We start from the raw sequence: 111,380 nt of genomic DNA on the forward strand, positions 1-111,380 counted from the left end.
TGAGACCAATTGGCAAGACTTGGAAATGGCAGACTGAAGACGAGGCGGAACGAATACCGCTAGGTCTGGCGTCTCGTTATAATTAGGGGGCTAGCAGACATAGCAATTCCTTAGGATAGGAAGAAATTAAGAGATTTGTAATTAAAAGGGAAGTAAAATAAAACGACAGTTGAAAAATATGATATATTGTTGGAAATTTTTTTTCATTTCAAAATAGGATATTCATATTAATTTGACAAATTCTATTAGATAATATTTAAATTTTTTATTAATAATGGTATTTTATGTAATCGGAAATCTTCTCTCCAATCATAATACAAGGTACACAAGGATGACCTGTAGTAGAAATAGGAAAAACACTGGCATCTGCAACCCTTAATCTTTTAATTCCAAAAACTTTCAAATTTGAATCAACCACTGCTCCTTGTTTTGGACTACGTCCCATTGGACACGTTGACATTGGATGTAATGCTGTCGTAGTCATTTGTCGTAAAAAACAGTACCAATAATCTTTAGATTTAAATTTTAAGTGGCTACAAACTGGTAAAGGTTTGCTCATGTACTTTAGTTTGATACGCTGAAATGCTTTAGTATCTGACAGCTTAAATATGAGTTGTATACTTTGATACAACTCATCAATATCATTATTTTCAGAATCTGATAAGAGATTTGGATTTATAAGGGGGTAATCAAAAGGATTTCTGCTCTTTAATCTGAGTGTACCTGTAGATTTTGGATCTGTATGTATTGCAGTAAAACTGAGACCCAACGTATTATTTGACCAAAGAACTTCATTCATACTGTGTTCCGAAAGGGAAACACTTTTTGCAGGTGATGGTTTATGCTCTACATCCATAATGATTTCCAGGTTTGGTACACCTTTCCTAGTCCTATTTTTAGTTTCATGAAAGGCTACACCCTGAGTGTATGATAGTGCAGTAAGGGTACCACTACCTTTTAGATAGTCTTGCAATTGTTGTGTTATGTTTTGTTTAGGAATAATAATATGTCCTGAAAATAGTAATTTTATATCTAGATGATCCCTAAGCCTAGTTCCAACTTCTAAATTTTTAATCAAAGGTATTTTGATATCTTTGAGATGTTTTTTGGGACCAATTCCAGACAACATTAATATTTGTGGACTCGCAATAGCACCTGCACAAAGTATGACCTCCTTTTTTGCTTTTGCTCTGTAAGTATAACCACCTTTTGTAAACAAAACACCTTTTACGGTTTTAGTTCTTTTACTAATTTCTATTTTGATGACGTAACTCTGGGTCAAAACTTTAAGATTTGTTCTATTTAGAAACGGTATTATAAAGGCCGAACCTAAATCTTGTCTTTTGCCATTATTATTAAATAGTTGGAAAATAGAAGCTCCTTGTTGTCGATTACTATTGTAGTCAATTATATCAGAGCCTAATTCTTTGTTGGCATCCAAAAAAATGTCATTGTATATAACGTTTGGTACTTTATGCTGCACATTTAGCAGACCCTTGGTTCCATGATATTTAGGATCTACCGGTGCTTTTTTATTTGTCCAGTGAAAATTTTCCGAATTTTTAAAATATGGGAGAACCTTTGAGTAATTCCAGGAATTATCGTTTAATATTTTTGCCCAAGTGTTGTAGTCATCAGGATGGCCTCTACTTGATACCAATCCATTTATCAAAGACGTACCACCAATTCCTCTTCCTCTTGGAATATCACATACTTTATTCTCTGCTCCTAAAATAATAAAAGAAAATACTTTACACATTGCTGCAGATGTATGTATGTAAAAATATAAACTATTACTAATATTTCTTGATATTATTAGAGACACCTGAATTTGAAATTAGAACCTTTAAGTAAAACAATTGATTTTTAAAATAAATACAAATAAAGTTACATATTTCGATAATACGATTATTAACTTATTCATCGAATATTAATAAATTACAGAATATGAGAAATGCGGCTTACATTAATTAATTATACATAATATAAACTTTTATAGAACTTATATAAAAATAATTAGGAATATAAGAACAAAAAATGTAAATTTTAGAACTAATAATATACAAACAAATAGACCAATTTCATTGAAAAAATAAAGACAAAGTATTTTAAATGAAGATGTAAAATCAAGTGAGACTTCAGACATCACATATATTATCTAGAACAACGTAATTTTATAATAGCTTTACACCATTTAACGAGTGTTACGAGGTGTTGTACAATAGTTGGGTCATGTGAGGTGAAAGATATTAATTACTTCAAATCATATTGGAAGGTCAAGTACGGGGCAAAAGATCAGTAGAAAGCCGCCAGATCCAATACATATATGTACTTTGCTAAGAATGGGCCATAGCTTAACCTCAGATTTCTGAGCTTACAATAGGTCGATTTAAGCTAAATTACCTTAGTACGAAAGTTGATAATAAACGAAATACAGAGTGTCAAAGTTAAACTTTTATTTTATTTATTCTTGAATATTTCCTGACAGGCATGGTATAACAGCACGAAATTTGGTAGTAGGGGGTTTTTTGGGACGAGAAATCTAAATTCGCCACCAAAAATTATGTATTGCCCACAGGGCACCATATACGTCTTTCAGCGCTCATTTAATACGTTCAATTTTTTTATCCCCCTCTCTACGTACTTTTTGAATCAAATCTTTTATTCTCTTAAGATTCCTACTTAAAAAAAGTATACTACATTCATCTCGCTAAACTCAACTATTTTCGAGATAAACGCATTTTAATTCTGCGGTGCAACATAATGTTTTGCATAATATCATTGTAGTTATGAAGTTACACCCGAAAAATAAACTTGAAACCATAATAATTGTGCAAGTTTTCATATTTATGTCATTGCATCGCATATCCCATTTAAAGGAATTTGCGATACATTTGTGGAAATTATAATGGTCTTAAGTTTATTTTTCGGGTGTAACTACAATGATGTTATGCAAAAAATTATGTACCATCGCAGTTTAAACTGCGATGAATGTAGTATACCTTTTTTAACACGTGGATGAACAGAACGTCTATAGACGTTTAGTTTCCATTGATGTAATGTGACACAACGTCTATAGACGACAATTTTAAAATAACGTGTTGGGACAAAAAATCGGTGTCAAAAAATGTCACATTACATCTATAGATGCATATTAAATGTGACAGGATGCCCATGGTCATCGTCCACATGTTTACAAAAAATGTTAAGACACTCATTGTTTCCATAAACTATAAGCGCTAAAAGAAATTCAGAAATCTCCCTATTCTACTTTGTAAAATACATATAGTGTCACAACACTTGCTTATACATTTGACGCACTGTCCGCCAACGTGTTAAATAGAAATATTAAGAGCATAAAAGTTTTGATTCAAAAAGTATTTATTTATTTATTTATCGTATGGCATAGATACAATAAGAACACATAATTTAAAAAAAGTATATAAAACATTACATGAAGTATCACAAACGAACATCTAATGCAGTGGTCGCCATCCTGTCGATCGCTAGCTACCGGTAGCTCGCGGAGGCAATTCTGGTAGCTCTCACAACGATTTTAATTTAAAAAATACAAACTGCAAAAATCAGAGAAGCTTCCGAAAATTCCACAAAAAAATCTAATTGTCATAATATTAAACATAAACAGCGGCAACGTTGCGGTGAGTGATCTGTCGCTGACGCCATCAAGCTAGAATCGGCTATTTATAGAACCGACCTGCCGGACCAGCGCGTTAGTGTTAGAGAACGATCTGGATTGCTTTGAACGGGATAAATTCGCACGGCGCGGCGACATTGCGCTTAGGAGTAAGTGGTGCCGACCACCGGACTAGTAACACGCGTACGAGCGGAGCGGAGCAGCAGCGAAGGAAGCCAACGAGAAGTGGGGATAGCTTGGCTGTAGACTTTTCAGTCCAGTCTTGAATGTAAGCAAGACAGCAGTTGAGAGTTTTCACTCTCTGAGGCGAGAATTAGAGGCAAAGGCCGATCGACTGGATGTGGTGAAACTTAGGGAATTTGATTTTATTGGATTCTCTGAGACGCCACAGCTAGAGATCGGCTAGCGGAAAAAGAAATAGCGGGCTCGACGTGAGCCCGCTACGGGATATCTACTGTGCCTCCGTAAGGGATGGGTGTAATTTAAAACATTGCACCTCGACACTGCAAGGTGTAGTTTTCTAGAATTCTACATCGTGCAGCCCCGGTCCCTAGGTCAGTAGATTGAGAAACGCAAGAGGAACCCGTACCTAGTTCTATCTGGGTACGTGAACAACCGCGCTTGGTGCAGGGAGCCAACCCTGAAGTCGAGCTGGCGTCGGGCTAGTCGGCAGAAAAAAAGGTTTTGTCAAAATTAGGACCGTTCGTCCCCAACCCCAGACGATTGATCGAGCTAGATCTCGATCACAGCCCCGTTCCATGGCGCATTCCCCGCCAATCTATGAGGGCTCACGCAAAGTGGGCCCAAACTTGTTTCAGGGACTAAGCTCCGACACCGAAGGCTACTCATCCGTGGATGAAAATGGTTTTAAACTACCTAGGAGCGAGAGGAAAATGGAAAAATCCAAAAAGAAGAAAGAGGAGAAAAAGAAAAGCGATGTAGAAGCGAAGAAAGATAGGGACAATCCAGAAGCAGAGCCCATGGACGACGAGGCAGAGCAGACAAGCAGAGGCACTACCAAACGAGTCAAAGAGTGTGACAGCGAAGAAAACGAAGACATGAAAAAGAAGGTAAAAAAGACGAAAGAAAAAGAAGCCAAAGAGTGTGACAGCGACACGAAAGAGAAGAACGAAAAAGAAGACATGGCAACTATGAAAGAGATGCTGCATAGGATGGAGACAGATAAGGAAGCAGAAAACAAGCGACTCAGAGCCGAAAACGAACGACTGAGAAAAGAACTGGAGAGGATGTCAAGACTGATAGAAACCATGTTGGATGAGCAGAAAAAAACTACAGAACTCCTTGAGAAACTTCAACAACAACAGAAGCCAGCCTCTGAAGCCATAAAGCCACAGCCACTCCCTGAAGCCAAGAAGCCGCAATCAACCGCAGAGGAGAGACTAAAAAAGATCCGAGGAGAAAAACCGAAGATTAAAGAAGATTTCCCAAACTGAAGACACGGATCTCAAAAGACGAGACGACGGCATGGGAACTCCAAGCGGACAACGCCATGAGGGCTGCTTCACCCCCAGCAGAAGACTCTTTCAACCTGCCCCGAGGGACAGCTCCACTAATACATCCATCTACAAGCACGGGTGGAGATACGCCTGCCGCAAGGCGCTCCAGTGTTTCAGAGTCGGAGCAAATGGTGACAAACCAAGATGAAGAAGCTGCCGCGTTGCCTGAACAACAGGTAACTCACCAACGAAAGCCGCCTGTAATAAAATTAAAGAGTGTGAGCGAAACAGGGGCCATCCTCAGTCTAGCCCAAAAGCAGAATGTCATCAGGGTGAGCAGGATCTCCAGGAGTGGTAGGGAAACCCTTGTCCAGGCGAAAAGGCCAGGAGATTACCGCAAAATGATTCACATCATTGAGGAATACGCGAAGACCCTGAAAGACAAAAGACTGCAGTGGATAGCCTTCCCATTCGAGGAAGAAGTAAAGCCTAAAATGGTAATAAGAGGGCTACCCACAAATACCACAGAGGCAGATATCAAGAACGACATGGCAGCTCAATACAACATTGACTGCCAAGCAGCCAAAAATATGTCAACGAGAGCCGGCCCAAGAAAGCAACTACCGATGTTTGTCATAACTCTGAACCAGGGGGACGTCGAGGCGGCGAGGCGTATAATCAACCTGTGCCACATGAAGGTCGTGGTAGAGGATCTACGAAAGGCAACCGGACCAACGCAGTGCTTCAACTGCCAGGGATACCACCACGCCCAGAATGCGTGCCACAAAGATCCAAAGTGCGTCAAATGCGGTGAGGATCACCCCACAAAGCTGTGCAAACGGGCCAGAGATGTTAAAGCTACATGCGCAAACTGCAAAGGCAGCCATCCAGCCAGCTACAGAGGATGCCCTAGGTGCCCCACATGGGGAAGACCACCACCAAAGAGGCCACAACAACAGCCCCAAGAAAGACGACCACAAACAACCGGCGTATCCTACGCCCAGGCCACGCAGAATACACAGAACAACGCAGCGATCCCCCACGACGAGGACTACTTAGTCAGAATGGTCACCAACATAGTGACTAAGGTAGTCAAAGAAGTGATACTAGGCACCAGGGAGACACAGAACACCCACTAATGAACGATGATCTAGATGCGTTCCTAAACATCGCTGAAACATCCATAATAATAGGAGACCTAAATGCAAGATCCCCCAACTGGAACGATAGAGCTACGAACAGAAACGGACGACTACTAAATAGATACATAGAAAATAACGAAGATACAGTGGCAATGGGCCCAGAAGAACCAACACACTACCCTGGAAATGGACTTCCCACCCACATCGACATCGTTGTGGCCAAAAACCTAGGACTACAATCAGAACTAATCACGTTTAACGAAGGAACAACAGACCACAACCTCATTCTACTAGAAATAGGAACATGGGAAGAGACAAACCCGCCGAAAAAGAAAGTAAAAAGAAAGTAAAGTGGACAAACTAAAAAGACTAGTGAGTGAAGGAATAAAAATATAGTGCCAGTTATAAATAACCCTGAAGAAATAGAAGAAAAAGTCCTAGAGCTTGAAAACATTATCCAAGAAGCAATCAGAAACAGCACATCAGAGGAAGAAGTCGAGATCCACACGGGAAGGTTCAAAGACATACCACAAGAAACACAAGACTTGATAAGGGAAAAAAATAGAGCGAAGCAAATAGCCAGAAGAACGAGAAACCGAGTAGACAAAACCTGGGCAAATACATTAAACAGAGAGGTCAAAACAGCCCTACAACTCCACCGTAGCAAACAATGGGACAACTTTGCACAAGAGATGGAAGAACTAGACTCAAACATGAAAAACGTTTGGAAGCTCCAGAAAATGATGAGAAGCGACAGAAAACCCATCCCCCCATTACATGGAGCAAACGGCATGGTATACACCATAGAGGGAAAAGTAGAGGTGATGAGGTCCACACTCGAAAGAGAGTGCAACCTAAACTTCCACCAAAACGAAGACGACGACTTCTTGCAAGAAGTCAAAGAACAAGAAGAAAGGCCAGAAGACCCAGATGATATCATTCCCCCAACATCACCGGAAGAAATCAACGAACACATCAGAAACAGTTCACCTAGAAAAGCGCCTGGCCTAGACGAAATAACAAACAGAGCCCTAAAGTATTTGCCCAGAAAAGCTATAGTGTACTTTACAAACATAGTGAACGCGATACTAAGATATAAAATATTCCCGAACAGATGGAAAGAGGCCCATGTCATTATGATCCCAAAACCTGGCAAGAACCATACATTCCCGCAGAACTACAGGCCAATCAGCTTACTCCCAGCGATCAGCAAGATAGTAGAAAGAATCATTCTTAGCAGACTGTAAGTGGAAACAAACAGATTAGAGATAATCCCAGAAGCTCAATTCGGATTTAGAGCAGAGCACTCCAGCGAGCTACAAGTACTCAGACTAACTGAGTACATAGCAGCTGGATTCAACGACAAGCAGTACACCGTAGCAGCATTCCTGTACGTAAGCAAAGCTTTCGACAGAGTGTGGCATAAGGGGCTCTTATACAAAATGCGGGGTTATGGGTACAGCGGAGCGATGACGAGGCTAATCTCCTCGTACTTAGGCGGCCGGAGTTTCAGGATTCGGATAGGACAAGTCCGTTCCGAGCTCGGAAACCCGGAGGCTGGAGTATCACAGGGAGCGGTCCTGTCACCTCTGCTGTACACAATATACACTGCTGATGTACCTAGAACACCAGGTACCCTTATGAGCCTCTACGCCGACGACACAGCGATAGCGGCCAAACATAGAAACGTAGACATAGCAGTGACCAACCTGCAAACAGCGTTAGCAGACATCGAGGAATGGAGTATAAAATGGAAGATAGCCATCAACTCAGAAAAGACGCAAGCGGTTCTATACAAGAAAGGAAGACAACAGCCAGAAGAACAGCTGACGGTGCAGAACACCCCCATTGAGTGGAAAAATGAAGCTAAATACCTAGGAGTCATCATGGACAAAGGATTAACCTTCCAAAAACACGTAGAAGCCACAGTCCAGAAGGCCAACATAGCAAGAGCAACATTAAGAGGACTCACAGGCAGAAAAAGTAAATTGAGACTAAAAACAAGGTTAAGATTAATAAACAGCATAATACTACCGGTATTAACATACGCATCTCTCGCATGGGGACAAGTATGTAACACCCACAAAAAGAAGATACAAGCGGTCCATAACAGCAGCTTAAGAGAAGCAGCCAGAGTCCCAAGATACGTAGCAGAAAGATTCCTGTTTAGAGAACTTCAACAGGTGAGAGTCACCGAAATTATGACAGACAAGGCAAGGGTCAAATTCGCGGAACTGGAGCACCACCCAAGTCACATACTGCGAGAGATGCTAAGGTATGACATGTTCCACCGATGGAAGCACAGACGTCCTAAACAGCAAATAGTGGATTAAAGTGAATAAAAAAGACAAGTGAAAGTGATAGTAATTAGTTCGTAGCTCGAAAATCCAAGTGCCGAAGAAAAGACGCATCCCAAGCGTAGGTCCAACACCACGACTAGGTAAGCTAATAAGTAGAAAATAGAGGAAAAGGCATAAGCCAAACAAAAAAACACAAAAAAACACAAAAAAACAAAAAAAAGGCGTAAGCCAACAAAAAAATCACACAAAAACAAAAAAATCATAAAAATCTTGAGTTCCCAGCCATTGGACCGAGCTCAATTGGGCTTGGTACAATGGCTGGGGGCCCAAGCAAGCAATTTTTAGTTCCGCGGTTAAGTAAGTAAGAGGATAAAGGCATAGAGCGCATCACGCTGAGCCTAATAATTTTTGCATTCGATTAGGGTACCACATGGAATCTTATTACCCAGGATTCCATTGTGAAGAGCATTTGGCTTCGATAGTAGTGCCCTCATTGCGCATCAGCGTGTTATGGGGGGGGGGGGGAGGGATGGCCTGGGGCATTGGAGCGAGGTGGGGTGATCCTGTTTGAACTCGGGTCAAAACACCTCGCCCCAATGAATTGTTACACCCGAATGTACTTTTTCGATAGGGTGGACATCTCCCACAGGTCGGGTTGAATCAAATTGCTTGCTTGCTTGCCATTGCGCTTAGTTTAAATAGTCGAGGAAATGAAGTTGAAAAAATGGCAAAACCTCGCAATTTTTTCGTCCAGCATCAATTTGTACAAAAATTTGGGATTAGGCTCATTACACCCTCTAGTTCACTTTCTATATTGAGCCGTTGTACGCTTTTGGTTTTTAAGGGTGAAAACTACCCCTAATTGTAAAAAATTTTAAAATAACATTTTAAACTTTAATATTGTCAACATTTGATTCTTATTAGTTACATAATAATTGTTTTATGCTTTAAGATATACTATCATAATATTTCAACCCTTAAAACCACCATTGGAGCTATATATAACAAATTTACTTATCCTAAAAGAATAATTTCGGCCTTCATCGATTTACATAAAAATTTGGGATTAGGATCATCTCACCCTGTACTTCATATTCTATATCATGCTTAAGGGCGTTGAATATTTTTAGGGGTGTAAATTACCCCTTATTTTCAAAAATTATATAAAAACATTGTAAACTTTAATATGGATAAAATTTGGTTTTGATTGGTTAAATAATGATTGTTTTGTACTTTAGGTTATAGTATCATAATATTTCAACCCTTAAAAGCCACCCTTAATAACATTACAGTTTTTATAAGTAGATATTTTAATAGATATATACAGAGAAAAGTAGAATTAAAGAAATACAAAAACATTTATTTACACAAAAATACGAATTTACAAATATGTACAAATACAAAATACAAATAATTTTTTAGTCATCTTCCAGTATACGAACCGGTTCTGTGGTATTACACATACATTGAAAATTATCTATAAGCGGAATATTCGAATTTTTCGAAAAAAAAAATTGTTTTATAAACATAGCTCCTTCATTTTTGGGGATAAAAAGTTTTTTCACAAATGAATTTATAGGATTTTTGAAGAGTTATAAGACTGTGTAAACTAAATTAAGTAAGATCCCTTAGTTTTTAATTAGGGTGAGTTTAAAAGGCTCGAATAAGGGGGTGTTTGCTCGTAAATAGAGGTTTTAACAGCTATATCTCGCTAACTGTTCACTGTAATGAAAATCTATGCACAAGGGAATTTTAGCTATTAAAAACACTACAATTTAGTATTTTATAATTTTTTTCGCATCTTCAGTATCTTCGGAGATATTTTTAAATAAAAGGTGAAAAATGGGAAATTGCAAAAATATAATTTTTCTTTAAACTCCAATTTTTCTAAAATTAGGCATCTTAAATACGTCAAACTTCTTGGGTATATTGATAATACAAACGTAAAAGGAATTACAGAAAAGTGAAGACCAATTTTTAATTAGGACCGTGTTAGGGGGTTGTTTTTACTGATTTTTTTTATAGAGAAAAGCAGGTACCGACCTTTTTTTGATCATAGGTCGCTTAATTTTTAGGCTAGAAACTTTTTATTATTATTTTTTGAAAGGTCTACCTGTATGCTTAAAAAAATGTTATTGAAGTTTTCCTCGAAAAAAATGCAAAGTTATTCCGTTATTTGGCTTTGAATATTTCAAATTATGCATTTGACGAAAAAAGCTAACTTTTAACATGCCGTATCTTGGTTTGTATTGGTCTTAAAGATAATACAGAAAAAGAATTTGTTTTGTGTTACTAAAAGATACAATTTATATATCTACAGTTTTTTTGATTAAATGCATATTGTTCGAGGTATTCTCAAAAAACCTGCTAAAAAAGTCGATTTTTTAGTCGAAAAACTGTTACTTTCAAGCGCGAATAACTCGAAAAATATTAGTTTTACGAAGAAAATGTAAAAAACATTTTCTTCTTAGAATTACTTTTTACATCGATTTACATGGTTAAAATATAATAAAAAATTCCCGCCCCCGAGATGGGGTGGCAACCACCCCCAAGGTTTTAGCGTACAGCGGCATGATATAGAATATGATCCTTGGACTATTCCCTACCTTCTGTGAAAATTTCAAGTAAATCCATGCTGGACGAAAAAATTGCGAGCCAAAATGCTTCATTTCCTCGACTAAAAACTGAACGCGTAACCAACGTCCAGCGGTTGGGTTAGTAGAGAACAACAAAAATAATATTATGGCAAGCAGTTGTAAGAAGGTAAAGACATACCACTTTCATTCGGAATGGGAAGAACAATACTTTTTTACAGAAGTTAAAGATAAAAATGTGTGTTTATTATGTAATACTTCGGTCTCCGTTGCTAAAAAAGGAAATATTGAGAGACATCATAAAACTGTACATTATAATTTTGAAAAATCATTCCACTACATTCTGCCGCCAGAAAGGAGAAACTGAAACAGTTAAAAAACAGTTAATTGGACAACAATCAATATTTTTAAGAACAGTCGACAAAAATAAGGCTGCAACTGAAGCATCGTACCGTGTGTCCCAGATAATTGCACAAAAAAAGAAACCTTATGAAGACGGGGAAATGATAAAATAAATATGAATAAAACAGGCGTTTTTAGAAGCTGCTGATTCGTTATTTGCCAACTTTAGAAATAAAAGCGAGATAGTTTCAGCTATAAAATCTATGCAACTTTCTGCTAATACAGTGATGAGACGTGTAGAAGTAATGAGCAATGATATTTTTTTACAGTTAAGAACTGACTTAGATAACTGTGTTTATTTTTCACTTCAACTGGATGAATCAACAGATGTCGTTGACACTGCCCAGATGGCCGTGTTCGTCAGGATGGTTTTTAGTGATTTTACGATTAAAGAAGATCTTTTGAAGTTCATTCCACTGAAAGGACACACTACTGGACAGAAGTTGTTTTCTCATTTAAAAAATATTATTTCTTCCGAGAAAATTCCAATATCGAAAATGGTATGCTTGACAACCGATGGCGCTCCAGCTATGGTGGGTTGTGATAAGGGTCTGGTGGCGTTATGTTGTAAAGATGAAACTTTTCCACAATTTCTCTGTTACTACTGCATTATCCATCAGCAAGCATTATGTGGAAATTTCCTTAAACTAAACAACGTTATGAAACTGGTGGTAAAAACTGTGAACAAGATTAGAGCTCAAGCGTTACAAAGAAGATTATTCAGAACCTTGGCCGATGAAGTTGACTGTCAATACGGGGACCTACTCCTTCACTCTGAAGTCCGATGGTTAAGTAGAGGACGGGTGCTGAAACGTTTTAATGATGTCCTATCTGGCATAGTTCAATTTTTCAAACAACGCGATGAACCGACTCCGGAACTAGAAAATTCAATCTGGCTTAGAGATTTTGGTTTTCTCGTGGACATTACAGAGAAATTAAACGAACTTAATTTGCAGCTTCAAGGGAGAGACAAAGAACTAGCGGAAATTATTTCTGATATAAAAGCATTTATCAAAAAGCTGGAGTTTTGGGAACAAAACCTAATGAACAGCGATTCCAAGCATTTTCCTATTCTTTCAGAAAAAATATCTCAAAATCCATTAGAACCCTATGACAACAAATATCATGTAGAAATAATTTCTACCCTGAAGAGTAACTTCAAAAATCGTTTTAAGGATTTCAATGAAATGGCTTTAGTAGCGCAGTTTGTTGTTTCACCCTTTATGGAAATTGATATCCAACAGTTTGCAGCTTGTGTTATGCAGAACTTTGGCGAAGACATCGCTGCAATAGAAATGAAAGTCATTGAGTTTCAAAATGTTTTAGCCTTAAAATCGTTAGTCTCAAGTACTGAATGTATCTGGCCTATTGTAAGTAAAGACAAATATTCAGTTCTATGCCGTGTTGCCTTGAAAGTGAAAGCATTATTCAGTTCAACCTATTTGTGTGAATCTTCTTTTTCCAATATGAAGTTTATTCAGAACAAATATCGTAATCGACTTACAGATGAACATTTGGATAATTGTATTCGAATGGCTGCATCAAATTATACTGCAAACATTAAAAAAATAATCGATGAGTGTCAGCCTTCTCATTAAACGTGCTTTTTTATTATGTCTATTAAGCCAGATCATCCATTTCATAAGTCCATATTTGGAATAGTTTCATATTTTTTTGCTAATTTTTTGCTAATTTATTACCACAAAACCAAATTTTTTGCTCCACCCCTAACCGAGAAACAATGGTTGATGTAGCTTAATATTATGTCACATCATCGATAGCCATATCTCGCGAACCTAAAGAGCTAGAAAATCGTACGACGCGGCATATTTTTTTGCTAATTTATTGCTGTCGATCTGCATATGCAACATACCCCAAAACCACCCCTGCTTCCCTTACAGCTAAACAACACCCCCAAAAAACAACGAAAAATCTTGAAAAATGATTTTTGTGATATAGTTGACGGTTGATATTTAATTGCTAATTTTTTGCTGTCATTAGCCGTAAAAAACAAATTTTTTGCTCCACCCCTAACCGAGAAACAATGGTTGATGTAGCTTAATATTATGTCACATCATCGACAGCCATATCTCGCGAACCTAAAGAGCTAGAAAATCGTACGACGCGGCATATTTTTTTGCTAATTTATTGCTGTCGATCTGCATATGCAACATACCCCAAAACCACCCCTGCTTCCCTTACAGCTAAACAACATCCCCAAAAAACAACGAAAAATCCTAAAAAATGATTCTCATGATATGGTTGACAGTTGATGTTCAATAACAAATTTCTTTCTATGATAAGTTCTATCGATCCAAAGCTTATTTTAAATGTTTTTTAATGATACTTATGCACGTATTATAAAAATTGAGTTATCCATCGCATTTTTTCGGTATGTCAAAAAAAAGTGTTTCATTTTTTGTTTATTACATTTTCTGTTATATGTATCTCGAAAACTGCTCGATGGATTTTAATGATCCTCATCTCTTTTTATTTTTTTAAACGTGCAAAAATATGAATTTTTCATTTTACCATATCAATGTATATCGAACCATATCTCCGAGATTTATCGATCGATTTTTGACTATTATTAAATATAAGTCACTTCGATACCACTCCGGCTACACTCATAAAAAAAGTAGTTACCGATCTTAGAAAAAGCGTTCTTGAACGAAGAAAGGCTGTTTTCTAGAGCCAAGAGTAAAATAAATTACAACCAAGAATTTTTTTTCAATACATTCTTATGAAGAATAAGTTCTTGGCTATAGTTTATTTTACTCTTTGCTGTAGAAAACAGCCTCTCTTCGTTCAAGAACGCTTTTTCTAAGATCGGTAACTACTTTTTTTATGAGTGTAGCCGGAGTGGTATCGAAGTGACTTATATTTAATAATAGTCAAAAATCGATCGATAAATCTCGGAGATATAGTTCGATATACATTGATATGGTAAAATGAAAAATTCATATTTTTGCACGTTTAACAAAATAAAAAGAGATGAGGATCATTAAAATCCATCGAGCAGTTTTCGAGATATAACAGAAAATGTAATAAACAAAAAATGAAACACTTTTTTTTTGACATACCGAAAAAATGCGATGGATAACTCAATTTTTATAATACGTGCATAAGTATCATTAAAAAAAATTTAAAATAAGCTTTAGATCGAAAGAACTTATCATAGAAAAAAATTTGTTATTGAACATCAACTGTCAACCATATCATGAGAATCATTTTTTAGGATTTTTCTTTGTTTTTTGGGGGTGTTGTTTAGCTGTAAGGGAAGCAGGGGTGGTTTTGGGGTATGTTGCATATGCAGATCGACCGCAATAAATTAGCAAAAAAATATGCCGCGTCGTACGATTTTCTAGCTCTTTAGGTTCGCGAGATATGGCTATCGATGATGTGACATAATATTAAGCTACATCGACCATTGTTTCTCGGTTAGGGGTGGAGCAAAAAATTTGTTTTTTACGGCTAATGACAACAAAAAATTAGCAATTAAATATCAACCGTCAACTATATCACAAAAATCATTTTTCAAGATTTTTCGTTGTTTTTTGGGGGTGTTGTTTAGCTGTAAGGGAAGCAGGGGTGGTTTTGGGATATGTTGCAAATGCAGATCGACAGCAATAAATTAGCAAAAAAATATGCCGCGTCGTACGATTTTCTAGCTCTTTAGGTTCGCGAGATATGGCTATCGATGATGTGACATAATATTAACCTACATCAACCATTGTTTCTCGGTTAGGGGTGGAGCAAAAAATTTGTTTTTACGGCTAATGACAGCAAAAAATTAGCAATTAAATATCAACCGTCAACTATATCACAAAAATCATTTTTCAAGATTTTTCGTTGTTTTTTGGGGGTGTTGTTTAGCTGTAAGGGAAGCAGGGGTGGTTTTGGGGTATGTTGAATATGCAGATCGACAGCAATAAATTAGCAAAAAAATATGCCGCGTCGTACGATTTTCTAGCTCTTTAGGTTCGCGAGATATGGCTATCGATGATGTGACATAATATTAAGCTACATCAACCATTGTTTCTCGGTTAGGGGTGGAGCAAAAAATTTGTTTTTGTGGTAATAAATTAGCAAAAAATTAGCAAAAAAAATATGAAACTATTCCAAATATGGACTTATGAAATGGATGATCTGGCTTAATAGACATTTTTTTATTTTTCAATGTTTATGTTTATGATAGTGCGTTACTTTTTTGTTGTTATTATTAACTAATTTTAAATCATACGTGACATGCCGTTGTGGCTGGATAAAAGTTTGTGTTTATTTTTCAAACACCTTCGTTTGATAGGTAGGAATGTAGCTATGAACAAGTACGTACTAGTAATATTAGTTATTTTGTTATTAGTTTATTATTAGTACCTATGTATTATGTATTACCAGTTAAATAGTAAAATAAATACATATTATAATGATACATTAACTGTGGATTATTTCATTTTCGTTGCGTTACGTGGCTTCCGTTTGGGTAGCTCGCTGTTTATTCCAAAATTGACAAAGTAGCTCAACACATTGAAGAGGTTGGCGACCACTGATCTAATGTATTAATATAATGTAAAACATTTTCGGTCGCATTCAGGAACTCATCGAAAACTCCAGGGTACCGCCTTCGGGGGCATTCCTCAATAATGTGGCGGACGGTCTGCCGTTGCGCACCACAGTCACACTCAGGAGTAAGGGCCTTTCCCCATCTATGCAAGCTGTCAGCACATCTACCGGTACCTGTTCTTATTCTGTTCAGCGCCGTCCATGTATAGCGGGGCAATTCAAAGCCTGGTGTTTTCTGATCGATACAGGCCATTTGGTGTGATTCCTGTGGTGAGTCGCTCTCCCATTATCTTCTCCAAGCGTTGGTGAGGTCGAAATGTTCCTGGTGTAGGGAGGTGGCCCTTAAAAATGGGGGATATCTGAAGCGCAGTCTGTTCATTTCGATGTCAAGCTTATCATGATGGATGGGTAGTTGATGGTTAGCCTCGATTTTTCGATATTCTCTGAGAAGAGAATGACTTCTTCTTAGTTTCGGCGGTGGAATGTGACTCAGAATGGGAAGCCAATAGTTCAGTGTTGGTCGAATTGTACCTGAGATCATTCGCATTGTCTGGTTTACAGCCCAGGGCGCATCTGTTTTGAGATGGACGTTGAGAGGTGACTAAAATTTTTTTGCAGAAATTGCTTGAAAATAACTCAAATAATAATATTTGAGTTATCCTCTCACTCAAAATGGTCCGGAACATTGTTTAAATAATCAAAATGCCAAAATATGAAGGAAAAATTCAATTTTTGTAATGGTTTTTTGATTATAACTTTAAAACTTTTTATTTCTGAGAAAAGTTGTACCGACATAAAAGTTGCGTAATTAAATTTTCTACAATATAGAATTGTTTAAAAATTTAAAAAATGGTCACCCTTGTTGCAAAATAGCAATAATTGCGGAAAAACCATACAAAAACAACTATTCGCATTTTACATTTTTCAACCATTTATGCTGCACTTAGGACCTTCATATTTTACCCAGAAAAACTTTATGATATAGTAAAACGACACTGTAAATTTCATTATGATCGGTTTAATAGATTTTGCAAAATAAATTTTGCAATCCAGCTTTCGCAAAAAAAATTCATTTTTTTTTAATGATGCAGGACTGAAAATAAATCAGATAGCAAGTTGAATTTTTTTTGCTTATAGAAGTGTAGTACCTTTCATTTTCAATTTACAAAATTAAAATCGATTAATTACCACGCCGTTAGGAAATTTTTTAAATGAACATTAATTTTTGGTGCTACGCGCAGGACAGCGGTGTTCGATTCACACAAGTTGATTTCCACCAAAATTTCTTCCAATCTTTATCTAATATATTATTTTCTTACTCTATATTTTGTTGTATTTTAATATTTTAATTCCACAAAAATCAAACTAATTTTATTATTGTTTGTAAAATATTGTTTAAACAATTGCATATGTTTAAAAATAATTAACTTTTATTCTCTAAGTTAAAATATATGAACAAATAATGTTTTTGCTACAAAAAGTGTTATTTCAAAGGATAGAGTATGTGTTTTTATTTTGAAATAAACAAATTTATTTATTTATATCGAAATGTAATAAAAATTAAAACGTATCAATCATTATCAAAGGTCATTGGAATGCCCAATCAGAGCAAACTATCCACTGTCCTGCGCGTAGCACCAATAATTAATGTTTATTTAAAAAAAAATCCTGACGCCGTGGTAGTTAATCGATTTTAATTTTGCAAATTGCAAATGAAAGGTACAGTACACTTCTATAAGCAAAAAAAATTTAAACTTGCTATCTGCTTTATTTTTAGTCCTGTAACATTTTGAAAAAATGAATTTTTTTTGCGAAAGCTGGATTGCAAAATTTATTTTGCAAAATCTATTGAACCGATCTAAATGAAATTTACATTATTGTTTTAATGTATCATAACGTTTTTCTGGATGAAATATGAAGGTCCTATGTATAGCATAAATGGTTGAAAAAACGTAAAATGCGAATACTTGTTTTTGTATGATGTTTTCGCAATTATTGCTATTTTGCAACAAGGGTGACTATTTTTTAAATTTTTAACCAATTCTATATTGTAGGAAATTTAATTACGCAACTTTTACGTCAGTACAACTTTTCTCGAAAATGAATACTTTTAAAGTTATAATAAAAAAACCAAGAGAAAAATCGAATTTTTCCTTCATTTTTTGACATTTTGATTATTTAAACAATGTTCCGGACCTTTTCGAGAGAGAGGATAACTCAAATATTATTATTTGAGTTATTTTCAAGCAATTTCTGCAAAAAAATTTGAGTCACCTCTCAACGTCCAAATGTACTAATATTTTTACAGACGCGCCCTGGTCTATTAATTGGGTGTCGATGATCTTCGTGTGTTTGCTATTGAGCCATATCGGCGAAGCATATTCAGCCGCCGAGTATACGAGTCCGAGAGCGGATGATCTGAGTACGGAGGCTGAGGACCCCCATGTGGTGCCACATAGCTTTTGGATTATATTATTTCGCGTCTTCAGTTTTTCTGCCGTTCTTTGTAGGTGTTCCTTAAAACTTAAAGTTCTGTCAAGAGTCACTCCAAGATATTTTGGTGTTGAGTTATGAGTGAGTAGTCTGTTTTCAAAGTGAACGGAGAGTTTTTTGTTGGCTTGGGCATTATTCAGATGGAAACAGCACACTTCAGTTTTCGTTTGCCTCCATTTGCGAAAATATTCACCCATAACAGCAAGGTCATCCGTCAGTATTGTTTCTGTAACGTTCATGTTATTATGTCTTGCTGCAATGGCCTAATCGTCAGCGTAGTAAAATTTCTGCGAAGTTGTCCTAGGTAGGTCCGCGATGTATAAATTAAAGAGTAAGGGTGCCAAAACAGATCCCTGCGGCAGTCCATTGCTGAGCTTCATTTGGACACTTCTTAAATTGCCCATTGTGACGTGAAAAGGTCTGTCGGTGAGCATGCTATCAATGAGTTTGGTTACCTTTTGGCATGGGATGGCACGAATCAGTTTTCAGATTAGTCCTTGTCTCCAGACGGTGTCGTATGCAGCTGATAGGTCAATGAAAGCAACCGATGTTTTTTGCTTTCTTTGAAAACCTGCTTCAATATGTGTTGTTAGGGATAGGATCTGATCTGTGCAGCTGCGGTTAGGTCTGAATCCTGCTTGCTCAATAGGTATCACCCCCAATATAATTATGTTACTAATTCTGTTGTGAATTAAGCGTTCCAACAGTTTATAGACACAGCTCAGTAGTGCAATCGGTCGGTAGTTTTGGGGTTGATCATTTGCTTTTCAATATGGCTATAATGGAGGCCTTTGTAAGGGAATGGGGGATTTCTCCTGATTTTAATATATCTGTGTAGAAATCAGCCAACCATTTCCTAGCATATTTTCCACAATGGAGTAAAAATTCTGGATGTATTTTATCGGAGCCGGGTGCCTTTCCAGACTTAATTTCTGATACTGCTGAGGTAATTTCGTCTGGAGTAAACTCGTCAGAGTATTCAGATGTAGGTGGGCATGCAGACTTTAGTATTGTTAGTTCTTGTTTTACTTTGGTGGTGTGGTCACGATCTCCAGGTGCCCTTGAGTTTGCTACAATGTGGGAGGCCACTCTGTTGGGAACTATTGGTACTTTGTCTCTAGTTGAGTGTCTGCTACTACCAAGTTTTCTAAGTAAGGACCACGCTTTTCTGCTTGATTTACTAAAGTCTAGTTTTCCACAGTTTCCATCAATTTTTGTCGTCTGGCTGCATCCAAACTGTGCAGCAGTTCGTCCGCAATTTCTCGGTCTTGGCTTTCGTTGTATTCTTGATACAATTTTTCGCATTTTTCATCCCATCCTGGGACATAATCTCTACGATATCCTCTGGGTATAGTTTTCTTCGCTGTAGATATAACCGCGTCAACAAATCTCATATAGTTTGTACGTGTTGGGGTTATCCATCCGAGACATTTGTCCAATCTCGCAGTAAAAGTCGCCCAGTTTGCTTTTTTAAAGTTCCACCTAGGTCGAGGGAAAGATGTTATTATTGGTATTTTGATGCCAACTTCTATTACAACTGGTCTATGTTGGCTATGTGGAAAATCTGGGAGCACTGTACGTGAAGCTGCCAGGGGTTGATTGTTTTCGTTTGTGGAGACAAAGCATAGGTCTGGGTTGTATTCTCGCCTCCAGGCTGCAGATCGAAAAGTTCCCTATCTTTAGCGTCAAAGACTAAATACGTGCCAAAAAAGTATGTAGAATGGGCAATAAAAAAATTGAACGTAGTAAATGAGCACAGAAAGGCGTGTGTGGCGCCATTTGGGTAATACATCATTTTTAGTGGCGAATTTAGATTTCTCGTCCCAAAAAACCCTCGCTTACCAAATTTCTTGTGGTTATCCCATGCCTGTCAGGGAATATTCAAGACTAAATAAAATAAAAGTTTAACTTTGACACCCTGTATTTCGGTTATTATCAACTTTCGTACTAAGGTAAGTTAGCTTACATCGACCTATTTAAGCTCAGGAATCTGAGGTTAAGCTACGGCCCATTCTTTACAAAACACCCTGTATATGTATAACAACCCATATAAATAAAATTATAAATAAGTATAAAGTAAATTATAAAGCAGTAACGACTAATTTCATTTGGAATGCTAATTAGGGAATTATTTTCACGATTTTTTTTAACAATTAAACGACCAATTTTATCTTGAGCCTAACTTGTTTTCCTTTAATGTTGGAAACTTTTTTAAAAAATAAAAATAAACCTTTTTTGAACACCTTAAAAATTGTGATGAGTTTCCCCCGAAAAATGCTTCATTTTTTGATTATTTCACGTTGAAATATTCTATTTGGAATTTGACGAATAACACCCTGCTTTTCACTAGCTACAAATCTGCTGCTACTGGGTCTGCAGGCTTCATACATACACTATTTTTTGACTTTTTTATAAGCTATCTTTTTTGGTAATATTTTTTTATAAAATACTTACTTTTTAAGTTATTTGCGAAAAACCGTGTAATAACGTAGTTTTTTTGTTTAAAAATGAATATGTTCACTCGAAAATAATTCGAAAAGTATTGACTTAGTGAAAAAAACTCTATAGAACTAATGTTGCTTAGAATTAGTCACTTATAATTAGTCATTTATTCACTTCCGGACTTATTTTAAACATAAATATGTTCTTTCACCTTCGAGGAGGGGTGGTACTTACTCCCAGGGAAAAAGGACACATCGGCACAACATCATTTGTTTCTATGATATGTTAGCTATGTGTATATTAAATTTAATGTCAATCCATGCGACTTTTTAAAATGCGTAGTAAAAACCGTGAGTAAATGGACTAATTGTCATTAATAGCATATGCCAGTAAAACCTTGTAATATAAATGCATATAATTAAATAATATAGATTAAAAATTTTCCTTCATTATCAAATACCCCAGGAACAAGCGGGGTTTTTAAAGGGAAAAGGTACACGTAAGTAAATACTGAACCTGAGACAACTCATTGAAGAATCCAGAGAATTTCAAGTATCTAAGATAATAATATTAGCAAAGCATATTATGCTTTGTTGACTACCAGAAAGCATTCGATTTGGTCAATTTTAATAGATACGGATGCATCGATACACTTGGTGACACTTATTAAGTATCTTTACCAATCCAATATGGCAACAGTACGACTACATCAGATGTTCTCAATCCAATTAAGAGTGGAGAGGAGTGTTAGACAAGGATGAGTTTTATCACGTGATTTATTCAATATTTATGTTGAATATGTCATGGGTATGGCTTTGGAAGGATTACTAGCTGGAGTAATGGTGGCTGGAGAAAAATTTTCAATTTAAGATTTGCTAATGCCATTACACTTATAGCAGCAAATGAACAAGAAATGCTAGATCTCATGCGAAGAGTGTTGAGTTGAAAAAAATCAAAGTTGGTCTTAAGATTAATACAGATTAGACGAAAATAATGGTGACAGATTCAACAATAGTCAGCTTAGTAACGAAGGAATGCCAGATAGTAGTAGTAGTTCAATGATCTCGGATCTAGTATAACTAATGATGGCAACTGCGCAGATGAAGTTTAGAGACTGGTAAACGCACTTGTATTCTCAATATTTTTATATGAGGCAGAAACCTGCACACTTCGCGCACAAGAACGCCATAAAATTGATCTCTTTCAGGTGATATCTAATGCATGAAGAGTCTCCTCATTATACTTGACTTAAAGCTTACAGTAGGTCAGCTGGTTTGCAATCTTTGCTTATTGTTATCATTCTTATGTTCATAGACTCAACTGACCCAACTGAACACAGTTAACCATCAACGACTGCTCGCAAAACTTTACGGAACTACAAAAGATTTCCGATTAACAAGGTTAATGAAATAATTAGAGAGTCAAAAGTCAACACCAGAGGAACAATAATAACAAAAAGTGTACAAATATTGGCATTTGCAGATGATGTTGATATCATAGCTAGAAGCAAAAGAGAAATGATAAAAGCATTTAATGCTATAGAAAGAGCGGCACAAAACAGTGGCCTAAATATTAATGAAATAAAAACCAAATACATGAAGGCCAGCAAATCGACAGGCCAAAGAAACCTACAGAATCTGACAATAGGAGACTATAACATCACTAGTTACCGCAGATAACAATGTCAGCGAAGAAGTTAAGAGAAGAATACATATTGCTAAAAAAACATAATATAATGGACTCAATAAACATATAAAACCGGTCCTTATATGGATCAGAGACATGGACACTGCCGAAAAGCGATGAGAACTTATTAGGTACGTTTGAACGAAACATCCTTAGACACGTATATAAGGGAGTGAAAGAAAATGACGTATGGCGCAGAAGATATAATTTTGAATTATACGCAGCATACAACGAACCCGACGTCATAACAATGTTATGATAACATCTATAAAGATCGGACGTCTGCGCTGGATGGGCCATGTTGAACGAATGTTGGAGACCGAATCACCAAAACATATAATGAAGGAATAAAATAAAGGTCAAAGGGAAGACCCAAACTTAGATACATGGAACAAGTGGAACAAGATCTGAAAACACTTGAAAACACTTGATTACCCACTGGAAGAACAAAGCAAGGAACAGAACAGAATGGTGGAAAATCCTAGAGCAAGCCAGGACCCAAAAAGGGTTGTCGAGCTACTGATGATGATGAAGGTTAATGAAATGTCCAGAATAGACGCTTCTACGTAACGCTCCAGTACATTTTATACAACATATATTTATCCGATCGCTACCGAAAATCAATCGCTACCCTTACAACTATCCGATCTTTTTAAAGAACTGGAGAGTATCAAGAAATGCCTTTACAGTCTTGATCTCAATGAAGGGAAACCCCCAATCTGCACCTCCACGTGGTAGAAGATGGGCAACACTTAAGTAGTTAGCTTAGGTGGCTGACGTAGATGGGGACCGAGTGTTTGCCGGTATAAGTATAATATTCAACGTTATTGTTAGGAATAACGCAAGGGCACCTTCTTGTCATGGGGAGGAGAAATCGTACCCGAAGGCGGATGAACGATATCCCGTCGTCAACGGCATAGGATGCGAAAGGCAAGTGGAAAACCATCGCATTAAATTTTCAAGATAGTTAATATGGCAAGTCAAAATCAAAACAGGGCCCCTAGTCAGCAGGCGCTCAATCGTCAAGGGGTGCCAAGAATCGCCGGGAGGAAACTTAAAATTGCTACGTAGAATCATAAGATATTGTATAGAGCAGGCAAATTAGCAAAAGCTGAAAACGAGATGAGTATGTATGAGGTGAGATGGAAAGAAGGATATGCGGATACAATAAATGGAAACCGATTCTATTATGCAGGCAAAGATGATGAAGCCCAATCAGGTCACTGACGAAGCGTCCATGTAACCACTGTTACCATTGGGAACAGTTAAAAATCTTGCAAATAAATATGTATTTTATGACGATGAATAATTCCATTTATTATTTTATTTTATTTTTACCAATAGAAATATATTATATTATGTGTTAATAGTACCTAATTCAGTAAATAGCCAGACACACGAAAATATTGGCGAGTCTATGTGACTCAGTTGCACTTTATTATATTCTGTTACCAGTCTCATTTGTGGTGACAATGAATGGTTATCTCGCTGTCGCTCGGGCGGCTCGGGACCGGCTAGTGAAAATTTTGAAGGAGCGATGGGCGTAAGCGCGCTGTGTATATCACTAGGGCTGTTACCAGATTTAAATTTACTAACAGTACCTATAATAAAAAGTGTGCGTGCAGTTCACCATGGATGAGTGTCGCTGCGTAATCGATCAACTACTTGAAAAGTAATTCTGATTGAAAAATAAAATGAGATTATTGAAAATGAAAGACCTATTTTAAACAATTTAAAAAGGAATTTAAAAAATTAGCTCGATATTTTAAATTTAGTTGGTACAGTGAAAATCCTTGGTTATGTGGTTGCAAGAAAAATAGACTGTATTGTTGGCCATGTCTTCTGGTTTTTACAGAAAAATGGGTGGACCAGGTTCACGATTTAAATAGTTTTAGAGTTTTTAAAAAGAGACATGAAATTTCTCCGTTACCTACATGTAAGATGTACAGGCCCCCGCAGCGTGAAGTTTGCGGGGGGCCCCAATCGCTTAGGTGCCCCATCTTGTCATCTGATATTATGTAAAAATCTGTTATTGTTATATTATTTTACGTTGTGTGTTTAAAATTAAAAACGTAAATTTCTAAATAGACGTATTTGCCAAGTGAATCATCCCATAATATCTCGAAACTTAATCCCTTCCGGCCTAACGAAATTTTATGGTAACGACAATCACAATCAACTATAATGCTTTGTACGAGACTATTGAAAGATTTTAGAATTGCAATTTGCCGAATTTTAGAACAATATTTCTAAATGTAGAAATGGGTTTTCTCTTTAGTCTTTACCTACGTTTAGTATTTCGATACAATTATCCAGAGGCGTAACAGAGGCCCCAGCAGCATGAAGCTTACGGGGGGCCCCAATATGTCAAAGGCCCCATCTTGTTGTCTAATATGTAAAAATGTGTTGTTATGTTATTTGCATACATACGTTTTTTAAGCAGTGCAGTATTGAAAAGGAACTTGTCCATCCGAATTAATAAAATTGTAGATATATTCGCTGATAGTAGATAGTGCACGAAGAAAGTTGTACATCTCATAGAATAATACTAATGTAATCATTTAGTAATTTTTGTTCTATTTTAGTCTATACCAATAAAGATGAAAAATGTAAGTCGTCATAAACAATGCATGAATACACCAATAGCTCAGTAAATTACAGTTTTGGAGTGAAATTATCAGCGTCACGACGGAAGTATTTGCTTGACAATTTGGATTTAGGTTCTAGTTACACTCCACTTCAAAGTTGGATTTATGCCGTTGGTTGCTTTTACTTCGGGGATGACTCCCCACCTTGGGGTGAACAACATATGTTTAAAATAAGTCCGGAAATGTATAAATTGACTAATTATAAGAAACTTTTGTTCTTCTATAAAGTTTCTTTATCCATGGTAATACTGTTTAAGTCATTTGCGAGTGAGAATGTTTATTTAAAAAAAAACACCGTTTTCAGACGGGGTTCTCGCAAATAACTCAAAAATAAGTATTTATCGAATTAAATATTAGATATCGAAAACATAATTGTACCAAAAATGTAGCTTATAAGATATAGGAAATGGTGTATTTATTCAGTAAGTCTAACGACACAGTAAAAGCACAGTTGAAGCTCATGAAAAATTATTCTTATTTATCCAATTCCAAATCGAATATTTCAACCTGAAATAACCAAAAAATAAAGCAATTTTAGGGAAAAACTCCTAAAACTTTTGTTAAATGTTTCAAAAAAGCTTTATTTCTATTTTTTATAAAAGTTTCTAGCACCAAAACTATACGAGTTGCGCTCAAAATAAAGTTGGCCCCTTTTTTGGTAAAAAAAAATCGTGAAAATCTGCCCCTATTTCGCACCCCAAATAAAATTTATCATTAGCGCTTTACCATTTAAGTACTTTAATTATTTATTGTTTATATGATCTTCTGTAAGTTTGACCGGTTCAAAGTTCTTATTTTTGAAAAATTTTAAAAGTTTTTTATTTTGGAAAAATGCCTTTTTTTTCAAAATAACTAAAAAAGTATTAGTGATACGAAAAATCTCAGAGAGTAAAGAAATGTAGGTAGGTCTTGCTTTTATAAATATTTTGGCTTTATTTTGTTTTTCTGTAAGACAAAAATTGGTTAAGACATGGCTGTTTAAAATTTGCATATACTCGTGATTAGTGACTCGTTCAAGCCCTTCAACTAGAACCCTTTTAAAAATAAGCACTTTGAACCAGTGAAACTTACAGGTCGTATAAAAAAAGTTAGGTAATTTGTAAGGCGATAATTATTAGTTTCATTTGGGGTGCTAAATAGGGGGAGATTTTCACAATTTTTTACCAAAAAATGGGATTAACTGTATTTTGAGCGTAACTGGCTTAGTGTTGATGCTAGAAACTTCTGTAAAAAATAAAGCTTCTTTTAAACACTTTAAAAAAGTTCTAATGAGTTTCCCCGAACAGTATTTCATTTTTTGGTTATTTCACATTGAAATATTCGATTTGGAATTTGACGAATAAGAAAACTTTTCATAAGCTACAAGTTTTTTTTACTGGGTCGATATACTTCATTTTTGTTTCATTTTTTTTATAAGCTAGATACATTTTTGCTAACAATATTCTTTTCGATCGAATACTTACTCTTTGAACTATTTGCGAAAAATCGCCTAAAAACGTCTTTTTTTTTGTTGAACAATAAACATTTTTACTTATAAATAACTCGAAAAGTCTTGAGTTGACCACTTCCGTGGTGACACTGAAAATTACACGGTATCGCCGTATTTTATGTTGATTTACTGGTCTGTAACACATATAGGTATTTGTTACACATATCGCATTTAGTAATTTTTTAAAGGGGGCCCCATTTCCAATTCTGCGGGGAGGCCCCGACGGAGTTTGTTACTCCACTGAAGATGTATACCCAATTTGATTTAGTTTGGCAAAACAAGAATCAAAAGTTCTCTTAACCAAGCATTTAAAGCAAATATTGCTAAACATAATGAGTTTGTTAAAAAAATAGATAGGTACTCGTATATCCTTAGCTCACTTATAATAGATATGTAGCGTATGTTTTTTGGCCGAACAAGAATTAGCGTTTCGTGGTCATTTTGAGGGCGACGGCTCTGACATTCGAGGCAATTACATGGAATTGTTAACATTAATTGCCAAAAAAGATCAAAAATGTTGCCAACATCTAGAAACATCAACTGTTTTTTCGAGAGTTTCAAGTGATATACAAAATGATATTATTGAAGCTTTATGTATATATGTTACAGTTCAAGTTGATTATCCAGTTGGAGTTGACTCCAACTAGTTGGAGTCAACTCTAACGGCTGGTTTCAGTAAAAGTTGATTATAAATATAAAATGAAGATTTATATTCAACATTTACTAGTAAAAGTAGACTCCAACTAGGAAAAGTATACTCTTCCCAATGCCATTTAGTAAAAGTTGATTCTGATTCACACAAATAGCCGATTCTAGAAATTAAATGTTACTGAATATGTTCAAATTAGTCTAGGCTGTATCGTCGCCCCCGTTAGGTAAATTACTCCGATTCGAATTTTTTGCACAAACTTACTCAAAAAGAGGTCCTTATAACAAATCTACTGGGTGCCAGGCAGTACCTTGATCGATAAATTGTTTTTTATACAATTTTTTTAGACAAATTCACAAAAATAATTTTTTTACTTCGAACAATTTTTTTTAGATCATTTGGATTATTCTGAGCAAAAAAGCTATTTTGTGATTTTTCTCTAAAATTGATTGTTGTCGAGTTATACGCGATATAAAATTTGAAAAATGCGAAAATAGCCATTTTCAAGGCTTAATAACTCGGTTAAAATCCATTATTATGAAAGTCAGAAAGTGACCAAATCAAAGTTTATAGCCCCCTCTACAAGATCCAGCAGAAATTTTAGTCACTATTTTATTACTAAGCTTTATCTTTAATTATTAACAATGAGCGCTAAGTGCGTCCGTCAATGGTGAGTGCTAAAGAGATGCACCATTCCAGCCATCCAATGGTGAATCTCACTCCCATTCACATTGACGGCCGCCTCAATACACGGTTAGCGCTCATTGTTGATCATTAAAAATAATATCTTATTAATGAAATAATGACAAAAATTTCTTCACGATCTTATAGAGGTATCTTAAATCTTTGATTTTTTTTAGTTTCTGACTTTCATAATATATAATATCGTATGGCATTTTTGCCTTTCGGACAGTTCCGGCGCCAATTACATCTTTAACCCTGTTTCAAGTAACTAGTGTCGATGTACACTAGCCCAGGGGGACCGACTGCTTAACGTGCTCTCCGAGGCACGGTGAGACGGCTCGTGTCATTATTGAAAATGAAAATGGTTTGTATTTAGCAGGGCTCGAACCCACGTGCACTGGCGTATGAGGCCAGCGATTATGCCGTTACTCCACGGCCGCTCGCTCGACTTCCACAATAATTATCTTTAACCGAGTTATTAAACCTTGAAAATGGTTATTTTGGCGTTTTTCAAATTTTAAGTCGCTAATAACTCGACAACAGTCAATTTTAGAGAAAAAAAGGTCCAACGGATCTAAAAAAAATTTGTACGAAGTGAAAAAACTACGTATTTTTGCGAATTTGTTTAAAATCATTGTTTATCGCCAAACTTCACTAAAATCATTCATTATTGTACTCATTTGCCCTCATTTTCGGCAGTAAAGTAACACTTTGTTGTATTGAAAGAAGAATGTTACTTTACCTGCCGCGATAATTAATCAAATTAACCGAGATTGAATGTAAGTGGTCAATGGCAGCAATATATTATTTATTTGAGTGAAATTAAAATTTATTTACTTTAATTATTAAAAATATTGTACAAAATTTATCTTACTATTAACAAAATTTTTGTCAAAAAGTAAAATAATGTTGTGTTTCGCAATTATATTCATACAAAATAAATCAAAACTTTACAGATTTAGTAAAATTAGGTAGGTATACAATATTGATAACAATCGATTAAACATCAAAACCGGCCATCATGCAAAAGTCATCTGTCATTACTGTCATACGAATTTTTTATTTCGTCTAAAATTAAAAAAATTTCCTCAAAGTTGTAAGTAAGTGTTAATGTTTTTTATGATTAACGATACAATTTTGTACGCACCACCTCAATACTCTTTATCGAACGCGTCTGTTCCTCTGCTCGTAATATCAGACTCGTTCGATAAAGAGTCACTTTACTGACTGACTTTACTGAAATTGGTTAAACAATTTTTCGACCGCGGTACCGCGTGACACACTGTGTATTTGTTATAAGGATTGTTATACGGATGTATTTCTTTGAGTAAGTTTGTGCAAAAAATCGATTCAGAATAATTTACCTAACGGGGACGACGTTACAGACTATACTAATAAGTAGTTGAAACGGTCAAAACAAAGAAACGCACACTCATCAAAAATGCACTTTAGATTCTCGTATAATCAACATTTACTGAATCGATCCAGGAAGAGTCAACTCAAACTAGTAAAAGTTGATTTAAATTTTTAAAATCAACTTTTACTGCTCGTTTCAGTTGGAGTTGACTCCAACTAGTTGGAGTCAACTCTAACTGAGAATCAACTTGAACTGTAACATATACATTTAGCCATATCTTCATTTTTTTAAATAAGATTTTTTGCATCTGGTTTTGGTAACACTTTAGAAAAAGTCACGCGTCGCCACTGAATCAGGTGTAGGAGTGTTGGTAACAGCATCCATGAAACAACACACAAAGGGTTTTCTACCAGTCAGTGACAGAGTAATGATCATCAAATTAAATGGACAACCATTCGACATCAATATCATACAGGTATTCGCACCGACAGCAGACAGCACAGACGCAGATCTTAAGATTTTATACTCCGATATTAAAAAGATAAAAAACACATAAAATCAGAGATGACATCAGCATATTTATGGGAGATTGGAATGCGAATGTAGGAGCAGAAAAAGTCGAATCGATCATCGGTCCATACGGTTTAGGAACCAGGAACGAACGAGGCACACGTTTTGTTGAATTTTGCCAAGAGAACAACCTGGTGGTTCTTAACACATGGTTTAAATTACCTAAAAGACGTCTGTATACGTGGAGGTCTCCTCAAGATTGCGAAGGAAATATTATGAGGAACCAAATCGACTACATTACAATTAACAAAATGTTCCGTAATAGTATTCTAAATGTAACAACGTACCCAAGCTGTGACATAAATTCAGACCACAACCCTGTAGTCGCAACTGTCAGAATAAAACTTAAAAGAGTCAACAAGGCTAAACCCAATCAGAGAATAGCATGGAGTAGTGCTGAACAAGGACAAAAACATATGAATAAAGACATGGTAGACACGCAGTTAGAGTCTAAGACATTAGCTCCCACTAAAGAGAAGACAATAAAAGAAAATATTGGAGACATGTGGGAAAAAATTACTATCCTATAAAATACTATCCTGGAGGTAGCAAACCAAAATATACAGAAAGAAAACCGTAAACAAAGAAAACCATGGATAACAAACGAAATATTACAAATTAGGAGAGGAGACGGATGGCAAAAAACAAAAACCTAACAAGATACAAAGACCTCAACAGGGAAATTGAGAGAAAGATAAATGTAGCTAAGAAAGACTGGATGAAAGAAAAATGTAAAGAGGTAAAAGATCTGCAAAGGAAGCATAAAGATCGAGAATTACTCAAAAAGGTAAAGGAAGTCGCAGTAATATGAAAACCCAAACATTTATCTATTGTAACAAACAAGAAAAACCAAATGGAATTAGACCCTGAAAAACAGAAAGAAATATGGAAACAATATCTTAAAGATTTGTTTGGTGATCAGAGAACAGAAGAGCCCCCACAAATAGATACAGATGGAAAACTAAATATTCTAACCGAAGAAGTTAAGCCGGCAATAAAAGACGCAAAGAACAACAAGGCACCCGGCGAAGATCTAACAACAGCCGAACATTTTAAACACCGAAGTGATAATGCTGTCAGGAAATTAACCTACCTCTTTAACATTATACATGAACATTGCACTCTACCACATGACTGGCTAACATCCACATAATATGTAGCTCTTCCTAAAAAACAAAAAGCAAGGAAATGTGAAGACCATCGAACTGTATCCCTAATGAGTCATGCCGCTAAGATTTTTATGCGCGTAATTTATAACCGCATTCACAATAAGTGTGAAGAATACCTGAGTTGTTCTCAATATGGTTTTAGAAAAGGTACAGGCACCAGAGAAGCAATTATGGGATTGACACTAACGGCAGAAAGGTATCTCGAGGTACAAAAACAGCTGTATGTGTGCTTTGTCGATTATAGAAAGGCCTTCGACCGCATTTTTACGAAAAATTGATTGAGGTGCTAAAAGAAGTAGGGCTGGACGGTCACGACATAGCTATAATAAGCAATACATACTGGAACCACACAGGATGTGTTCGAACAGACAACGGAAATACCAATTATGTAAACATAGAACGAGAAGTGCGTCAAGGGTGCATTCTGTCCCCTCTACCATTTAACGTCTATGCCGAACATATCATCATAGCTTCTCTTGAAGATCGCCCTGAAGGTGCCAGAGTCAATGGCATTATAATTAACAATGAAAGATATGCCGATGACACCGTAGTATTAGCGGAAACAAAAGACCAACTAAAAATACTGATGAACATACTATCAGACGCAAGTCACAGACTGGGCTTGGATATTAATCTTTCCAAAACCAAAATCATGGTATTCCACAAGAACCCCCATGAACAAATTACACCCAACATACAAATCAATGGTATCACCCTTCAGAATTCCCAAAGCTTCATATACCTGGGCAGAGAGCTAAACAGTCAGCTAGACCACTCAAAAGAAATTAGAAGACGCATTGAAATAGCAAGATCTGGCTTCATGAACATGCGTAAAATGCTCTGTATCCCCAAGATATCAGTCACAATAAGATTGAGAACACTAAAGTATTATGTGTGGTCTCTATTACTATATAGCTGTCAGACCTGGACATTAAAACAGTATGACGTCAACTAACTGAATTCATTCGAAATGTGGATGTACCGCCGAATGCTAAGAATAAGCTGGACCAGCAGAATTACAAATGAAGAAGTACTGGAAATAATGAACACACGTCCTCGTCTGGTCAGTACAATCAAAATTAGAAAGACGTCGTACCTAAGACACATAATGCGTCATAGGGAATTTTAGCAGCTCCAGGTAATATTAGAAGGCAAAATCGAAGGTAAAAGGGGTACAGGAAGAAAGAAAAAATCATGGCTCCAAAACATCAGAGATTGGACCCACACGACAGGGAATGACTTAATCCATCAAGCCCAGAATAGAGAAACATTTGCCATATTGATCGCCAACCTCAATAGAGAAGGCACTTAGGAGGAGGAGGACCCTGACAACATATGCACCAACACCAATTCATACACCAACAAACAATGCCATTTATTTACGCTGATGATACAGCTGTGGCAGCTCAGGGAAGAACCTTCAAAAAAGTCGAAGTGTCACTGATACATTCCATGGGAGACTATATTTATTATATACTTTCCACCTTAGAAACAAGCATGCCCGAAGGCCGCTGTAGGTGGAATGGCGTGGTCAGATGCTGGAACACAATGAGACGTCAAAATACCTCGGCGTATGTCTGGATAGAAATCTGTCTTATCGATACCACTGTGAAGATGTCAAGAAAAATATGTAAGTGCCAGAAACAATATCTGCAAACTAATACAAAATGAAGAGCACAACCACACACTCTCCGCACTTCTGCCTTGGCATTATGTTTTTCGGCCGCGGAGTTTGGAGCAGCAGTGTGTGCAAAGTCTGCTAACGCAAAGAACGTCGACGTGGCTTTAAATAAAACGGTACGTATAATATCGGGTTGCCTAAAACCGACACCTATCGAAGAGGTCTAGCACTAGCACATAGTTGGGATTTCTTCACCACCTATCAGGAGACAGGTCACGTCAGAGGTATAACGAAAGAAGCAGGAGACAAACCGAAGACACCCCTTGTATGACCACCATCATCATCAATGGTCCTACAGCCCTATGAAAGAGCCTCGACCATCCCAAGTCTATTACGCCAGTCAGTCCTATCCATTCTCCATCTACACCATCCTTCCATCTAAGTTTTGGCCTACCCCTATTTCTACTTCCCACAGGTTGTGACATAAGGATTCTTCTAGGAGGGTTGTTATGCTGTGAGCTTGCTAGATGTCCTGCCCATCTTAGTCTTCCTATTCTTATAACAGATACTACGTCCTTTACCACCAAATATATGTTTATATCTGTGATATACCTCGTAGTTGTACCTCCTCCTCCAAATACCATTTTCACAGATGCAGAAGGTTTTCATTTGCCTTGGAGATGGTCCATGTCTCCGATTCATATGTCAACAGGTCAACACTTCCGTCGTGACGTCTCCTTGGTGATCAGGGAGCCTAAGTATGTGAATTTGTCCACCACTTCAAAGGTAGAGTTATCAACAGAGAATTGGTGACCGATGTTTCTGGATCTATTGTTGGGTGTTGATGCCATCATCTTAGTTTTCTCCTCGTTTGCTTTCAGGCCCATATTTTTCGAGGCGTTTGAGAAGGTGGTATACATTTCTTCTAGTTTGCGTGTTGTGCGGGCAACTAGGTCCACGTCATCGGCATATGCCAAAATTTGGGATGATTTATTAAAAATATTTCCTCTGTTGTCTATTCGGGCATCTCTGAAAGCCTTTTCCAGAGCTATGTTGAAGAGCAGCCCAACATTCGTTTCAAACGCCTGTGATTGTTCTCCCTGTATTTCGACTTTGCAAACGACTTTACGCATTGCAGCCTTAACCAATCTTATCAGTTTATCAGGGATGTGGAATTCATCCATGGCTTCATACAATTTATTTACTTGGACACTATCATAGGCCGATTTAAAATCTACGAAAAGATGGTATGTGTCGATATTGAATTCATTGGTTTTTTCCAGTATTTGCCTTAGCACAAAGATCTGGTCTGTTGTTGATCGTTTTGATATTCTCCAAGAAGCTACTCTGAATGTGCACTTAGGCGACCATATAAGATACTCGAAAATATTTTGTAAGCTGTATTAAGGAGGGTTATTACCCTATAGTTTCTACATTCCAATTGATTACCCTTTTTGTGTAGCGGGCAAACGATTCCAATACACCACTCTTCCGGGATTTGTTCCTCATTCCAGGCTCTCAGTATTATTTTATATATTTGATTAGTCAGGGTAGCACCTCCATATTTAATAAGTTCCGCAGGTATACATACAGTTCCTGGAAATTTATTATTTTTTAGGTGTTTTATTGCATCCCGTACTTCTTGAATTGATGGAGGCTCTAATGGTGTATTGTTGGTTGCTCTTGGGTTTGGTTGATTTGGATCTTCTACTTCGATGGTAAGTAGTTCTTTATAGTGTTCCACCCACCTTTTCAATATTTCTTCTTTTGTATTGAGTATGTGCCCCTCCTTATCCTTACATAGTCTTAGTCTTGGTTTGAATTCCTTTCTTACATTCTTCAGAGTTTTATAGAATTTTCTTGTTTGATTTTTCTGTTTTAATGCCTCAAGTTCTTCCAGTATTCTATTTTCATATATTCTCTCTTTTCTTCTTTCTTGTATGACCACCAGACTCAGCCAAACAGACGCCTGACTTTTCAACTGGACATTGTCAAATAAAAAGACAGAAGAAGAAAAATATAAATTTATCAGCAGATTTATTATTTTTGAATCTGCTCAAAAATTTTCATTTCTAATAGTACTTACCAAGACATGCAGTAGTTTGTGGTATACTCTTGTAAGCCCAGTTATAGCTAGACGAAAGACTATATTGGAAAAGTCCTGGGAACTGTATAATACCATTATCAGTAAAATTTCCCGCTTCTATTACCAAAACCTTAAAATCTTTCCGTTCAGAGAGTCTGCTTGCGATAACTGATCCTGTAACACCTCCACCAATAACGATGAAATCATAAGAACCAAAAGCTGAAAAATTGTTATTTGTTAATTGTAAACAAAAATATATAGTCCGTTCTTTGACAGTAAAATATTGCAAAAAAAATTTTAGGAGCCGCTCACATTGACCGGAAATTTGGCATACACATAGGTAACATGTCAAAGAAGAAAAGTGATATTGTGCTGATGTGTGCTTTTGCTCTGGGGGTGAGTTTCAGCCCTTCTCGGGGGTGAAAAAATATACGTTCAAAATGAGTCCGGAAATGGATAAACTGACTAATTCTAAGAAACTTTTGTTCTATATAGCCCGATCAAAGAACAATCTGCCCCAAAAAAATAAAGGAAGGATGAAAATTTGGGAATAGGTAGTTGAAAATATCTATTATTATATAAGAAAAAGTTTGCAATTCTACATCCCCTCCATTTTAAAAAATGGAGGGGAATACCCCCCTCTCGAAGAAGAAAAAAATACATTCAAAATAAGACCGGAATTGGATAAAATGATTAATTCTAAACAACTTTTCTTCTATAGAGTTTTTTCACTCAAGTCAATACTTTTCGAGTTATTTGCGAGTGAATATGTTCATGATTAACAAAATAAAACATGTTTTTGGACGGTTTTTCGGAGATAACTCAAAAAGTAAGTATTTTAGTGAAAAAAATATTCTTAGCAAAATATAGCCCATAAAAAATTGAAAAAAATGGTGTATGCATGAGGTCTGTAGACCCAGTAGAAGCAGAGTTGCAGCTAATGAAAAGTAGGTTCTTCTTCGTCAAATTCCAAATCGAATATTTCAATGTGAAATAACCCAAAAACGGAGCAATTTTAGGGGAAAATTCATTTTAACTTTTTTAAAGTGTTTAAAAAAAGGTTTACTTTTGTTTTTTAAAAAGAGTTGTAATATTAAAAGTAAGTGAATTACGCTCAAAATATTGTTGGTCCCTTTTATTTTTTGGAAAAAAAATCGCGAAAATCACCCCCTAATTAGCATCACATATAGATTTTAACATACAATTTTTTACCTCTTCACAAGTTACTTTGTCTATGTATTATTTATATGATCTGTAAGTTTCATCGGTTCAAAGTGCTTCGTTTTGAAAAAACTGTATTTAAAATGGATTTAACGAGTAACTAATCACGAGTTTAGGCAAATTTTGAACAGCCATAGCATAACCAATTTTTGTCTAACAAGAAAACAAAAAATCAAAAATATTCAGAAAAGCAAAACGTACATTTTATTACTCTTTGAGAGATTTTTGGTATTTCTAATTGTTTTTAAGTTAATTCCATAAACAATTAAGATTTTTTTCAAAATAAAAAAAAATGTTTTATTTTAAACCCAATTTTTTTCAAAACTGAGCACTTTGAACCAATGAAACTTATAGACCGGGAGATATTATACAGAAGTTCAGCCACGATTTTCTAAGTCCTGCCTTTTACAATATTGGAAGGGTAGACGGTGTACTTACAATCTGTGGAAACATCAACAAATTTCCTGTGATATTTTCCTGTAAAAATTAGATTTTCCCAAAAAATAAAAATCGGGTTTTGCGATGAATTTCTAAGTCCTGCCATATCCGTAGATAGACAGGATACTATCGATTTTATGAAGAAAATTTTTTGGGTAGGAGGGTTGCAAACGGGGTAACGGAGTATGTATATATGTATACAAATATGTAAGGAAAATAATGAAATTTTCATGATTTTCTAGGTCCTGCCAACTAAATAAACTAAACATATTTATTTCAAAATGATCAAAAAAAAAATATTGGCATGACGTCTCCTAATGTTTAAGTATACCTGTCCCTTGGAAAATTCTGTGGAAAATTTTCACCCTGATTCCGTGCTTTTCTTCGTCCTGCATTTAAAAAGTTATAATACTGAAATACAATCAATACCTTTTCGGTACTCGGCGGGAAGGTTAAACGGTTCTTGTAAGACGGCAGGAGTCCTAGATTTGTAAGAAAATTCGTGAAAAAGTCAATGATTTTCTGAGTCATGCCATTTTGCACATGTTTCAAGAATCTTAATATAAGTCTATTTACAAAGAGGCAGGATGGTTTTATGGTTATTTTGTATACATGGTGGGGCATTAGTGTGACAAAGTCCAATTACTCGTTTGTCGTAAGATATACGAAAAAAGTTATTTAGGTAAAACATGGGCCACAGATAGGACTATGATTTAACAGTATTTTTCTAATATACAGGGCTACCCGTTTTCACAGGGTGACACAAATTTATGTTTTTTTAAATGGAATACCCTGTATATTTTTACATTTTTGGATTCTACTCGATGTTCTCTTTAACAAAATATAGTGTTTTGAAATATTATACGAGGTAGTTTAAAATATAATTACGTTTTTTTGTTAATTTTGTAAGAACATTCACACCCTATACATATTGTTAGTGATTTGATATCCAAACTTCTATTAATTTATGTTTAAACGATTTTAAATATAGTCTACTATTGTCAGTTATTAATAGTATACCAAAATGTTTAATTTCAGTATACGGGGTTGGTTGAAACTCGGAATGAGTATTTTCTGAGTTTTCTTAAATGGGACCTTTAGTATTATAATAAAATGATATTTTATGGTACCTTTTATTTGTTAAGCATTTTCTATGCCATATTTATATATTAATTTCGGCAGTAAATTGATACAGACAGATTACTCAGGTGGTTTTTGGGGTTTCTGAACAAGAATGTCACATTAGAACAGATCTTCACCTAGTGCTCGGGGTGACTAATATACACGCCATATTCTTAAATTTCGAGGCTTTCAGACACTAAAGTGATGCAAGTAGATTACTCGAGGAGTTTTGTGGTTGCTGAACATGAATATGCCATCAGAATTGACCTCCAAAAACTCTCTAAATTCGAGATCAGTCACCCTGGAAACCAGGTGCTCCGAGGGTCGGTTGTAATGTCATATTCGTGTTCGGCCATCCCAAAAACCCTCGAATAATCTGTTTTCTTTAATTTATTGCCGATATCCCACAAAACTCCAGATGACGTGCCTTAGCAGCAACTCTGGGCACTAGGTGATTCGGAGGTCGGTTCTGCTTGCGTATTCGTAACTCCATAAATCTCCAAAATAACAAAATTTTGCCCTAAATACACTGATTTTGACAGGTTTATGCACTTTCGGATGCATGTTATGCACTAAAATGCAATTTCCACCCATTTTTATATTGTACACCTTTTCCTGATGTTATCCTGAACACAATGCAAAAAGTTTGCAAGTACATAGATAGATGCTGTATTTAAAAATCGATTTATTCTGGTGTTGTTAGTGTTAGTACATTTTGCTATCAAATATAGGAAACAATATCAGGACATTAAATAAAATAAAACATTTTTATTTTCGGAGAGTCGCATAAATGGCCCGACGTCTATTTGTTTAGCAGTGTTTTATTTCCATGAAACGTGATTTACGTTTCATGTTCCTATGATGTGCGGCCTGCCTAAGGGAGCTAAAGCTCTTTACAGATGGCGCGTTATAATTAGTTTTTTATATCTCCAGAACGCTTCCAATTCGAAAGACAAAAACTGGTCCGCCTTTTTTTCTTCCAGAGATAAATCGATTCCATCAATTGCGAATCTCTAGAACCGGTCATAGGAATCTTTTTTGTCTTTCCCTTTTAGGTATTTTTGACAATAGATTATTAAATTGTGAGGTATTCTAGTACTAAAAGGTACTCTTGCTTTAAGTCAGTAGGATGCACGGTTTTCTGGAAAAATCCATTTTAAAATTTTTCGTCTGTTGAATTCGAAAAAAAATTTTAAAATAATTAAAAAAAAACGGTGTATTTGCTGACTTAAAGTAAGAGTAACTTTTAGTACTAGAATACCTCATAATTTAATACTCTACTCTCAAAAATGTCTAAAAATTTAAAGACCAATAAGTTATGAGATAAAATATTTGTTGATCTACCCAAAACGGATGCCTATGACCAGTACTAGAAATTCACAATTGATAAAATCGATTCATCTCTGGAAGAGAAATAAACGTAGCAGTTTTCGTTTTCCTAAATAGAATTGTCCTAAATAGAATGTCCTGTGCCAGACAGCACAGGACAGAAATGCATGGAGAAGACTGAGGCTCACTGAGGGAGACCTATATCCAGCATTGGATAGATCCGGGTTGAATTATGACGATGATGAATTACAAGACGCCATCTTTAAAGAGCTCTAGCTTTCCACGGAAGCATTTTTGAACTAGGTGAATTGAGTTAAATTTTCTTAAAATTATCTGAGGAATCTCCAGTTTTCGTTTGTTATGAGAGCTTCTGGACACCCTGTATAATATAATGGGTAGGTAAATTCCCTACTATAACCAATAAATTGTAAAAGTTGTCTATTTACTTTTATTACGTTTACTTAGATAAAAATATGATCTAATCACTTAAAATAAAGATGTTACAGTTTGCTATTAGATTTGAAAAGTGTGTAAAAATTCCGAGACATTATTCAGGAAAATAATATTTAATAGGATACGATTGTTTTAATGATATACAAATGAATTTTTTGTATTATTCATCTTTGCGGTTATCCTGCCAAGTTGTAAACGGTTTTAGATTAGTGTTTTTTAAGCATACTCGACATGGTATGACTCAGAAAATTGTGGTGATATGCAGGGCCGCGCCAAGGCTTTCAAGCGCCCCGGGGCAAGTAATTTTAGGCGCCCCTTTCCTCCTTCTTTTGTAGTAGTTTTTTGTAGCTTAGTGAATCATTATACGGTATACCTACAAACCATTTTTTATGTGTTAGGAGAGTATCATCATCATCATAATCTAACTGTTATCGTCCACTGCTGAACATAGGCCTCCTCTAAGTTACTCCATGTCTCCCTATCTTGAGCTACTAGCTATCCAGTTCCCGGCAGTTCTCTTTACATCGTCACTCCAGCGCGTTGGTGGTCGATCTCTGCTTCGTTTATCCGATTGTCCGCCCGCCGTCGCTATTCCAATAATCTTCTAGTCTAGCTGTTGCTCGGTGTTCTTGCCACATGACCTGCACATATCCATTTCTTTTTTGCTACCTGTTCTACTATGTCTTTGATTTTTGTTATTTGCCTGATATTATTTGGTATTCTGCCTCCTTGTGGTTCTTAGCATGGCCCTCTGGGTAACCCTTATTTTCTGCTCTTAGATTTTCAGCAGCAGGAAAGTAATATACTGATAAGTTATTACGAATACTATAAATATTTACAAATAACGATTACATTATAAATATATAATTATTACTATAGTCCATTTGCTCACAGCTTTTGCTCCGTACCTATTTTAAAGAACCGCTTGGATTGACATGAAATTTATAATAAACGCATAGCTTAGCTAATTTATAATAAAGAAAAAAAATTATATTAGTTAAAACTATAAAAGTTAAAACTAAGTCCGGAAGAGGATAAACTGACTAATTCTAAGCAACTTTTGTTCCATATACAGTTTTTTCAATAATTCAATATTTTTCGAGTTATTTGCGAGTGAATATGTTCATTTTCAACATAAAAACCACGGTTTTAGACGTTTTCGCAAAAAACACAAAAAGTGTGTATTTTACTGAAAAAAATGTTCTTAGCAAAAATATAGCTTATAAAAAAATTTAAAAAAACTTGTGCAGGCATGAGTAGAGGAAGAGTTGTAGCTCGAGAAAAGTGGGTTGTTATTCGTCAAATTCCAAATCGAACATTTTAACGTAAAATAACCAAAAAATTAAGCACTTTTCGGGCAAAACTCGTTATAACTTTTAAAATATTTAGAAAAAGCTTTATTTTCGTTTTTTTTTAAAGTTTTTAGCAGCAAAAGTAATCCAGTAACGCTAAAAATAAAGTCGGTCCCTTTTTTTTGGTAAAAAATATCGTAAAAATATCCGCTTAATTAGCATCCCACATGAAATTAATCGTTACAGCTTTAAAATTTACTTCACTTATGTATCTTTATATGATCTGGAAATTTCACCATTTCAAAGTGCTTATTTTTGAAAAAAATTGGTTTTAAATAAAAAAAAATAATTTGAAATTTTGAAGGAAACGCCTTTTTTTCAAAATTTTTCCTTAGAACGTATTTTCGAAAACCGTCTAAAAACGTGGTTTTTTTGCTAAAATCCGTCTAAAACCGTGGTTTTTTTTTGTTAAAGAATGAACATATTCACTCGCAAATATCTCGAAAGGTAGATATTGACTTAAATAATATAAACACTTTATAGAACAACTTAACTTTATACATATTATGTAGTTACATACAATTCGTCAGTTTATTCACTTCCGGACTTATTTTGAACGTATATTGCTCCCCTAGGACGAAAGCACACGTCGACACAATATTATTTTCTTCTTTGACATGTTAGCTATGTGTATGCCAAATTTCATGTTCATCCAAGCTGTTCTCTAAAATTCAGAGGTTTTGCAATATTTTACCGTGAGTGAATGGAGTAATACTAGTAAAAGTTCAGTTTAATGAGAAAAATAACGGTTCGTACACTTAGGGGATCAAAGTAATAATAACTGCTATTTTTATATCTACCTACGATTGGTAAATTTTCAATTTTACAAGATAATAAAAGATTACTAATATTTCTGGTAAGTAATTTCGGTATTGTTAAATTTTTTTTTTCGACACCTGCCGGCGCCTTTTTTTCGGCGCCGAGGGGCACCGCCCCTCTCCGCCCTTATGGACGGCGCGGCCCTGGTGATATGAACATGTTTGTATAACACCCTGAAATAATTTTACAGACACACAATTTAATTTTTTTATACGAAATAACTATACAACCATCCTGCCTCTTTGAAAATAGATTTATATTAACCTTCTTGAGATATGTGCGAAATGGCATGATTTAGAAAATCGTGTAGTTTTCCACGAATTGTCTTACAAATTATTTAACTATATATAGTAAAAAAGGTGGTGTAACTAAGCATCCTGCCATTTTGAATAATGTCTACAAAAATTATTTATTTTATAACAAAATTTATTTTATGACTTAAAAAATCACGGAACCAGAGTGAAAATTTTATACAGAATTTTCCAAGAAACAAGTGCAGTTAAACATTAGGTGACGTCATGCCAATATTTTTTTTGTAATTTTGAAATAAATATGATTAATTTATTAAGTTGGCAGGACTTAGAAAATTATGAAAATTTCATTATTTTCATTACATGTTTGTATATCTGTATTGGGACCGTTCAAGTTCGGCAAAGCGACCTCTATTTCTACGCTCTGTACTTTTATTCGCACTTTTAATTATATTGGCCAATTATATTAGTCCTGGTTGCTGGATAATTGTCAAGGCCATAGTCCAAAAAAATAATAAGAAAAAATAAGATGCAGGTTATGTTATGCAAACGTAAACAATTGTATGTAGTAAATAAAATTAGTTATTAAAATGCAGTACTGCAAGCAAAATACAATTAATTAAATTTACCTTTATATAATAATTGCATATCATATCAATATTGTGGAGCAATATATAATTTTTCTGCTTCAATGACAGAAGGTATGAAATATACGTCAATTTTACAATTTCAATTGACAATATGAATTACTTAAGATAGTTGCAATATTTCTCCGCGACTCGCGCACGGTCGTTTCTCGTTTCCCTTCCAAGTACTTGCAGTCCTTTTGCAACCGTCCTGCCCAAAAAATTTTCTTCATAAAACAGATAGTATCCTGTTATTCTATGGACATGGCAGGACTTAAAAATTCATTGCAACTCCCAATTTTTTTTTCATGGAAAATCTAATTTTCACAGGAAAATGTCACAGGAAACCCGTGAATTTTTCCACAAATTGTAAGTACCTTCTCTAACCTTCCAGTATTGCAAAGGGCAGGACTTAGAAAATCGTGGTTGAACTTCTGTTAATATCTCCCGGTTTATTATAGATAATATAAACAATACATAAGTAAAGTAACTTGTAAAGCAGTAACGATTAATTTTATTTGAGAAGCTAATTAAGGGGTGATTTTCGCGATTTTTTTACCAAAAAATAAAAGGGAGCAACAATATTTTGAGCGTAACTCACTTACTTTTAATGTTAGAAGTTTTTTTTAAAAAAACAAAAATAAACCTTTTTTTAAACACTTTAAAAAAGTTGTAATTAATTTTCTCCGAAAAGTGCTCCGTTTTTTGGTTATTTCACATTGAACTATTCGATTTGGAATTTGACGAAGAAGAACCTACATTTCATTAGCTGCAACTCTGCTTCTACTGGGTTTTGTAGACGTTACGCATACACCATTTTTTCAATTTTTTATAAGCTATATTTTTACTAAGAATATTTTTTCGTTAAAACACTTACTTTTTGAGTTATCTCCGAAAAACCATCAAAAACATTTTTTTTTGGTTAAAAATGAACACATTCACTGGCAAATAACTCGAAAATTATTGACTTAGTAAAAAAACTCTATAGAACAAAAGTTACTCAGAATTAGTCATTTTATCCAATTCCGGACTTATTTTGAACGTATATTTTTTCACCCCCGAGAAAAAATTTTCACCCTGTATTTTCCAATTTTTGTAAAATGGAGGGGATGTCGAATTGTAATCTTTTTCTTATATAATAATAGACAATTTCAACTACCTATTCCCAAATTTTCATCCTTCCTTTATTTATTTGGATGTTTTCGTAAAATTTTGCGTTCCCTGATCGGACTAATAGCATTTTTTACTAAGTTAATACTTTTTGCGTTATTTGCGAGTAAATATGTTTATTTTTCAACAAAAAAAAATACGTTCTTAAAAAGTTTTTTGAAAATAATTCAAAAAGTAAGTATTTTATCTAAAAAAAAATCTTAGCAAAATAGAGCCCATAAAAAACTAAAAAAAAATGGTGTACACATGAGGTCTCTAGACCTAGTAGAAGCCTAGCTATAACTCTCTAGACTTATAGCTAATAAAAAATAGGTTCATACTCGGCAAATTCCAAATGGAATATTTCAAGGTGAAATATCCAAAAAATGAAGCACTTTTTGGGGAAAACTAATCATAGCTTTCTTAAAGTGTTTAAAAAAGCTATATTTTTATTTTCCAGAAAAGTTTCTAGCCTTAAAAGTAAGGACATTACGCTCAAAATAAAGTTGGTCCTTTTTTTGGTAAAAAAATCGTGAAAATCACCCCTTAATTAGCATCCCAAATGAAATTAATCGTTACCACTTCACAAGTTGCTTGACTCGTTTATGTACTCGTATTGTTTATATGATCTGTAAGTTTCATCGGTTTAAAGTGCTTATTTTTTAAGGAGCTGTAGTTGACAGAGCTTAAACTAAATAGAATAATCACGAGTTTATGCAAATTTTGAACAGCCATATTTTAACTAATTTTTGCCTTACAGAAAAACAAAATGTGCAAAATATTAAGAATAGCAAAACCTACAATTTTTTACTGTTTGTGATTTTTGGTATCGCTAATAAATTTTAAGATATTTAAATTTTTTTACTGCTTGCTTTATTTCCTTATTCCATCATCCAGTTCTTTTATTTTCCATTCTTTCTTATTCCACATACTTGTTTTGCAGTATTCTATAACGTGTCTCTCAATTTTTTCCATCTCTCTTCCATATTCCATATCTCCTCATTGTTTTCATGCTGTTCCAGTATTTTATCTGTCTCTCTTTGGTATAACTTCCTCACTTCCATATTTTTCATCTTATGTATTGCTATTCTTGTATATTGAGAGCTCTCTATTATTTCCATTAGTTTCATGTTTATCTCTGCTGTCACTAGTCTGTATTGGGTACGGAGTTCGGCTTCGTTCTCTGTTTTTATATTTTGTATCGTTAGGTCTGCGTCTCGAGGATATACTATGTAGTCAATTATGCTTCTCGCATTTCTTTCTTCTGCTACGTATGTATATTTTTCGTTTCTTGGTTGATGCCAGAAAGAGTTACGTATTAACAAGTCATTTATTTGGCAGAAACTTATCATTCTTCTACCATTCCTATTTATCGTCTCTTCTCCATACCTTCCCAAGCAGCCTAATGCCATATTTTCGTCATTTCCTATTCTTGCATTCCAGTCTCCTAGTAAAATGATGTTTTTGCTTTCCTCTTGTATCTCATCAATAAGTTTCTGTATCTCATCATAGAACAGTTCTGTTTTTTCATGCTCTGTTTCTTCTACCGGTGCATATACCTGTATTATGTGACATTCTCCTTCTTCGAACTCTATTTTTATGTATATGGTTCTTGATGATACTGGTTTGAATTTGGTTATTCTTCTATTCATTTCTTTCGTTACAACTATTCCCACGCCTTCTTTTGCCCTTTGTCCTATCTGGACTCCGGAATAGTATAGTATGTGCTGCCCTCCGATATCGACAATTCCATTTCCTACTTTTTTCGTCTCGCTTATTCCTATCAACTTCAGCTCAAATCTTTCCATTTCCTCTGTTAATTCACGTTCTTTTCCTGTTATCGAGGTTATATTCCATGTACCCATTCTCGTTTGACATTTGTTTTCATTTTTATTTTCTTCCTTGTTATTAGTTATCCTCGTTGTTTGCTCTTTCATAGTACTGGTTGTTCCATGTCCTTTCCTGTCCGTTCCTGTCTCCGTATATTGTTCTGGTTTTAATCTTAGTTTTTTGCTGGATGGGTTAATTTCATCATTTTTTATCTTTGGTCATTTTCGCTGTGAGGGAATCTATCACTCATTGTTCTGGCTCTAGATTTATCTATGGGAGTTTCTGTAATATTTTCCTTTCTTCGTTCATCCATTGAAGTTTGAAGTATTCCATGTTTTGACTTCTTCTATTCCGTGTTCATCCCCGTTTATTATTAGCTTGTCATATTTAATCTTTTGCTTTCCTCTTGTATCTCATCAATAAGTTTCTGTATCTCTGTATCTCTCCCTTTTGTTCTTGCTTCTTCCATTTGCTTTAAAAGTATTTTTCTTTGTTCCAAGATGGTTTTTGGGTAATTCTCATTCACGAACCATTTTATTCCTTTTAATTTCCCACTTGCCTTTAGGATTTCCATTTTTTTACTTCCACTTGTTAGCTCAACAAGGACCGGTCTTTCCGAGTTGTTAGTTTTACCGCCTAATCTTCTAATTTCTGTTGTTTCTTGGTCTGCTCTGCAATGTGCTTCCATTTTGTTCATGACTTCCTGCACTTTGTTTGACAACATTTGGGTATCTTCATTTTCTGTTTCTTCAAGACCGTATATAATTAAGTTTTTTCTTCTCATCTCTTTCTCAATTTTCTCCATTCTATCTCTCTGTTGGTTTATTTCTTGCTTTAGTAGCATATTTTCTCTTTTGAGCTCCTGGTTTTGATTTCTTAATTCTTTAAGCTCTTCTTGGATTCCATCCAATTTTTGTTCTATCCTCGTATCCCTTGCTTCCATTCTGTCCAATTTTTCTCGCAAATCTTTTATGAATTCTTCCATGTTGTTACTATTTGATTGTGGGTTTAGGGAGAATTTCCACAAAGTTTGTGTTCAATCGTAGTTAATTAGATACTAAAGTATATTTCGAGTAATATCACGAAATTTTCGATTTTCTAAATCTGACTGAATTGAACATTGGGCAAAATCCCATCTTATAGTTTAGGAAAATACTCGTCCATCCATATTTCAACTCTCCATTTTGGTCCAAGGGTGTGGCTTTTACGGCCCTTCACATTTTTGGTCTGTTTTTCATTCTCGTCCCCAAAACTCCTAAAAATTTCAAATATTTAAGTCCGACCTTTGCGGCTTCTGATAGTATTGATCATTACCTTTCCAACTCATGTCTAATTTTTACAATCTGTTATACCATTCAAAAGTTACCGAGCTCAGAAGTATGATTTAATTTTTATTTAAAAAGGGGAAAATGTTTGTGGATATGTATGTATATATATGTATGTATGTGTGTGGAAAAGTTACACCGATCTGAATTTCTTTTTCTGTGTTTCAAGAGGGACCGATTCAGAACCGGTGTAGTTTGTGACTTTTGACCACCCATAAGCCAGCTAGGGCTAGGTAGACACAAAATGGCAAATTTTTTGGGCGTATATATCTTAGGTTCAAGAAGAGACAGGAAAACCGCAAATACACCAAATCAATAGCGTTGAGTTAAGCTTTCAAATGGTGCCTAAGCGGTGAAGATCATACCTACACACGGCTCAGTATAGCCGAAAAACAAAAAATTTAAACTTTGAAAATTTTGGCTTTTCGACAATTACTCAAAATTTCAACATACAAATTGCGCTAATAACTGATCGTTTGTAGGAGAACTCTAGACGCGTCTAACGGTGTATAACTCATCTCTGAGAAAATTAGAGTTTTTGAGTTATAGGTTTCATAAGTATAATCAAATCTATTTCTTATGAGAAAAACGGGTTTTCAAGCTCAATAATTCCTGTAATACCTTCAGTTATCATATTTGACCATAGATGCATTAGGTACTACTTGACAATACGTTTCAAACTCATGTTTAATGATCAAAATCGGTTAAGCTGTTCAGAAGTTATCGAGCTTCAAAAGTATAATCCATTTAACCATTATCGCTGAAATGGTTTATGTAGTTGTAGTGGTTACGACGCAAAGTTTAATAGGGACATCCTAGTTCATTTGCCGGCCATAATTATTAGTATGGCTGGGATATGAACTCGGATTGTCTTATCACATGTCTGGTGTAACTACTACATCATTTGGAAATGAATGCGACAAAGGCGACTATAACGCTTAACGTGTAATCGAGAAACATTACAATTCAACTTCATACATTTAATTTGTAAAAAACATTGAAAAACTCCTGATACCAGAATAAAAAATCGCTAAACGCCGTAAAAATGAGTGGCGCCTTGAAAATTCCAGCTACAAAATAGCTGATATGAATATTACGTGAGGGTAAAATGTATTTTAATTTTGGTATTCTAGTTTTATTTTGAAAAATTTGTTTCATAATATTTGCTAAATTTGAAGTAGGACGCGCCACAAAAGAGCCTCAAAATGCAAACTGTATCAAAGTTACTCTTTTGTGGAGCGTCTTACTTCAAATTTAGCAAATATTGTGGAAACAATCTTTCAAAGTAAAACTAGAATTTTATTTTCCATCAAAATGAAAATACATTTTCGCGCCACGTAATATTCATATCAGCTCTTTTGTAGCTGGAATATTCTATGCGCCACTCAATTTTACGACGTTTAGCGGTTTTTTATTCTTGTATAAATAACACACAAATAAAGTAACTTGTGAAGTGGCAATGGTTATTTTGATTTAAGATGCCAATTAGGGGGGTGATTTTACCGAGATTTTTGGACCAAAAAATGGACCAATTTTATTTTGAGAGTAACTTGCTTACTTTTGATGCTAGAAACTTTTTAAAAAACAAAAATAAATATATTCTTAAACACTAAAAATGAGTTTTACCCAAAAAGTGCATATATTTTTGGTTATTTCACGTTGAAATATTAGCTTTGAAATTTAACGGATATGAACCTATTTTTCATTAACTACAACTTTGCTTATACTGGGTCTAGAGAGTTCACACGTGCACCATTTTTTAACCTTTTTAAAAGCTATATTTTTGCTAAAAACATTTTTTTCGATAAAATATTTACTTTTTGAGTTATTTGCAAAAAACGGCCTAAAAACGTGTTTTCTTTGTTGAAAATTGAGCATATTTACCCACAAATAACTCGAAAAGCATTAGCTTAATGAAAAAATACATCAGAACAGGGGTCATCCACTGGCGGATCCAGAAATTTTTTTTGGGGGGGTCACGGATCTTGATGGTGATTACTTTTCTCTGATGCAAGGTCACTTTTAGTCTTACCACCAATAGGATAAGTGGGCTTTTAAATATTTTTGCGGGGGTCATGACCGCGTGACCCCCTCTGGATCCGCTAGTGGGGTTATCAATTATATTCCCTTGAGGGTCCGTTTTGCAAACCTATGACACTTGCGGGGTCCGGTGTTAATGCTACCTGTGTCTGATTCAGTTTCTTTGCGGATTCTTGATAAAAAATATCCCCTTTTAAACTAATCAGAAGGGTGCCGAGCGAAATTTTTGGACAGACATTAAAATTTTTTTTAAACATCACCTTTTTGCCCCCGAAAATATGTTTTCGGCATTTTTGGGCTCATCCTAATGTACCGAATCTTAATAGAGTTCATTATTGAAAAAGCTGCTTCGCACACATAAGTTGAGCCGAACATAGTACACAATTTCATAGCCAAACATTTTCAAAATTGCAAAACACTATATTCTGAATTTAATCGCGGCCAGCACAAAACTAGCCTAGGGTCCGGATGCGAACCGCTGTCCGCCAACTAATGACCCATGGTATAGAACATAAGTTGCTTAGAATTAGTCAGTTTATCTATTTCCGGACTTATTTGGAACGCATATTTTTTCACCCCCGAAAAGGGGTGAAACTCACTTCCAGGGAAAAATCACACATTGGCTTAGGGTCGATTTTTCATACCTGCGGTAATCTATGGTTCAGTTGAACCAGGTTCACCGGTGATCTACGGTTTTGTTCGGAATGCATTTCTCATTGCACGTTCATGTCAGCGCTCGTTTTACAGCTCTCGAGAAATGCCAATAGATGGCAAAAGGTAAAAAACTGTCGCCATTTTGAACTACCTTTTTTATGCTGTTTTTGAATAAAGTTAAATTTAAGTATTTATAGTCAAATAGTCATTTTAATAATTATAAATAAATATTATAAAAACAAAAATAATGTTATCGTTTATCGTTAGGCTTAATATAACAAAATAGGATATATTTATATTATGACAGCGTTTCGTGTTAATACAACGCATGCGTAGTCCATGAAATCATCTGAACTGAGTTCTGAAATCTTTGAACAGCCGAATTCCACCGTTCAAGCATCGTTCAAGTTTAAACTGCCATCGGTTGAATGTGCGAATTGAGAAAGACGATTTTGACTTTAAACTGACGTTTACTAGAAGTTCAGGTTAAACTGGAGTTAAAATCGATATGAGAAATTGGCCCTTAGTATCACTATTCTTCTTTGACATGTTAGCCATGTGTATGCCAAATTTCATGTCAATCCAAGAGGTTATTTAAAATTTGGAGCAAAAACCATGATTCAATGTACTAATAAATAATTTGTCATTTATGCAAACTTCTTCTTATAAAGTGGTCCTCTAAATGCTGAAATGAGCTATCTAGTTGGTTTTTTATTTGACAGGTGACTGTTATGTGACAGGACTCTGTCTCTGATGTAAGTCTCTGAAAATGAATGTTTACGTCCCTCTAAGCCATCTATGAAAATTTTTATTCATTAATTTTAAGTTTGACTGATCTATCTTTTCACCCTTAGGTTTTTATTTAATTATTTTGTAAAAAATCTCATAGTTTTTTCCTATGGTAAAATGACCCAACTTAATTTCCTTGATTTTCAAAAGGACTTCCTTACTTTTTCCCATCCTTGTCAGAATATTGTCGATGCTTATTTATGTTCTGTCCAGGAGAAACAAAACATCTTCTATAGTGGTAGGGGAGCAAAGTATGCTAAATTTGCAGTCACTCAAGCGTTATGGGGACCTGTTGGGTTGTGAAGAGTAGGTCCTAAAACCAAAAAAAGTTAAGTAAAGTTTTCCATTTTAGTGGGGACTTTCCATTTTTTAATTTAATGTTCCATTTCCAACAATCGTTTTTTCCGATTATAGCGCCATATATCCATAATTCGAAAAAATTTCTCGAATAAAAGTTTCTTATTTTTACGTAAAGGATCCAAATCCGCAATTAAAATTTGAGGGCCCCATTTAAGATTTTAAAGTAACACCCCACTCCACCTCCGTGGGGGCTCGTGTTTAGTACCATTCGATAGATTTTTCAAAAACATTTTGAAAGTGTATTTTGTAGTTTTTCGATCTGATGTTCATTTTGCTAAATAACGCGGGCTTTGTAATGAAAATTTTAAATTTACCCCCCACCCCTCTCCGTGGGGCATCATGTTTAGTACCATTCGATAGATTTTTGAAAAACATTGGAGACGTATTTTTTAGTTTTTCGATCTGACGTTCATTTCGCGAAATATTCGCTTTTTTTTGTGAAATTTTTGACTCACCCATTTCCTTACGCCCCGCTCAAATCGTCAGATTTTTGAAATATACACTCTTTTACATGTACTTAACTTCCCTTATCTTAATCTGACAATTTCGAGTATTTTTAAGGAAAGATTTTTTTTTCGTGCCCCCCTTAACGAACTTCCCTGTGTTAAGAGCCAATATATGGTAGAGGTACGTCTGCAGGCTACCAGGTTTCTCCCCATATGATAATCTGACGCGCTCGAATAACTGCAAAAATCCCCGCTTGGGCTCCCCTACCATAGGCTACGTTCATTCTTGCTTTGATCCCACTCCTTGAGTATAATAATTTTCTTTGAAAAATGAAAATATTTAAATGAAAAACTAATAAACTTGGACATAGGAAATATTAAATAAAAATTGAAGTATGGTAATGGTACTATTATTCCATAGTGACATAAACATAATGTTCTATTTAAAAATACTGGGAAAATAATGTACTTGCGTTTTGATTCACCCTGTATTCGATATAAACAAAATTAGCAATATCAGTAACTTTTGAAAATTTTGCCAATCAATAAAAAAGGTGGCAGCCATATATCATTAGTATTGTGCTTCTTTTTAATTAGGTATACAGGGAGTTCAACATGTCTATTACAATTTTTATAGAAAATTATTTATAACTTTGTATATACCCTGTATAGTCCATTGAAATGTTACATTTAGGGTTGCATTTCTTAGAGGAGTCAATTTTATTTTTTTAATGTGTAGGGTATTTTCTCTTAATAAGAGAAAATTTTGTAAGAACTTTCCTTTTGGAGATTATAACTTTTTTTCCGGTCAAAATACGATAATACCAAATACGATACGTTCAGAATACGATAAAAACAAAACCTTAGGCTTATATACTTTTCTATCTATATATTTATTTATTATAATTTTAACATTCCTATGCTACTATTAAGCTATTTTCCCTTTTCGGGGCGACCCTTTTCCCCGCCACCTATGAGGTAGAGTCTGGAGGCGCGTTTTTTGTGTGGTATCCCCAATAGGCCTAATCCACAGACAATTTCTAGACAAAATAATATTATTTATTATTACATCTTGAAAAAGATCTATCATAGTTATTATTTTTTTCATTTTTTTCGATGGTCCAGGCTGCGAGTCAAGATCTGAATCAGTATCCGAGGTGAATTTTTGTGGTATAATGAGAGTTAGATTTGGCGTCACTGTCGGTAAATCATCTTTCAATTCATTTTCTTTAATAATTAATGTTGATATGTCCACGATGTTGCTGCAACTTTCACCACCATAATGGAGACACACTGCTGAACATTTGAGGTCTGCTTTTTGGCAACCACATGCACTTCCAATTTCCATTGAATCTGCAAAAGATGAATTAAATAAGCTCAGGGGTACTGGAGGCTTAAAAGTTTGGATTGGTATTTAAAATTTTCAATGTTTTTCCAGCCCAAATCTTCTGGATCACAATGTTTACCGAGCCATGACTGAATCTTGTGATACACTCGGAGTCTGTGAAATCGGGCTGCATCTTGTGTTGGAGGAAGTGAGAAGAGATTAAATGCATTTTTTGTCACTGTTTTAGCGAATCGTTTGTATCTCATGGTTTCCAGAGAATCGTCATTATTTCCGCCATATAAAGAGACGAAAAACGTTCGCCGACAACATTGAGTAAAGATGGCTCGACTTTCCCACTGACAAATAATTTTCCTCAGAGGTTTCTTACAAATAAAATAACCACCACTCATGATGCGCGCTTACAAAAAACACAAAATGCTTATCTAATCATAAAGATATAAATTTTACCCACAAGACTCTCAATAGTATTATCTATAAAACTCAAAATACTTTTCACAATTTTTAATACGACTTCACGTGGCGAAATAGGTTGCACAACTGTAAGAATAAGTTAAGTAGAGGGAACCGACTGCTCACAGGCAGATATTCAGTCCTGTATGGAGGAAGAATGACGTAACTGCAAATTTTCTCAATTCCTGTTTATTGTGAATTAACTTCTAAAATATTATGTACAGATGATACAAAAACGACCGAACTAAAAAAATGTACTGAGCCACTATAGGGTAGTCGCGTCGTTACTGAAATACGCGCTACGTTAGACCTTGTGTCAGATGCATAATGACGCAATTGTAGATAGGGTTGAAAATGGGGCGATTAAATTAAGATAATGAAATTCGAACCAATATCGATGAAAATAAAAGCCATCGTTGTCAAAAAACAAACGCCATGCCGATTCTCCTGGACGATTACTCTTATAGTCCGTTCTTTAACGGTAAAAGATTGCAAAACTCTAAATTTTAAAGAACCGCTTGGATTGACATGAAATTTGGCATACACATAGCTAACAAGTCAAAGAAAAAAAGTGATATTGTGCCGATATGTGCTTTTGCCCTGGGGGTGGTTTTCACCCCCTCTTGTGGGTGAAAAAATATTCGTCCAAAGAAAGTCAGGAAATCGATAAACTGGCTAATTTTAAGTAACTTTTGTTCTATAGAGTTTTTTCACTAAGTCAATACTTTTCAAGTTATTTGGCAGTGAATATGTTCATTTTTTCAACAAAATAACCACGCTTTTAGACGGTTAATCGCAAATCACTCAAATAGTAAGTATTTTGTCGAAAAAACATTCTTAGTAAAAATATAGCCTGTGAAAAATTTTAAAAAATGGTGTATATATCACGTCTCTACACCTAGTAGAAGCAGAGTTATAGCTAATGAAAAATAGGTTCATATTCGTCAAATTCCAAATGGAATACTTTAACGTGAAATAACCAAAAATGAAGCACATTTCGGGGAAAACTTATTACAACTTATTTAAAGTGTTTAAAAAAAGCTTCATTTTTATTTAAAAAAAAATCTAGCATCAAAATTAAACAAGTTACGCTCAAAATAAAGTTAGTCCATTTTGGTTTTGGTAAAAAAACCGAGAAAATCACCCCCTAATTAGTATCTTAAATGAACTTAATCGTTACGACTTCACAAGTTTCTTGACTCGTGTATATATTGTTTATATGATCTGTAAGTTTCATCAGTTCAAAGTGCTTATTATTGAAAGGGCTGTAGTTAAAGGGGGTTGAACGAGTCACTGATCACGAATGTATGCAAATTTCGAAACACCAAATCTCAATCAATTTTTGTCTAACAGAAAAACAAAAAAATACATGATATTCAGAAAACCAAATCTGACTTTTTTTTTTCGAGATTTTTGGTATCTCTAATAATTTTTAAGTTATTCTGAAAAAAAGCATATTTTTCAAAATTAAAATTTTTAAAAATTTTACTTTGAACCAAATTTTTTCAAAAATAAGCACTTTGAATCGATGAAACTTACAGATCACATAAACACAACATAAGTAAAATAATTTGTTGAGCGGTAACGATTAATTTCATTTAAGTTGCTAATTAGGGGGTGGTCTTCTCGATTTTTTTTTGCAAAAACAAAAGGGACCAACTTTATTTTAAGCGTAACTTGCTTAAATTTAAAGCTATAAACTTTTTGTAAAAACGGAAATAAAGCTTTTTTAAAAAACTTTAAAAAAGTTATAATGGGTTTTTCCCAAAAAGTGCTTAATTTTTTGGATATTTTACGTCGAAATATTCTATTTGAAATTTGGTGTATATGAATCTATTTTTCATTGGCTATAACTCTGGTTCTGCGAGATCCAGAGACCTGACACGTACACCATTTTTTTACTTTTTTATAGGCTATATTTTTGCTAAGAACGTTTTTTTGACAAAATACTAACTTTTTGAGTTATTTGCGAAAAACCGTCTAAAAATGTGGTTATTTTTTTGAAAAATGAACATATTCACTCGCAAATAACTCAAAAAGTGTTGACTTGGTGAAAAACCTCTATAGAACAAAAGTTACTTAAAATTAGTCAGTTTACCCATTTCCGGACTTATTTTGGACATATATTTTTGTCACCCCAAGGCAAAAGCACACATCGGCACAATATCACTTTTTTTCTTTGACATGTAAGCTATACGTATGCCAAATTTCATGTCAATCCAAGCGGTTCTTTAAAATTTAGAGCAAAAACCGTGAAAGAATGGACTATTAATTTAATCCCTATTTTAAATATTCAAAAATCGTTTTTTTGCTCTTCTGAAGAATTTTGCATTTTTTGGTTGCGTCCTTCATCTTCTGGACCGGCGAATTTGTCCTCAAACAACTTCTTGTGCCTTTTATATAATATGCTTAATACGCTATAAGTTTTATAGTGGAGAGAAAGGTCAAAAATATATTAATAATAGCATAGGAATGTAAAAATCATAATCAATTGTATGTATAAAAATATATAGATAGAAAAGTAAGCCTAACGTTTTGTCTTTATTGTATCCCTATGAATTAAACAACTTTATAGTGGATATTATTCGCTGAAAAACACTCTACAAAATTGCTATAAGGTTATTTTATTGTAAAATGAACTGAAAATAGTTATAACCTCCAAAAGGTAACATATTAATAATAGCATAGGAATGTTAAAATCATAATAAATTGTATGAATTAAAAAATATATATAGATAGAAAAGTAAGCCTAACTTTTGTTTTTATTATATCCCTATGAGCATTCGAGAATCTGGTCAAGTTTGGAGCGCTGTAACACCTATATAAATAAATAGAATTAAACTTTATAGTGAAAATTGTTCGCTGAGAAACCCTCTACAAAATTGCTATAATGTTATTTTATTTTAAAATGAACTGAAAAAAAGTTATAACCTCCAAAAGGAAACTTGTTAAATTTTTTTAACTTATTTCTGTTTATATCTTTTATATATTTTTTGTTGGTCACTTGACGATACAAAGTAATAGAAACAAAACTGTAGAAAATTTAATTTGCTACATTTTATGTTTCATTAGATTTTGCCACCCACAAGGGTGGCGACCCCAAAAACTTGACCTTAAGCTCCTACTGATCTCCTCTACACAATAAAAAAAAAATTGACCCCTCCAACAAATGCAAGCACGGCCTAAAAAATGTAACATTTCAATTGACTAGTATAACTACGGTGGCCATATCTTTTTAAAGAAAAAAAAGTACCAAAAACAAAAATGTATTAAAAACGCAAAATGTATCTTGTTATTGGACAAATATAACTTTTTGGCTTTAAAAATAAATAAACTATGTAGCTAAACAAAAAATTATATCAATTAAACTAAACATAACACATTACATTAACTTTGAAAAAGTTACAAGCCTGTAATTAAGAGTTTTTAGATGAGGGACCTGGAATAGCCTCATCTTCTTCCGGTTCTTTGCATCATTCATATTTTTCTGAACTTAAAATTAATTTAAGAAGGTCCGGCTTCGACTAAAGTAATTGAAACATTTCATACAAGTCTCATCAAAATTTGCGTACACCAGCATCGCTGCCTTAAGAGTGGATATGGACATTTGTGACTTTTGCGACGTCCAATAATAATTATTTATTACAGAAACGCCGCACTAGTACCCGGAAGACACAAAATAAATTCGCATAATATTTGTAAGTTTTTCAGTTTGAATTGATCTACACACTTAAAAACTTTAAGCCATCGATCCTGACTATTTTTTTCTTCTCTGTTCCACTCAGAAATTTTTTCACTTCTAGCCACGTCTTTCAAAATTCCCAGTTCGTCAAAGAGTTGATCTTCGTTTAACATGGTTGCCTTGATATACAATTTAAAAGCTTCGAGAGAATAACAAACATCGTTCCATGTTATTTCATTTCTTATGCGAGCTCTACACTCTCGCCGACGTCGATAGAGGTTCAACAAGTACGAGAGTGTAGACGGCCACCTTGTGTAACTTTGCCTCACTTCGTTCTACTTCCATTCTCTGTCGGTCTGGTCAAAGAGATCTTTGTCGGTATGGCACCGCTCTTTGTCGGTATCGCACTTCCTCGCGAAATAGAACGAGTGTGTAGACGGGTACTTCGGACTACGGTCAACTTTGGCGAAGTAACTTCGCCGAGAGTGTGGAGCCCGCTTTAGATCTATGCTTTTGAATATTAAATTCATGAAAATTTGTACTTCAGTTTTCTAGGTACGTTACACATTTTGTGTAAAAATGTTTCACTTGTGCAGTGAAGTTTTGTGTACGACCACCGCACCATAAGCCTGATGTCTCACACACTTAAAATGTTTTTAAAGATCATTCATAAACGCATTTACCAAACACTTGATATGGATATTGAAGAAACCCACTTTGGATTTACACTACTAATCCAGAGATGCTTGGATGAACTAGGATATGTACGTCTGTTTCATTGATTACAACAAGGCTTTCGATAAAGTCCGCCACAAAGAGATAATGGACGTCTTCAAAGAAAAACAATTACAATACAATTACCTTTGAATTATAACAAATCTATATTATAAACAGCAGGCATACACATTAACGAACACACATCAGAAGAGTTCGAAAGTAAAAGAGGAGTGCGACAGGGGTGTGTATTGTCACTACTACAATTAAATGCATACTCTGAAGAAATTATGAAAAAAAATTCTTGAGGGAGGAACAGCAGGAATAAAGGTACCTAAATGGAACGCCAATTAACAACATTAGATATGCGGACGACATTATCATAATAGCGAACAACCTCCAAGACCTCCAAAAGCTAATGAACAAGATAGTTGAGTATGGAGAACAATATGGATTATCAGTAAACATCAAGAAAACTAAATTTATGAGGATATCAAAAACCCAAAATAATGATAAAAGCCTGACAATTAAAGGTAAAACTTTAGAACAAGTTGAAAACTACAACTATCTTGGCACAATAATTAATCACACAAACGATTACTCCAAATAAATCAAAGTTCGATAATTAAGACTTGAGAGTTAGGCTGCTGGCAAGGTGTTATATTTTCTCGACTCTGCTTTACGGGATAGAAGCATGGTCAATTAACGCGTCGACTACTAAAAAGTTGGAAGCATTTGAACTGTGGGTGAAGGTACCTGAAGATAGCATGGACCGAGCCTGTAACAAACAACGAAGTCATGAGAACAGTCAACAAAAGAATGGAAATATTGGAAACCATCAAGACACAAAAGCTGCAATATCTGGAACAGTATACAAAGAAATTTGTTTAAAAGTAGTAAAAGATAAAAATATTCATTTTTTAGAAAAAATAAGTACATTCGCGTGTCCTTAGAAAAGTTTTAAAGTACATTAGGACAATATTTAAAAATAAGTACTGTCCTACTTAAATAAGTACATATGGTCACCGTAAGTATAACATAATAAAACTTTATATTGTTGTAGAGGGATGTGAAAAAGATTCCGAATATACAACACACTGATCACTACGCCACCAACGTATGTGATATTAACATATAACATGTTATTATAACATATTAATATATTATATAAACACCTAAATGCTATATTAATTAACTAAAATCAAATGCTTACTCTTAATTGGTTTCTTACGGGCTTTATAGATACTTGCATCTTTAGGTGCCTTATGATTTGCACTATCCTTTATACCTTTTTCTATAATATCTTCATAGTGTTTGATTGTCTCGGTTATTTGTGTATGTGTTACTGTAACATAACACGAGATTAAGAGTATTGTCTTCAATTTCATTTTTAGTATATTATTTTTTGTTTCGCCAATATAAACGTCAGCTTTATAAAAAAACGCAATATATTTTGTGATATCAATAATATATTTACATTTTAATACAAAATTAATATGCATTAATTTATTATGTACTTGACAAAAGGATTAAATTATTACATAGGTGATTTATTTTTGTTTAACGTCACGAACGAATAATATTCCTGACGACTGAGTAAAAATTTAAAGATTTATTGTTAGTCCTGCTTTTTTTTTATTACTCTCTTAATCTCCATGCCCTATATTTCAAGGCATCTTTTTTCTGTGCAAGTTAAGGAGAAAAAAATCTACCGGTTACAACCTAAAACCGGTTTTTTACTCCGCAATAACCGGTTTTCCCAGTTATAACCGGTTTTTTAAAAAGTAATACCGGTGAAAAATTGGATAAGTTACCTCTAAAGAAAATAATGTCTTCAGAGAAAAAAAGGGGGAAATTTTCGTCCCCGCACGCGTTAATAATAAATGTTCTGACCTAAACAGAAATCCATTTGACAACACTGATAACTGATTTCTCTTTTCGATTCCAATAGGCTATTTTAGGCTATTTTAGGCTATTTTAGTTCCATTATTGCGTATTGCGATATCGATTCGAATGTAGTATCGCAAACTAAAGTGCAATGTAAATTGCAACTACCTTGGAGTGTGGAATTATAGAATGGTGATGGGGATGATGTTGATTTCACCCTATAGAAGTAAATTGAGCAACACCCTGTAGGAAGCTAACACATTGAAATATCACGGTAGCTCTAGTCTCAGAGATTGTAGTGTATGGATTTTTCATGGATGTTATAAGCAAAAGTTGTGGGAGATGTGATGCTGTTTATCAGATCAGACTATAAAAAGCAAGTAGGAAAGAGGAAAAATGTTACAACAGTCGGTGTCAGGCAGGGCCGCCGCTAAAGTGTTGGCCGCCCGTGTGCAACTTAATATTTGCCGCCCCCTTTTAACACTTTAGTCGTTTCAACATAGGTACTAGTATTTAAAAAAATGTGTAGGAGATACATCGTGATCGTAACGGGTATATGAAAAATAATTGCTCTGATTTCGACGTTACTTTTAGACCTGGATCCCGCGTACCAAAAAAAAGTTGATTAATAGCAAGCTGAAAGTTTGTTAATAGCTTAACGGTGTCTATTCTGACAAACTTTGATGTATGGGAACACTGGAACAGGGGAAGTTTTAATTGTGGAACAGGTTAAAAATTTGGAACGTCAGACTACGAAAACGTTCCATGTATTTTGTCGGACATAACTTCCAATTGATTTGTTATCATTTCATTAAACTCTCATGCAAAAATCAGACTGGTGTCTCTGATCAACTGGGCATTTTAATGAGTGAAACACGAAGAACATGTCAAATGACAGGAATCATGTTGGTTAGTAATAGCAGTCTGATTTTTGCATGAGAGTATAATGAAAGGGTAACAAATCAATTGGATATTCTGTCTGACAAAATACATGGGACGTTTTCGTAATCTGACGTTCCAAATTTTTAAACTGTTCCACAATTAAAACTTCCCCTGTTCCAGTGTTCCCGTACATCAAAGTTTGCACGACTAGACACCGTTAAGCTATTAACAAATTTTCAGCTTGCTATTAATCGACTTTTTTTTGGCACGCGGGGTCCAGGCCTATTTGAAATACAGTAGTGTGCAAAAGAAACAAGCACACTACTATATATCTATTACAAACAAAATCGTTTATCAAAAGCGTGTCTAAAATCATCAAATTCTCAACTTTGACTGAACTATAACCCATCTATAACCATACATAAGCTTAAAGGAACAATATTATAACAGAGCAACCATCGAGTAATAAATATGATTTTTTTAAACCATCGAGTAATAAAAAAGACTTTTTTATTACTCAATGAGATCAACTTAACAAGCACTTATCTAAATTCTAGGAAAATATCCTATTGTCGTGTCGTAACAAATTGTCCTCTCTTAACAAATCATAAATGTTCAGAATTTGAAAAATTCGCATATGGACCACGTAGATAAAAATATCCTTAAAGTCCCGAAACCGTCAGCCACTTTGGATTAAAAAGCATTTCCAGAACTACTTTATGACTACAGCTGCAAAAGCGCAGTTCATATACCAAATAACATTTTCTGGCATTTTTCTTTAGATTGTTTAGAATATTAGAGTTTATAGAAGTATCTGAATCATTACTATTTGTTTTTTTGAATTTATTTTCGTTTAAAAAAAATATCATCAGTGGACTGCTTTTGACCGCCCCTATAATCGGCCGCCCGTGTGCGATACACACTTTGCACACATGGTAGCCGCGGCCTTGTGTCAGGTCCACAAACCATACATACTTTTAACCCTTCACGTAAATGGTCAAGGTCAAAAGACAGCAAATTAGTTACCATTCCAATCCAGAGATGTCGCCTTCAGTCAATTTTCTTGTCACATTTAACAATTTACAGTTGAGAATTAAATTAATGGGTTATTTTTGTATTTACTTTTTACTTCACAATTTGTGGCTTAATCATTATAGTGGTGTTACGTTTTTAATCAGATTTAGTCACAATTTTAATCAATTTTATTAACCTCCTTTCCTAGTACGTGATCGGCATATAGGTCGATCTGTACCCACCTGCTTTCCGGATGAAACATTTTTTTTAATTAAATTTCATACATATACAAATATTTCTAGCATGGGTTGCCTATCAAAATCGTGTCATAGCTATCCTTAAGGGGGGCGTAGGGGTTGAAATCAATATTTCAAGTACATTTTTGAAGTTATACTTCTTTAGGCGCGATGGGAGTGAATTTTTCATCAAAATCCTTAGGGCCGGACGCACGCGCGTTATACCTTTGCTCTGATTGGGTCAATTGGGTGTTCAAATGACATGCCAAAAATGATCGAATATGGCGGATGTAGCACAGCTGTGGTTTGATGTGGCTGTTGTGTTATAAAATTCTGTGTTATAAAATAGATCTGTGGATAACATCAATCAAGCGGGACGATCTCATACAAAACTAAAGAATCAGAGAGTCGAGTATATTTTATTGATGGTAAGTGTTTTAAAAATAGTTATCTTATGCTTTTTCAAGTGGATATAACAATTAAAAAATAAATAATGAAGAATGTTGGCAAATTTGTATAGAAATGACAAGCTTTTGAGTGATTATAACATTTAATATTTTGATTTTTTGTTAAAAAATATTCTCAGCTGAGTAAAGTACGGTGGTAATAGACTGTCTCCTTATATGCAATAAACCATCAGCTCATGTGGTGCTCCAGCTCCAATTTGTTTAATCCATCTTTTATAACTTTTTCTCAGCTTTTCACTTTCATGTATCACATTGTTGTTAGCATTTATGGTCCTGATTTAAGTCGAGTTGTAATGCCACTTTTGAGCTTTAGATGAAGATCATTGTATAGTATTAAGTGTTTTATACAATGATATTTCAACAAAGACTGTTTCTTTGATTAGGTGCATATAAATGGTAACTAATGAGTAAATATCAAAATAAAGAGATTATTATTATCTGTTTCAAACATTGACAAATATATACAAAAATGCAAGAAGTGTCGTTAAAGAAGGAAACTTTATATCTGAATCATTCCCTATATCAAAGGGGCTTAAACAAGGATGTTGTCTGTCTCCGAGAATATGAAAAATGGGGCCTCAATATGAATATGTCAAAGACAGAGTATCTTAAAATAGGGGATGATGAAGACGATCCAGAGTTAGAAATTAGAACCACAAAAATAAGTAATGAATATAAATTTCTCGGATCTATAATATCTAAAGAAGGCACTACCAAAAGAGCTGTGGTCTAAAGATATAAGACAAAAAACGAAATTGACAATCTATCGTACCTTGGTAGAGCCTATTATGACTTATGGGGCAGAAGTTTGGCAGATGACAAAAAAAGATAGAAAAAGAATAGAAGTACATAGTCGAAATGGATTATCTAAGGAGAGCGTGTGGTATATCTAAAAAAGATCACATCAGGAATGAAGATATTAGAAGGAGGACACATACTGTATATTCCAGTGTAGATATAATTGAAACTACACTAGGTTCGCTTTCAAGATGCAGTAGAAATAAACAAACCAAGACACGTTAAATGCTACTAGGAGCACTCCCGAATCATAATTTACAATTTATAAACTTTGGAAATCATGATTTGGGATTTACAATGTATATACATTGTAAATTATAATTCGGTTGTGCTCCTAGTGGCATTTAACGTGTCTTAGTTTGGTTATTTCTACTGCATCCTGAAAGCGAACCTAGTGTAGACAACTAACGTGGTATGGTCACGTGAAACGAATGAATGAAGATAGATGGCCAAAGAAAGCTTTGAATTACATACCACACCAAAGAAGAAGAAGGGGAAGACCTTCAGTTGCCTGGGAAGAAAATGTACGGCACATCATGAAAGATAGAGCCATCAAAGAAGACGAATGGATGGACAGAAAACGATGGCGGTCGAAATGCGAGAACGACAGAGGCTGTAGGAACCTAGCTTATAGATAGAGATAGACATATTGACGTAAATAAAATGATAAATAATGTTGGATTTGTTTACTACAAAATGAACATTTACAAATTATGAAACAATTTATCATATTTTATTTAAAAAATAACCCCTAGCAAACTTTTATTCAGAGTCATCACACGAATATTGTGTTTGTTCAAATAAAAACTACAATATTGCTTTGGTACAGCTTTACTAGAACACAAAGCAACAAGATCTTTATATTTTGAGGTAGTAATGGGAAGTAATACATTGTGAATTCTGTTGTGCAACTAAAGGAATTTGAAGTTCCTATAAATCTTGTATATTTTTATTCCCGGATTTGATAATTTTGCTCAACTTTGGTTTGTATTCTAGGTTTATAAATGATAATTGTTCGGAAACAAGATTGTACTGAAAACTGAGAACATGTGGTTGTTCTTTACCTATTTTTATATACTTTCGATCGATTGATCGGAAACCGTGTCATTCTTCTATATAATTCTAAATCCCAATAATTTTGTTTAATATTTATTTGTCTGCAACCGTGTTAAAAATGCAATTTTTAGCACTCCATACGAGCGTTAAAAATGCTACTTTAAGGCACTAGTGCTTTAAAATTTTTATGGCACTGCAGTTCGTATTGACCGTCTAGGCAATTTTGATGTAATGTCAAAAAAATAATAAAAATGGAATGCCAGTCAAGTTCAAGTAAAAGTTTTTGTAGATATTGTCCTGTAATTGCTTTTGTAGAAAAAATATTGTATGATATGCTTGTTAAAAAGTACATTTTTAAGGCACTCATGTGAATTGCAGAACTCGCTATCGCTCATTCTTCAAACTTTCACATGCGTGCCTTAAACGTGTACTTTTAACACTTATATCATAAATAATTATTAAAGTCCAAGATGTCATTTAGACTTAGTTCTGTTTAAATCATATGGCTTTTCTGTGCGTTTTCGTCTACAGCATTTATTTGCTCTGTTCTTGTGGCAACCACGCATATCTCCATCTCCAGGTATACACCCTCCAGCTTTCTGACTATCGATTATTTGAACAGCGTAGTTAACCATATATCTGTTATGTGGAGAGTATCCAAAAATGTTTCTTACGAACTTGGTGTTGGTGTTCTGCTAACTGCAAATTATATTCATATGTCCAGTTTCTCCTCGACCATTTTAACTTTTCTGTGTTGTTTGAGAACATGTCTGCATAAGTATGCTCTACATAAATCACTCTGTTTATAATGATCAGCTATTGCCCAAAAATTATTAAATAAATTGAATCATTCATTTTTAGATAATTTTGATTTACAGTTAATGTTACATTTATCGTCACATCGAGGTCCCAATTCTCTCATTTACGTTAATTTTCCAGTTTTTCTAGTGTATTCTTGGTCAGAGTTCCTCAGTTTCTTCAAAATATTCATTTTGGTACCACTTGGATCTCTTTGTCTCTTCTTTCCAAGATTTTTCTTCTTTGGGAATTTGTTCTTCTAGGCGTATCTAAGAGCAGACGTATCTAATAATAAACTAATGCCTTTGATGGATGAAGGGGTTTCCGCTGTTGATGCTTCTTGAGCATGTAATCCACTGTGAACATCAGGTATCTTATTTTTATCAGTGGAAGTTAGTTCACTCATAAATTATATAGATGTAACAATGTTTCTATAAAAATAATCATCAATAATAGAAATTTACAGTTTTTTCCAACGAGTGATTCAAAATTTGCACTTACAATGAGGTTATTTTATCAAAAACTTTATATTTACATAAGATAGGATAGAAGTTATTAGATCAAAATGAAAGTTGTCCTTTATATAATATGTCATTTAAGCAATAGTTAAAAAACATTATAAGTGGAGTTACAATGTTATTCATATCAGGTGTAGTTGTGATCTAAAATTTAAATTGGATTAATTTTTTTGTAGGCTGAACAGATAAACCAAAAAGTTAACAAAGAGGACAATGATGTATTAGAGACTGGCATATCATCTCATACGGACAACACCACAGGAGAGTTTTTTCATATTTCAACAATTGAGCTTCGCTTCAAAGAAAGTTGGACGCCTTGAAAAAAAAATTGAAAACTCACTGTTTGGGTTTACGGAAGATATTGAAAATGCTATAAAGTAGGCATATTATATGGGATTTGTATTACTTACTTACTTACTTAAGCCGTCCTCTTGTACCTTACGGTGTCAAGGTGGGATTTGTATATACTTTTGTAATAATATATTGTATGACATGTGAAACGAAAATAATGAGTAAATACCACCAGTGTTACTGCTGTCCGTATATTTAAGGAATTAATACTATCTCTTGTTAAATTAAGGTTAATTTTACACTTTTGACTTGCCTACAGATTTAAAAATATTTTTGTCATAATATACAGTATGTCCCTATAAATGATTCATTTTACGAAAGGCTGTATTACTGCCAAAAACATTCCAGGGTTTTGTGAATCTTTTGTTTCATCGTGACCTCGAAATGGCATATTTGTAGAAGCCAGCAAGAGGGAGACGTCGATGACCCGTTTTAAAACTTTGCGCCAAAATGAAATTTCTTCAAAAATTATTAATGTGTTTTGAGAATCAATAGTTTTATTTAGTCGCCATTAGTGGCTTCATGACTGTTTACTTCTTCTTCTTCAGGTGCCATCTCCGCTACGGAGGTTGGCAATCATCATAGCTATTTTAATTTTTGAGGCAGTAGCTCTAAATAGTTGTTTTGAGCTGCATCCAAACCATTCTCTCAGGTTCTTCAGCCATGAAATTCGTCTTCTGCCGATGCTTCTTCTGCCATCTATCTTTCCCTGCATTATGAGTCGCAGGATGCCATACTTCTCGCCCCGCATTACATGTCCGAGGTACTGTAGTTTTCTTTCTTTAATTGTCAGTTCAACTTCCTTCTCTTTACCTATTCTTCTCAGTACTTCATTGTTCGTAACTCTATCTACCCAGGAAACCCTCATAATTCTTCTATACGTCCACATTTCAAAGGCGTTAAGTCGTCTCATTGTCTCTACATTTAACGTCCATGATTCCAGTCCATAGTATAGTACACTATATACGTAGCATTTTGTTAGGCGTACTTTAAGAGCTAATGTTAAATCTTTACTACATAGGACCTTTTTCATTTTCATAAAATTAGAACGTGCTTTCTCGATTCTGACTTTGATTTCTGCAGTGTAGTCATTATTTTCGGTTATAAGTGTCCCTAGGTAAGTGTACTTTTTTACTCTTTCGATCTGCTGGCCCTCTACTATCAAGATTTCGTTAGTATTATGGTTGTTTTTACTAATTTTCATAAACTTTGTCTTTTTGATATTGAGAGAGAGTCCGTACTCCCTACTACACCTTACTATTTTACTCATGAGTATTTGCAGGTCTTGTAAATTATCGGCTATTATTACTGTATCATCTGCATATCTGATGTTGTTAACTAAGACTCCATTTACTCTTATGCCGACTGTTTCATCTTCCAGAGTTTCTCGCATTACCTCTTCAGAATAAGCGTTAAATAATAGAGGTGATAGTATGCAGCCTTGCCTGACTCCTCTTTTTATTTCCATTTCTTCAGATGTTTCTGTTTCAATTCTTACTATTGCTCGCTGATTGTAATAGAGATGTGTTATTAGTCTTAAATCTCTTTCATCTAGGTTTTTAGTTTTTAGAATTTCCATGAGTCGGTCATGTTTTATTTTATCAAACGCTTTATTGTAGTCTATAAAACAGACGTAAAGAGAACGGTTAACATCCAAACATCTCTGTGTCAGCACGTTGAAGGAGAATAATGCCTCTCTGGTGCCCATTCCATTGCGGAACCCATATTGAGTGTCACTAATATCCAGCTCCAGTTTAGAGTGTACTCTGGCGTGGATAATTTTCAGCAGAATTTTCAAGGTATGTGACATTAAGCTTATGGTTCGGTAGTCACTGCATTCTTTGGCATTCACTTTTTTTGGCAAACACACAAATGCTGATGTCAACATTTCTCTAGGGATGATTCCCGTAGTATAGATAGCGTTGAACAGTTCTACTATTATGTCCAGGTTTTTCTCGTTGACCAACTTTATCAGCTCGCTAGGTAATTCATCTGGACCAGCAGATTTATTGGTTTTCATAGAGTTTATTGCCTGACTAACCTCTGATTTGGATATCTCTGGGCCTACATCTCCGGTTTGGCTATCTACGGATGTACTAGCTTCTCTCTGGTCATGAAATAGTTCCTCGATGTACTCTTTCCATCGTCGTAGTTTTCGTTCTGTCTCTATTATAGTATTTCCGTTTTTGTCGAGCAATATATTTGAGGTTCTTCTATTTCCTATTCCGGCTAGTTCTTTGACTTTTTTATGTAGGTTGAAGTTGTCATATATGTTTTGAAGTTCTTCTATTTCTTTACATTTTTCAGAGAAGTAGGTTTCTTTAGCCTCCCTAATTTTTCTTCTTATTTGGTTTTGAAGCTGTTTATAGCGAGTCTTATTAATTGTTTTGTTTTTTCTTCTTTCATTCATCAACTCTAGAATTTCCTCCGTCATCCATTCTTCTTTCTTACATTTGGTTGTTGTAAGTACTTTCTTACTTGGATCTAATATAGAGGTTTTGAAGAATTGCCACTGTTGTTCTACGTTGCAATTATTTCTTGGGTTTCTATCTAGATTTGTGTTGATTTCATGTTTCAAATTTTCTTTTGTTTCTTCTGACTTAAGTTTCTGTATGTTAAGTTTATTGTTGTTGCGGCTTTTTTGCGTCTTTTTTAGTTGAAGTTGAAACCTAGCAATAAGAAGACTGTGATCAGAAGATACGTCCGCTCCTGGATATGCCTTTACTGCCTGAATTGAGTTTCGATATCTGTGCTTTATTAGGATGTAGTCGATTTGATTTCTGACGATTTTGTTGTCTTTGTCAGCTGGCGATTTCCATGTATAAAGGCGTCGCTTAGGTAATTTAAAGAATGTATTTGCGACTACAACATTATGTTCCTGGCAAAATTCTATTAGGCGATCCCCTCTGTCATTTCGTTCGCCAAGTCCATATGGCCCTACATTAGGGTAGCATTTTACAGCACGACTTAAATGTATCCAGTCATCAAAACCTAAACTAAGAGAAGTTTGCTTTTTTGAAAACAGCCAACATGGTTGACAATAACATTTATTTAAAATTGGAGAGTAGCATAACCACATCCGTTCGGTTTTAACACCGACTTTTGAAATAATTTTATAATAAAAATCCGAAAAACCCCTGTTGTTTCTATCTTTGGGAAAAGGGCCAACAGGTTTGCAAGGGCCATTCGAAATAATGAAATGTTTTTGGTCATCTGTCAATTCTTCAGAAAAATGTCCGCGATCAGTTGCATTTTCAACAATGACTGAAAGAAAATTAGTGTTAAGCAATAATTTAAAAAATATAAGTTCTTACTTATACTTTCTTTCGAAACTGCCAATGTTGCTACCTTAGACTCAACGATTACTGTCGTATTCGAACAATCCAACTCTAAATAATGAAAATAAAACAGTTAATTTTGTGGTTGCTTGACCTTTTTTTGCAATTTCGTGAGAAATACAACCTGGTCAGAGATCAAAAAGTGAATTAAAGATTAATTCTAAGCTTTTTATAGCTTTATTCAAAAAAAATTGTGGAAAAATTGTCAATTATCACGTAAATGATATATTATTTACTTGATAATCTAACAATAACGTTTTGGTGTAAGAATAAATAAATTTAAATTTAAAATGTATAATATATGTCTGAATTGCCGTTATAAATGAGTCAGATTAAATAAATTATTAGAAGATTTTTTTACTAAGCAACACCATTTTTGTTTAATTCATTAATATTTTTTGTGTGTTTGACAACGGCATCCGATTTGGACGTCGAAACGTTAATAAAATAATTTTTTTTAGTAAAATTGGGGCTTATTTTCCATTAAAAATAGTTAATTAGAAAAAGGCCACACGAAAATAGCTTCAGAACAACAATAAATAAATAGTTACCGGTGGTCTAGCTGAGTATGATTTCACTTGCAGTGTCAGTGTTATAGCTGTAGAACCAGAAGTTGAGAGTTCACTCGGTTTAACTTCGCCACTGGAACTAGGAGTATAGGAAGTTGAAGGCACATCAATTGTTTTAGCAACTTTATCACTTCTTCTTCTTGCACTAAAAAAATTATCAATTTTTTGTAGCTTTTTTTTTCTTTCCTCTGCTTCAATTTTTTGCTTCCGCTTAGCACTTCCAGATTTATGTTTGTACATTGTACTATCTTAGTTACACTTAGAAAGAACAAAATGCAAAAAAACAATGCGAACTAGACAACAGTCTTAGAAATCTTAGATCACGGTCAGGTCTTAGATATTTCAAACTATATTGATTCAACTTACTGACTTCTTCCACACAGGAAGGACGGAAGTTCTGATACGAACCTGTTAGTTCATTTCAGTTATCAAGAATTATTACTTAAAAGTAATAGTAAAGAATGATGATGCTATAAATACAAACAAAAGAAGGCTTTTTCGACGAGTTTATTGTTTTGGGATTAGGTAGGTATTTTTATAACACTCCTCAATGCCAGTATAAAACTTGCAATGACTGTCAATTTACAAAATTTTACAACTTTCTAGTTTACGACTAATCCATGAAACGTGCTATAAATATAAGTTTTGAGTTAAACGGTACCTACAGGGGGTAATTCTTTACATGTGTTGAAACCAGAACTTGGGACTTGGCTTCTAGTCACTTTTAGTAGATAAAACAAGTACAGGACCTTCCAAAAGTTTTCCTTGTGTCTAATAAAAAATTTTGTTTTTAAATTTTTTTATAAATAGGTATTCTTCTTTTAATTTATAAGCACCTACACAAAAATAAAAATTTATTTAGAAGTTACATTTTCTATTGCGTACTTGTGTAGTGCAAAATGTCCCCATCAAATTAGAAAAAAAAGCAAAGAGCACACTAGAGCCTTAATTCCAACCAACTTTTCATAATAACAATTTTCAATATTGTGAAAAATGAAGCTGCTTTGCTCTTGAGCAAAATTCACATTTTTTGACATACCTCGTACAATATTCATAAAATTTGATATCTGAAGGTTGTAGATCACGCATAACTTTTTATAAAGAATAACTTTTTCGGTAAAATTAATAATGAAAAAGTTATCCATACGGTTCCAACTTACAGGGACATACTATATATACAGGGTGAGTGAGGAACGCTCCAAACTTTAAGAATGTATAATGGCGCACAACCACACCCCCCTACACGCGATACTATATAATATACACGAAATTTTCGATTTTCTAAATCTGACTGAATTGAAAATTGGGCCAACTCTCATCTTAAAGTTCAGGAAAAGACTCACCCATTATGTCAACCATCCATTTTGGTCCAAGGCAAGGGTGTGGATTTTACGGGCCTTCCTATTTAGGGTCTGTTTTTAGTTCTTGTGTTTGACAAAAACTGAATTGTTTTTCCTGTGTTTGAAGAGGGGGTCATGGCTGATTCAGAACCGGTGTAGTTTGTGACTTTTGATCACCCATAAGCCAGCTATAGGACTTGGTAGGTACAAACCGGCATATTTTTTGGGGGTATATATCTTCGGTTCACGAAGAGGCAGAAGAACCGCAAATACACCAAATCAAGTGTTGAGTTAGCTTTCAAATAGTGTCTGAGCCATCAGGATCAGACATACCCACGGCTCAGTATAGCCGAAAAACTGAAAAACTAAAAATTTTGGTTTTTCGACAATTACTCAAAATTTCAACCTACGAATTGCGACAATAACTGAGCGTTTATAGAAGGACTCTAGACGACTCTGACGGTGTATATCTCATATCCGGGAAAATTCGAATTTTTAAGTTATAGGCTTCATAAGTATGATCAAATCTATTTCCTATGGGAAAAACGGTTTTTCAAGCTCAATGATTCCTGTAATAGCTTCTGACCTAAGATACATCAGATACTACTTGTCAGTACGTTTCAAACTCATGTTTAGTGATCAATTTCGGTTAAGCCATTTAGAAGTTATTAAGCTACAAAAGTATAATCCAATAATTAACGATTATTCCCGAAACGGTTTATGTAGTTGTAGTGGTTACGACGCCAAATTTGATCTAGCAACGGGCAATTAGAGTTCATTAACAGGCCATCCCAATATTTTTTTCAATATATTTCGAACAGAAAAAAATCTAGTGTACATTCGGTGGACACTAGATCATTTGGGAGATAATGCGACAAAGGCGACCTTTTATAAAGCTTAACGATTACACGAGAAAGATTGCATTCAACTTCATACATTTAATTTATAAATAATTTTGAAAAACTCCTGATACAAGAATAAAAAACCGCTAAACGCCGTAAAAATGAGTGGCACATACAATATTCCAGCTACAAAAGATCTGATATGAATATTACGTGGCGCGAAAATGTATTTTCATTTTGATGCAAAATAAAATTCTAGTTTTATTTTAAAACATTTTTCCCTAATATTTGCTAAATTTGAAGTAAACGCGCCACAAAAGAGTAACATAGTTTGAATTTTGAAACTCTTTTGTGGCGCGTTTACTTCAAATTTAGCAAATATTATGGAAAAATCTTTTTTAAAATAAAACTAGAATTTTGTTTTGAATCAAAATGAAAATACATTTTCGCGCCACGTAATATTCATATCAGATCTTTTGTAGCTGGAATATTGTATGCTTCACTCATTTTTACGGCGTTTAGTGGTTTTTTATTCTTGTATAATATATGTTGTAAATAATCTAAAATAACTCATATGTTCTTATTCAATTTTCATTTGTTTGCGAGTTATAGCGACAACAGCAGAATTCGTTATTTTGAATAATGTGTTACGCCCTTTCGTATTTATCTTCAAATATGTATTTAACTAATAGTGTTGTTGTTAAGAATGAAGAGTGTATTATTTACATACAAAGTATTGAAGAATATATCAGTTTCATCAGTGGCGTAGAATTTGGGAAGGGTCAACCATTCACTATCCCCTGTCTCATGCCTCTGGTAGTAGCCAGAAACATTTATTTAATATAAATTAGTAGGGTGAACACTGTGTACAGTACCTACACTTTCTGCCAAATATAATAAGGATATGTCGAATAGTCAAAAACAAAGGGGTAACATCCAAAATACATTAATCAAAATAACTGCCGTTTCGTTTTTAACTTCGACCATCTCGAAAACACTTTATCGTTACATATGAAGAGTATGTTATTTACATACAAAGTATTGGAGAAAATTTCTTAATGGATTGTCTTGCAAGAACATTTTTTAACTGAATTGATAAAAAATTACAACTTTGTGTTAGTCTAGCCTAGCTATAACTCAAAGACAGATGAAAATCGGATAATAACGTGTGTTATTTTAATTAATTTTAGGTAGTTAACATTATTAAAATTTGACGCGTTCCTCCCCGCTCACCCTACAGATACAGGGTGTCCAGAAACTCTACCGACAAACCAAGACAGGAGATTCCTCATATAATTTTAAGACATTTTAACCCAATTTATCTAGTCCGAAAATGCTTCCTAAGGGAGCTAGAGCTCTTTGAAGATGGCGTCTTGTAATTAGTTTTTCTTAAATACCTCCCGAACGCTTCCATTTAGAAAAACAAAAATTGGTACACATATTTATCTTCCAGAGATAAATCGATTTCATCCATTGTGAATTTCCAGCACCGGTCATAGGCGTCCGTTTTGGGTAGGGCAACAGTTATTTTGTCGCATAACTTTTTTGTTTTTAACTTTTAAGCATTTTTGATACTGGATTATTATATTGTCAGATATTCTAGTACTAAAAGGTACTCTTGATTTAAGTCGGTAGGATACACCGTTTTCTAGAAAAATCGATTTGAAAATTTTTCGTCTTTTGAATTTGAAAAATTATTAAAAAAATGTTTCAAAAAAGTGGTGTATTTTACCAACTTATAGCAAGAGTAATTTTTAGTACTAAAATATCTCACAATTTAATAATCTAAAATCAAAAATCCTTAAAAATTGAAGACAAAAAAGTTATGCGATAAAATAACTCTTCACCTACACAAAACGGACGCATATGACCGGTACTAGAAATTCGCAATTAATGAAATCGATTCGTCTCTTGAATATAAATAAACGTACCAGTTTTCGTTTTTCTAAATGGTTTTTTGAAGTTATACTTCTTTACGGGCGTAATGACGGTGAAATTTTATATGGTAAAACCTAGCGACCGGGCGCATGCGCATTATAACTTTGTTCTGATTGGATGTTCAAATGACATGACAAAAATTATCCAATATGGCAGCTGTGGCACAGCTGTGGGACTGTGGTTTGGTTATAATGTATGCTTGTTGCGTTTTAAAATTTGTAGGAAGAGAAACAACAAACAAAAAGTTAGTTAATGGTTATACTAATGGTTATAATAATCCAACTGAATACTAGCCCCGTCAAATTAAATATATTACAAGTGTATGCCCCCACGAGCGATAAACCAGAAGAAGATCTAGAGCAATTCTATGAGTTGTTGATAAAGTCAATTAAACGACTTAAAAAAGAAGATATAACAATCATTATGGGTGACTTCAATGCGAAAATTGGTAAAGGGAGAAGCGGTGAATTCATAGGTGATTTTGGTCTAGGACAGAGAAATGAAAGGGGAGACAGATTAAAACTGTTTGTAGAAGAAGAAGAATTTACAATACTAAACCCATTGTTCAAACTACCACCAAGACGCTTGTACACCTGGGTCTCCCCGCAAGATCAACCAGGAAACGTAATACGGAATCAAATTGACTACATAATGGTGAACAAGAGATTCCGTAATGGATGCCTATCGGTTAAGGGTTACCCCGGTGCTGACGTATCATCAGATCATGTTCCTGTTGTTGGTAAATTTAGGTTTAGATTCAAGAAGGTTGCAAAAAAGAACAGCAACAAAAAGTGCGATATGAGAATACTAAAAGATAAGAAAACAAAAGAGACAGTCGCACAGATTCTTTCAGAGAAGCTAATTAATATGGAGCAAATATATAATGCCGAAGAATCACTCCAAAATATATGTGAAACCTTTAACAACATCAGAGAAGAACATCTAATAGAAAAGAAAGAGATGAGAAAAAGTTGGATGAACGACAATATACTACAACTTATGGAAGAAAGAAGAAAATCAAAAAACAACAAAATAATGTACAACACGATTCAGAGACAAATAAGAACTGAAATAAGAAAGGTCAAAGAAAATTGGTTAAAATCACAGTGTGAAGAGATAGAGTCGTTAGAGCAAAAACATGATACGTTTAACATGCATAAAAAGGTGAAACAAGCTGCTGGTCTTCAGAAATCCAACACAGTTAGCAAATTGCGAGACCAACAGGGGAATATCATCACAGACAGAAATCAAGAAATCTGCATATGGACAAAATACATACAGGAACTTTTTGATGATACTAGATCCGAACAACCTCCATCCTACATATGTGATGACCACTTACCAATCACATCAGGTGAAGTGGAAAGAGCAATATCACAACTAAAAGATGGCAAAGCTCCTGGACCTGACAATGCATATGCTGAACTCATAAAACTATTTGACACCGACGGTACTCAACGCCTAACCAAAATATTTAACGACATATATTTAAGCGGAGTAATACCAAAAGCATGGTTGAAGTCGACGTTTGTTGCTTTACCAAAGAAAACAAAGTCCGTATCCTGCAGTGATTTCCGAACCATCAGCTTAATGAGCCATATTTTAAAGCTATTTCTAAAAATTATACATCAAAGGATATATAGACTGTGCGAAGAAAAAATCAGCCGAACACAGTTTGGTTTTCGAAATGCAGTGGGTACAAGAGAGGCTCTATTTAGTATACAAGTGCTATTTCAACGATGTAGAGACGTGAATTGCGATATTTATGCATGTTTCATTGATTACCATAAAGCGTTCGATACAGTAAAGCACGACAAGCTGATGGAGATATTAACCAATATTGGAATAAACACCTGTGATTTAAGGATTATCAGCAATCTGTACTGGAATCAAACATCATCTATCCGGACAGAGGCAGGAGAATCCGACGATATCAAAATCAAACGTGGGGTCCGTCAGGGATGTATACTATCCCCACTGCTGTTTAACATCTACTCTGAGGAAATCTTTCAAGAAGCATTGGATGATGTTGAAGCCGGAATTAGAATTAACGGAGAATGTATCAATAACATAAGATACGCAGACGACACTGTGGTATTCGCTGACAGTTCTGAAGCCCTACAGGAGTTAATGAGCAGAATCGCAGAAGTCAGTCAGAGATACGGACTTTCACTAAACACTAAGAAAACCAAATGTATGATGATCTCTAAGAATGAACAGCAATTTGGACGAATCAGTGTGAATGGTCAACAAATAGAAAGAGTAAAAACATACACCTACCTTGGTACGAACGTCAATGAAAATTGGGACCATTCTATAGAAATCAAATGTAGGATAGAGAAAGCAAGATCTACATTTCAAAAAATGGCAAAGTTGTTCAAATGTCATGATTTGTCGATACCCATAAAAGTCAGATTACTACGATGTTATATATTTCCTATACTGTTGTACGGAGTTGAGTCGTGGACTCTCACAGACGCCACCTGCAAGAACATTGAGGCTTTTGAGATGTGGCTTTATCGTCGAATCCTGAAGATATCTTATACCGACCACATTACTAATGAGGGTGTTTTGCTGAGAATGAAAAAAGAAAAAGAGCTGTTAATCAAAATAAAAACAGCCAAAATCGAATACCTCGGTCACATCTTAAGGAATTGCGGGAGATATGGACTGCTGCAACTGGTCTTGCAGGGAAAAGTAGAGGGAAAGCGAGGACCAGGAAGGCGAAGGATTTCCTGGCTGATAAATCTACGAACGTGGTTCAACACAACCACTACAAATCTTTTCAGAGCAGCAGTGTGCAAAGTGCAGATTGCCATGATGGTCGCCAACATCCGAAACGGATAGGCACTACAAGAAGAAGAATGGTTATACTGCCTATTTAAATAGTTTTCATATTATATTTTTGGACTTATTTACATAGAAGAGATGATTGTTGCATGCCAATGTGAAAGCTCATCAAACTGGTAAAGAATCTTTCACTGGTAAGTGTTTTATAAATACATACATACATACATAATCGGTTGCCTCTTTTACCATTAGATGTCGAGGATTCCTCCTTTATATAATACTCTCTGCAAATTTACGCCACTTCTTCCTATCTGCTGCTAAAACTTTTGCTTCTTGCCACGATGTTCCTCTTTTCTTGAGTATTTCGTTTACACTAGTGTTCCAGCTTTTCCTTGGTCTGCCCCTCCTGCTTTTACCCACTGCTTTGGCCTCCCATGTCATTTTCACTTGTCTCTCACCACTCATTCTTATCATGTGTCCAGCCCATTTTAACTTCTTTTCTTCAACTTTTTCGTTGAGCGATTTTACCTGTAATTCATGTCTTATATCTTCGTTTCTTCTTTTGTCTAATCTTCTTGCTCCCATCACTTTTCTTAAGTATCTCATTTCTGTAGCTTGTAATCTTTTTCTTTGTCTGTCATTAAGTACCCAGTTTTCTGCCCCATATATTGTAATTGGCATATATACAGTTTTATATACTGTCATTTTGGTTTTCCTCGATATTTCTTTTTTGTTTAGGAAATTTTTATACAGTGAATAATAAGTTCTCGTTGCCAATTTTATTCTGTTTCCAATTTCATCTTCTTGTGTACCTTTGTTGTTTAACATTATTCCCAAATACTTAAAGAGGTCTACTTGCTCGATTTTTTGCCCTTCGATTTCAATATTTACAGTTGCTTCTTTGTTGGCTATTGTCATTACTTTAGTTTTCTCCATATTTATTATTAAGTTGTAGTTTTTTAGTACTTCAGCCCAGATTCTAATGTTATCTGCGAGAGCCTTTTCAGTTCTTGCAACTAATACAATGTCATCAGCAAATGCACAGGCTTCAATTTTTATTTGTTGCAAATTTCTATACCCTATAGCGCATTTTTTAGTTTTTTTCCAACACTTTTTAATAACTTCATCCATAACGGAAATAAATAACAGTGGGCTCAACACTCTACCTTGTCTAACCCCGTCGTTATTAGAAAATTCGCCGGAGATTAAGTTACTTTTCCTGACCTGGTTTTTTGTGTTGATATACAAACTCTTTATTACACTTACAAGTTCTTCATCTACTTCCTTGTTTATCAGGCTTTGCCATATTCCTTCTCTATTGACCATGTCAAACGCCTTTTTCATATCTAAAAACGCCAGGTACAGTGTATCGTTTTTTAACAGTGTTTTTTCAGTAATTTGCTGTAGTGTGAATATATGATCTTGTACGCTGTGTGATGGTCTAAATCCACTTTGTATATCCGCCAGTCGAGGCTCAACTATTTCTCGTAGTTTCTTTTCTAGGATAATTGCGTAGATTTTCAACGCTGAGCAGAGAAGTGATATACCCCTATAATTACTGCACTCTTTGGTGTCTCCCTTTTTGTGTATAGGCAGTATTATTGAAATGTTCCAATCCTCTGGGATTTTTTTGTTTGTCCACGCTAAATTTAGTAGGTCATGTAATTCTTGTTTACCCTGTTGTCCAAGATATTTCAATAATTCAGCATCTATTCCGTCGATCCCTGCTGCTTTACCAACTTTTAGTTTTTCTAGTGCATCTTCAACTTCTTCCATCTTTATTTTAGTTTCATAAACGTCTTCTTGCCCTCTTTCAGGTGTTTCGTCTGTTATCTGTGTGCGATTCTCTACTGTTGTATTTTCATTGTTTAAAAGTTCCTTGAAATATTCTCTCCACCTTTCTATAATGGGCTCATCCTCAGTTATTATATTTCCGTTTCTATCTTTTATCTGCTGTAGTTTAATTTCCGTTTTACTTCTCATATTCTTTAATACTCTATAAAATAATTTTGTTTTTTTTAGTACTATTTTCTTCCATAGTTCTTCCAAATTCTTCCCAGACGTTCTGCTTTTCTTGTTTTATCCTTACTTTAACTTTGTTGCGCTGTTCCTTGTATTTATCGTATGCCTCTTGATTTCTTTTTTGTATGTACATTTTCCATAGCCTTTTCTTTTCTCTGACTTCTTTTTTAATATCGTTGTTCCACCAGCTTGTCTGCTTTTTATGATTATTTCTTCTGGTATACCCGCAAACTTGCCCTGCTGTTTCTAATAGTATTGCCTTAAATCTGATCCACTTTTCTTCCACATTTCTACTTTGTCTTCTCTTTTCAATCCTTGCAAACTGTTTTTCTGTTTTTTCTATATACTCATTTCTTGTTTGCAAGTTTCTCAGCTTATAGGTTCTTATTCTTCCGCTATAGTTTTTGTTTTGTATCTGTTTTCGGTCCTCGACTTTGTTGTTATTCTTGAATACTCCTTCTAGTAGATAATGGTCACTACCTATATCATAGCTTCTTTTCACTCTGACATCTTTAACTTTACTTCTTTTTTCTCGAGGAACAATTATGAAGTCTATTATTGATTTTTCATTTCGCTGGGGCATTGCTCTTGTTATCTTGTGTATTTCCTTGTGTTCAAAGAAAGTGTTGGTTATAACTAAATCATTATCTATACAAAACTCTAGCAATCTTTTCCCGTTTTTATTAATTGTGTGTTCTCCGTGCCTACCTATAGCTCCTTGCCATTTCATGTTTTCGTTTCCCACTCTAGCATTGAAGTCTCCCAATATTATGAGTGTTCCCTCATAATCTTCTACTGTCTGCTGTAGTTGTTCCCAAAATTGATTTTTGTCGTTTGCTTTTTCACTTTCTCCAGGTGCGTATATTACAATCAAAGTTATAATATCGCTTTTACTACAATTCATTGATTCTTTCAATAGTCTCTCATTGATGAACTCCCAATTTCTTATACCTTTTACTTTATCTTTGGGTATCAAACAGGCTACTCCTGCTCTGGCCCATTCAGTTTCCTTTACACCACTGTATATTAATAGATTTCCATCTCCTATTATTTGTGTCCCAGCTCCCTTTTTTTTGTCTCAGTGATGGCTATTGCAGTATAGTTTGTGTTGCTAAGGGTTTCTACTAATTCTAACTCTTTTCCACTTATTCCTCTAACATTCCATGTCGCTGTTCTCCATACCTCTCCTTTCTTATCTATAACTTTCAGTTCCATTTCTTTTTCCGTTTTCATTGCCGAATTTGTCATCGTTTTGTCCGCCTCTGCTTTTATTAGTTTTTTGGATTAGCTCTGTTGCTCTCTTTTTCAATTGTGCCAGTTTCCATATTCCATTTCCATATTTCATCATTTATAATGATCTTCTGGTATTTAACTTTTACAACATTACCTTTTTGTCTCTGTTCATTTGCATATTCTCTTAGTTGTTTTTGAATTTCTCTTTCTTGGATCGTATAGTCATCATCAATAAAAAGTTTTCTTCCTTTAATGTGTCTTAACTTGTTCTTATTTTTCATTATGTCTGCTTTATCACCATATGTACTCAATTCTAACTTGCACATTCTCTTATTCAGTTTCGTTATCTCTTTTATCTCACACTTTGTTCCAAGAAAAGTTTGCAACTGATTCTCTATATCTTCTTTTAGCTCTATAGTATCTCCTGCAGTTTCAAATCCGGTGATAATAATGTTATTTCGACGTTCTTTCTTTTCCATAGCTTCAAGTTTATATTCTAGCACCCTGATTTTAGTTTTCATTACTTCATTTTCTCTCCTAATCTCTTTTACTTCTTCCAAACTCTGCTTCCATTCACTTGTTAAATCTTTGACAATTTTTATTAATTATTTACGCTCAGTTCTCATTTCTTTCATTTCATTTGCTATCTCTCTCATTCCGTTTGTTACTTCTTTAACCATCTCGCTCATTTCATCCATTCCGTATTCCTCTGATACGCCTATGGAATGTGTAATATGTGTTGCCTATCTGCTAGCGCCAACGATCATCTACAATTCAACCTTGCGGATAGATAAATCGCTACCAACAGATAAGACGCCACGTTATTTTGATTTCAGCCTACCTCGAATATTATTAGTCCTATTGTGTCACTAACACTCTCAGCACTTTGTTGTAGTATATTATTTGCTCACAGTTCACTCTTACAATTTCTAATTCTCGATATTTCCGAAATTCGGATGAAATATCAGAGCACTCAAAATTGCGTTGTTTATCAACACAGTGGCGTACCTCCACCTTTTTATAAATAGTTGATCAAATTTTGTTATGATATTTGAACATAGCCACTTTGCACGACGCAAGTGATTGCGAAATTTATTAGTCGTTATACGGGCTCCGATACCTACCTTGAACCTACCAAAATACATAAGTAGTATGTAATACTTTTATTTACATAATTTGATTACCATCAAAATTTCTATCAATATTCACCTAATATATTGTTTTCTTACTCTATGTTTTATTGTATTTTTTCAATTCTAAATCATTTCAATTCAAAATCAAAATAATTTGATTTACATAAGTTAAAAATGTCAAAAGGTTAATCTGTTTAGTTAGACGATCTTCGCACATAATGACAAGCTGTCTCTGTGGCGAAGTTTTAATGCGAGTGAATCCCAATACAACGCAAATACCAGCCGCGTGGTAAGTTGGTTCGAATCCCAATAGAAACTTTTATTTTTTTTTATACATTTTATGATTGTAAGTATATATATTATATAATTTTATTTTCAGAAAATACGTATTTAGTTAAAAAATTTTCCGCCAATTAATGGTCAGAAATCATTTGTGGCATTTTTAATGTGTTTGTGTGTGTTTTATTTTTTTATTATTTTAATTTTTGGCACTGTTTTAATAAAAATGTTTGAGAAGTAGTAAGTATAAATTAATTTAATATTTAAATAAAATATAAATAAAAAGTGTATTAATTTCGTTTATAATCATATAATCATATAATAGAAGTATAACTTCTTACGTGCGTACAAAGTACACACACATTCTTTTTTTTTAAATTTTTTTTGGAAATTCAATAAACGAAAAATTTTCAAATCGATTTTTCTAGAAAACGGTGTGTTCTACCGACTTAAAGCAAGAGTACCTTTTAGTACTAGAATACCTCATGATTTAATAATCCAGTGTCAAAAATGCTTAAAAGTTAAAGACATAAAAGTTATGCGATAAAATAACCGTTGCCCTACCCAAAACGGACGCCTATGACCGGTACTAGAAATTCACAATAAATGTAATCGATTTATCTCTAGACGATAAATATGCGTAGCAATTTTCAATTTTCTAAATAAACGCGTTCTGGAGTTAATTAAGAAAAACCAATTACAAGACGCCATCTTCAAAGAGCTCTAGCTCCCTTAGGAAGCATTTTCGGACTAGAAGAATTGGGTTAAAATGTCTTAAATTTATCTGAGGAATCTCGTATCTTCGTTTGTCGGTAGAGTTTCTGGACACCCTGTATATTATAGTAAAACCTCCGTTAACCGAAACCTTTTTAACCGGTACATCATTTAACCGAACCGGCTGACAGTTTCAATAATTTCGTAAACAGAGAGTAAATTTTTATCACAAAACGGAAACAGTTCAATGTTAATTTGTTAACATAAAAAAACTAATTAAATATAAAACTCATGATTTTTATTACTGTAGTTATTTGACCCTCTGATGCATAGGTATCATATCAAGGGTATTTTTGACCCAGAACGTTTTTTCGTATCATTTTTTCATATGATTTTGGATATAATTATAGTTATGGCTTAATATATTTCTTCATTAGATATAACTACAAAATATCCTTGACAAAAGAGAATAGATTTCTTTAAAAAACATTTTAAACATGTGTTCATTTTCCTTAATTGTATTGCTTTATACTTCGTCTAATTTACTAACCGTTGCACGTCATCCGCGTCATAGCCTGTGACGTCACATGGTACCAACACGAAATATTTAGGCGGTAGGTGTGTTCTTTTTTAGAATCATTTTGCCTAGTACACTGGAATTACAGCCACTATACATATTTTATTATATACGCGTAGAAATAATATTTGACGATTTCTATTAATGTTAACCTAAAGAAATACACAATAATATGTTTCATTTAATTTGTATAAATGGATTATAAAGCGTTTTTATGAAGCAGATTTGTTCGGAACACACTGTAACTGTAATCGAACGAAGGTGACATTTTAGAATAAATTGGTAACATTTATTTGACAGTTGCGGTGATGACACTTCATATTTGTTTATATTCTTTATTATAAGTATCTGTTTTATTATATTTACTGTTTTTATTATTTACTTTACTCTAAAAACCTCTACTATAAAAATATAAATTTCACCTAATTTTATCACGACTTGGAGTAATCGAGGTATCTGACAACTTTTTTAGTTGTTATTGTAAACATATACAAAGAAACCTACCGGCTTCATGCCAAGAGTTCGGAGCCGTTTTTTAATTATTAACAATGCAGTGCAAAAACGCTTGCACTGCAAATCTTAAAAGATTATAACTTAATTCTTGTTCTCTATTTCTTAAGTTTTTACTTATTTACATTGAATATTAATTTGTTTTGTTGTATAATCCACGTTTACAATAATTATGTGATATATATTTGATTTAAAATGGATTCAGGATTTTTTTATACTTTGGCAACTATGTCAACTTAGATCTCTGGCGTAGATAATGACGTGCAACGGTAAGTAAATTAGATGGACTGTATGTATATATTTACATGCTATATTATTTACATACTAAAGAAAATATTGTGAAATCGCCCTCATAGTAATATCCTAATGACAACTTTGACCATATGTAATTTGATACAAGACCAATACAAAAAAAAAATGTTATTTTTAAACAAAATTCTTATCATCCGAAACTGCCTCCCTCCAATTATTTCGATTAACGGAGGTTTACCTGTAGATATTTAGTCTATACAGTTATAAATATTAATATCTGATCTTAATAAATTTACAAATTTCTCCTAGAGAAGTCACAAAATGATGACTTTTCCCTTAATTTAATATGATGTGGAACCAAAAGATAAATAAAACCCTAAATATTCACTTTTATAACGTAAACCCCTATTTTTTAATAGCCGTATAAATGTTTACCTCCTCTATATAAATAAAAATGAATGTTTATCTACTCTATGTCATATTATGTGTAAGTTTTTAGTTTGCGAAAACTGTCATTATAGATAGCAGTGCGTGAAGGGTTTAAAGTGTGCGTGAAGTAACAATGTATTTTAAATGGGATTTACTTTTTCGCACACTTTCAATGGGTTTTTTGGCACATTTTCATATAATCAAATATCCTTAACTTTCGCGTTGTCGTGGTGATGACAATATGAGCAATGACTTACAACAAAATTTTTGACAGTTTTGTAATTAGAAAGTAGTTAGGATTATTAAATGTCAAAGTTCTAAAAATTGTAGAATAGAAATGAATTGCAGTGACGAAGAGTTACAGTTTTTTTATTTGTTTATCGTAGATAAAATATTGTATGAAACTGTGCGTGAAGTACTTCTTGCGAACTTACGCGATGTATAGCACTCGCTCCGTTGTCGCTCGTGCTCTAAATATCGCGTACGTTCGCAAAAAGCATACTTCACGAACTGTTTCATAAATCATAAATAACTATTATGTGTATGTTCTTTATAGAATCGTAAACTATGCGTTTAATCATATTATGATGACCTTTAGAAAAGTTGTTGTGCATGAACCCGGAGAGGTTAAGAATTTAGTTATTTCAAATTTAATATTAAACACGTAGGTTAGTTTATCAACTTAAGTGATCATTATTTGCGCACTATTGCTATAAAATGTAATGTACATAGTGACATGTAAGTTCTCTGAATAGAAATCTTTGATTTACCAGATTTTTAATTAAGAATAAAAAATTTTGAACAGCTATTTAGTGTTTTATTTAATTTGCAATAGTGATTTCTAGTAGACTTTTGCTTAATTTTGTTCAGATCATTTTCCATAGCACCCAATTAAAATATGTTTGTATTATTATACATTTTATGGTAGCAGGCAACATCTTACAAAATTTAGTGTAAGGTTTAAAAAATAAAAATGCATAGAAGACATTTTGAATTTATGCCAGGCTAATCCGCAACAACAATTTTTATTTTAAAACAGCTAATAGAAAAACTAAAGAGAAAGACTTGCAGATAGTGTTTATTAATCTTGAAAAGGCATATAGTAAAGTTACCAGAAACCTATTGGTACTAAGTAGGAAAGGAGTGCTGGCTGAATATGCGAGAGTCGTGCAAGCCATATATGAGATGGTAACAATTAGCGTTAGAGCGAATGCAGATGAAACTGAAAAATTTTGAGTGAAAGTATGGCGTGCATTTGAGTTTCGTGTTAAACCTGTATATATTCTCATTCATACTGAATCAGATGACCAGGGCCCCCGCAAGTCTGACTGGCGCCTGCGTGCGGGACATATTTTAGCGCCCTTTAAATACATGTATGTATTATTTATCAAATTGGATGTTTTCTATTAAATTATTAAATGATTTATTTAACCCAAAACCAAACCTAAGCACAGTCAAAATTTATTTTACAAAAATTTATATTTCTCACCTCAAAATAACCCAATGCAAATTTTTTATGAAATTATGTAAATTAGACACAAATACATTTACAAAATCAAAAATTTATTAAAAATGTTAACGTCCTGTACTACAGAGAAAAATAATTTCGGATTTCGGATCTATGTTTATATGAAATTTTTTCAATAATTTCACACAAGAAACAGCCAAAGGGGAAAGGCGAAAAATGTCACTTGCAAAAATTTTTAATGTGTTTTAAACTTATTCATTTTTCTCGAATCCCGAGAAAACTAATAAATATTTTTGAGAAATTTAAACGCAGAATGAAAGATTACGTTATTACCGAGGGCAGAAAGTCCCTGAAAAGTTCTATAATGCTTATTTTAATAAGTTACAGGGGTGAAAATAAAAGAGAAAATTTAGTGTGATTTAATTGCAAATATCTCATTCAAAAGAAACTTTTTATATATTCTAAGGGACTGTCGGCCCTCGGTAATAACGTTATATTTCATTCTGCGTTTAAATTTTTTTAAAATACTTCCTTTTCTCGGGATTCTAAAAAAATTAATACATTTAAAACACATTGAAAATTTTGACAGGCGACATTTTGCGCATTTCCCCTTAAATTTTTTTGCAGCATTAATGAAGCACCCTGTGTATTAAATTAAAAATTTACCTTTAGTAAATAAACAATAATATTTTGTCATTTCAAAGCTTTCAAACAAATTTTATATAGCAGGGGTGGCCAAGCTCCTTGATAGTCCGAGCCATTTTTCAAAATTTGAAATTTTTCGCGAGCCGCAATTAAACAATTATCTAAAAAGTGTATAACAGGTATTAAATTTTTCTCTAACCGTTTGGATTTCACGAATTTTAAAGTGAAATATGATGGTTCACATCGTTGTTTCAATAATGCAAATAATTCTACAAACAACCTTTACTAATTCAGGATACTTCGATTCTTCATCGTCGTTCCATCTTTTTCTGGGATGGCCTATTGATCTTCTTTCGCCTCTCAAAAAAAACCGTCCTTAACACTCTGTCTTCCTCTGATCTACCACATGACCTGCCTATCTTATCTTAGCTTTTGTATGTCTGAGGATCTTTTTCTGTATCACTCTCCTGTCTATTCATCTCTTTGAGTGCCAAATATCATTCTGAGGAATTTGCTTTCAAATACCAGCAGCTTATTTATTTCTCAGTGGCTTATTTATTTAATTTGTGACAACATAGCCGATCTTCAACAACTTGTCACTATAATCGGAGAATACAGTAAGAGAATGAGATTGGAGATTAATACCAAAAAGACCAAATTCATGATCATCTCCAGAAACATGGATGCACTTTAAAACTCCACCATAACACTGAATATTAAGTCCATTGAAAAAGTGAGCAAATTTAAATACCTGACAACGTGGCTTTTTGAAGACTGGGCATCGGACAGGGAAGTAAAAGGTCGCAATGAGCAAGCTCGACAAGCTTTCGTAAAATTCAGGAAGGTACTGACCTGTTCAAAGTTCGATCTTCAACTGAGACTAAGGTTTACTAAGTGCTACGTATGGTCGGTGCTGCTATATGGCGTAGAGGGCTGTACACTTAAAACGAGGGACATAAACAGATTAGGAGTTTCGAAATGTGGCTTTATCGCCATATCCTAAAAATACCATCGGCAGCGAAAGTCACAAATGTAGATGTCCTTAAAAGAATCAACCACTGTGCATCAAGGTCGCACCATGCGATATGAAAAATACCAGTTCCTCCAACTTAAAATCGAGGGTAAAATTTAAGGCAAGAGAGGAATGGGACGCAAGAAAATGTCCTGCCTCCGAAACATATGTCAATGGACAGGGATTAACGACAATCAATCTCTGATACATTTTTCAAGAAGCAGAGAGTTAATGAAAAATGCGATCGCTAACATCCATTAGTGGATTTGCATCTGAAGAAGATTTATTTCCCACTGATGTAGAGTCCAAGTTTTACTTCCATATTTAACAATTGGGCGAATAATTAGCTGTATAGTGTTAATTTAGATTGTTTTTTAGCAGCTTAGATCTTAGTAATGATGATAGGGAGTATAATGCTCTATTCCACGCAGTTATCCTTGCTAAGACCTCCTTTTATAATGTGATTGTCATCTGTGATTACCGTTCCTAGATATTTAAACTCTTTTACTACTTCGAAGTTGAGGTCATTAATAGTTATGTTCTGCCTAACACTTGATCTTATATTTTTGGTTACTAGCATGTATTTCGTGTTCTCTTCATTTATTCGAATGCCCAGACTACCTTTTTTTTCCTCGAAATATGAACACACCTCTGTCACGTCTCTTGTAGAATGATCGACTGCACCTATATCATCAGCAAATGCCAACAATAGTTTTGATCCTTGATTCGCAAATCCTCCTGTCAGCTGAGATGATATTTTACTTATTAGATATTCTAAGGCCAAACTGAATAGCAACAGTGATAAGGGTCATGATCCAATGATGAGTTCTGATGTCCACCGCAAAATTAATTGCTTTTGAGGTGTCTTTAAAAATTTCCAGTTGTCTTATTTTTCAATATTTTTCCGATATTCAATACAGAGCTTTCGCGCTGTATCTCGTAAACTAGCAACCCTGCAGAAAATTTAATTTCACATAAAATCTAGAAAATTAAATTTTCTGCAATTTCAGATTTATTACTTTTTATCGTCAAGCGACCAACAAAAAGTTTTAAACAAAAATAAGACATACTTTTGTAACAATTTCCTTTTGGAGGTTATAACTTTTTTTCAGTTCATTTCACAATAACATAACATCATAGCAATTTCGTAGAGGACTTTTCAACAAACAATTTCCACTAAAAATTGTTTAATTTTATTTATTTATCTAGGTTTTACAGCGCTCCAAACTTGACCAGATTCTCGAACGCTCATAGGAATACAATAAAAACAAAACGTTAGGCTTACTTTTCTATCTATTGTTGTGATCTTACTTTTGAAATCTAATGATGTTCTCAGATGTAATTTATCTTAATTAATTAATTAATAATTATCTCATTAATCAAACAGATCAAATACCAATATAGTGTCAATCTCAGGGCTAAATTATAATATCAATTATTTACTTTCGTGGCTTCAAAGTATTTCTCAGTGGATTCCTAATCGGGATAGATAAAAGAGAATAAAATAATACACACATACGGATTTCAATTAGAAATTATAAAAATCGTTTATTTTATCTAAATGGCAATAACTGCTTAATATTTCTTATATCTTATCTTTCTATCTTTATTTAATACAACAGTTACAAAAATGGGAATCTTATTTCTTTTTGTCTCCAAATTTATTTTATTTATAATGAACTATTATGATTTATCAGTAACAAATTGATTTAGGTTTGATGAAATTTCTTTAATAGTGATTGTGTGGGTCAATTTTCAATGTGGTATTTAATACACAAACCATACATTCATGTCATAACAAAATTGACTGACCTTTACTGACGATTTGACAATGTCTTCACACAAAATACGTTTCCTATTGGCTTCGGTTGCGATCCAACGACTCGTCCAAGTCTTCCAGTAATGCCTCGGCTCCTTTGAAAACTACGCCTCGTACAGCCCTCGTTCCTGCCTTCTCCTGATGCCGTGTTCTACCTTTTTCAAACACTTTAAAAAAACCGGGATACTCTAGACTCAAGGAGTTATATACTATCTCGACTCGGTCTATCACTCGTTCCACGATATCTTACTTTTTATTTTTCAAAAACAAAACTAACCAACCCGGCGTTTCACTTTTTTGTACACTCTTCTCGAAAACTGGACTTCGCCTATCGATCGCTCAAAACATTCTGACTCTCATTGCCCATTCATTCTCCTACTTTAAAAATACCCCTTCCAGCATTCAAAAATCAACCAATCCCAAGCAACTTTCAATTATCCGTATTTACCAACACAAACTTTCCTTTTCCTAAATATCGTAATGGATTTCAAGAAAAAATAATATTCCCCATTTCAATTTTACTTTCCACATTAACCCTCTTTACAAATTTAATAACCTATTATCTTATTTGCTAGAATATGAATTATCGGTGGTTATTCACATCTTTCCACGAACACTTTCTTTTTAAACATCACTCTAATTGTTTACTTGAGTCGTATTGTTCCTGGGGTTCGTAAACACTTCTCCGAAACACTTTCTTAAAAACTACCTATACATAATTTGTTTTATACAGGGTGTTCCAAATTTACATGCCCGCGGTCGAGAAAAACGAAAACCTTTATTTTTATTTGAATTTTAAATACAACTATAGACTTTTATTTCTTATGTCAAATAGGAATATAACACTATATACATATTTTTTTATTCTTCCTCTTCTTTTTATATAGACATTACTCTGTCTGTTTTTCAATGTGCCTCCAGTAAGTTGTCATTCCATCTTTTTCGTGGTCTTCCCACTGATCGTCTTCCTATTGGGGAACCGTCTCTCGCCTTACTACTCTATTTGTTGTCATTCGGCTTATGTGGTCGTTCCATTCTACTCTTCTGTTTTTCACCCAGTTATTAATGTTGTCCACCTTGCATCTCCTTCGTATATCTGCACTTCTAGCTCTATCCCACATCGTCTTACCATCGATTTTCGCATTATTTTTTAATTCATACAATTTATTCTGATTTTAACATTCCTATGCTATTATTAAACTATTTTTGACCTTTGTCCACACTACAAAAGAACCCTAAGCATATATAAAAGGCCCAAGTAGTAGAGGACAAATTCGCCGGCCCAGAAGAAGAATGACCTAACCGTAAATTGCAAAATTCCTCAAAAGAGCAAAAAACTATTTTTTAATATTTAAAATAGGGATTAAATGAAGAGTAATCGTCCAGGAGCATCGGTATGGCGTGTTTTTGACAACGATGGCTTTTATTTTCATCGATATTGGTTCGAATTTCATTATCTTAATTTAATCCCCCCATTTTCAACCCTATCTACAGTTGCGTCATTATGCATCTGAAACAAGGTGTAACATAGCGCGTATTTCAATAACGACGCAACTACCCTATAGTGGCTCAGCACATTGTTACAGTTCTGTCGTTTTTGTATCATCTGTACATAGTATTTTAGAAGTTATTTACGCAACAAACAGGAACTGACAAAATTTGCAGTTACGTCATTCTTCTTCCGTACCGGACACATCTAAACATTCCATTTAATATGCATTTGGCACCTAGACTTTTCTATTGGTTGTTTGCAGCACGCGGCCATATTTCAACCAATAGGCGGCGAGGTGCCAAACACGTATACGGAATGTTATTCAGTGCGAAATTCATATACGGAATGTTAAATATTCGTAGACCGAATAAGACAAATTTTTATTAGTCATTTTAAAGGGATTGATTAAAATACTTGTTAATATATTATTAAATAAAAATAAATAAATTATATAGTATTTGGAATATTATTTGGAGCGAAATTCATATGCGGAATGTTAAATATTCCTAGACTAAAAAGACGACTTTTTATTAAAGTCAGTTAAAGAAGGATTTTAAAATATTTTGTTTAATGTATTATTAAAGAAAAATAAAACAATTATTACCTATATGGAATGTTCACTGGGTTCCTTTAGTCTGATGTAGACTTTTACTTTTTCTTCAATTCTGGTACGATATTCTTTCCATTTGGTTGTCTTATCACGTAGTCTTGTGGGAGTTTTTCTAGTAACGCTGCTGTTCCTAGTGAAGCTATTATCGGAGAATGGTCAGAAGAAAGATCATAGCTTTGTATCACATCTAAGTAAGGAGCTGGTAACCCATTTACCACAAAAAAGTCAAGCAAGTCAGGAGTTTTAGCTGGATCAGTTGGCCAGTAAGTTGGAGTTCCTGTTGACAGGTATGAGTAATGCTTCTCTTGAATCACTGATGTCAATTCTCTACCTTTGGTTGTTGTAAGTGTTTTTGGGGGTAAAGACCCCCACAAAATGTGTTTGGTATTGTAATCACCGCCCGCAATAAATTTGGATTCTAATGTATCGAAAAAATCACTGAAATGTTCCTTTTTTATGCTGTCTCGAGGTGGACAGTAGACGGCGGCAACTTTTAGATTATATGAGTCCATGCAGACGGTAACAGTTGTGGCTTGTAAAAAATTTTCCGCATATTTTGGCATTTCATAGTGCTTTATTGTGTTTGTTATTAGGATAGCAGTACCAGCATGTGCAGTGTTGTCTGGGTGATTGCTGTGATTTGTTGTGTAATGTGGAATGTAAAAATAGGATCTGTCATATGTACAGAGTGCGGCAAAAGTCAGTTCCCGCTATGTAGTTTCGTGCATAAGCGCGATATGGACATGCAAATGCAAACAATCAGCCTCGCATACTGTTTGTAGGGTTAACCTTGAGTTTCGTTCATCTGCCTGTCGCGTGTTGCTGTTCGTTGTGGGGTCTGCTGAAGAATGGTGTGTATGCTAGGCTAGGCTAGGCGATCGCAAACTCTCCCACAGTTGAAGACAAAATTATTGAGGAAGAATTTGAACACCTCCGTCAGAACAAGGCAATCCTCAACCGAACATGCCGTAGCGTTGCGAGCCGTTGTGAACGTTGTATCGAGGAAGATGGACACCAGTTTGAACATAAAGCTTAGATTTTTATATGCACCTTTGTAACCCAAATTTGCGACTTAATTAAACGTTTTGCATTTTTATTTTTTTTTCCGATATTTTTATTATTTTTTTCCGTTTAATTTGAGACTTAATTAAACGTTTTGCATTTTCATTTTCCGATATTTTTCGATTGTGAAAATCGGGGAACTGACTTTTGCCGTACCCTGTAAATTGCGATGTTTGTACATGTATAGTTGCTTACGAGAATTGATTTGATCGAGTATAGAATGCTAAGATGACACAAATGCTAAATAAGTAGGAATGATTAACAACTAAGATCTAATAATAATTGAAAACCTCTACTGGAACCAAAGGGCAAATCTCAGGATTGAAGCTGAATACACCCAATATGTAAAAATAATTTTTGGAGTAAGTCAAGACTGTATTTTGTCTCCTCTAATATTCAATATCTTGCTTTAGACTTTAGACGAAATTGAAAAAGGAATTCTACTAAACGGACACCGGCTGCACAACATCAGATATGTAGCAGATAATACCCTTGTATTTACGTACCACCAAGAAGACCTACAAGTCCTTGTGAACAAAGTCACCACTGTGAACAATATGGACTCAATATAAACGTAAGAAAGACAAATATAATAATTTTATCAAGAAATGAATAACAAGTCAACAACATTAACCAAATCCCAGTAAAAAAATGAAGCAACATTTTACAACTACCTTGGTACCACAATAAACAAAGAATGAACCAACAACCAAGATATAAGAGCGCGCAACGGGAAAGCTAGATCCACCTTAACCGGATAAGGGATAATAAGGAACCGCAGTGAATGCTTGTTACATTTTTGGAAAGAAAAATGTCGTTGTTATACACACATCTAAATAAAGAACATTACCTATTTATGAATAATTTTTAGAATAATGTAGATCTAGATATTGCTAGAAGTTATTAATTGTCCAAAAGAAATATCTATTTCAGGATTCGCTAAACTTTAGAAACTTAGATCGTTTTAGAGACTTAGGTCATGTAGTGGGTGTGAATAACGATATATTGCCTAGATATAACGATATATTGCTAAAAGCACTAGACAATAAAGTCTTAAGTCCAATTACCAAGACTTGGGAATGGCAGGCTGAAGACGATGCGAAACGAATACCGTTAGGTCTGGCGTCTCGTTATAATTAGGGGGCTAGCAGACATAGCAATTCCTTAGGATAGGAAGAAATTAAGAGATTTGTAATTAAAAGGGAAGTAAAATAAAACGACAGTTGAAAAATATAATATATTGTTGGAAATTTTTGTTCATTTCAAAATAGAATATTCATATTAATTTTACAAATTCTATTAGATAATATTTAAATTTTTTATTAATAATAGTATTTTAGGTAATCGGAAATCTTCTCTCGAATCATAATACAAGGTACACAAGGATGAGCTGTAGTGGAAATAGGAAAAACACTGGCATCTGCAACCCTTAATATTTTAATTCCAAAACTTTCAAATATGAATCAACCACTGTTTCTTGTTTTCGACTACGTCCCATTGGACATGTTGACATTGGATGTAGATGTAATGCTGTCGTAGTCATTTGTCGTAAGAAACAATTCTCTGTGTACCGTGATAGCAATAATCTTTAGATTTAAATTTTAAGTGGCTACAAACTGGTAAAGGTTTGCTCATGTACATACTAGTTTGATACTCTAAAATGCTTTGTAGTATCTGACAGCTTAAATATGAGTTGTATACTTTGATATAACCCATCAATATCATTATTTTCAGAATCTGATAAGAGATTTGGATTTATAAGGGGGTAATCAAAAGGATTTCTGCTCTTTAATCTGAGTGTACCTGTAGATTTTGGATCTGTATGTATTGCAGTAAAACTCAGATCCAACGTATTATTTCACCAAAGAACTTCATTTATACTGTGTTCCAAAAGGGAAACACTTTTTGCAGGTGATGGTTTATGATCTACATCCACAATGATTTCCAGGTTAGGTACACCTTTCCTAGTCCTATTTTTAGTTTTATGAAAGGCTACACCCTGGGTGTATGATAATGCAGTAAGGGTACCACTACCTTTTAGATAGTCTTGCAATTATGTGTTATTATATATAATATAATATTGTGTTATGTTTTGTCTAGGAAGAGTGATATTTCCTGAAAATAGTAGTTTTATATATAGATGATCCCTAAGTCTAGTTCCAACTTCTAAATTTTTAATCAAAGGTATTTTGATATCTTTAAGTTGATTTTTGGGACCAACTCCAGACAACATTAATATTTGTGAATTTGCAATAGCACCTGCAGAAAGTATAACCTCTTTTTTGGCTTTTGCTCTGTTAGTATAACCACCTTTCGTAAACAAAACACCTTTTACGGTTTTGGTTCTTTTACTAGTTTCCATTTTGATCACGTAACTCAGGGTTAAAACTTTAAGATTTGTTCTATTTAGAAACGGTATTATAAAGGCTGAACCTAGATCCTGTCGTTTGCCATTATTGTTAAAAATTTAGAAAATGGAAGCCCCTGATTGTCTGTTATTATTGTAGTCAATTATATCAGACCCTAATTCTTTGTTGGCATCCAAAAAATGTCATTGTGTATAAGGTTTGGTACTTTATGCTGCACATTTAGACCATTCAGACCATTCGTTCCATGATATTTAGGATCTACCGGTGCTTTTTTATTTGTCCAGTGAAAATTTTCCGAATTTTTAAAATATGGCAGAACCTTCAAGTAATTCCAAGAATTATCGTTTAATATTCTTGCCCAAGTATTGTAATCATCAGGATCGCCTCTACTGGATACCAATCGATTTATCAAAGACGTACCATCAATTCCCCTTCCTCTTGGAATATCACATACTTTATTCTCTGCCCCTAAAACAATAAAAGAACATATTTTATATATTGCTGCAAATATATGTATGTATCGAGAACTATAAACTATTACGAATATTTTTTGATATTATTAGAAACACCTGAATTTGAAATTCAAATATTTGATTTTTAAAAGAAATACAAATAAACTTCAAAAACAAAAAATGAGGGAATATGGTTTATGAGAATTATACATAATATAATATTATACAGAACTTATGTAAAAAAATCAGGAATATATAAGAACAAAAAATTTAAATTTTAGAACTAATAATATGCAAACAAACATATCAATATCATTTAAATATTAAAGACAGTATTTTAGGGGAAGAAAAATAAATATTGAATCAAAAAGAAATATGTGTAACAAAAATAAAAGTTTGTTAATAATCCTTTATAAACGGTATATTTATTAAAAAGGCCCTATTGGGCAACGTCACAGACAGTTTTCGGAATGACAATTCCATAATCAGTGCTGCGAATAAGGAAAACATTTCTCAAAAATAAAGGAATTTCAACAAAACTTAGAAAAAACCTTTATTTAGATTAAGTAAATAGTGATCTTGAAAACATTTGGATCTATCGCAAATACAAAATAATCGAGACTGCAAAGATTATACGATACCCGTCTTCACAAATCCGTACGTAATGAATAACTGGTGAAATTTGGACTCCAGATTCTCTGGAGTTTCTCTTTTATTAACTTTCCCAAACTTTGTTCCTGCGTAATCTGTCAAAAGCCTTTTCTAAATTCATAAATACAAAATACGCTTTCTTTTTCCTCTTTAAAACTATATCAATGATCTGATTTATTGCAAATATATGATCCTGGATGCTTCTTCCTTTCCTAAAACCGATTTGAGACTCTTCTAATGTAGGTTCAATAATTGGTCTCAATCTGTTCTCCAATACTCTTTCATAGACTTTCAATACTGTACTCAACAATGTAATTCCTCGGTAGTTATTGCAATCTTTGGTATCTCCTTTTTTGTGGAACGGTAATATGATTCCTATTTCTCAGTCTTTTGGTATTAATCATTCTTTCCAGATTTTATTAAGTATTTCCAGAAAAAGTTCTTTTCCTTATCGTCCCATGTATTTTATCATTTCTGTAGTAATATGGTCATGTCCTGGCGCTTTTCCATTTTTCATTTTCATGATAGCTTCGTTTAATTCATCTAAGGTTATATTTTCTTCTGTTGCATCTACTTTTTTTTGTGGATTTGGAATGTGTATTTGTTCTCTGCCAGTTTCGAGAGTCTCGTCTGCTTCTAATAAATTTTGGAAGTACTCTTTCCATCTTGCCATTATATCTTTTTCCTCTGTTAATATATCTCCTTGCTCATTTTTGATTGTGATTGATTCTTGCTTTTCCACTTTTTAATGTTTTTAACACTCTATAGAAAAGTTTTTGGTTGCCTTTACTATTTTCTTCAATTTTCTCTCCAAATTCCTTCGACGATTCTTGTTTAGCTTTTAAGATTAATTCTTTTAAAGCTTTGCGTTTTTCTTTGTATTCTTTGTAGTTTTCTTCTGTCTTCTTTTTAAGGTACTTTTGCCACGTCTGTTTCTTAATTTTAACTTGCTCTTTAATTTGGTGATTATATCAGTTCGTTTGCTTCTTTATGTTGATTGTCTTGCATGTACCACATGTCTGTCTAGCTGCTTCTAAAATAGTTTGTTTAAAGAAATTCCATAATTGTTCTATATCTATGTTTTGTGTGTTGATTGTTTTAGTTTCTATGCTTGTTTTAATTTGCTCTACATATTTATCTTCTATATCTTTGTTTCTTAGTTTATATGACCTTATGGTTTCATGTTCATTTGTCCTTCTGTTTTGAAGCTCTTTTCTTCCATATCTTAAATTGCCTCTAACTGTAGCCACTAGTAGGTAGTGATCTCTGTATATTTCTGCTCCCCGTTTTACTCTAGCATCCATAATGTTTACTAAGTTGTTTTTCTACTAGAATATAATCTATTATGGATTTCTCTCCTCTACTTGGTACTTCTCTAGAGTATTTATGTACCTATATCTTTATGTTCAAAGAAAGTGTTTGATATTGATATCATGTTCTGCTCACAGAATTGTATCATTTTTTCTCCATTTCGATTTTTTACGTTTTCACTATGTTTACCTAGTATTTGCGTATTTATATTTTCTTTTTTGTCCACTCTGGCATTGAAATCTCCTGCAACATATATTTCTCCTTTCCAGTTTTCCATAGCCAACGTTAGAGACTTCCAAAATTCATCTTTGGCGGTTACTTTTTCATTTTCACTTGGACCGTATGTTGCTATAATTGACCATTTATTCTTATACTTGTCTTGGATTTCAATAGTTAATATTTTTTCTGATAGCCCATAGCTTTCAGGTCTCCTGCTATATTATGTTGCCACCAAAGTCGATGGCCTCCATGTGGTCTTCCAGTTAAGACATCTTCCCATAGCAGACTTAGTGTTCTTTGGTCAGAATATCTTCTGAGGTGTCTTGCTCATTGGAGTCTTCTGGACTTTATTTCTTTTATGACGTTGGCGTCTGAGTATAGTTCTTCGAGCTCTTTGTTAGTTATTATCCAATATTGTTCTGCTGCTGTATCAAGCATAGACCCAAAGATCTTCCTTAGAATTTTTCTTTCCCAAACACGTGGTCTCTCTTCGTTTGCCTTTGTTATCCTCCACGCTTCGCTTCCATCCATCATGGTCGTATGATTGTTCTATTATAATTCTATATAGTTGTATCTTTGTACGACTTGTTAGTTGTTTCCATTTTATAAGGTTTTGAAGGGCATAAAGACATCTGTTCTCGGCTTGTATCCTATTGTTTATTTCTTGTGATCCGTTATTGTCTTCAGTTATTGTTGTTCCAACATACTTAAATATTCAAAGTTGAAGTCATCGATCGTGATGTTCTGACCGATCCTGTCTCTGCTTTGCTTATTGTGGCTCATATACATATATTTCGTTTTATTTTCATTAATAAGTAGTCCCATCTTCTTTGCTTTCTTCTTGAAACTGACGAAAGTGTCCTTCATCCTTAATCTGGTGTTTCCTATTCGATTGATATCGTCTGCAAATGTCAACAGTAAGTTTGGTCCTTCTCGATGAAATACTGCTGAAATCTTGCACTTCTGGTTATGTGTTCCAGAGCTAAGTTGAAGAGTTGTTGTGAAAATGCATCTCCCTGTTTTAGTCCATTGTTTGTCAAATGTCAAATGTCTCCGAGTATTGCTGTCCAACTCTCACTTTATATCGTAACCGTTCCATACACATCCGTATCAAATTGACTAGTTTTTTTGGAAAGCCAAGTTCCTGCATCGCTGTCCACAGCCTAACAAACTCTATCAAATGCGTGTTTAAAATCTACGAACATCTGATGACGCTCACGATCAAACTCCCAGCATTTTCCATTATCTGTTTTATTGTGAAAATCTGGTCAATAGTAGAGCGGGCCGGTCCAAATCCGCGAGAATTGTGAAACATTGTATAACGCCAAATTGCAATTTTGTAGAATGGTATTTGTTTGTAATACTAGGGGAAGAAAGTATGCTAAATTTTCAGTTACTCGAGCGTTATGGGGACCTATTGGATTGTGAAGAGTAGGTCCTAAAACAAAAAAAATGTATGTTCCATAAAGTGGGGGACTTTCCATTTTTTAATTTAATTTTCCATTTCCAACAATCATTTTTTCCGTTAATAGCGCCATCTATCCATAATTCGAAAAAATGTCTTGAATAAAAGTTCCTTACTTTTACGTATATAATCCAAATCTTCAATAAAAATGGAGGCTCCTATTTACGATTTTAAAGTAACCCCCCACCTCCGTGGGGCGTCGTGTTTGGTGCCATTTGATAGATTTTTCAAAAATATTGAATACATGTATTTTGCAGTATTTCGATCTGATGTTCATCGCGGGTTCGTATTTAAAATTTTAAATTTAGTTCCCACCCCTTTCCGTGCTGGGTAGTATTAATGGCGCTACAAATCTTCGTGAATCTTTGCCGCGTTAACTATTGTTTTCCATGTTTGTCGGTCCTGTGCCACTAATTCTCATTGTCGCACTCCCATTTTCTCTAGATCTTCGTTGACTGCATCTTTCCACCTTTTTCTATTCCGCTCTACAGACCTTCTTCCATCTGGCCTTTCCCAGAACACATTGTTTATAAGGCGATTGTCGTTACTGCGTATCACATGCCCTGCCGATCTGAGTCTATTGGCCTTTATATATATATATGACTAGATTTTCTTTCTCGAATAGAGACTCTAGTTTGTTATTGTATCTGCGCCTCCACTCGTTTGTCACGCTGTCTCTGCAAGGGCCATATATTATTCGAAGGATTTTACGTTCTCACACCAGAAATTTATTTATTTGCCTTTTTGTTAGCGTCCATGTTTCACTTCCACACACGAATGCTGGTCGTATTATGGTCTTGTGTATCTGGATTTTTGCACCTCGTGAAAGAAGTTTTGACTTCATTAGATGTTGCATTGCAAAGAAAGGTCTGTTTCCTGCCATTATTCTCGTTTCAACTTTTCGCTCTAATTTGTTGTCATTTGTGATTGTTGCTCCTAGATATTTAAATTCTTTAACCACTTCGAAGTGCTAGAAGCAAAAGAGAAAGAGCGGCACAAACCAGTGGCCTAAATATTAATGAAATAAAAACCAAATACATGAAGGCCAGCAAATCGACAGGCCAAAAAACCTACAGAATCTGACAATAGGAGACTATAACATCGAAATCGTAAACTTTTTACATATCTAGGTTCACTAGTTACCGCAGATAACAGTGTCAGCGAAGAAGTTAAGAGAAGAATACATATTGCTAATAAAACATATAATGGACTCATTAAACATCTAAGATCTAACAACATCACGAGAAAAACCAATGCAAATATACAAAACCCTGATAAAACCGGTCCTTATATATGGATCAGAGACATGGACACTGTCGAAAAGCGATGAGAACTTATTAGGTACGTTTGAACGAAAAATCCTTAGACACATATATATAAGGGGGTGAAAGAAAATGACGTATGGCGCAGAAGATATAATTTTGAACTATACGCAGCATACAACGAACCCGATGTCATAACATCCATAAAGATCGGAAGTCTGCGCTGGATGGGCCATGTTGAACGAATGTTGGAGACCGAAACACCAAAACATATAATGAAGCAAACACCAGTAGGGAGAAAGTCAAACAAGTGGAACAAGATCTGAAAACACTTGAGATTACCCACTGGAAAAACAAAGCAAGGAACAGAACAGAATGGCGGAAAATCCTAGAACAAGCCAGGACCCAAAAAGGGTTGTCGAGCTACTGATGATGATGATGAACCACTTCGAAGTTGTGATCGTTTATAGTAATGTTTTTCCTTATTCGCCGTCGTTCTTGTTTTGAGACGACCATGTATTTTGTTTTGTCTTCATTTATTTTTAGACCGATGTTTAATGCAGCTTCTTTAAAGCTCGAGAAAATATCCTTAATTTCTAATGTTGATTCTGCTACTGCGTCTACTTCATCGGCAAAGGCCAGTATGATTTTTGCTCCCCGAGCAGTTATGTCTGGTTTGATTTTGTGATATATTTTCCGCATCACATATTCTAAGGCCAGGTTAAACAACAGTGGGGACAACGGATCTCCCTGTCTCAGTCCAGAATTTACGCAGAAAACATTTGATATTTTTCCCCCTATTCTAACTTTTGCAAAGAAGTTACTTACACACATTTGTGTTACCGTTGCTAGTTTCTTGGGTACGCCGAGCTCGATCACTGCCTTCCATAATGTTGCACGATTAATTGAATCATAAGCCTGTTTGAAGTCTATAAAGATCTGATCAACGTCGTGATTATATTCCCAATACTTTTCAAGCATTTGAAATATAAAAAGAAAAATAATATCAATAACAAAATAACAACCACAATTTATTAAAATTGGATAAATCGTCAATATACAGTAACAATTTATTGCAAAATTTATATAAATTGCAAACTGAACATACTTACAACAAATAAAATATGAAACCCAATTTTCTTAGTTATTCATTAAGAAATTCTTCTATTGAATATTATGGTCTTTTAGACAGATACGCTTTTGTCATTTTACGGAGCTTTGGGAAAGATGTTGCAGATTTAAGTTGTAAAGGGAGATGGTTGTAAAGTTTTTTTGCGGAATATAATATAGATTTCTTTAATAACTCAGTGGATGGGATCGGTAAATAAATATCAAAGATTGAATTTTTGGTGGAGTAAAGATGATTGGGTCTTGCTGGAAAGACATGAATGTGTTTACGAATTAAACAAACCGTTTCTAGAATATATAAAGATGGAAGTGTTAAAATTCCGTGATCTCTGAAGTAACTTCAGCAATGTGTAGAACTTCTGAGGTCAAACAAGATACCTTTTTGCTCTTTTTTGCAATTTAAAAATATCATCAAATTGAGCAGCTGTACTAGAACCCCAAAAAGGAAGATCATATCGAAGATGAAACTCTAACAACGAAAAATATGTTATTTTAGAAGATGCTAAATTGAGTTCCCTTGAGACAGATCTTATTGCATAGCAAGCTGAAGCGAGTTTCTTGCTTAACGAATCGATATGAAGGGTCCATTTGAGGTTGCTGCCTAAAAAAATACCAAGAAATTTTACAGAATTAACAGTACTAATCTGGCTGTTATTAAGAGGCGAAGGTTGAAGAGCTCCTATGGATAATGCTACTGTTTTATCTACGTTAAAAGAGAGTAAATTAGAGTCAGACTAGGTCTTTATCGTCAGTAGATGCGAAGTTATAGTTTCATGGAGAGATGCAGTAGTTAAGTTGCTCCAAGTGATACTGGTATCATCAGCAAAAAGAAAAATTTTCCCATCGATTTTTAAATTAGTGATGTCATTTATAAAGATAAGAAACAGAAGAGGACCAAATACTCAACCTTGTGGTACACTACATACAATGTTTTTGAGACTAGTGTCAGTATCATTTTCTCTAACTAGTTGTTTCCTATTATTCAAGTAGGATTGGAACCAATTCAAAGAAATACCTCGAGTTCCATAGAAATTTAGTTTTTTAATCAAGATGTCGTGATTTGCACAATCAAAACTTTGGCATAGTCACAGAAAACAGTGGCAGTATAAAGATTATTGTTTAGTGCTTGGTAAACCTCATGAAGCACAGAAAACATGGCATCAGTCGTACATTTATTAGTTAAAAAGCTGAACTGATTTTGTAATAAAATGTTGTTATCAACGATAAAGGATGTAAGTCGAGTTTTAATGAGTCTCTTAATAATTTTGGAGAGTACCGGTAGTAAGGCAATAGGTCTACAGTTGCAGGTATTAGATTTTTCACCACCCTTATGAAGAGGAATAATAATGGCTGTCTTTAGACACTCAGGAAATTTACCTTTTTCGATGGATTCATTAATTAGTGAGACGAGAATTTCCAACACATTTTCTGTGAGATTAGAGAAAATTTTTATACATATAGTCCATCAGTACTACAGGATGATTTGCTTTTGATACTATTGATTGTTTGAATCAGTTTTAGTTATCGACTGGTCTTAAAAATAATGAATTCGAGACCTTTCTTGAATTAGGGAGATAGGAAATGGGATCTTATTGCGGCAAAATAGTTGATGTTAAATTTTTACTCACATTAACGAAGTAATCGTTTAGACTTTCAGGATTTGGAAGGGAAAATGATTGAGCTGTGTGAGTTTTATTTCGAAGATCGTTTATTATAGACCAAGTTTCTTTTGCAACACTTTTAGAGCTTCACAGACGATTTTAATAATAGGCTTTTTTTAGCGGATTTGAAAAGTTTTAGGTATGTTGTCCTGTAAATTATGGTGCAATAACCCCAGAGGTCAGCGATCGCAATCAGCAGTTTTACCTTTTATATTCAACATTTTGATTTTATATAAAAGTAATATCATTGTAATTAATTTCAGTTATTTTTCGATCAATTAAAAGTGAAGTATATTTGTAAAAGTTAATAAAGGGTCTTTTTAAAAAGTACCTTAGTGAGTTTAAACCTTTAAGTGCCACAGTGCAGTAAGATAAGTGGGAGAGTCATTTAGTGATCCTCGTCGTTTTTAAACGTTTACCCACTACGAACCAACTTCCAGGGAAAACCACAGCCGTTCAACCCCAGAAGTCTACGGAATACCAGTGTCAAAGTGTAAAAATCCATTTATATGCCGAAAGACGATAAGAAGAAAGCAGAAAAGAAGCCAGTTCCTTCGAGAAGAAATGCACCAAAGCATAATCTTCTATCTGTAAGCAAATTTAATATTTTTTCTAATCCTAATTTAATTGCTTCACAAATTTCATCGCTTAAAATTAGTAATTCTCTTGCAACTATCAGTGAATCGATTGTCGAACCTGGTGCTGCTTCTATTTCGCAAAATAACTCAGTTGCTCAATTTAGTTTAAAAGCTAACGATAATTCTTCAAATAATACTCCAATAAGCTTAGATATACCGTCTATAATTATTACTCCTGCTCCCGCTAGTCAATTAGATATTATGGCCGTGGCACCCGCTCCCGCTCTTGTTTTTGATGTCAATAAACATCTATCTGTCGTACCTGATTTCGATGGAAACCCTAACGAACTGCATAACTTCATTGAAGTTACTACAATGGTTCTTGATCATTTCTGGGATCGTGCTAATCCCGAAAGCTTTCAAAATCACATGTTGACTCGAGGCGTAATGAATAAAATTAAAGGACGTGCTCGAGAAGTCATTTCTGTATATGGGTGTAAAGACTGGAACACAATAAGGACCACGCTAATACAAAATTTTGCCGACCAACGCAATGAAAATTCGCTCACACGAGATATGGTAAACTTGAAGCAAGGGCCCAATGAGTCTCCCCAACAATTTCATGAAAAAGTAATGACACTTTTAAACACAATTTCAAATCATATCGAACTCCATAACGATAATGAAGCTGTAAAAGCAAGCAAAAAGACATTCTTCCAACAACAAGCCCTAACTACGTTCCTAGCAGGATTAAGGGAACCAATAGGATCAACCATAAGATCAATGAGGCCTACAAGCCTCGCTGTCGCTCTCCGATTTATCCAAGAAGAGAACAATATCAGATACTTACAAAGAACCAATTTCTCATTGCCAAATAAAACTACTCACATACAACCCCAGAGACAGCCGCAGTTCGTAACAGCACCACAATGGCAACAACCCATGCCCAGGCCCCAGTTACATCAACCATTTTTTGGAAATAATCCAGGACCGTCACGACCACAACAGCCCACATTTAATCCAAGATGGCCAATACAACCCGCTCGATTCCAACCGCAGAAACAACAAGCCAAAACAAATACACAACCTCCAAGACCTAACCCATGGGCAAGCAAACCACCGCAACAATACAAGCCAACACCGATGTCTGTAAGCACACGCCAAACAGGATTTAACAGAGGACAAAACTTCAGAAATTTTAGACCACAGCCACAGCAACAATACGCTCCAAATATCATCGTAGAAGAGCTGTTTAATATTGAACAGCAAGACGAAAACGACACCAATGCCTACTATGGAGAACAGGCATATTACTACCCAAATCAGGGCACATATTCGGAGGACTACCACGTAGAAGACTACCAGAATACCCAATACGAGGAGGAAGAAGATGTAAATTTTCCAAAACCCCAAGAGGAAAACGAAGAAACGTAGTCGAACTCAATTCTTATTCAGACAAAAAAGAACTTCCGTATATCAAAATCCAAAAATCCCCCACTCAAACTTCTTCTTGATACAGGGGCAACCAAATCATTTCTTAACCCCGAAATTGCTTCCAAATTTTATAAAAATTTCATCAAGCACGAACCGTTTGTAGTCAGTTCAATATTTCAAAACCATTCACAAGAATATTGTGCCGAAATTCCCATCTTCCCTGAATTTAACTCTAATATTAATCTAAAATTTTACCTTTTTAAATTTCATAAAACATTTGATGGTCTTATAGGCCTTGATAACTTAAAACTTCTACAAGCACATCTTAATTTCCCAGCATCCACATTAACTACGGCACATTCAGTTCTCCCTATCTTTTATTATGAAACCAATAAGACACAGTTTTATACAATTCAATTAGAACCCAGAACAATCACACAAGTACGACTTCCTGTGAAACAAACAAAAGGCACCATACTTATACCGAAACAAGAAATACAGGGGGCCATTTTAAGAGAAACTCTCAGCGAAGCCTGCAATCAACTAGCCTGGACCGAAATGATCAACAACACCGATGAACCTATTCAAGTAGCACTCACCGATCCTGTTAAAAGCAATCCAATAGATCTTCATGAATATCATCTGTACACTTCGGACATCATTCCTATGGAAACAGAAACACTAATAGATATTGATCCCCTCATCAGAACAGATCATCTAAATCCAGAAGAGGAGATGCATATCAGACGTTTATGCAGAAAATTTGCAGACATATTCCATAATCCTGATGAGACTTTAACATTTACAAATCAAATAAAACACCATATAAGAACAACAGATGAAGTCCCAGTTTTCACAAAATCATATCGATATCCACATGTTCATCGAGAAGAAGTTAACAAGCAGATAACATCAATGCTGGACCAAGGCATCATCAGACCAAGTCAGTCGCCCTGGTCGTCGCCAATCTGGGTCGTGGCGAAGAAACCAGACGCCTCGGGAAAAATCAAATGGAGAATCGTAGTCGATTACAGGAAGTTGAATGAGAAGACTATAGACGATAGATACCCAATCCCGAATATCACGGACATCCTCGATAAACTAGGACGCTGTCAATATTTTTCCACCCTTGATCTAGCCAGTGGATTTCACCAGATAGAAATGGCAGAGGAAGATATACAGAAAACAGCTTTTAGCGTTGAAAATGGCCACTACGAATATGTCAGAATGCCTTTTGGATTGAAGAATGCACCAGCTACATTCCAGAGGATAATGGACAACGTGCTTAAAGGATTTGTAGGGGACATCTGCTTAGTATACATGGATGACATTATCGTATACTCAACCTCACTCCAGGAACACATGGTCAACCTTAAGAAAATCTTCGAGAGACTACGAGAAACAAAGTTCAAGATACAGATAGATAAATGCGAATTTCTGAAAAAGGAAGTCGAATTTTTGGGTCATGTCGTAAGTCCTGAAGGAATAAAGCCAAATCCAAGCAAAATTAAAGCCATCATAGATTATCCCATACCAAGGACAGCAAAAGAGATTAGAGGATTTCTCGGACTACTTGGCTATTACAGGAAGTTCATCAGGGATTTCGCAAAAATAACAAAGCCTCTCACTTCATGTTTGAAGAAAGATGCCAAGATAGAACACACTGATCAAATCCTCAACTGTCTCAAAATCTGCAAGAACCTGCTAACCAACCAACCACTTTTACAATACCCGGATTTTACGCAGCCTTTCAACCTCACCACAGATGCAAGCACCTTTGCTATAGGTGCTATCCTGTCACAGGGTCATGTAGGACAAGGTAAACCCATCGCATATGCATCACGAACACTGAACGAAACAGAGCTCAAATATTCCACTATTGAAAAGGAAATGCTTGCAATCGTATGGGCTACTAAATATTTTCGACCTTATTTATTTGGAAGAAAGTTCAAAATCCTCTCCGATCATCGACCACTTCAATGGCTATTTTCTCTAAAAGATCCGAACTCAAAACTTGTTAGATGGAGGTTAAAACTCGAAGAATTCGACTACGAAGTCATATACAAAAAAGGAAAATTTAACACCAACGCTGATGCATTATCCCGTATTGAAATCCACACTAAAGAAATGAACACCGTTGATGAGCACATGGAAGAAATAATCTGCCTATTATCCAGAAAAGAAGATGACGACATATCCATGGTCAACCACCCAAGTTCAGTATGCGATCCAGACGAAGTAATTCCTATGGATGACTTAGAAGAAATTATTAAAGAAAAACAAACATCCGGCCTCACTGCAGAAGAAATGAAAGTAATAGATGAAATTCTTCAGGAACAAAATCAAAAAATTGAAAGTCAGCCAATAAGTTCTCTATATCAACAAGGCAACAATACAGATGGTACCCAGCATTCTACAGAAGAAAACCCAATACTCGGAATTCCAATCAGCGAAAGACCATTGAACTGTTACAACAATCAAATCATATTCAAATTGGTAAACTACAATCCTGCAAAACCCATAACAGAACAGTGCTTCGTAACAAAGAAAAAAATGCACGTCCAAATCGACAAAAGCGACCTGAAAAATGATATTTTCAACTTCTTCAAAAATTACGTTGACACAAAAAAGAAATACGCCATCCTATTCGAAACTGATGAATTCTACCAGACTGTCTGCAACATACTTCGTGAAACATTCAAGAATTCTGCATTTGATCTTGTCAAATGCAACAACCTCTTAGAAGATATAAACAGTACAGAGAGACAGAAAACCCTCGTACAAGACTATCATCAAGGAAAAACAAACCATAGAGGAATTAACGAAACAGAAATTCAAATCAGAAAACACTATTATTGGCCAACGTTGAAAAAGGACATAGAAGAATATATTAATCTCTGCGATACTTGTCAAACAAACAAATACGACAGAAATCCCGAAAAACCGAAGTTTATGTTAACCCCAACACCAACGAAACCACTGGAAATTGTTCACGTAGACACATTCCAAGCAGCAGGATAAAAATTCCTTACCATCATCGACGCATTTTCAAAATACGGACAAGCATACCCAATAGAAGGATCAAACGCTATCAACATTTTAAACGCATTCCTGTTATTCATCACACATCATGGACTACCACATATGATAATTTCGGACAGTGGAACCGAATTTAAAAATGGACTCGTTCAAGAATTCGTGGACACTCACAAGATTCTAATCCACTACACAACACCTGATAACCCGCAATCCAATGGAATGGTCGAGCGCTTTCACTCCACAATCATAGAGCATCTTCGAATATTAAAAGAAAAAAAGAAAACACTTAACATAAAGGACCAGATGCTTTACGCCATTCTGGCATACAACAACTCTATCCACTCAGCTACCAAACAGAAGCCCATCAATGTTCTCAATGGTCACATAGATGCCCAAGATCAATTCGACATTGACATTAACAGAACACTTATAAATAATTACACACAGGAGCACAGATTGAAAACAAAAGAGATGTATAAAGAAATAAATAAGAAATTGCAAGAGAGCAAACAGAAAAATATTGAAAAATTGAACGAAAAACGACATTCACCTGTAACATATAAACCAAGCACGAAAGTCTACACTCGAAAAACAGTAAAACGAAACAAATTGCTCCACAGATTTTCATCTAAAATAGTCAAAAATAACAATCCTGTTACTATTGATACCCAAGATACTACGGTGCACAAGAAGAACATTAAACATCAACCATCAATGAAAACTAACCCCAAAAATACTTTACAGATGTATCTCAGTAACAGCCCAAGAAGTAAAGATCCAGGACCTTCGAGACAATCCAGGGATCCTTCCTGTTAAGATCGGAGAAGCCAGAATCCAAACTAGCACTCACGATTTCATCCACTATTTCCAATTAGAACCAATAGCACAAGAAATCGAAACATTAGAATCTCAATATCAAACTACAACCATAGCTATAGAAAATGGACTCAGCCAACCGTACTTCGACAGTCTACAGAACTTCGACCAAACATTGCGATATCTCCTCAAAACAGCCCAAGAGAAACTCGACTCAATCTATCCAGCAACCAGGAATAAAAGAGGTCTTATCAATGGCTTAGGAAGTATAATAAAATCCATATCAGGAAACTTAGATCAAGAAAATGCAGTAAGATATGATGCTGCAATTCAGACACTTGAACTTAATCAACAGAATATTATTAACAACATCAACAACCAATTAAGCCTTAATAAGAAAATAATGAACAACTATAATGAGACAGTAACGTTGCTAACCCACAATCAAGAGATAATAGCAGCAGAAACCAACAGAATCAGAACGGATTTAAACCAATTCGTCTTTGATTTCAACCACTACATGCAAGTTCGAAACGGTCTAGACCAGATGAATTTAGCCTTACAAACTATCATACAAATATTAGATGACTTACAGACAGCAATTACGTTTGCAAAATTCAAAACTCTTCACAATGGACTTATAAAACCAGCTTATAAAAACATCACCCAGCTTCTCAGCTACCATATCTCCAAGAAGAAGATCTGATGAAATACTACGAGATAGTAGAAGTAGATGGTTACTATTCCAACCATTCTCTAGTCTTTATCTTACATTTCCCCATTCTTCATTCCAAAGTATTTACATATTTTCATTTATATTCACTTCCCACCATCAACAATACAATAATTATCCCACCTGGGCCATATTTAGTTTCTAATTCGGAACTTTTCCAATACATGGACCTACCATGCAGAAAAAGCGAACCGAAGAAATTCATCTGTCCAGAGAAGTTCCCACAAGAAAATACAGAAACCGATGACTGCATAAATCAAATCCTAAAATTATCCAACGACGCCGCTCAATGTCAAAACGTGCCGATCACAATTAGCACAACAATTATCCAAAAATTATCTGAAGCCCACTATATTGCTGTTTTTCCAAAAGCTACTAAAATTTCCACCCACTGTTCTACTTCCAAAATTGAAGTACTAGAAGGAACATTCCTGATAGAACTACCCCCAGGATGCGAGTTCAGAACCAACAACGAAGTTTACATCAACTCCAAAGCAGCAGTAAAAGAAGAACCTTTAACCCTGCCAAAGATCAAAATTAAATTCCAAGGAGAAGATCCATCGGTGAAGCCTCTAAAGTTAGACAGAATCCAATTAGATGAACTGCATAAACTCTCAACCGAAGAAGAAAGACTCCAACCCGTGTCCCTAACAACAATGGACCATTCTCATCTGTGGACACCACCAATATATTTCTTGGTAATTGCTCTTATCATTCTCCTGGTTTACAAATTACGAGAGTTATGGAAAAAGAAGAAAATGGAAGAATACGAAGAAGAAGAGGATGCAGTCGATCCGGAACCAACGCCTTCAGTTTTGTTCATCCCTCACAAAACTTCTCAAGGGGATGGAGAAATTATGGTGCAATAACCCCAGAGGTCAGCGATCGCAATCAGCAGTTTTACCTTTTATATTCAGCATTTTGATTTTATATAAAAGTAATATCATTGTAATTAATTTCAGTTATTTTTCGATCAATTAAAAGTGAAGTATATTTGTAAAAGTTAATAAAGGGTCTTTTTAAAAAGTACCTTAGTGAGTTTAAACCTTTAAGTTGTACTTCGTGATATATTCAATGACAGGAAAATTGATAGTAAATTTCTTGATGTATAGAGTGAACGCATATTCTTGGCTCATAAGCGGATACCTTTCGTAACCCAAGGTTTCCGATGTTTTGGCTTAATAGGAATTAAAGGAAATGCCTTATCTAGAAAAACACTGAAATTTAGAAGTCTATAGAAGGAAAGTGCCACTCAGATGTTAAGCATAAATTTTGGAATTTACAAAAATTCTGGGCGGAAAAAATCCTACCTAAACGTCGGTCGGGTTTTTGAGGAGGGTTTGCTGAAGATGTTAAACTTCGTATACACTGCCTCATGATCAGATGGTCCCGCATTAATAACTGTAGAGCAGACATCAAGGCGTGAGATTCGCTTTTTTTTATATATATACTCGCCCATTTCCTTACGCTCTGCTCAATTCGTTAGATTTTTAAAATGTACACTCTTTTGCATGTACTTAACTTACCTTATCTTAATCTGAAGGTTTCGAGTTTTTCTAAGGGTAGATTTTTTTCGGGCCTCCCTTAACGAGCTCTCCTATATTAAGGGCCAATATATGATAGAGGTACATTTACAGGGTACAAGGTTTCGGACATCTTGGATAATAAAGCACCCTATGTAACGCACAGCTGAATGTAGCTGAATTTTTATGTTTGTGCGTCACAGTGTTGCCATGCTGTTTTCTATATATTTCTTTCATAATTTCAATCAATGCTAAATGTACCTACAAGAATAATAGAATAATAACGTTTACTTCTCCGTCATTATACTAGGTAAAATGACAAATGAGGTATCAAATGAAAGCTTATAATCCAACGATAGTACTAAATGTGAGAAATTAGACCTAGATTGTCTGTTCCTCAAAAAATAAGCGTTATATTGGAGATTTCTAATGTTGACATTAAAAGTTGCACTATTTTTTTTCTATAAAACATTTTGATCTAAAGCTTACCAGAAAACTTTTTTGTACTCTACTTTAAAATAAACGTGATTGAGAAGCTAAATTTAAAACTTCGTCACACAACTTTTGCGATTAAACTTTGCAATGCACAAATCCGCACCTTTTTCTTTGAAAAATTCATAACCTTTATCCTGATAAGAATAAAAACTTGAGGCAGATACTTTTGTCTTTAGAAATGTTACAGCTATATAGTGTGAAAATTCCAGAAAAAAATATTAAAATGGAACAGAGTTGTAGCGAGGTAAACGCAAAAAAACGTGATTTCTTTTTTTTTTATTTTTAGGTTAAAATTGCGATTTTGACAATGTTCCCCCACATAAAATTCAAAATAAACTTCATTTTCGTTTTCAGCACCCTCGAAAATATAAAGTATGAATAAAAATAGCTATTCATTCCTCTGTGGTCAGTATCTCGAAAACTAAGCGCTTTTTTGAGGGTGTCACGCTCGTGTATAATATCACAAAAATTGTAACGTGATAATATGAAAAAATAGAGACTACGGCAACGATGTCACAAGTGATGGTCGGATCGAATGCCAAAATCTACACAGACATATTAGGGTGCTTTAATATCCAAGATGTCCCAAGGTTTCTCCCCATGTGATAATCTGACGCGTTCGAGTAAATGCAAAATCCCCGCTTGGGCTCCCCTACCATAATAGTTTTGTAATAGTTATCGTTTTACTTTTAAACATTTAAAGAACAGTGTGTATTATACTTTTATTGGTTTTAAGTAAGGTGTTTCTCAACTTATTT

At 34.5% G+C, this 111,380-nt stretch overlaps 1 protein-coding gene across 1 annotated transcript; it reads right to left on the minus strand.

Moving 5' to 3' along the window:
* Nucleotides 1-268: 268 nt before the first annotated feature.
* LOC114339749 (glucose dehydrogenase [FAD, quinone]-like) lies at nucleotides 269-97,355 on the minus strand. The gene is made up of 6 exons (XM_050644841.1): nucleotides 97,196-97,355; nucleotides 94,090-94,323; nucleotides 79,846-80,070; nucleotides 58,619-58,750; nucleotides 35,008-35,226; nucleotides 269-1,728 (listed from the first exon to the last, which is right to left on the minus strand). The coding sequence occupies exons 1-6, from the start codon at nucleotides 97,353-97,355 to the stop codon at nucleotides 269-271; spliced, it is 2,430 nt and encodes an 809-aa protein (XP_050500798.1).
* Between the last annotated feature and the right edge of the window lie 14,025 nt (nucleotides 97,356-111,380).

Source organism: Diabrotica virgifera, chromosome 2 (assembly GCF_917563875.1).
Source record: "Diabrotica virgifera virgifera chromosome 2, PGI_DIABVI_V3a".
In the NCBI taxonomy this organism is placed as follows: domain Eukaryota; kingdom Metazoa; phylum Arthropoda; class Insecta; order Coleoptera; family Chrysomelidae; genus Diabrotica; species Diabrotica virgifera.

Coding starts and splice junctions, on each gene's coding strand:
- LOC114339749 (XM_050644841.1), bottom strand. CDS start 97,355: ATGAAGGACACTTTCGTCAGTTTCAAGAAGAAAGCAAAGAAGATGGGA. Junction 94,324..97,195: donor CTTCAACTTTGAATATTTAA/GTATGTTGGAAC, acceptor TTATTGTTTTAG/GGGCAGAGAATAAAGTATGT. Junction 1,729..35,007: donor ACAAACTACTGCATGTCTTG/GTAAGTACTATT, acceptor TTATTATTTTAG/GAGCAGAGAATAAAGTATGT.